Genomic DNA, 144,179 nt, shown 5'->3' on the forward strand with positions numbered 1-144,179 from the left:
ACTGTAAATAAAATGTGTACAGTGAATTGTCTTTTAGACAAGTAGATTTGTCCTTTTATTTCATTATACTGAAGTGCTTTGTACTACTTTTGACAAGATAGTCTCTGTTGTGGACTCTGTTGTAGTGTATATTCTAGAAAAGGATAAGTCTTAAATTACAGTGAATTCAGATCCTGGATTTGAATTAAGATAGTATTATATGCATATGCAATTCTTTGCTATGATTACAGTTAGAATTTATATGCTCCATGTATTGTTTAGCTTGCCAATACATCTCTAGAAACGAAATGGATATTTGAAAGTGTGCCTGGAGCAGCAAATGAACAACAGCAACAAAACCCTCTGGGTGTTGCTAAATTTGGGGTGGGGTGGGGGGTTAGTCACTTACACATTTATCTTGAGAAATATAGCAAAATGTTATTCTGGCACTTAATGCAGTTGTTGAGATAGAGGCAGATTGAAACGTATTTAAGGGAGATATTCTAAAATTGTCAATTTAAGTGTAAAGGTTGGATGATGTCATTTTTCCTATACTTAGAGGGAGATCAGAGGAAGTCTCGAAGATTCTTAGCTGGATTATAAGCTAAATGTTTTGGCTTGAATATTACCCACCAAGGCAGTTTTGCTGTCTCCCTGACTTCAGCTATATTACCTTGGGATGTTTGCCTCCTTTGCTATAAATGTCTTAGATTTTTGCCTAGTTATCCTGATTTTTGCCTTTTGGTTCTTGCAGATTATCTAGCACTAACCCATATAGCATTTTGTGTAAAAACTGATGCTGTATTCGTGCAGTTAATATTTCCCCTTATAATAAACAAAACAGCTCTTGTATTAAAGCAAATGTGGTTTGTACTAATGTCTAATTCTACTTGAGAAAAAGAAATGATTGATCGGTTAGAAGCCAGTTACATCTGCCAGGGCAGTATCCATGGTGTGAGAAACATTGGTTCAAGGTAATTTGAGGGCAGCATATAACAACTTTCTGATTGCCCAATAGAGAAATCATGGCTACATATTGTAGTCTCCTCTTGAAAATATAATCAGATGAGTTTTGGAAGAAATGGTTTAAATATTTGCATTAAATATAGCCTAACTACATAAATAGAGAGAGGGTGATGAATTGAGATCTGGAAAGGGCTGAATACTCCCCTCATCTCTTATCCCTCAGCAACCCTTTCCTGATTTAAATTGCTCACTTGAGGATGTTTGCCTAAAACAGTAAAAATAGCAAATGCAGATGAGAGTTTTAAGAGGCAGAAAGTGTGGGTTAAGTTAAAAGCAATCCTTTTAACATCTTCTATCGCTCTATCTTAACATAGTTTGCTGAGTTGGTTTTGGTGGCTGTAATGATGGGATGCTGGGAGTTGACCTGGATTTCCCATTATTTGTAACAAGTTACTTGCAATGCACCATGAAAGTGGCTGAGTAAATCTTCAGGTAGTGAAAACATACAGAATCAGTTGCAGAGTGGCTGAAGGTTTATGATGCTTGTATTTGCCCCCACAACTATTTCATTATGTCTAGTCATTCGCCCCCTTGTCTCCAAATATTCTGAATAATTGTGTCTAGCACCTTTTACTAAAGTGTAATGCTCTATTTTAGTATTTTCTGTCATTAAAGTATTTGTTGTATAGTATAAAAGCCAGTTTGGTATAGTGGTTAAGGCATCAGGCTAGAAACAGACTTGAGTTCCACCTTAGTCACAAAGCCTTGAGCCTTGTCCTTGAGCTTTCTCTCAAGTCTAGGAAGGAGGCAATAGCAAAACACTTACGAAAGCCTGGGAATCAGACCAAATTGAACAGAAAAAGAAATCCATGCCTTATACTGTTTTTTTAGAATTAATGGTTGGATAAAATACTACATATGCTTGAATAAGGGCATTTGTAATATTGCTTTTATTAATGTGGTCTGTTTCTTCATTTGCTTACGGTATTGCTATACCTGAGGCATTCAAGAAATGCAGAGCTTTGTTAATTTTATCAGATGATTCAAAATAAGTTACTATGGGCCTGGTTTTTATTGCTAGAATCTTTGGTTTCAAATTTCAGTTCAAATTCTCATTTTCATCTTTTTTTGCTGTGAAAGAATTCAAAAATTGTACTGCAAAAAATTACAGTGCAAGGTGCAGTCTTAAAAACACTGTTGAGTCACCAATTGAGTCTCAGGATAGCAACATGGCTTATGGGTTGTGTCTTCCCCAATTCTGGCTTAGCAAGTGGAATTACACTCTGTTTAACTCCTTCGTAATCTACTTGAATACCTGGCAGTGAAGGATATCTAAAAGTTTATATGTATTTATATTTACTAATAGTGTTGGTCTATTGCCAAAAAATAGCTACAGTACTTAAAGTGATATTGGCTGTCATAATAATCATGCCTGTAATAGGATTTAAATTGAAATGAATAATGGATATGAAATCTAAAATGTACTATTGTTTTTTACAATAGTTATGTATAAGACATTTTCTACTCTTAATACTGTAAACATGTAAACGTTTAAACTTTATATTTTCTGAAATGGTGCAACACTTATCCAAGAGGGGGAAAATCACAGAGAGGATCTTGTAAATTGACCTTGGAAACATAAATCCCAGGATTCTTAATTACATAATTAAGAACTACTTTGCCCCAGGGGTGTCATTTCATGTCCTAACTATTGCCAGGGGAGTTCTCAGATGAATTTGGCATGTCTTAACTTTGGGGGAACAGATTCTGATGTCAGATTAGCTCAGCAAGGAAAACAATGCAAGGATTATGTAAAAAAACCCTCTCCTCGCTTTCACCTCCTCCCAAACAGGAAACCATAACTGCTTACAACACTGGAAATGATACTCAAAACGTGAGATACTTGATATTGTTTTTTTAAAAAACATAATTAACACTGGGAGAGTACACTTTAAACTTATTTTCACTGCTGGAAGCTTTGCTAAATGTGGGATTGCTTTCAGATGTTGCACCAAAATGGGCAACTTTTACAAATGGTAGAAGGTTTTTTCATTTAAAGTTGTTACTATTAAAAGTGACATGGTTGCAAATGGAGTGAACATCTGGTGTAAGCAGATGGTGGTCAGCTATATTGCTACACCATTTTCTAGTTCTAAATACCTTGCAACAGAAAGAAAAAGCTTTCTTCTGAGACTAAAAAGCCAATTGAGGCAGAGAGAGGTGATCCGCTCCCTATACCAACTTGGCTGCCTGTTAAAATTGGATCACATGACCTCAGCAGGAGGCATCATGTTCCCCTTTTGGCTCTTAATCTGTAATGTTGTTAGCTCTTGCTTTGAAAAACTGGCAATACTTGTTTTTTCTGGGTGAATAGTTACAAACTTTGTATGAATGTTGTTTTTGGTTTTATTTCCCTCTCTTTTCTGGCCAAAGTGATTACTATTTGATAACAGCAGTGATATGTTGTCAGTGCTTGTGGAACTTAGGTTTTACCAGTATATATTTCTTCTGCAAGAGAAGTAGGGGCCTTGTAACATGTGAATCCAGGAAACATTGGTTCATTGAAGTTTAGCAGGAGGTATATCTTATTGCATATTTGTAATGGTCCAAAAATGGGTATTTGGCCAAGACTTAAGTGCTTGTGATGAATATACAGTGTTTATATATTCTCATGCATGCATTAAAATGTAGAACTAGATTTTACAGATAGTTTTCTATTGCAAATTATTTTCAAATTCTATAACTCGCTGTTTACTGGCCAACTATGATGGGATTTTTTTAAAACTGTACCTAATTAGATTGAACCATGTTCAAGAAAGCCACAAAAACACTGGGCAGATGATTTCTTTATATTTCTCTTGAAGGTTGGAAAGATGTTTTATCTGTAAATAAAATATGGGAGTGCTTCCAATGTTCTATTGCTTTCTCTACCATTACTATGATAATTGTTGTTATTACTATTCAGTTACTGCCTATTACTCTGTTATCTATATAGAATGTTCTTAATTATCTTAAAAACTCAAATCCCAGGTATATTCATATTAAAACTGCAACAAAGTCACTGAACTCCAGGATAAATAAAAACAGTTTAATACTTAGCTTTCATCAGTCCTCTGCTGATGTCGTTAGAGTAAAAGCCGGTGGTTGGAAGACCTGCTTATATAGCTAACTGTTTTAGCGATCTGGTCATAGAGCGTGTAACTGGTCTACCTGCCCCTCGCTCTCCCCCAGTCTGCTTTATTGCTCCTAATTGTGCCACACTCGCCTGTGTCCATTTGACTCTTGGTGTTTTCCCTCCCCCCGCATGCTCCCCTTGCCAGTTGCGCCCGTACATACATTAATGGCGTATCCGAGGCAACGGCATGGATACTGGCACATTACAATGTCTATGTGGCACACAAGCCAAGCCAGACATTGCGTGCCAAAATAATGCACCCAAAAGAACTGTTGCCCAAAGACGATAGATCATCTGTAGTCTACAACATCAATTGTAACGATTGCCGTTGCAATTACATTGGGGAAACCACAAAGCACCTTAAGACCAGGGTCGACGAACATGAGCTGGCTGTCAGACGACATGAACAGCATTCCCAAGTGTGGGCACATATGGCTGGCAGCAACCACACATTCAATTTTGTGGGCACTGAGATCATCGCTCAGGACTACAAAAGGCCGTTTATTTAAAGAGACCTGGTTATCGAATCTGTACTCGGTTAACTGACATGTAGAACTAATAACGGCTATCAAACATTGAGAAAGCACGAACAATGACGCAAAGAATTACAGTGAGCACAACGAGTACCACCTACACACAGGACGAATGGAGGCAGGAGAGGTCCAGGACACTCACTCATAGAACGGCATGAAACCCCAGCAAGTGGAGGGACAGAGACACCGGCACAGCCCATCGCAGGATCAGGGGAGAGACGATGGACCAGCGCGATGAGGACGAGACGCATGATGGAGGAAGCACCACCAGACGGGACTACGTGGCAACTTACCGAGGCTACCGGACGAGATGGCAAAAGGGGTGATCCATCAATGACTTGGCAGCCGCACGTGGCAGAATGGATGTGACTGGCAAGCAGAGCATGCGGGGGGAGGGAAAACGAGTCAAATGGACACAGGCGAGCGCGGCACGATTAGGAGCAATACAGCCGACTGGGGGAGAGCGAGGGGCAGGTAGACCGGTTACACACACTATGACCAGATCGCTAAAACAGCTAGCTATATAAGCAGGTCTTCCAACCACCGGCTTTTACTCTGACAACGTCAGCAGAGGACTGACGAAAGCTAAGTATTAAACAGTTTGTTTTTATTTATCCCGGAGTTCAGTGACTATATTGTAGTCTTAATAGAATGTTCTATACTTTTATTAGAATGTCAGTGTTTTTTATTTCTTAAGCCTATTCTGCCTTAAGTCCCCTCTAAGATTTCTTTTTCTGTTAATATCCAGCATGTAAAACTCTTAAGCCTTTTTTATGTTGTGCTAGCTGTCTTGCTGGGCTACTATACTTCTTTTCCTCTCCTTTGGACTATTTACTCCTGAAAGAAAAACTCTCCTTCAGAAACGGTATTCCATTTGCAGAATGCCAAAACACAAATCTCCACATCAGTGTCAAGGTTGCATCTTTATTGGCAATTCTGCCATGCTGATGCTGGCCAGGAGAAAGCAGCAGAGGTGCTTGCAATTTTATTAAGCAACCTGCTCTTTTTATATACAGTTGCAAGAAAAAGTATGTGAACCCTTTGAGATTACGTGGAGTTTTGCATGAATTGGCCATAAAATGCGCTCTAAACGTCATGCAAGTCACAACAATAGAAAAACACAGTCTGATTAAAATAATACTACACAAACAGCTGTTGTCATGTTTGAATTGAACATAAGATGGAAACATTCACAGTGCAGGGTGGAAAAAGTATGTGAACCTTTGGACTTAATAACTGGTTGACCCTCCTTTGGCAGCAATAACCTCAACAAAACATTTCCTGTAGTTGCAGATCAGACCTGCACAACGATCTGGAGTAATTTTGGACCACTCCTCTTCCCAAAACTGTTTCAGTGTAGCAATATTCTTGGGATGTCTGGTGTGAATAGCTCTAAGGTCATGTCACAGCATTTCAATCGGGTTGAGGTCAGGACTGACTGGGCCACTCCAGAAGGCATATTCTGTTCTGTTGAAGCCATTGTGTTGAATTATTTGTATGCTTTGGGTCATTGTCCTGTTGCATCACCCATCCTCTGCGGAGCTTCAGTTGGCGGACAGATGGTCGTACGTTTTCCTGCAAAATGTCCTGATAAACTCTGGAATTCATTTTCCCATCAATGACAACAATCCGTCCAGGCCCTGAGGCAGCAAAGCAGCCCCAAACCATGATGCTCCCTCCACCATGTTTTACAGTGGGGATGAGGTTTTGATTTTGGTGTGCTGTGCCTTTTTTTCTCCACAGTGAAAGTTTAGCTGACACTCTAGGATTCTTCTTTACCTCATTAAGCATTATGCGCTGTGCTCTTGCAGTCATTTTTACAGGACGACCACGCCTAGGGAGAGTAGCAACAGTGCTAAACTTTCTCCATTTGTAGACAGTCTGTCTTACCATGGACACATGAACATCAAGGCTTTTGGAGATACTTTTGTAACCCTTTCCAGCTTCATGCAAGTCAGCAATTCTTGATTGTAGGTCTTCTGAGAGCTCTTTTCTGCGAGGCATGGTTCACATCAGACAGTGCTTCTTGAGACCAGTAAACCCAAAAAAGGTGTGTGTTTTTAAAGGGCAGGACACCTGTCAGCAACACATCCAATATCATCACACTGATTGGAGTCAAAGTTGGCTCACTCCTGGCTCCAATTAGCTCTTGGAGAAGTCATTAGGCTAGGGGTTCACATACTTTTTCCACCCTGCACTGTGAATGTTTCCATCTTATGTTCAGTTAAAACATGACAACAGCTAATGTTTGTGTAGTATTATTTTAAGCAGACTGTGTTTTTCTATTGTTGTGACTTGCATGACGTTTAGAGCGCATTTTATGGCCAATTCATGCAAAACTCCACGTAATCCCAAAGGGTTCACATACTTTTTCTTGCAACTGTATATAGTTTAGAGAATACAGCTTTTAACAATATCAAATACTGAGTTTTGCTTGATTTTGGCTTCATGGGGCTGAATAAATTATGCTTTGCAAGCAAAAGTGATTTAGTGGCTGATTTTCTATGATACATTTATCCATGACAACAGCTGTGGTTGACTGTGGTTGCACCACACAGAAGCCTAAACTAACTCTCACTTGAATTCACACAGCATGCTAAGCAACTTTATGGTTCAGTGTGATACAAGGTGAGCTAATTGTAGCTTAATCAAATCATGATTAAAATGAATTACAATTTAATCAGTCAGCATGAAATGCTATGGAAATTTTATATCCATCAAAGCTTTATTCTTTTTGCTTGCTAAAGTCTTTGGAATAGCAAACATTTGTTTAAAAGTTGTAAATGCTGACTTGCAGTTGAGTTAGTTTTATGGATGTTTATAGTATGCTATTGTATATGTTACAAATGTGAGTGGGGCAGTGTTAAAAATTTACTAAATATTCATATAGCCATAAAGATTTTCCTTCTTCGGTAGGGAGCATTAGATATGTTCCTTAGGTAACATCCTAGTTGGGCAAGCAAACCCTATACTCACTCTTAAACTGCACAAAGCAAACTGCATACTTATTAACACTGATAATATTACCTAGTTGGGTAATGAAATATCCACCAGCAAATATTGAAGCTGTTTGGATGAATGCTAAATGTCTGCAATTTTACTTATTTAGAATGTATTTAAATTTATAAGGCCACCCGGCTCAATATTAACTATGTGCAGAGTGCAACTTTTAAAAGTCCCTTAACTAAAACCAAACAGAAGAGAATAAACATAATGGAACAAACATCATCCATAAACAAATATGCAATACACTTTGGGTGAACACATCTGGACATGTCCTAATCCCTGGGGGGGGGGACCTCATCTTTCAAGGATCTTTTAAAAGACTGCAGAATGAGGACAACTTTTGAAAGCCAGCTTTACTGAAGTCAGTTAATTGGACTTCTAAATAAGCATAGGAAGGAACTACAACATACAATTTTAAAAATATTTTGGTTGCCTTGGTTGGGGTGCAGGGGAGAACATTATTAAATACAGTAGAAAGAGCTTCAAAAGATTGTGTGGTAAATTGTGAGTAGGTGTCATTGAATGTTGCAGGACTTGGTGATATTGTACATAGCAAGGCAGTGCTTGAATGTTTAATTTTAGAAGGCAATGCTTATACACTGAACTATAGTGTTTGATAAATCACTTGCAGAACAGTTACAAATTCCTGCATTTATTCTGGGTGGAGGGTGCAGGGTGGTTAGTGTCATCAATAGGATTATACCTAAACCTCCTTGCTGGATATAAATCCTAACGCTTGAAAAGTGACAGAAAAACAGTATGCCTTGTGAAAATACAGGCGTGGGAGAAGAAGCCAAAGGAATAGAAACTATGATTCAGCAGCTCCTGACGGCCTCTGCTGCTGAACCACTCTTCCCAGCTGTGATTACCTTATGGCCAAAGGCTAGGAAAAGCAACTCTGCTATTAATGCATAATATGCAATATATCCCGTTCTTGTATGAACATAGACAGGTACTATAAGGAAATTTGTGTTACGGATGCTTATTTTTTTCCCCAGTGCTCCTCAGACACAAAGGTTATGCTTAAGGCTCTGGGGTGGTTTTGCAAAGCAGCTCTTCTGTTGTAAGAGTGGGTGTTGTGGAACTGGGCTTCTGCAAGCAAAACCAAAATAGATACTGATTTGCTGAAGTTTTGTACTGAGGCTCTATTACAAAACAAAATCCATGGCTTTCACTGTGGGAAGGAGTCATAGCTAGCAACACACCTGGAGATAAGATTTATAGTGTTTCAGTCACACATAATGTTCATTATTATGAAGTATTTTTAAAAATAAGGGATTTCAAAAAAAATAGAAAAGGGGAGAAGAGGTGAAAAAAGAAAAGTAGATAGAGAATTTATAAGCATCATAGAATTAACTTATTTTTTTCAATAAACTGCATCATTTGTGTGTTTCATCACTGGAGATGAAATTCAAGAAAAGGTTGGACAACAATTTGGAATGGTATAAGGCAGGGGTCTTCAAACGTGGCACTTTTATGACTTGTGAATTTTAACTCCCAGAATTCCTCAGCCAGCATTGCTGGCTGAGGAATTTTGGGAGTTGAAGTCCACAAGTCATAAAAGGGCCAAGTTTGAAGAGCCCTGGTATAAGGTTTGCCTTGGGCAAGGGGTTGGATTAAAAGACCTCCAAAGTGTGCCTTCCAGCCCTATGATTCTTATGATTTAAAAAAAATGCCAACGTTATTAAAATTCAAATAGTTTCTAAATATCAACAGAATTAATCCTTAAAGTATAAACTACAGCGTGAACTTAAGAATTACTGTAATTTCTGAGTAATTTAAAAATCATGTTAAGAGAAACTCAAATTTTACATGTGGCGCAAGTCCATATATAGTAACTGATTTCCAGGTTGAATCCAATTCTTGCCAGACTTGCTTTTGAAATACAAAGTTATTTTAGATATTGAGATAAGTTAATTAGCCATCCTCCAAAGGAATCAAATGCACTTTCCAATAGGAAGTGTACAGCAAAGCTAATTTACTATACTTCTTGTGGTAATATTACATTTAGTAATACATAATAAAAATAGCAAGTGAAAAGGGAAATGCAATTTTAAATCTAGTTTATTCTGTTTATTTTCCAAAGTGGTTGAGCTTTACAGCATTGCCACCAAATATGAAAAAAAATCCAAGCTGATCATTTTGTTTCCAACAATTTTTAGAAAATAAACTTATTTTAGCAATCAATACTGGAATAATATGCTACAGATAAAATATCCTATACCACTTTTCTCTAGGTATAAAATTCAGTATGAATTGTTTATCTTCGAGTTAAAATTCTTATTGTTGTATATCAGTTCTGTATCCATTTGATCATGCCATTTTTCATGCCATTTTTCAGTTTGAGTTATATTTCAACAATTTAGAAATAAGAACCAGCAAATGCTCCAAATTTAAGTCATATGGAATATTTTTGATGCAAGTAAAATATCAGAAAATGGCTTCTTACTACTTACACTATCTGTGCCGTGATCTTACAGTAAGCGTTATGAATTGATTTCCACCTACTTTTATTCAATTGTCCATGTTTCTGATCGCAAATCTTGCTCAGGCTGGTTCTTGATCAAAGTCCCTAGTAACTTTAGCAATAGCACCAACTGATAAAATAAGTGGCAAAAGAAGTTTCTGGGAAAAGCAAAGGGTTTTTTTGTTGTTCTCAGTGCCATTATTTACAACCATATTTATAATAATGAAGTCCACCTTAAATATTCTTAATCCAGGTTACTTATAAAAGTTTCTTCTTCCATAGATATCTGTTTCAGTGATAATCACCTCCTGATTTCACCTCTCTTTTAAGGAGAGTATGTCTTGGTTAGGAATTTTATTTCTGAGGGATTTACTCTGTACTAACTTTACTATTTAGTTTTAAGAGCACCTGATATTAACCATCTTGAATTTGTTTAACTGGCAGTTCATCTGGTTCTGGTGTGCTTTTAAAAATGTTTTTAAGAGTTGGCTTATTCTATTGAATTTTTCCTGTAGAAATTGAATGAATTTGCAGTTTGATGTGGCTGCAAAAAAGAAAAGTGCCCCTTGAGACTGCATCAATGTAAGCAACATTTCCAAATCATAAAACAAATTGTTCTGCTTTGTTCTGATCAAATCACACTTCATATATTGTGTCCAGTTTGGGGTTCTCTATCTCAAAGAAATAAGATAAACTGGAATACTTTTCAAGAAGGAACTAGGAACTAGAAATGAAGGAATTGGGGATATTTAGACTTGAGAAGATTGGGAGGAATAACATTATTCAAATACTTTGTAAAATATCACACAGATGGCCAAGTAATCTAAGCTCGTGTTTATCATTTCCCTCTGCTTCAGAAAATCGTATGTCTCTGTGATGCTCATTCCTTCGTCACTGTACATGGGGAATCAGCAGACATAAACTGATGATATATATATGAGGACTAATGTGAGTGTGTGTTTAGGACTGCAACTTTAGTCAGAGCAGAGGACTAGGCCAGCTTCCAAAATCCAGACATTAATTAATGGTAAATAAATCCACCTTAATCATGCTATCATCATAAAAAGGGCAGCTCCAAACATGTGAAAAGCCCCTCCAAACATGTGAAAATGCCAGTGCCACATCAAACTCAGGAATGAAAAAAAATTGTCAGACTTATGAAATTAATAGTTAACTACTGAAATAAACTATTCAGCACTTTCCTTCCTCTTAGCCTGGAGGCAAATGCCAGGAACATGAGCCACCCTTGATATAACCTAGATAATCCTACACCTTTTATACCCTGGGTGATGTACAGAGGGTTCCCGAGTTATTTTCCCCCCCTCCTTGACGCCTAGCTAGCCTGAAAGTTGGTATCACCATCTATAATTAGGAGGTGATCTGTGATTAGTAGCCTGTGTGCCATTTTTTTTCTTCTTGAGACCTGAGTTGGCATACCAGTTTCTCAGGAGGTTATAGAAAATGCTGGCTGTTCAGAAGCTGAGCTGTCCAACCACTCCTCCCTCTATCCAATCACTCACATAATATATCATGTTCACCTGCTTTTTTTAAATGACTGCTGTTTCCAGAGATTTTAGCTGTGTAATTTAAAATTAAAATTATGCTCTTGCTGATATTTGTCACAAAGCCATCAGCTAATTTAACATTAGTCAGTAGAAAGAAAACCTTAATCTTGACTAAATCTAAAGCAAAGGGTTATATATGGCTTTTAGCTAGATACCTGTTAATCCCAGAAGCGTCCAGAATCATGCTACTAGTATTCACTATAGGGTGTGATGTTTTGCATGTTTCTTCTAATAAGACTAAAATAGGGTTACAAAAATTACAAAGGCTTAGTATGTCTATTTTGCCTTTGGACAAATCCACACACATTCATACAATATGGCTCTGATGATATACCTGCCTCGTTCTCATATACCTACAGACTAGAAGAGAATAAACTATTTTCATATCTAAATTTATTTAATCCCCTATGACTTTCTTTTAAGATTCACTGAAGAAAATTAGAATAACCTATCTTTTAGGATCATCTTAAAGCCAAAACTAAAGTATAGGACATGCCTTACCAAAATTGGAAAAGTGCAATAAAAAGGCAATAGATAAATAAAATAGGGTGAAACTAATGTGAGAGGTACATTTTGAAGTTGTGCTAGATCACAGGTGTCAAACTCGCCGCGTCACGTCATGTTTCGTGACTTTTCGCATTGCCGGAGCTGGGGAGGGCACGGTCTACGCATGATGCAACTGGCCAGTGGGCTGGGAGTTTGACATCCCTGTGCTAGATGATGAAAGTGCTCTAAAGAAAAATAAGTGGAACAAAAGAAAAAGATCCCAAATAGTGGGTCAATTATGGATGCCTAATGTCATTTATATGTAAAATTTTAATGTTGCCTGTGTAGCTTCTTCCTTGTCTGTCACACTTAGAGTTATCAAAACGGTGCAAGTAGAGATCAAAAAAAGTTAAAATGTCCAAAAACACACAAGAAAGTTTGCCATGCAGGTAAAAAAGTAAGACAGGGCTTCTTCGATCGCATGGTTGTAGTCACCATCCTGGCCTTTTTGACTTATACCCTCCTGTATGCCTCTAAACAGAGGCAAAATTGTGAGAGTTGGTCTCAACTATTCCAGAGGCCTCGTATAGTCATGAAGTTTCAGGTTTTGTGCTTCTGTGTTAGAGGGTAGCAAATTACCCAGCTGTTTGGAAAGAAACTTGTTGGAAGCAAGGTGACTTCTCCAACTTCTTAATAATGTTAAAATGCAGCACTCTATTTTACTATCACATGGGGTGTGTGCAAGCTCTTATGTTAATTATTTTCTGCTCTGCTGGGATGTGACTTCTGAGGAAACCAGGAAAGTGAGAAGCCGCCCAGTCCATCTGTTCATAGCAAAATAAACACTGTTTCCCAAATGCAATGTTTTCCTGCATTGCTGTCTTCCGAAAGTAAATTGTTGTAGGATAAACATCACTTTTGATGGCCAGCAATGCCTCAACAACCCTTATATCTGAACCTCAAAATCTTGTGTTTCTTTTTTTCTCAAGTGATTTGAGCTCCAGTGTTTCATTATTACAAGGTCAGAGTTATAAAGTTTAATTTTTGGATCTGTCTGATTCAGAACATCTGTAAACATGGTGTGATAGGAAGGTTAGAATTGTACAAAGAGTGCGAAATTTACTTTTATACTCGGACTAAACTAAAGACTAAACTAACTAAAGACTAATTTTTGTGCTAATCTCAACAAAAACATTTTTCCCTACATATTGCCTGAGGTTATATGCCATGAGTATCCAATTTACTGAATTTTGGGAGGATTGCATAATGCACAGTACCGAAGACCAAAAAGAAAGTTTCCCCACATGTATAGTCAAATTCACCAGATTACATAAATTCAATGATAGATTTTTATTTGATCATGTTAAGCTTGATGTGTGAATGTGGCCACCACATTCTAATACACAACAGCTCCGAACAAGAGTGCAAGCAATATGGCATCAAAATCTGTCAAATGTTAATGAAATACTTAGGAATTAATATTCCAAAAACCCTTAGTAAACTAGGAGTGCTAAGCTATACCCTGCTGTTGCAATCAATAAAAAAACAACTTAGGAAACAGTCATTATTTTATCTATTTTGGACAAAATAGCTGCCCTAAAGTTACTGATTTCTTGAGAGTTGATATACTGGTTCCAAAATATGCCAATACCATTCAAAGTTACAACAGCATTGAAAAAAGTGAGTTATGACCGGTGTTCATACTTATTCATCCCCGTGGTCACATGATTAAAATTGGACAACTGGGATGTATTTATGACAGCTGGACTGTCCTGGGGTCATGTGATAACCAGCTATAACTTTCTCAGCTGCTACTGACAAGCAAAGTCAATGGATAATTCATTGAACAACTTCAGTAATTCATTTAACAACTGTGACATGAAACATAAAATGGGGCAAAACTCACTCAACAACTATCTTGTTTATCAATAGAAAGTAGGCGCAATTGGGGTCGTAAGCCGAAGTCTGCCTGTATAGTCTCTAGTAAGATGATAGCGCTGTGACTATTAACAGTCTTTGAAAATTTTATGTTATAAATTTATAAGTCTTCTAAAGGTTAAATATCCAAAATATATAATATCCTGTTAGAAGTTGCTGGAATGGGATTGTTTTAAAATAAATAAATAAATATGTTAGAACATACCTATTTACTTTGTGTGTGTGTGTGTGTGTGTGTGTATAACATTTTCAATGTATTTTTCTGCTGTATTGTTTTGTTGTTATGTTGTCTGCATGCATTGTTGTCTATTTTTCTTTTACTTCTGGTTAGATCAAGCTACCTCACATAATTGGTTTTGCGGGGGGGGGGAACAGGAGGAGGGAGTACTATGTATGCCTCCTAAAACGAATAAACACAGTTAAAATGTGATTTGCTTATTGCCATGGTTTCTGCCCAGTTGATATGTGTTAGCAGAATTGGCACAGAATTCCTTTGACTGAACAATGCTACCTACAAGAACCCAAGTAGCATGCTCTTTCTGTCATGGCACCTGCCCGCTAGCATTAGGTCCCATCTATCACTCCCATCTTGATGGCATTGCAGAGGATCATGAAGACATGGCCATTCTCCTAAAACTTGGGTTAGAATGGATGGAGGGCCCTCAAAGGATGAGGGGCTTTTTTCCTATGTGTTTGATACTGAGCAGTTGCTCATTTTGTTTATTCTGTTGACCATAATTGAACAATGTAATCTACTGGCTTTTTTGTTAATTAATTTGTAAAATTAATTGAGTGAATCCTTTTCTAAGATAGAAATAAAAACGTTGAGGGCAAATCAACAGAAGGTCTACATACCTGATCCCTAAATTATTTTGCTTTTTTCCCCCCTGGCAAATAAAAAAAATGGATAATGCAACCAACCCAATTTACCCATGTAACCTTGATCATCTAGAACTGAGAATGCTGTAGATTAGTGATACTTTTCATGTGTGCCTCTCCTAATTCTATCCTATGATTTAAAGGTATACCCTTTAGTTATGTAGTTATGTGATCATTTTTGGCTACAGATCAAATTAATGATTGATTTGTTCAGTATATTGAAAGGATAACAATTCAGAGTGTATGGCAATGAGAAGAATCTTATCATACTGGTGAGTAATTTATTTTTACAAATTTATTTTACCTAAAAAAGCTTCATTCTGTACTTTGCCAGAAATTTATAATTACCGGTAGTTAAGGTCATTGATGGAAAACTATCATGAAGAACCGTATTTAAACCTCTGACTGAGAATGTTAATGATATCCCACTAAGGTAGAATCATATTTCTCTTTCATTGCCAACTGGTTTTCAACAATGTGATAATATGCATTGTAATTGGATCGTGTGAAAATCAACTATTAAGGGAGTAATACAGTCTATAGAGGCTTATACATCACATTAAACATACAGTATTAAATACTATAACTAGTTAATTTGTATACTGTATTTTCTGGCCTTGTATGCTCACATTTGATGGTACATATTAGTCGCCTTCTGTTCTATGAGAAATAAGAACATTGTTTTTCACTATGGCTTCCACCCCATAGAAAGATCAATTTCAGAATAATATTGATCACACCTCTGTTGGTTGTGTGTATGGATAGGTTCAAGAGAATGAAGCTTTCCCTGAACATCCAGAGTGGTTTCTTCCCGAGTACAGTAAAACTACAAGTAGACGTAAGGATGGAAACTTGGCCTTCACAACAGCTAAACTGTAGTTCCCAGCATTGTTCACTTTCCATTATAATAACTGGGACCTGCCATTCAGCAAGATTTGGAGTGCCTCAGATTCCCATACTTACTAATACTTAATTATTTGTTCTATTCTGACAGTTTTCATCTCACAAGAAGCACATTTACTTTTTGCCTCTACTATATCTAGTATAGGGAATTTTTCTTTCATTCTTCTCTTGATCCTCTTCCTTTGTTCTGCTTAGGGACAAAATCAGACTCAGATGTCTTACTGCCCTTGTAATATTGAACAAAATGAAGGTTCAAGAAAAATGTACTTTTCCTTCCCCTTGTCTTTTCATGCACAGAGCAAAAGATCATAGAGCACTTCACATTCCAGTGAGCTTATCCACTAGGTGGCTCATGTTTCTTCCCTTCTGTCTGTAAACTCTACTTATGGCAGAATAATAAAAGTTCTTCGCTCTTACATTTAGCTAACTACAGTTTAGATCGCTTCTTTTCTCCTAGTATTTCTTCTTCCCTTTAAAAAAAAATTAAATTACTGATCTTATAAGTTTCAGCATTTCCTTGGAATTTGGACAAACCTTTGTAAACTTGGAAAGATTCTGTCTTCCTTCTTGGACCACAAATGATTCTTTGGTGGCCTTCCAATTCTTTAATTGCTTTTGTAATCGTATACACAGAAACCTCTACTGTACTCGGAAGAAAGAGGAAACCGGCACCTTCATTGCAAAACTTTGCACGAACCGAAGTCCTGTTCCAACCACAAGAAGTATTCAAGCTACTGATCACAGAAAATGGGCTGGTAATTTAAGTTCTCCCTCTGGTCAATGGAGAAAATTTGGGACTTAATGAGATTTAATACATGCTGTAACCATTACTTTTGAGGAATTACCATCTGAGAACGTACAACCGAAATTCCTATGACACTACAGATAGTCCTCGACTTACAACAATTTATTTAGTGACCGTTCAAAGTTACAACAGCACTGAAAAAGATGACATGACCGTATTTCACACAACTGTTGTGGCATCCCCATGGTCACAAGATCCACATTCAGACACTTGCCAACTGACTTAAATTTAAGACAATCGCAGTGTTCTGGGGTCATGTGATCACCTTTTGCAGCCTTCTGAGAAGCAAAGTCAATGAGGAAGCCATATTCACCTAACAACTGTGTTACTAGCTTTACACCTGTTGTAATTTACTTAACAACAATGGCAAGAAAGGTAAAAAAATAGGGCAAACTCACTGAACAAATGTCTCACTTAGCCATAGAAAGTTTTTGGCTCAGTTGTGTTTGTAAATCAAGGTAAGTATATTAATACTAACAGTGTAATGCAACAATGAGCACTTGTAGTTTAGCTTCATACAGTATATGAATTGTAACCATCATTACAAGAAGGAGAACACAATGACAATCACAGTAAAGCATTTGGACCTATTTACAAGGATGGTAGGCAATGGTACATTTGGAAGACCTGAAGAACCAGGTTGGATTATCCCACAGCTTCAGATCTGGAGTGTTTTATGAAGGCAGAACTGCACTGGAGGTTTCTCTTGAGTTGGTCAAGAAATGAAACAAACCTGCATGTTTGACAAATGAAACAAACCTGCATTTTTCTTACATCCAAAAAATAACCTGTGGTTTCTGGGAAGTAGGAAATATATGTGTAAATAATGATATATATGTGGATGTTTGTCAAAATAGATTAAATACCGAGCAGAGTAGGCTGGGTAATTTTACTTAACATTTACCATGTAATTGGTGTAGCTGTTTGCTCATATCATACTGATTTTAGTGTAGCTATTTGCCATAGAATAGAATCTCCCTGAAGTGAAGTGGGCCTTAGAAAAGCTGAGCAACAACAAAGCTAGTGGAGGTGACAGTATTCCAGCTGAGCTATTCAAAATCTTAAAAGACAATGCAGTAAAAGTGCTACACTCAATTTGCCAGCAAATTTGGAAAACTCAACAGTGGCCACAGGATTGGAAAAGATCAGTTTACATTCCAATTCCTAAGAAAGGCAGTGCCAAAGAATGTTCAAACTATCGCACCATTGCACTCATTTCTCATGCTAGTAAAGTCATGCTTAAAATCCTACAAGCTAGACTTCAGCAGTATGTGGATCGAGAACTACCAGAAGTGCAGGCAGGATTTCGAAGAGGCAGAGGAACTAGAGATCAAATTGCCAACATACGCTGGATCATGGAGAAAGCTAGGGAGTTCCAGAAAAACATCTACTTCTGCTTCATTGACTATGCTAAAGCCTTTGATTGTGTGGATCATAACAAACTGTGGCAAGTTCTTAAAGAGATGGGAGTACCAGACCATCTTATTGGGCTCTTGAGAAACCTATATGTGGGTCAAGAAGCAACAGTGAGAACTGGACACGGAACCACTGATTGGTTCAAAATTGGGAAAGGAGTCCGGCAAGGGTGTATACTGTCGCCCTGCCTATTTAACTTATATGCAGAGCACATCATGAGAAAGGCAGGGCTAGATGAATCAAAAGTTGGAATTAAGATTGCCGGAAGAAATATCAACAATCTAAGATACGCAGATGATACCACTCTAATGGCAGAAAGTGAAGAAGAACTAAAGAGCCTCTTGTTGCAGGTGAAGAAGGAGAGTGCAAAACTTGGGTTGAAACTTAACATTAAGAAAACCAAGATCATGGCATCTGGCCCTCTCAATTCCTGGCAAATAGATGGGGAAGAAATGGAGGTAGTGACAGATTTTATTTTCCTGGGCTCCAAGATCACTGCAGATGGGGACTGTAGCCAAGAAATTAAAAGACGCTTGCTCCTGGGGAGGAAAGCCATGGCAAATCTAGACAGCACACTAAAAAGCAGAGACATCACCCTGTCAACAAAAGTGCGTATAGTCAAGGCTATGGTCTTTCCAGTTGCAATGTATGGTAGTGAAAGTTGGACCATAAGAAAGGCTGAGCGCCAAAGAATTGAGGCCTTTGAACTGTGGTGCTGGAGAAGACTCCTGCGAGTCCCTTGGACTGCAAGGCGATCAAACCGGTCAGTCCTAGAGGAGATCAATCCTGACTGCTCTTTAGAAGGCCAGATCCTGAAGCTAAAACTCAAGTACTTTGGCCACCTAATGAGAAGGAAGGACTCCCTGGAGAAGAGCCTAATGCTGGGGAAGATCGAGGGCAATAGAAGAAGGGGACGACAGAGAATGAGGTGGCTGGATGGAGTCACTGAAGCAGTAGGCGTGAGCTTAAATGGACTCCAGAAGATGGTAGAGGACAGGAAGGCCTGGAGGAATGTTGTCCATAGGGTCGCGATGGGTCGGACACGACTTCGCAGCTAACAACAACAACAGAATCTCCCTTGTCTAAAGCATCCATAAGGAAAAATAAGATTTTTGTATGTAAATGTCAGCAACATTCTAGATAAATTTATATTTTAGATTTATAAACATGCAAACAATTGCACTGAAAATCTCACATCATAAAATCATGATGCATATAATTGCATTGAAAATTGTGAAAAGATTCTCTATCCCCTCAAACCAGATAATAGTCTTAATTAAATTCTAACCTATCCCAGTGGCATAGCTGCCATTTAGAAATAATAAAAACCAGCTTAACTCACTGACTGCATCATATTAGGCTAACTATGGTTCATTAAATAAGCCCCAATAGCTGAACATGCTGCATTTAACTAAACATACAGCAACCATTGCAACTTACTTAACAGATGATGCTTAAACTCTGGCTTAGCAAACTACTTGCATCCAATCATTGCATCTTTCGATAACTTAAAAGCTTCAACAGTGATTGGATCAAATGGGCTATTCTGATATTTTAACTATACAATTGCTACTGAGTCAGACTGATAGTGAAGTTTATAGTTTGGTACTAGACAGCCATATGGAAACTACGTTTCTCAATACTCTTGATGATGAGATGCCTCAAATCATCTTTGCCATACGAGTATGCAGTCTACTGAAGAGTCTCTTGTTGCGAGTGAAGAAGGAGAGTGCAAAAGTTGGGTTGAAACTAAACATTAAGAAAACCAAGATCATGGCATCCGGCCCTCTCAATTCCTGGCAAATAGATGGGGAAGAAATGGAGGTAGTGACAGATTTTATTTTCCTGGGCTCCAAGATCACTGCAGATGGGGACTGCAGCCAAGAAATTAAAAGACGCTTGCTCCTGGGGAGGAAAGCCATGGCAAATCTAGACAGCACACTAAAAAGCAGAGACATCACCCTGTCAACAAAAGTGCGTATAGTCAAGGCTATGGTCTTCCCAGTTGCAATGTATGGCAGTGAAAGTTGGACCATAAGAAAGGCTGAGCGCAAAAGAATTGAGGCCTTTGAACTCTGGTGCTGGAGAAGACTCCTGCGAGTCCCTTGGACTGCAAGGCGATGAAACCGGTCAGTCCTAGAGGAGATCAACCCTGACTGCTCTTTAGAAGGCCAGATCCTGAAGCTAAAACTCAAATACTTTGGCCACCTAATGAGGAGGAAGGACTCACTGGAGAAGAGCCTAATGCTGGGAAAGATTGAGGGCAATAGAAGAAGGGGACGACAGAGAATGAGGTGGCTGGATGGAGTCACTGAAGCAGTAGGCGTGAGCTTAAATGGAGCCCAGAAGATGGCAGAGGACAGGAAAGCCTGGAGGAACATTGTCCATAGGGTCGCGATGGGTCGGACACGACTTCGCAACTAACAACAACAACATGCAGTCTACAAGTGCTGTGATAATACATAACTTTTCTAAGATTTTTCACAGATGCTGCTACTCTTGTAACTCATGAGTGACGAAAGAAAAGCTGAAGAAAATAATCTTTTTTAAAAAACTGTGATATAGTGACAAAGAAGAGTATGAAATGTTCAGAGGTATCATGTTTTGTTATCTGAACCCATGGAGCATATTCTTTAGACTCAGTCAGAGAATTAACTGTTTTGCAAGTCTGAAGGCATCTCCCTACTTGAACTTAAACAGGGCATTATCATATCCTGGCGCTCTCTTTTTCCTGCTCTGTTCCTCATGATGTTACTATTATCATGTCCCCAAAGAAGCCAGTTTTGATTTAAAATGTTGAGAAAGGGAGAATAAAATGGCAATGTGCATACTTGTTGGCCAAACATCTTTGCTTAGCATGGCATCAGTACAAGAATGAATGGCTTATGGAATTTAATAAAACTGCAGTGTACTTCCTTGAATGAGTCAATTGATATGTTCCCATTTGTGGTTGTAACTGACTCCAATTTGTCACGTAGCAGCACAAATTCTTCTATGCAATCAGTTCAGTTACAGACTAAACAATCTGCGCTTGGTGTGCCTTTGGACAAAGTAATTGTTTCAACTTTTACCTGAAAAAAATAGAATTCTTTTTCTATTGATAGGTATAGTAGATTGTATAAATGCTTTTTGTATGACTGCAAGCTGTTTTATCAATTCATGTCCACATTGCTGTCTTTGGTCAAATGCTGAAACTAGTAGTATAATTTAAGTAAGTACAATCCACATAGAAATGACATAGTTCCCTCCTGCTATGAGACTTTATAATCACATTGAAATTAAATAATATATTTAATATATTACAATTAAAGGCACAATTTAAGGCACAATTTAAGGACTGATGAAACAAAACAGACCAGCGGCAGAACTATCACACATTGTATTTGCACAATTTGCTTGCACACAATTAACATTGCTATGGTTTACTCAACCCAGGTTTCATAGAACCAGTCCTGCCTTGTTGGCAGTCTCTTCTTGTAGCCTTGGTTCATGAGGAAGTACAGTGATTCTTGGAGGACCCATTGTGATCTACTTCCATAATGGTTTTAATTTGCTCTGGGATCCACTGACCCCACAACCCAAATTCCTTTATAGGAGGATATATGGAAGGGGACTGGTAGGATACAGGTTGCATTTCATCCAGATTCAGCCATAGTTTCATTCCATACAGCATTAACCTTGTGAACTCAGGCTTCCTCCTTCCGTTATATATTCAAGATGGACAGTATTTAATTATTTTATTGTTATGTACATGTAGAGGTGTGGGTCTATACATATGTTGTATATAGTATGTTTTAGGTGTGTGTCATGTTTCACTTTGAGAGCGGGCAACTAAATTTCATTTTTGATATGTGCCATTGTGCCCACAGTAAAAAATGACAATAAAGATTATCTTATCTAAAGACTCCTTCCATTGTGGAAAAAACCCCCAATAAATATAAGCGTGTTCATGTGCTACAAAATAGCTATAAAATATAGTTTGTGAACAACCAGCAATGAAACGGAGCTCTTACAATGGCTGTGTTGAACTGATATAAGTTGATTTCTGCAGTAGATCATGATTTTCTGATTTAAATTTTTCATAATTGGTTTTCATATTTTCGTACGCTGGTTTTAACTTTTATTGAATTGCTTTCTTTTACCAGTTGTGAGCTGCCCAGTTGCTTAGATCAGGGGTCCCCAACCCCCAGTCCATGGACCAGTGCCGGTCCACGGCATGCCAGAAACTGGGCCGCACAAACAAGCAAAGCCTCATCCGGGGGATGCAGGCAGCACACAAAACCAGTCCACGGAAAAATCTCTCTCCACGTAACCGGTCCCTGGTGCTCAAAAGGTTGGGGACCTCTGGCTTAGATAAAATATGTGGCTATACAAAATCAATCAATCAATCAATCAATCATCCTCTACAGAATGTTGAAATAGAAGGTAATGGTTATGTGCTGTGCTCATTGGATTCCATTGCTCCTACTTGGAGTTATTTCCAAACAAGCATGTTTTGGACTGCAGGATTATATTGAAATCAGTCATTTTCAACATTGTTTATGATCATTACAGGATTCCTTGCTACAAGACAATAGAAGCCAGAGACTACTTGGTACCAGCAGAGTAACAAAAATCCAAATGCTGAATAGCTGTATTTAAATGACTCATTTTGTAGCATGACTTGCAGGCTGCTTTTATGTGGCACACATATGCTATGGATGGTTGAGTTTGGCTTCATATGTTGCACAAACCTAGCCTTGTGAATTTAAACCATGGATATAGCTTAGCATTTACAAGTCCAGATGGCTGGGATTTGTTCACTGAATCATGGCTTAAATTTATGAATATATTTGTGAATAAATTTGTGAATATAGCTTCAATATGTTTTTAAGTGTGCAATTGCCAAATGCTACATAGGTGACAGTTGAGTCAGTTCTTAAAAGAAACAGGCATGAGAAGATTCTTGTTCATATTTCAGCTGATAGTATCACACTCAGCCATCATGAGATATGGCTTACAATACTGTTATGTACAAGCCAGATTATTATGGTTGATTCAAAAAATCATGTTTAAAGTAGAAATTGTGTTTTAGGTAAATGTAGCCATTGATGTGTTCACACACTTCACTAAGCCACAATCTAACTGTGGCATATCGAAAAAGAATTTTGGCTTAGTCTAAGCTAAAATCATGGCTTATAAGCCACAGTGACTGAATTCACACAACATGCTAAATCCAAAACTAATGAACTTCAATATGACTTAATGATGTAGGAATTCAACCCTGGCAGGACTTCAGCAAAGACATAATCTCTACAACCTCTTTTATTTGCATGTCAACCATCCTATGTAACCGCTTTGACCAAGATGGCCACTGATTGTATTATACATTAACAAACTAATAACAATACTATGAAAATATTTTATCAAGAAAGGCTATAAGATCACAGTTACAAATATTTAGACAAGCAAAGAAGTTTTGTTTCTCTTTAATGCCACTTAATGCTTGCCTGGACTTTTTTTTGCAGCCCAACTCTGATAGCCCAACCAAATACTTAAAATATCAAAACTTCACAATTTATTTGCAAGATGGACAGTAAGAATATTATTCTACACAGCCCAATGTCACTTATCATGAGATGGGCAGCTATATAAATTAGATACAGAAATAAAAATACTTGTCTACCTTTCAAGATGGATATAAAAATAAGTGAGCCAAAACAAATATTTTAGATATTTGAGAAACATGCTTCATAATTTGGTGAAAAGTAAGGTTTGTGTACTAAATTCTCCCTGAATCAGGATGAGGGATTTCTGCCTCAACGTTCTCTAAAAAGTGTACCACTATTGTAATCTTAATTGGGCATGCTCTTTTCTTCCAGACCTTAATGAGTTTTCTTATTTTCTGATAGCACAATCCTATCCATTTCTCCTGAGTGCATCCAGAATGTTATGATTTTATTTTTGTTAAAGTAACTGCTTTGAGAATATACCTGAAAGATATTTGAAAAGGCAGGATGAGCATCCCATCATTATAAGAGCCCCAATTATTATTTCCCCAAAGATCCCAATTCTTCAAGCTGATTTGGCCCTCTTGTCCACATAACAAGGTCCAGGTGAGGTCGATTTGGATTTATTTGCACTTCATGCTAAACTATTTTTAGAATGTGAACCAAAGTTGGGAAAGTATGCAAATTAATGATAATTTATTTCATTTTATTAAATTTTAAAACCGCCCATCTCCCTCACACAACGTTGTGAAGGAGGAACATTTGTTAAAATAAACTGAATAGGCGTGTATTAGAGCAAGCTTCTGTTCACTTTGTTACAGGGGAGTGATTTCAGGAGAAACACGCCTAACCAACGTTGTAGGAAAGGGGTTCTCCAAAAATGAAGGGACGCCGCACAAATGTAGACTGAATAACAAAAACCTAGTCACCAGAACGCCGAAGTGGTTTAGTTACAGAGAGCGAATGAATGATGATTAAATCACAAAGCGAATCTATCTAAATGATCTGGGAGAAAAGATGACCTCTACGAAAACCCGGCTGGAATAAATGGAACTGACGAGATCCTGAAGAACTAAAAAGGACCCGAGACGCAAATAATAAAATGCCGGACATGAGGCGTGTACGACCGCGTTGGAAATAAGCACCTAGAAAAGGTACATAAAGACGATCCGGCTCTTCCTTTAGCTACGTTTTCTCATTTCACGCCTTTCATTATTCCGTTTCTCGCTCCCTTTGTGCGCCCTGCGTAGCGTTGCTCAGTTAGGAAAGGGAAGGCTGCTTGCGCGTGTCGCTTTTGAACGCCCTGCATGGAGCGGATCCCCTTTTTGAGGATCGAGAAACCCTGCTTGGTGCCTCAGCGGGCCAATGAGCAGAGCTAATCCTGGCTTAAACCGCAAGCACGTTCAAGCAAGCTACGGCTCGGCCCGTTGCACCAACCTATCCGCAGCAAGGCTACCCCGGCCCGGGATTCCAGCAGCTTTCCCGCCCCCCTTCCCCCGCCTCCCGCCGCCATCTCGTTCAACCGCGGGGCGGAGAGACCCCGATTCAGCTGCTCCGCCGCCAGCTGGACCTCCGTGCCGCGCCGGATTGGCGAGGACGCCTCTCCATTAAAGCGGGCCCAGCCAGTCGCCGGCCTCCCCCCTTCCCCCCCTGGGCGTGCGACGGCGCTTCTGGCGAGGAGGAAGAGGCGCTCGCGGTGGGAGGAGGCTCGGCGGTGTCAAAAGGGGCGGCGAGCGTTTCGCGGCTCCTGAGGGCGGGGGGGGGGGCGGTCGAGCCTCCGCTCGCAACCTCTCCTCCGCCTGAGGGCATCGCTGGCAGCCGCTTCCCGCGGCTGAGGAGGAGCTCCGCGCTCTCCCGCTGCCGCTCGGCCTCCTCGATGCGCGGAGGCAGGCGGCAGCAGCGGCGGCAGCGGCGACGGCGACGACCGCGACGACGACGCGGGTTTCCTCCGCTGCCTCCTGCGCGCTAGCGGGCGGCGAGCAGCCGAGCGAGCGCGCTAGCAATCGGCCGGCCGCCTCTAATCTGCCGCCCCCCCCCCCCAGCGCTGCCCGCTCCCGGCTGCTTTGCGCCTTCGCCCGCGCTGCCCCCGAGCCTTTCTCCCCGCCTTTCCCGGCCAACGGCGCTGCTCGCGGGTCACAGCTGCCTTCATGAGCCCCGAGGATGTCCGGAAAGCATTATAAAGGCCCCGAAGTGAGCTGCTGCATCAAATATTTCATCTTCGGCTTCAACGTCATCTTCTGGGTAAGGCGTTCATTTTTATTATTATTATTATTATTATTATTATTATTATTATTATTATTATTATTATTATTATTATTATTATTATTGTTATTATTATTGTTATTATTATTGTTATTATTATTGTTATTATTATTGTTGTTGTTGTTGTTGTTATTGTTATTATTGTTATTATTGTTATTATTGTTATTATTGTTATTATTGTTATTATTATTTCTTCTGGTCGAGGGAGCTGTGCGGGATGGTGCGGCTTCTGCGGGGAAGGGTAGATCTGCGCGGAGGGAGAGCGAGAGCAAACGCGCGGGGCCGTGGAGCCCCCATGAATCGCCCCTGGCAGGTTGAAGGCGTTTGTGTGTGTGTGTGTGTTTGTGTGGGTGTGGGTGTCTTTGTCTACGGGCAGAACGGGGCTAAGGTCGCCCTAGGACAGGGGTAGGCAACCTCGGCTCTTTTAGGACTCATGGACTTCAACTCCCAGAATTCCTGAGCCAGCTATGCTGGCTCAGGAATTCTGGGAGTTGAAGTCCATGAGTCCTAAAAGAGCCGAGGTTGCCTACCCCTGCCCTAGGAAATCTGGACAGTTTCATGGAGCCTTTTATTTCCCTTCGAAATCCTGGATTTGCTTTTCGTGACTGCCTGGTCTCCTCTTCCCTGAGGGTTTTTTGAAAGCAGTGCCTTGTCCTTTTGGACCAGGTAGACCCGGTGGTAAGGTGTGGGCCTTCTCCCCTATTTTAGGCCTTCGTTGCTTCCAGTGATTATTTATTTCCAAATACGCCTGTAAGAAAGCAACATTCTACTCTTTATCCAGAAGCCCTAGAGAAACTGTGGTCTTAAAAAAGGATTATGCAATGCGTAGAGAAGTGAAAAAGAGGCTTTGTTGGGTTTCTTCTAATTTCCACGGAAGAGCCGGAGAAGGGAACGCAACTTACGAAGCCGCTACATGTTTATGTGTGTCTAGAACAGGGCTAGGCAACCTCGGCTCTTTTATGACTCATGGACTTCAACTCCCAGAATTCCTGAGCCAGCTTGGCTGGCTCAGGAATTCTGGGAGTTGAAGTCCATGAGTCATAAAAGAGCCGAGGTTGCCTACCCTTGGTCTAGAATAAGGCAAGATTAGAGGGAGCATTTTTTTTTGAGTAAACTTTTTTTCAGGCAGTGGATATTTATCCACCTGGCACCCTCCAGGTGTGCTTGATAATCTTAGCATTGGTGGTCTTACCTTGTTGGATAATGATAATGCAAGCAAACAAGCGGTCTCAGAGTCCACTAAGCACCTTCACATGGATAATCTTATTGGACCTCTGGGAAATTATGTTGGTTGGAAATTGTGAATCTGAGATTTGTAGTTGATCAGAGTCATTGAGAGTTGGGCCGCCATAAATTTAAACTAGTGTTATATCTGGAGGATGCCGGGTTGGGAAATCAGATGTATGCCAAGCTTATTACCCTCCTGTCTAACCTCCTTTAATTGGCTTTCTGGCTGTATGATAAATTGGTGCTGTGTGCTGAAATATCACAGTACTTTTCCCCTACTTTCTCTCCTGCTTGTTCTTGATTTATGATGGTTTTGACTACCTCCTTACATTTACAAATATCAAAAATAAAATTAAAAACATATTTTCCCATTATTGTTTCCTAAATTGGGTTGCTAGGAGAAGAGACAGTTCATGCAAAATGTCAGAACTTGGATGTTGGTTGATGGTATACATATTGGACCATTTTTTTTAGACTTTGAATTTTGGGTGGGCTGGACTGAAAATATTCCTGCGGGGGGGGGGGGAGAATGTACACCATATCTGGAGACCCTTAGGTTGGGAAAGTGTGCCAAAATCAATTGTAATAAATAATGTTTTGTTCAGGGTACTTGGCTTGTAGAAGACCATATTCCATGAAATCTGCTAGTGGTTGGTGCATTACATCAAGGAAATAGATTTTGCATTAAGTAATCATACATAGTAAAGGTACACAGAATTGCATCTGAATGACTGTGAAAGCAATCTGGACAAAGTCTTCCACTGCTATATGGGAAAATTCATTAAAAGCCATTCCCCTCTGTTATTACATATTGAAATGAAGGAAGTGCCAAGCTTTGATTAGTTTTGGCATTCTGGTCAAAACTTAATGGAAATGTAACCAGTGGCCTAAGACAAGAGAAAGGTGCTAATGTTGTTATTCAGTCTGCCCATTGAGAAAAAACCTTCAATCATGTAACAATCTGGGCTCTTGTCCAGAAAAGCTTTTGCTTTTGTAAATGTGAACATTTTGATATTGCAAGATTCTTGCTTGTTAGTGGTCTCATCCTGGAAAATAAAGGCTAAGTTTGTATATGCTCCTATAAAGGCAGAGAAATACATGATTTTGCTACAAGCCTGGGACTCTTGTCTTGTGAAAACCACACTGGATTTATCAAAAGATTTCCAAATGTGTAAAAGTTTTGTTGTTACTGTTTACATCAGCTTTGAAGAATAGTATTATCTATGCTATCAACCCTGCCTTAAATTAGTATTCTGATATGACTGTATTTAAAAATGTCCTAGATTGAGTTGGAAATTATTTTTAAAGGACGTCTGGATCATTGGTTGTAACCTTGTAAGTGTGTGTATCTGTGCAATTGCATTCTGAAGAAAGTGGTGAATTTAGAAGAAACCTAGTCCCATTCTGAGAAAATACTCTTGAATTTTGATTATGTGCCATCAACTTGGTGTTAACTCTTAGCAACCACATAAATGGATTTTTCTCCATGATGATCCTGTCCTTAACCTAGTATTAACCCGATCAGAATTGTTGCAAGGTGGAACAGTCACTGAGCAAATGGACATTAAACAAGGATCACCTATACTTCTAAATCTTACACTTGTACTCCATTAATACATGATCAGCAAGTATCATCTGAGAGCCAGTTTGGTGTAGCATTTAAGGCATCAGGCTAGAAACTGGGAGACTATGGAGTTCTAGTCAGTCTTAGGCACAAAATCAGCTGGGTGACTTTGGGCCAGTCACTCTCTCTTAGTCCTGGGAATGAGGCAATAGCAAACCCATTTCTGAAAAACCTGCCAAAAAAACTTCAAGGATATATCCAGATGGTTTCCAAGAATCAGACATGATTGAATGGGAAGGGGAAAAAATAATCTGGCTATTTATAGTTCCTAATCTGCTAAAATGTTACTGATAGGCTGCAAAATCACTTTCTGATTGGCTTAGCTGTTTTGATGTCAGGGAATGGATGAGAATGTAAATTACAAAGCTAACAAAGAGTCTCTGTTATATTAGCATAAATTTCATCTGCATTCTGCAGGCTTGTTAAATGCACAATACATTTTATATGCAAATTTTATTTGCATTTAACCCAAGGCTAGTGTAAATATTTAGATTTACTTTTACATGTATCATTTGCTTGAGCATTATTAGCACGTAAACTTATAAATCTGATTCTGTAACGTATGAGTTAGAGACAAGTCATCATGAATGTTGCCATGACTGTGGCCTGAGCTGTCTTCCTGCATGTTGGCTTGTTTTGAAAGTCCTAGGATGATTATATCTGTAGAGGCAATGACACATTTGAATAAGTACATTTAATCCCAAACTGAAATGCTTGTGTAGACTTCACAAGTTGGAACATGCTATGCTTGTATTAATAATACTCCCTTTAAAGCCTTAAAATAATTGCATTAGTGAGAGGATTGCATTCACCTCAACTTACTTGCCTCCATGCTGAAAACATGATTAGAGGTTTTGTTTGTATGTCCAACTACTAGAAAAATTAGACTGGTATGTACAAGGAATAAATTTTGTGATTAAAAACCTACCTAAAAGCAGGAAAGGGTTTTATTTTGGCAGCAGAATCAGGTGACATGTCCATAGTATGTGGATTGAATCACAATTGCATTTTCTAGTTTTACCTGTTTTCTAGTGATTGAAGTAGGTTGCCCTTTTAATTTAAATTAAATTTTCTTTGTAAGTGCATAATATATTTAACATAGAATTTGAACCTTTATATTTTATATTTTTAGTGCATTATGTTTAAAATTTGCTTAGAGAAGAAAAAAGTTGCATTTATAATGGAGAGGAAGACCAAGCATAGACCTGTTTGGGAAAAGGAGGAGTTTAATTGTAATTGTCATTTCCCATGTCAGTCAACGCTGACTGCTGAAAAACGGGCATGTCTTGCAACCACAATTGGGACCAGAATTTCTGTTGCTAAGCAAGGTGGTGGTTAAATGAGTCACAACCAACTTTATGACCCCTTTTTTGTCCCAGTTAAGTGGATCATGTGGTTGATAAGTGAACCCAGCTTCCCCAATTGACTTTGCTTGTTGAAACTTGCTGGGAAGGTTGAAAATGATGATCATGTAACCTTGGGATACTGCAACTGTTGTAGAACATGCCAGTTGCCAAGTGCCCAAATTTTGATCACATGACTGGGGGAAGCTGCAATAGTTGTAAGTCTGAGGACCATTCATAAGTAATTTTTTAAAGTGCTGTTGTAACTATACAACACATTTGAATGGTTGTAAGTCAAGGACTATTTGTAGGATGTTAGCTTAGGAGGCTCTGCAGAAATTTTTAGAAATTTTAGAAATTTTTTTAAAAGATCACTGCAGAAGACTTGCATTTTTGTACCAGCCAAATATTTTCAGAAGCTAATATGGGTTTTCTTTCTGCCTTTTCTAGCAAAAAAAACAACTATCTTAGAGAAACTAATTAGGAAAAATTCCTAATACTTTTCTGTAGACCAGTTAATAATAGTACTTGCTTACATTGAAATATATTTTAATAACAGAGATTAGAATAATTACATTTGATTTGGGAAGTTGCAATCGACATTCTTAGTGGCAATGCAATTGTTCATCTACTTCGTAAATTTCAGCTGAATTGGGTAAACCATGAAATAAAAATAAGGAATACAGAATAGCAGAGTTGGAAGGGATCTTGGAGGTCTTCTAGTCTAACCTCCTGCCCTATACCATTCCAGACAAATTGCTGTCCAATCTCTTCTTAAAAATGTCTATTGATGGAGCATTCACAGCTTCTGGAGGCAGGTTGTTCCACTGATTAATTGTTCTGTCACAAAATTTCTCCTTAGTTCTAGGTTGCTTCTTTCTTTGATAAATTTCCATCCTTTACATCTTGTCTTCCCCTCAGGTGCTTTGGAAAATAGGTTGTCTGCCCTTCTGTGACAAATAACATGGTTACAGTTTTTTTTATCAGCTTTCAGGATTTGATGAAAGACATACTGCAGAACACTTCTTGAATATATATTTTGCTGTATAGTTAAGACAAACCACATCTATTTTCCATTTCAGTAACATTCCTTAGCAAGGTGACTTACATTTAAGAAGCCAAGTCTAGCTGTCCATTCTTCTCATAATTTTTTTTACTGATAAGCAGCAGGAAAGGAAGACAAAAAACCCCTACAGTGTGAAATTTAAAATGAATGGTAAAGAGTCCTTTATTTCTCAGTTAATGTTATGCAGTTTGAGTGATCTCTAATGGCATAGTACAGGGGTGTCAAACTCAATTTCATTGAGGGCCGCATCAGCATTGCAGTTGCCCTCAGGGGGCCTGGTGGGTATGGCCTGGGTGGGCGTGGCTAGAGTGCATGTGGCCTACTGGGCAGGCGTGCATAGCTCTACATCGTTAGCATCAAGGGTGCCTATGGGGGCCTGGGCAGGAGTGGGACAGATCTGAGGGTCTCTGGTGGAAGGAGGGTCTCTGGGCCAGGGCCAAGGCCGTGGGGGCCGTTCCCTCACTGTTTCCAGGATGGCTTCGCGGGCCACATGAAACCACTTTGCGGGCCGGATCTGGCCCCCGGGCCTTGTGTTTGACATGTCTGGCATAGTATGTACTTTGTAATTTGGGTTTAATATGTGTGTATACAGCTCTTAACTTTTTCTGTTTTGAGTTGAGAAATTATTTGTTTTGAGTTGAGAAATTATTTAATGGTACTGGCTGGCACACCTGTTTCAGGCTGATAGAACATGGTGTCTCCTCTCTCTTCTGAATTCACTGGGGTCATACTCCACCAGGTAGATTGTATGACATGCTGGTCCTCTTCAGCTTGCTTCTCTAAATTCTTCTGACATTCCTGACATGGATCAAAACTGCTCAGCACATCTCAGAATCACCAGCCAGCATTGCTCATTAGTAAAACACCTAATCTTCAACAGCTTATCTAGATCCATTTTAAGGTTGCCAGCCACTGCATTTCCTCCATTCTCTCATAGACGTGCCTTGTTTTCTATGGCGGTGTCTTCTTTTGCCAGCCTAGCAGCCCTACCTCCCCCTATTCCTTTGGGGAACCAAGCTCATGCTCTGAACAGCTCATTAGAAAGAAGTGGGTCTTTTTGATAAATTCATGAACTTCTGTACCTGTTGTAGCACATAGTGACTTCTGAAATATACCCATAAAAGAGAATACAATGGTTAAAACTCTAATGTAGCCTCACCATACATCTGCAAGGCATCAATTTGTCCAAGTCAATACCTTAAGGATCTACAACAAAACATTGTGTGCATAGCTTTGGAGATTTGCTTAATAGCCTTAAAGTGCAGTAGCAAAATTTTTAAGATTAAATCATGCAGTGAAGTGAGTTATACAAAGTGCATAGTTTAACAGGGCAGGGTGCTAAATGTCTCTTGGTACAACATTTGAATGTAGAGAGTGGGGAAAAACAACTAATGTTATTCTTTAGTGCAAGATATATACAGTCCAATGTTTTATTATTCAAAGCATACTGAAAGGTCCAACCTGTCACTTTGTTATGATCATGGAGGTTGCACATGTTAATTTCCCCTGGTTTGGTTGTTGTATCGAGTGGCAGCTGATATATTTATCTCTAGTTATAAACTGCATGCTGGACTTAGACGGCGACTGGAGGCAATTCATTAGTGGCAAATGGGAATCTATGGTAACAGCAGTTTACTTGGCAGCTTCCCTGGTGTAAGATTTATGTGCCCTGGATTTTAAGAGCTGGGAAATGCAATGGCTGAAATCTGAAGATTTACAGGTGTGTATCCTAATTTGTCTGCCATTCCTTATTGTGATTTTAGGTTCTTGCACATTGAAAGCTTCCTAGAGGATTTAAACATTCAACTGCTACTCTTAGGGCAGCATAGGAAAATACTCTGAAATGATCTTGCAGAAGTTCTGGAGTTAAATCCCTTCTACCTTTCTTGATTTTTCTTGCACAGATCCCACAAGAGGTATACAAAAGTATGAAGGCACTTTCTTGGTATAGATCTGAAGTTCCTTGTTTGGCTCCTGTCTATGGCAAAGATGACTTCATTAATAGAAATAATTCTAAAGATCAAATTATTCCATTTTTACATTTTGCAGATGGACTAATATTAAAGTCATGGTTTATTACTGGCTTGTCAGTATTTACTGTATTTTTCTCCTAATTAGGTAGCACCAAATATGGACTTCTTTTCTTAAACATGTTGTGGGGTTGGGAGAATTTTAAAGGACATACAAATTCTAAAGCCTTTTAGATCCTTAACACATTGATTTTGTCCATTAAAATTCTTAAACTCTCTCCCCAAATGATCCTGTGCATAAGTCATTTTCATGATAAACCACCCAATCCTGAGGTAGTCTTCAACCTGACAGTGTTATACTGCTTCTCTCCCCCTCTTCCATAAACCACAAAAATGACTGGGTTTTTCCAACCTTCTAAATCATAATTTTAAAGCCACACTGATTGGGTTTATAAATTCTTCAAGGCATACTGTTCCCAAATTTGTCCTTCAGCTCTTCCACCTGAAATGCACCCATCACTGCTGTAATTGAGTCTATTCAACTTGTTGCTATTTTTCTTCTTCTCTTGTTCTCCACCTTTCCCAGCATTGTAGGCTTCTCAATAGAACTAGGTCAGTGATGGCGAACCTTTTAGAGACCGTGTGCCCAAACTGCAACCCAAAATCCACTTATGTATTGTCGGGTGCCAGGTGGGCGTGGCTCATTGGGTGGGCGTGGCCGCGGTGGTAACGGCAGACTGGGTGGGACTAAAAAGTTCAATCAATCAACTCCAACTTTGCAAGATCTTTTTTTTCCCCACAAGAAGCTGAAGTCGATTGAACCTTTTTTTTTCTTGCATGCGGCAGCGGTGGCCTTAAGCGAAAAGGTTTTATAAAACCCAGATGAAGGCCTAGGACTCGGGCAACGCCACGGGTGCCCATAGAGAGGGCTCTGCATGTGGCACCTGTGGCACGCATGCCATAGGTTCGCCACCACGGAACTAGGTATTTGCATAATGTGTCCAAAATATGATATTTGAGCCTAGTCATTTGTATCTCAAGTACAAAGTCTTGATTGATCCTGTGATCCATTTGCTTATTTTCTTGGTTGTCCACAGTACTCTCCGGAGTCTCCTCAAACACTAGATTTCAAAAGCTCCAATAGTCAATATATATTGCTGCTGATTCAGAATCGAGCTTTCACTTCTGTGGAGTGTTTCAAAGTAGAAAAAAAGAATCTGCATAGTCCTGTTCTTTGTAGGTTTAGACATACTGTGGCATTTGAATATAGTTTCCAAGACCATCATTGCAACTCTATCAAGGGCTAGTTTGGGCCATATCTCTTGATTGCTGTTTCTGTATCCTAAAAAAAGAAGAATATTAGCACCCAAAGGCGTTTTTTCAAGAGGCAAGTGGACTTTCTTGTTTTTCTTTGAAGACGTTTCTCTTCTCATCCAAGAAACATCTAATCCTTCCATTCCCCACCATCCAGTCAGAGCTGAAGAAGCTTCTTGGAGGAGAAGCAAAATGTCTTCAAAGAAAAACAAGAAAGTCCAGTTGCCTCCAAAAAAAAAAAAGCAACTTTAGGATAACCATCACCTGGATGACTGAGAATCACCATAGAGAAGAATATTAGCAGTGTGCAAATCTATAAGTGTGCTTCATGCTTGGCTTTGGCAGCACTTTTACTTCTCCAAAAGTTCACACTCCCCACTTTTTGTAGCATTCAGGGCCCCATCTGTGCAGTCTTTATTTGCAGGCAGCACCCACTGATGTTAAGTGTGAGTTTCTTGGTGTGACAGCTTGCACTTTCAAGTTGATTTAGTTTTCATCCAGTGTGGAAAAAATGTGAAAAGGCCTCAAAAGTGGCATAGCCAATTCTTTAATAATTTGCTGAAATAGATGAAGAACAAACGTAGATGTGCAGGCAGCATAGTAGAGAAGTGTTGCCAGATAAAGGGTTCCTGGAAGAAGGATTCATCTTCCTGTTTTTTTGGAATCAGTGGAATGAGTTTGATTTTCTTGCTGAAGGAGGAGGCAGTTGTTTGCTTTGGCAGATAATGCCCTGTATACAACTAATGTTTCTGATGTGAAGGGAAATCCAAAAGAAAAGAAAATACAATAAAGGAGTTGTTTTTCCACCAATAAATGAAATGTGTACAAATGCTATGAATCAGGAAGACTTTTTCATTTTGAATTTTGCTAGTACTTTTAATAAGACAACTTTGACCCTCTGTTCGATATTTGTAAAATTGGTATAAAATTCCCTACATTTACACAGTGACTTGTAATCCTGGATTTTCTAGCCACAGAGTACTGAAGAAATAATAGTTGGTTGGCTTTGCACAATATGGTGGTATACCAGAAGTAATCAAGCCACATAACGATTTAGAATGTTGTTTGATTTAGGTTACAGGGCTGAGCCAGAAATCCTGGCTGAGGATTTTAGTCTGAATTCACAGACTGTGCTAAATCAAAAGCAAACAACCATAGTCCAAGCTAGTGTGGCATGGGAAATCAACCCAATTGGGCTTCATTAGGAAACTCCAGAGTCCCAAATACTTTGCGGAAAAGGCTGGGAGAAGAAACACAACTAGGATTGTTGGTATCTTAAGAAATCCATACATAGTATACATGGAGAGCAGCCGTACATAATAGGTCTCTTGTCTCAATTTGGCTATCCATGGAGGAAAAGAATGTCTTCTTTCTAATCAATCAGCCCCTACCAGTCTTCAGATACCTCTGTCTTCTATTCCTGCCAGGCACTATTGTAAACTCTGGGGAAAAGCATAATGCTGCCTCTGATACTGGCTTTAACTAAATGTTAGGAAGGTTTTCTTGGACTGAAAACTATCAAGAGGTTTCTTGTGTCTTTACTAATATCTCCCTAAACTACTGGGCTTCTCATATACTGTATGTTCTTTTCTTATACATTGCCCTAGAGAACTCTCTCCTCACAAAATGACTTCCAGAAGTTGATGCAAAAAAATTGAAATAAAATTGGGAATTACAAATAAGAGTAACAAATAAATCAAGAGAAGTCAGATGACCTTGGGAGAAGCCTACTGAGGGAAGAAGAATTTGTTTTAACTCTTTATTTTCCCCAACTGCAACTTAATGGGGTTGAAAGTTCTCAGTCAATCTAACTTGCATGCTTTCTTGATGCTGTACTTGTGTACTGCTGTAAACAGGAGTAAGAAATTGTTAATAGATTCACACCTTTCTAGTGTAGTGGATGATAACATGGTTTTGGAGAGGATACTCTTACTAAAGGTACGGGTTGATTATAGCTTTGAAACAGATTTCTTAAGCTAATTCCCCCAAGAACAGGTGAGTGGCAGTGTACTTCTAGAATTTGATAGTAAGCAAAAGTAAAATTGATTTTAATAAGCAGTGTGCTAATCTGTAAGGATTCTGTCTCAAAAGGAACCAGGAAGAAGAGAAGCACGATAGGTGGAAATTCCTCAAAAAGGAATTTGAAAGCACAATTTCAATTAAGTCCAAAATGGAAGAAGTTGAGTATCCTAAAACTTATTAAAATTTTAAGATATATACAGAAGATGGAAATCACTCAGGAGGAGAAAATACTATAGCCTACATCTCAGTCACACAGGATGTTATAAATCAGCCAACTAATCCCCTAACAATAACCCCATCAACCAATCATGATGTAACATCACAGCCAACCAATCCGCTTACACACACACAAACACACACATATATATATATGAATGAAGGGATTTTATTATGCTTAAGGTTGATGTTAGTAATATTAATATTAGTAGTGATACTTTGTAATCATCTTTGTTTATGTGCAACAGTTTTGTAGGTGCTTTATATTGGGAAATTAGTTATATAAAAGCAAATGTTTCATGCTTTCGATACAGGTGATTGCTTACATGAAAAGAGCATGGTAAGGGGAGGGGGAAAAGGAGCTGTGGTGGTGCCTGGGTTGTTGTGTATGAGTCATCATCTAGGAATTATTTTTCTGTACCTTTTGGTTTCTAGTACCAAGACCAGGAAGGGACGCGGTGGCTCAGTGGATTAGGATGCTGAGCTTGTCGATCAGAAGGTCGGCAGTTTGGCAGGTCGAATCCCGAGTGCCGCATAACAGAGTGAGTGCCTGTTACTCGTCCCAGCTTCTGCCAACCTAGCAGTTCGAAAGCACGTAAAAATGCAAGTAGTAAAATAGGGACCACTACGGTGGGAAGGTAACAGCGTGCTGTGCGCCTTTGGCATCTAGTCATGCCGGCCACAGGACCACGGAGACGTCCTCGGACAAACACTGGCTCTTTGGCTCTGAAATGGAGATGAGCACCGGCCCCTAGAGTTGGAAATGACTAGCACGCATGTGCGGGGGAACCTTTACCTTTACCTTACCAAGACCAGATCTCTTTGTTCTGGAAAGGTATAAAAGGTGGAAGACATCTTTGCTGTTTATTACCTTTATCTCTCTACCAGCCACGAAGAGAGATGTGCCCACCCAACTCTATTTTGATCAAAATAAAAGTTGTTTGCTTGCTGAAACCTCAGCTCAGGAGTTTCTTTTGGCTCTTTTAAATTCCTGAGTAATGCTGGGGCAATTGTGAGGTTAAATGTAAAACCTTACATCCTGGCACCCAAACGTGGGGGCAAGCTTCAAAGACTTCCCCCCCCCACATCTGGAGATCCTTGTTAGGATCCCAAAGAAGCTTTCATTTCTCAGAGGGAGGAAACCTACAGCGACTGAAGCGTGAGTCTTAGAGCGCTCCTGGGCATTTGACCCAGAAGACTCCTGTGCTTCATCTTTGCCGGTGTATCCATGTCTGAGGAAACTGAATGTCTGAATTCAACGAGGTTTCATGCTTCTCCACTGACGGGAGAAAGGGAGAAATTGCAACAGGCACCTTGGTAAGTAAAAGAGATAAAAAAGCTTTGGAAATCCTGGAATAAGACAGGAGGTTGATCGCTCCGACTTGTCCTCTAGAGATAAGCATAAAACTAAATGAATACATGAGTAAGAAAAGAGGAAGCTGAGAAACTGTCTTATAATACAGGATAGAGAGTGATTTAAGGAAAGTAATTGAATTGGAATGTAATTTTTTTGCAGAGGTTTGGTAATTTTGAAATAAGCTAGGGAGCTGATCTCCTCGACTGGTCCTCCAGAAAAAAATTAATTACTAAATTATAAATTAACTAAGTGAAAAGGGAGGAAGCCGAGAAACTATGTTGAAGAAGAAAAAGAAAAAAGAAAAAAATATGGGGAATCGTCAGAGTAATTTAAAGAAATAAATCAAAATGTACTCCACTGCAATTTTGTTTTGAACAATTCTGAGGTTTTGAACCCTCAAGTGGCTCTGAGTCTGGTGGTGCTTTTTTTTTGGTTGTTGTTGTTGTTGTTGCTGTATAGCAGTAAAAATCATCTTCAAGAAGGCAACTTTGAAAATCTTTGTAAACCTCGGGTTGGCTAGTTTATCTGATAACAGCTAAAGCCACGGAAGAAAAGAAAAGATTCAAGGAAATGAAAGGAAGTTTTTTTCTTTCTTTTTTCTTTTAATCTGACTCTTTGGACTATTCAACTCCCTTTTGTGGGATGTGAGGAGAGGAGGCTGCTACTTTTTCCCTACCTCTTCACACCTGCAAAAGACCCCAGGTTCAATATTCCTTTTAGTCTTTCCCCACTGTCTTTTGAAGTTGGTGGGATAAATTGGAAGTAACCATAAATGTTCCCCTACTTTTAATTAAAAGGGAAGGCCTGTTTTGCTCTCAAATTCCAAATTGATGTGTGTTTTGTTTCGTTTTATATATGTTTGGACATTTGGAACATTAAGCTTGGACTTGAAATGGTAAGAAAAATGGGAGATGGTTAAAGGGCCCTATAAAAACCATGTTTGGTTGAAATCACCTCATGATTTTTCTCGCTTCTTGCAGGACAAGCCATATGTCTAAAATGAATGTTGTTTTACTAGTATTTGTGTATATATGTCTGTGTTGTTCTGTGTTATTTCCAAGACTTGGAAGAGTGTTAAAATCCCCTCTGATAACACCAAACAAAAAGGCCTTATTTAAAAATATATGGTTTGCCTGGAGAAAGTATGAAATGAAATTTTTGTATGTGAAATTGTTTATGCCAGCAGTTGGATGTGAATGAGTTAATTTAAAAAGGTAAAGGTTCCCCCGCACGTGTGTGCTAGTCGTTTCCGACTCTAGGGGCCGGTGCTCATCTCCGTTTCAAAGCCCAAGAGCCAGCGCTTGTCCGAGGACGTCTTCCGTGGTCATGTGGCCGGCATGACTAGACGCCAAAGGCGCACGGAACGCTGTTACCTTCCCACTGTAGTGGTCCCTATTTTTCTACTTGCATTTTTACGTGCTTTTGAACTGCTAGGTTGGCAGAAGCTGGGACGAGTAACAGGCGCTCACTCTGTTACGCGGCACTCGGGATTCGACCCGCCAAACTGCCGACCTTCTGATCGACAAGCTCAGCGTCCTAACCCACTGAGCCACCGCGTCCCCTGAGTTAATTTACTGATGTGTAAATATGTGTGTTAGCCCTCAAAACCCACTCACGCCCACCCCCATCCTAGGCTGTGAAAGGACCAGTAAATTGCTGATTTTATTTTGTAAATGGAAAAGCAATAGCAAGGATGTGTAAGGGAATTTATGGAAAATGCATGTGAAGGAAAGCAAACTATTTTTTTTTAGTGGTGAGATTTTTGTAAAATTTCTTTTCCCTTTCCCCCCCTCTCCAGTCTCTTTCTTCCCCCACACCGCTGTATTACTTTTAAGAGTGAGAGAGACAGCCAGAAGAGGGGAGGCTGGTCATTTTAACTGTTTTTTTCCTCTGCTTAGAATTCTGGTCTGAGGGAAGGGGGTGGTGGATGTGAAATTTAATGCCCACTCTTGCAGTTTCAGCTTGCAATTTTGTTACTTGAAAGAAGAGAGATTAATTGTTGGACAATCTTTTTTGGAAAACTTTTGAATTTTAGTTAGACATATATATATTCATCAACCAAAAGAAATTACTTTGAATTGTTTTGCTTAGATTTGTAAGTTTTAACCTACTTAATGGAAATTTGTTTCCATCTAAATGGAATCTGATTAAATTGGAATTTGACCACTTTATATTAAAAGCAATACTAGAGTTTGATATAAAACTGTTTCAGTGGCTCAGAATATCTCATTACGTTTTTTGTGGAGTTGCAGGACCCATTGATGGAGGGTGATATCTGGCAGAATTCTGTCATTGTTTGGAACAGGGAAGGAGTTAAGAAGATTTTTAGGATTGTGAATGGCTATGTTGTTTTGACTAACGATTTGTATGCAAAACTGTTCGGAAACTAGGCAGCCAGTAGCATTTTTGTCTAAAATTGACATTTGGGGAAGTCTTGGTGATTAGCATTTCTTATTAAGTGTGGGTAATTTTAAATCAGAAAGTGGAAAGGAGGTAACCACTTGTTCATAGCAAAGTAGTTGGGAAAGAGAAAAAGAAAAAGACGGACATAATGAAGGTGCGATAGTAGATGGGGAGGAAGAAAATGTGAGTGGAAGCTGGGAGAATTTCCCTCCCTTGGTCAGCTCTAACCTGTGGATTTTATGCCTTACAGCAAGCTCTGAGGTTGTTAATAAGGGAGAAGGAGAATATATACACTGACTTCAAGTATGCTTATGGAGTCTTGCATACTTTGGAGAAGAGAAATGTAGAGGATTCATTAATAGTAAAGGTAAAGAGTTGGCTTATGTAAAGTTGATAGGAGATGTGTACTTGTGGAAGTAGAAAAGACAGAAGTTAGGCCAGAGTGGCAGAAGAGAAGGGAAGGAATGGATAATAGAAGAAACAGGAAAGTTGTTTTTAAGTTGGTTTGCACAGATTTGTGAATTGCATGCATTAAAATTGTTGGCAGCAGGGAGACTGCCACTAATGGGGTCAGCTCAAATGTGTGAATTGTATGCCTTAACACAAGCCTTAGACTGTTGAAGGTACAAGAATGTACTATAGAAATATGGAAAGAGAGAAACATGGGAAGTAGAAGAAAGTGAGGGGTGGATGTTGCATGATGGGAGACGGATGTTGAAAAGACAGAAAAGAACAGAAAGAAAAAAGCAATAGCTAGAACACAGAAGCAGCCACTAAAAGGGGGTCTCAAGGGACATGCTGATGGTACTAAGCAATGTGTAATAAATGAAAGACTGGTTTGCTTTATCAGAAACTTCTGGGATTTTTGCCATGGAGAATGTGAATTTCAAATTGTGTTGAAAAAGTGGAAATATCTGTATGGTATTTGTCATTCCATTCTTCGTTCACAGTTTATCTCATTCCTACAATAGAAACTGTGATGCAACTATTAAAAAAAATAAAAGTATGGTTGTATTTATATTTTAGTTAAACAAATCTGTGATAAATACAAGTACCGTAAATAAAAAGCTTTGCAAAATTTGGCAGAGAGGCCATTTCAGTATAGGCCTCATTTGGAAAGCTGTCTTTGCCCCTTTCAAATGATGCATGGGAGACTTTTGTTACATGAAGGTTCAAGAAGGTCAGTGAGGAAGAGTATGAAGTTACTCAATATTTAATCTGGCGCAGGTTTTGTCTTCTATCTCAGTACAGGCCCAGGCTGCCCTACCACCTGTCTCTGCCCATTGTTGTTCCTGGAGAGTGGGTTCAGGTAAAAAGAACTGTCACCTAGAAATACCAGTCCTGAGTGGTCTCAAGCATGCCAAGTCCTCCTGATTTAAGGAATCAAGGCATGAGTCCATGGAAAGTCCCATCATTCCCTCTCCAGTGACAAGCTCCGCTGCTGGACGGCCTGCAAATAAAATTTCAACCTGCCTCGCCTGTTGAACTGTTTCCATCTACGTACGAGAAAAACCTCAATGAATTGGACTATCCTGGAAATCGTGTTCCTGGAACCTGGACTTTGTATTGCAATATTTTTCTTCTGCTACTGTTGTTTCCCTCGTACCTTCTTTGGTAGAAGGAAGGACCATGGGCCCAATACTTTATGAAGAAAAGGGAGTTGTGTTTCTAACAAGACTACATATTCCACTTGCAAAGGGGCAACAGGGTCACTTGTTATGCTCTTGTCAATACAGTGCAGCTTTAACCAACAACCTTAAATCTGGACATATGGAGGAACATACAGACATTAGCTTTTGGGGAAAAATAACACGAGACTTATGGACAAGTGCCAGAAACTTTTTTTGATACATGTAAAGCTATTGACTATAATCAAGCTAAATGGACTAAGTGTGGAGACAGGCCTACTCATTAAATGCCAAATATGTTTGCACATCCTACCCAACCTGGCATAATCAAAGGATTCCTGCAACCCGGTGTGCTTCAAGATAACCAGACCAATGGATTTTTCAGCATCATTTGAACTTGCGATCAATTGAACCAGATACAAATATGGGTCCAAGTTGATCTGAAAACCACAACTGAGATTCCCTCAGTATCAAAGACACGTTTTTTTATTGATCTGGCCCAAAAGAATTGTTTCATTTTTAAATGTGAACCTTGAGAGGACATCACTTCTTATTTTCATTTGACTTGGAAAGAAAAGGACCAAATGGGTCCTCTGTTTTGTCATTGTGGCCCTACACTGTATTATTAGACCCCAGTCCGACATTACACATAAGGAATATGTCAAAGAAATCACTGACAGAATGCAAAAGTTGACTCATGTCCCTGTCCAGAGATGGACAGGAGTACTGGATGTTGGAGGATGGTTTTTGGGAATGTTTGATAACTGGCAAAGAATATTGTTCATTGTGGTTTTGTCCTTAGGAGGGTTGTTGTGTTTATCATGTCTTATCTCACTTATTTAGAGAATTGTTAGACCCACTCTATTGTTAGACCAACTTTTGCTGCCACTCCTATCTATAACGATAAACCAGCTAAAGCAATGATTTTGAAACCTTTACCTTCTGACTATATTCCCCTCTTCAAGAGTCCCTAAGCCTATTCGGCTTTTATATTAAAAAGGAAGGAATGAAGGGATTTTATTATGCTTAAGGTTGATGTTAGTAATGTTGATATTAGTAGTGATACTTTGTAATCATCTTTGTTTATGTGCAAGCAGTTTTGTAGGTGCTTTATATTGGGAAATTAGTTATATAAGAGCAAATGTTTCATGCTTTAGGTACAGGTGATTGCTTACGTGAAAAGAGCATGGTAAGGGGAGGGGGAAAAGAAGTTATGGTGGAGCCTGGGTTGCTGTGTATGAGTCATCATCTAGGGATTATTTTTCTGTACCTTTTGGTTCCTAGTACCAAGACCAGATCTCTTTGTTCTGGAAAGGTAGAAAAGGTGGAAGACATCTTTGCTGGTTGTTGCCTTCATCTCTCTACCAGCCACAAAGTGAGATGTGGCCACCCAACTCTATTTTGATCAAAATAAAAGTTGTTTGCTTGCTGAAACTTCAGCTCAGGAGCTTCTTTTGGCTCTTTTAAATTCGTGAGTAATGCCGGGGCAATTGTGAGGCTAAGTGTAAAACCTTACATCTTGTTCCATTTAAAAACAATCAAATGTATTGCTTGGATATGACATGGTTTAAAAGAAAGACTGTTGCTTTCAACTCTGTGCACCCTGTGGACCTTCCTGTTTCATATTTAAATTAACTTTCTGCAAGCCAGAAACTCTTTGTCTGCATACTCAAAAGGATAAACCTGGCTTTGCTCTTGATAAGCATATAATTCCCTTTCAAATTTTAGATGGGAGTTACCTGGCAGTTCTGGCCAATGGTGATGTTTTAATTTGGACACCGATAAGAAAACAGATGTTTTTACAGGATTCTGACACACTTCAAATATTTGATTTTTGTAGCAGCCTTCAGTCTCTTCCAAACACATGGTGGATGATTAAAGTTGGGTGGCCTAAAGCTTAAACAATGTGTTCTTAAAGCCAGCTTGAAAGGCTACCATTCCTAAGATTTCTGGAAGGAGAAAGACTTGTTATACATACACCATCAAGAAGTTGGCAGTCATCATATTACTGATTTAGATTTTCAGATCCTGTCCTAGAACATAATAGGAAGCTAATGCAAATCTCACCTCGTACAATTCTTTCTGAATTACAAGGCAACATATGCTGTTATAAATCTATGGGCCGTATACATGGAATTATGACTTTGGTGACAAGGAGGTGACTTTTCTTCTATGTTCCCAAAGGGCAGGGGAGAATTACTGCAGACTCCTGTCAGAACTTCACCCGGTCATGGCAATAAATCTCTTTCTGAAAGTTTCACCAACATGTCTCTTATATTGTTTTACCCTTCCTCTTCAAAATATCAAATCTCTTTACATTAACTTTTTAATGAGATTTGAAAAATGACCAAAAGCTATTAAGGAAAAAATAGGATGGAAACTCTTAATTTAACAAAAGACAGAGAAAAAAAAAAGGATATTTATTTAACAGCAGCAGAGTTACAGCAGATTTAATGAATCAAGGGTTGGAGCATTTCCACACATCATTTGCTGTGGATTTCTTTGCATTGTATTTGAAGAATGTTCATCTCCTGCAAAAGTTATGAAAGTAATAAAGGTTTGCTGTGGCAGCATTTCTGAATTTGTTCTTATGCTTAAATTTCCAGTCTGTTCTGGTAAATGCCATACAGTACACCCATCTTCTTCAGACTGGGAAGTGTGAAAAAACAACACTTTTCAATAAGAAGAATCTGAAGAACATATTTTAACTTTGCAGTAAGAAGAATCTGAAGAAATGTAAATATGTATAGATTGTAACACATGGCTTCAGAGTTTGTAATTTAAATAATGTTTGTTCATTATTCTATCTCTCTTTATTTCAACAATCTTATACTTGGATATGTATGATAGTTTAGGTCATAATTTCTACCCGAACTTACGTAATTCCCAAAAGAATTACAAATGAATAAAAATACATCTGATGAAACTTTTTTTCATTCAGTTTCATGTTTCTGAGCTATCTGAAAGCAGAATGACAAAGAATGGGATTATTTACTGCAGATAATCCCATAGTAGTAGTTCCTATGATTCACAAAGCACAATGCAATATTACACTGAATTGTTAAACAAGAATTATTTTCATTTTGAATTTTGATTGACTATAGAAAGTCTGGGCCTTTTTTAGTAATGTCATTATGAGAGAAAAACAGTAGCTGAAGTTCTTTTGACCTCTGGTTTTCATGTCCAAGAAGTGTTTTAAGGATTAAAGTGAACATTGAAATCAGAAGCATCAGATCTACCTTATTTTTTTCATCACAATAAGTGAATAATACAGACACTCACATGGAAGATGCTCACTCTATTCATTTCCCAAGGAAGCCAGTGTAGTGTATTCATGGATCCAAGCAATGCTTATAGCATGTCATTCCATGTCTTTACTATTTACATTGGTCTAGTTAGGAGAAATAAAAAAAGAAGTTTGGGTAAAAACCACATTAAAAACAGAGAATGCTAAGATGCTTGCTCAGGTTACACATGCAAATTGTAAAAGTTTTCCATAGTAACTTATCTTCTTTTCTCGTGGTTTTTTTCCCCTGTTTGCAGCTAGAGAAATTTTAACAAGTCACTAGACAAACTTGTGACCCATTGGATTATCATTTCAGAGATATTTCCTTAATATCTCTGAAATGATAATAAATCTTTGTTAATAAACAGAGAAACACAATGACCACAGATAGGCAAAAAGCAGGGAGAGCAGGACTGACTTCCCCATTGAACTTTCTTGTGGGAAACTGGCAATGAGCATCAGAAATATTCCTTTCTCCTTCCCTTCTCTTCCCCCTTTCCCCTTTCCCCTCCCCTGTCCAGCCTGTTCTCCCTTTACTTCCTCCTCCCAGCAGCCAGGTAATGGCTGCTGGGGGGGCAGGTATTGTGTTAATGGCTCAGAAGCTATCAGGGAAGTTAAAAAGGCAAATCACATGACCACAACAGTGCCATGGGGGCACTGAAGTAGGAGCAGCCTAGCAGTGCTGAAGCAGTCACAGCTTCCCCAAATTTCATTCCAATGGGAGCATTCAATTGGTTCAGTGGCGTAGCGTGGGTTGTCAGCACCCGGGGCAAGGCAACCGGAAGCGGAAATAGAGGGGCGGGTGGGCGGTGACGTCACGGCACTGCTGAAAAGACGCGCCCCGCAGCGGCGTAGACTTTCCAAGAAGAGTCGCGCGCATGCAGGATGCTTCCGGGTCCCTCTCGAGGGCGGCTGGGCGGGGCTCCGACCTGCAAGAGCTGCTGCATTCAAGCTCGCACGTGAGCCCCGCTAAATAAAGCCACGCATGCGCACGAAGCTAGGCCGGCCGGCCAGCGGGTCCGTCTTCGCTCGGCCAAACCTGCCAGGGCGCCTGCGGGGCGCTTGCGGTTGGCCTGAGCCTGGGCGGAGAGTTGGCCGCTTCTATTTATTTTATTCAGTTTATGTGGCCGCCCATCTCACCTGCCGGACTCATTTCGCTTTGCAAGAAAGAGCAGCTCGAGAGCGGAGCCAAGCCAACTCTGTGCAGCCCTTGGGGCTCCCTGAGCAGCTCAGTGCGAGCGCGCCCCCCCAGATGTTGCGCCTGGTGCGGCCGGCCCCCCCTGCACCCCCCACGCTACGCCACTGAATTGGTTAACACCTTTGAGGTAACCTTGGTTGAAAAACATTTGCCCTATGATGCTCCCTTTTGCCAATTAAAGGTGATAAACATAAAGAGTTTTAGTGGCATATAGATTCCTTGTACGTTTCAGTTCTGTGTTTATTTATTGAGTAGTTCTGGATTGAGTCAGTTTCCCTGTTGCTATTCCTTGTGACAGTACAATCGTGGACTTTAAAGGGGCCATTTAAGCTCACTGAATTTATGCTGGCTGGGGAATTCTGGGAGTTGAAGTTCACACATCTTAAAATTGCCAGCTTTGAAAAATATTGATTCAGACCAAGAAGTTTCCCACTCTGTCTCCTGTGGAGAATTCCCACCACCTTAATCTATTGCAGAAATCTCTCTCTCTCCCCCGCATACGATAGTTAAGAGAAAATTGAACAGGTTATTGTGGAACCCAAAGGTATGACCACCCCACCCCACCCCCACCCCGATTTAGGCCACACAATCCAACCCCCTAAATAGAAGTACCCTCTAACATCCTTAACAGTAGGTAATTTAAAATGTTCTTGATATTTGCTTATATAGTAAGATATGTTAGAATGATGTTCTTGTTTATATCCCTTTTTATTTTACTTATGAAATACATCTGTTTGAAACGTGTCAGATTCTAGGTGGCTTACAGAATTTACATAATAAAAACAATACAAAATAAGTAAAATGCATTAAGGCACTATCTAAGATCGTAGGTTAAAATTGTAGAAATGTAGGAAATAAAACAGATTTTCATAGCTACATCAGATGGAAGGATGGGATATGCAGAAAACCAAGAATGAATTGTGATCATACAGGATAGTCATTGTTCCGTGTAGACCACTGGTCCAGATCATTGCTGTGTGGGTGAAATGCCACAAAAAATTCCTTCAGTATTCATTATCTCAGGCTAACAATAAAATATTAAAACTCCTGTGCATCTACATTACTATGGTAATCCTATGCATGAGTATTGCTAATAAAACCCACTATAGGGCTTGTTTTTGAATCAACTTGAATAGAGTGATATGTTGATGAGCCCTCTAAAAACATTGTTTATAGTAGAGAGAATCTTCAGTATTGCTTGCTAAATGAATGCTTATCCAAGTGTTTGGCTTTTTAATATAATTTGTGGGAATTCCAGTGGCAAATTTTAGTATCATGCAAATATTTGACAATCCAATGCTTTTATGAGAAGAGAGAAAGTGAGCCAGTAGAATGCATCTTATTGCATTGCCATGTTTATGGTTATTGCTCCTGTTTTTTCATGCTCATTGTTATGTATACATCATTTAGGAATACTTTACTAAAGACTGGTTCTATTGTTTTATGTCAGCTGACAGATCTTTCCTTGGTGTCTTTCATAGAGTAACCAAATTTTGCATAGTTGTTTTACCTACAGTACAATAGTTAATCAATCCTTTACACAACACATAAAGCAAATACTCTAATAAATCATCTGGTTAATATCTTAACTGTTTTTATGGATAAATGTGCAACCTATTGATAAGCTGACTCTCCAGATTGTCATATGTTTTAATTTTCACAATTTGCTTATCTGTGGGTCGTACTTTTTCATTGTACTTAAAAATGTGAGGGTCAGTTTATCTGTGGATGGACATCCATGGGTATATATGGTGCTTTTAAAAAGTATTATCATATATATAGCTGGATATATGTATATACAGTATGGTATAATGGTTAAGATGCTGACCTAGAAACAGTGGTGGGATTCAGATATGTAAACAACCAGTTCTCTGTGTGGATGCCACTTCTGGAATTCCATTCTGGGCCTGGGCAAGGAAAAATTAGATACCGGTTCTGCCGAAGTGGTGCGATCTGGCTGAATCCCACCACAGCCTAGAAACCAGGAGACTGTGAGGCATGAAAGCTGACTGGGTGACTTTGGGCCAGTTTCTCTAAGCCCAACTCCCCTCATCTGGTTGTTGTTATGGGGAAAATAGAAGGAGGAGTTAGGTATATTGGCCATCTTGACTTAACTTATAAAATAATAAAGTCAAGATAAAAATATAATAAATGAATGAATGTAATAAATTAATGCCCCCCCATCTATGGATAAGCCGAATCCAATTTTGGAATATGTTTTGGAATTTGGCTGATCCACAAGAATATATGGTACTTGGATAAGATTATCATTATAAATCCTGAATTCATATTTTGTTCTAATTTCTTTTTAAACATTTCAACAAACCTAGCTGAATAGCACATTCAGGAAATATAAGTATAATGCTGACTCAACAGGACATCAATTTAGTTTAGCAGTTTATTGCAGTCAGGTGTCTGTGGAGGCACCATCACGATTCCCCCAAATAATACTGTACTATTGCTCTTCCCATCTGATATTCAGGGATGTCTTGGATCATTTAATACCATGTAGCTGTCATGGATATCTTCCAAGAGTGAGTCTCCCACTCTTTAAAAATATAATTGCAATCATCACCTCATTTGCTTAAGCATTTATCTTAGTTTCTGGCAAACATGCCTTTTGTTCAGAGGATGAATGGAAGGAAATGATATGGCTAGAGATGTGCATAAGTACTCTTTTTCCTCTTCATAATTGTTTAAACATAACACATTAGAATTGAGATTCTGTTGTCCAAGATCAAAGGTTTGCTGGGGTTGGCAATGGTAGTAAGTAAAAGAAAAGCAGAGAACTTGGAACACTTTGGCTATAAACACCCCTGTAACAATGAGAAAAGGAAGAAAAGCAACCTGGAGGAAATGTTTTTTAAATAGATGTGTCATCCAGGAAGAAATGAATGCAAGTTAAATTATGGACATAACATCTGCACATCCAGAATAATATATGCAACTTGATTCACATGTAACAATGTATGTTGAATTTCTAAATGCCATATTTGCATTTGTGTGGTGGCCAATTCAAGTTTATAGGCCTTTTCCTACTGCTGAATTGAAGTGCTATCTAATCATTCATCTTGAGTCCTTGGAAAACTATACTGGCATGACATTTGCTATCCCCACTCTAATTTCTAATTTGCTTCTTTCAAGCAATTGCAATCAACAAGGTAATGAGCAAGATTTTATACATTTTGAGACTGCCCTTTGATAGTATTAAAATATAGGGAAAAAATGATTTTACCTCGGGTACAACTAAGAGTGGCTTACGTCTGTGTCACTCGTGGACTAGGGTTAAGATGAAGGTAACATCATATCGTAGTAGGACATTCTTAGATTGATTACAAGCATGTGGGTCAGGGAGGCCCTGTCAAATGCTAAGCCATAGATTTGGTGGGTTGGATTTATTTATATTTATTTTTCCATCTGTATGTTGCCTATTCCATTTCAGGTTGCATACATTCCAAACAGTAAAAACAAAGCAATAGACTACACCATATGCAAAGTTCCCTAATTATGATCTTCTTGAACAGTTCTTTTTACTTAAATGGCACTTTCTGCCCTGGAAAACTCATTGTCTTCTGAAATCTTAGTATGAACAGAGCCATCATAATTTTGTGAACCCAGGTTGTTCCTGAGCAAAAGGGCTGCTACTGAGAAGGTTTCCCCCCCCCCGATCCTTCCCACCAGCATCTTATATTGAGAGGATTTTTACCCTTACCAGGGCAAACTTTATCTAGATGAGATATCCAGGACTTACAAGGACCAGGACTAGAGGGCTTCACAGGTGGTTTTGAAGGACAGTGAGGAGGGTGAGAGATATAAACAACCACTTGATTGGAGTTTCTTAGCATCTTATCTCATAAGCAGTAACTTGGTCCAAGTTGAAAAAAGCTCTGGAAGAAGAGATTCAACATGCTCAAAGATACTCTGCTCCAATAAACTCATTGATAAAAGAAGGCAAGAAATTAATACCATTACTTATTGGACTGCATGTGATTCTGATTTCCTTGATTGTGCCTTATTATATACAATACAAGACCTGACAAGGTCCAGCAGGCAATTTCACATCTGTTTTACAAACATATATTGTTATAAATACAATACTGGTTCATCACAGAAGATTAGGAATTGCGTGGATTATTCTGTCCCGTGTTATGTTTCTTGCCTAGGAAATAATTGTTACATTTCTTTTTTTTAGAATTTTGAAGTTTCCTTTATCGACGACTTGTTAGTTTGAGTTGCTGTCAAATCAAAATCCTTCTTGTGATATTGCCAGGCATTCTCAAGATTGAGAGGTATCTTCAAACAGCAAATACACATGTATATGTCAGCCAGAAGCATAAAATATTAGCATATATGCAATAAGTAGATCCCAACTTCTCCTTTTCTGCTAGTTAGGACATTTTTTGCTCTTTTTAAAAAACAAAGCAGATGTTGGCTGAAATGTGAGAACTAGTGGGATTTAACATCTCCCTTCAGCCTCATATTTAAACTGGAATTTGCAGGAAGAAATATTTCCCAGGTAACACATTGGCTCTGAGTAACATTTAGAATAGATACTATTCCAACAGTCATCTGTTCTCTAGAAGACAATGAAAAATCTACCTAACAATTTTGTCTTGTTTTTTTTGTCTACTAGTGAATGTTTTATTGTTCACAGTCTCTATACAGCTCACTTACCGTACTGTGTTTTTGTGCAGCTTGCTACCTCTTTCCTTTGCTTCTAGGCAGTAACTAGAAGCAAATCAGCCTTATTTTGTGGTCTGCCAGAATTTTATATTTTTTAGTGGAAGTTCTATAAAAATGCCATCTGTGATTTCAACAACTCTGTATTGTTATCTTCTCCATGGTAAATTGGTTTTGCATATGATTGTACTTTGAAGTAGATGGTGTGTGAACTGCAGTTGGAGGGGAGAGTTACCAGTTTTTTATTGTGTCCAGATCACTTTCTACGCAAACTCTGGATAATTGATTCCTTTGGCCTTTGTGGAGGAGGCAACTTAACAGTCCTCAACTTACCACTGGTCACTTAATGACTGAAATTACAACAGACCCTCCGAAAGCTACTTATAACTCAGTTCCAAATTTCCAATAGCTGTCCCCTCAACAGTGACATGACTGCATTTCAGATGCTTGGTATCTGATTTCCATTTACAGCCATTTGCAGAGTCCTGTTATCACATGACCTTGATTTATGATGATTTTGCTGAAAACCAGCCATCTGGTTTTGGGCAAAAACACCCTATAGCAAACAATAGATTTGCATAACAGCCATAGCGTTCACTTAATGACTGCTGCAAGAAAGATCATAAAACCAGGTCGGTGGCTTACTTTACAGCTGTCACAATTTATGACTTTAATGTGTTCCATTACAGTCAACAAGTTGAGAATTACCTATGCAATCATCCATTCTTGACATCTGTTTGATCTTGAAGTATGCTAGGCATCTCTATTTGGTGCCTGGAGATTACAGCAGCATTGTAAGAGTGTGCTGGTGTGAGGCTTTTCTCCAGTCATCAATCCTAGGGTGTACCTTGACTTACAGGGGAACTCCAGGAAATGAAGAAGACAGCGATGTCTAGGGTGACATTGACAAGAGATCTGATTTGTGTCTGTACTGAACGTAATGACGATCATGCATGAAGACTTCTCTCCTATTGTTGTTTCTGTAGATTCTTGTCCAGCTGCCGACTTCTGGTCCTGCGCAGCAGTGCAGCAGTCGAGGGGTTCAGGATTCCGTGCCCTTCGGCCGAGTTTCTTCATGTTAGGGGACTCTAAAGGGGCCATAAGCCACCCCAAAGAGGTGGCAAAGAAGGAAGGAAGTCCTAGGGACCTCAGAGAGATGGTGATCGACCCAATCGGTCCAGGAGAAGCCTTCCAGAAACCAACAGGAGAAAGGCTAGCCTAACTTCAGAGTCTAGCCCAAGCTGCAAGCAACCAAAGTCAAAAGCACTATTTTAAGCTGATTGTAAACAGCGCGTTTGAATGTGGGTAAGAACATTTATTTTCTCTATCCTACTTATCAACTTTCCTGAAGAAAAAAAAAATCCCAAGAAGCAAACCTCCAAAAGTGAAGGAGGGGGATTTTTGCTCCACCCTTTTACTAACAGAAGCGGCAAATTAAACCTTTTATGGAGGACCAAAACATATTGAAATGAAATGACTATAAAACCTAAATTTGGATAAATTTGAAATTACTGAATGGTTAAGATTCTCATTTTAAAGGCAATTTGTTCATTTTGAAAATTTGAAAAAAATAAACCAGTGCTGACATCTAGTGGTGGATGAAGACTACGACAGCTATGGCTTTCATGCAGGACTTGGCAAAATCTGGGAAAAACTAATCTCTACTTGTGACCTTCAAAGCTCTAACAATAGAGAACAGTTGTGACAAGAAAACAATCTGGGCTGCATACAAAGTGTGACTTACAAACCTCAGGGAACAAAAAACACACACCCTTTTTTGAACTTTCTGGATTACAGGTATCTATTTAACTCTGACCCCAAAGCTATTTCCAGAGAAAAGAAATTTGGATTCTTGGTCTTATGGAAAATTAGAGATTTATAGAAAGAACCTATCGAGAAAAAATAAATACTTTTCAAGAGGAGACATATGATTCAACTAATTCAAGTAACAATGATTTCAAGCCACAAAGAAATCCCAAATTACTTTGAAAATATAAACCAATTTATCTCCAATTTAATTTTACAACAACAACAAAAAAAATCCCATGAAACAACAACAGAGAAGGAACAGATAAAAGAGACAATGGAATACAAATTTGAGGCTAGAGACTTAAAGATGGAACCTAACAAAACAAAGAAGTATGCTTTAACCCAAGTGGAAATTTTTTTTACAAGAAATTGGAAAAGGCAACTTGGAAAAGACAACTTATACTTTATCACCACAAAACAAATTTGAGGATAAGAAAAAAGATTGGACAAAATGGACTGCAGAGATGCCAGGAAAAACGCTAGAACTGGAGAGACAAAAAATGATAAGAGAAGCAGAGACAAAAAGAAAGAAAAAGATTTTCACAAAAATGAATGGGCAAATGCCTCTCACAAAGATATTGTACTTGACTTACCTTTTATATCTACAGTAACACCTACAAGAATATGGAAAGATTCTTTGATTCAGCAGAACGTATTGATTAAGAAAGATACTGGGCAAAAGAAAAAGGGTAAAGTGAAAATTAAGAAAATAGATGATGGGGCCTATCAGAGAGAATATTTTAAAAAGAAACACCTGTTCAAATATGGTTAAAGAAATAGAAAAATTTTGGATATGAATTTGATTTTAAGAGGGAAGAGCTTCTCAAGAAACATAGTATTTTCTTGCCCTTTTTTCTTTTTATTTTATTTCTTGTTATGAGTAATATAAAAGAGTTGGAATGGCTTATATAAAGGAAATGTTTTAGATATTTAAAGGTGATTGACTTTAAGAAAATTACAATGGATTAAAAATGTTTTGAATAAGAGTTAAAAGACTAGAGGACTAGATTTATTAAATGGAATATTTAAAGATTAAATATAGTTTTAATTATGGCAAAACAATTTTTTTGAAATAAATATGTATTAGCTTATAAGAACTAAGTAGCATACTATCTTTTTTTATTCTTATTCTACTTTTTTTCTTTTTTTAGTCTTATTTATTCCTTAAGAAAGGTAAAAGTATTGGGTTGGCTTACATGAGAAAAAATAGAGTTAAATATTTAAGTGTAATTAACTTTGAGAAAATCTTAACCAGCAGGAATGTTTTGTACATTGTGGGAAAAACAAATGTAAACAAGAACTGTAAACAGGATCTATGATGAGACAACCAGAATGACTAGATAGAAAAGGAATATTATATTGATATGATTATTATCTTTAAAAATATTAGAAGACTTTTATATTCAATCATCATTCACTAAAATAAGAATTGTATTAAGTTTGGTAAAAAAGAACATTATGGGAAAAAGAGGAAATCAAGTAAAGTTATTATGTGGATTATAGATTATAGAAATCAACTGTTAGTGAATGTTTCTTAAATGTAAACCCAGACAACACACTGTTTACCAAATATTAAGGTGATTATGTTAAAAAATTAAACATTTTTTTTAAAAAAAAGATTCTTGTCCAGCTGCCCTGTTTACAGTTGCCTGAATGTATTAAAGAATTAAGGATGAAATCATTTGTGTACAGACAGCTGTGAGGTATGGAGGATGGTACAAAAATTGGCTCACATTTGCTTAGCCTTAGGTCTTGATAATGAACCTTGAAGATAATTGGGTAGAACGGATTAAAAAGCTGTGGGCAGCATCTTACAATGTGATTTGGGATTCTTTTGATCTTACAGAGCTGAAAGAAATAGATCTATAGATTTTGCAGAGTTGAAGCAAATACAGTTGCAAGAAAAAGTATGTGAACCCTTTGGGATTACGTGGAGTTTTGCATGAATTGGCCATAAAATGCGCTCTAAACGTCATGTAAGTCACAACAATAGAAAAACAGAGTCTGCTTAAAATAATACTACACAAACATTAGCTGTTGTCATGTTTTAATTGAACATAAGATGGAAACATTCACAGTTCAGGGTGGAAAAAGTATGTGAACCTTTGGACTTAATAATTGGTTGACCCTCCTTTGGCAGCAATAACCTCAACCAAACGTTTCCTGTAGTTGCAGATCAGACAACGATCTGGAGTAATTTTGGACCACTCCTCTGCACAAAACTGTTTCAGTGTAGCAATATTCTTGGGATGTCTGGTGTGAATCGCTCTCTTAAGGTCATGCCACAGCATTTCAATCGGGATGAGGTCAGGACTCTGACTGGGCCACTCCAGAAGGCGTATTCTGTTCTGTTGAAGCCATTGTTGTGTTGAATTACTTGTATGCTTTGGGTCATTGTCCTGTTGCATCACCCATCCTCTGCGGAGCTTCAGTTGGGGGACAGATGGTCATACGTTTTCCTGCAAAATGTCCTGATAAACGAATTCATTTTCCCATCAATGACAACAATCCGTCCAGGCCCTGAGGCAGCAAAGCAGCCCCAAACGATGATGCTCCCTCTGCCATGTTTTACAGTGGGGATGAGGTTTTGATGTTGGTGTGCTGTGCCTTTTTTTCTCCACACATAGTGTTGTGTGTTTTTCCCAAACAACTCAATTTTGGTTTCATCTGTCCACAGTATATTTTGCCAGTAGTGCTGTGGAACATCCAGGTGCTCTTTTGCAAACTCCAAACGTGCTGCAATATTTTTTTTGGACAGCAATGGCTTTCTCCGTGGTGTCCTCCCATGTACTCCATTCTTGTTTAATGTTTTCCTTATTGTAGATGTGTCAACAAAAATGTTAGCATGTGCCAGAGATTTCTGTAGGTCTTTAGCTGACACTCTAGGATTCTTCTTTACCTCATTAAGCATTATGCGCTGTGCTCTTGCAGTCATTTTTACAGGACGACCACGCCTAGGGAGAGTAGCAACAGTGCTAAACTTTCTCCATTTGTAGACAGTCTGTCTTACCGTGGACACATGAACATCAAGGCTTTTGGAGATACTTTTGTAACCCTTTCCAGCTTCATGCAAGTCAACAATTCTTGATCGTAGGTCTTCTGAGAGCTCTTTTCTGCTAGGCATGGTTCACATCAGACAGTGCTTCTTGAGACCAGTAAACCCAAAACAGGTGTGTGTTTTTAAAGGGCTGGACAGCTGTCAGCAACACATCCAATATCATCACACTGATTGGAGTCAAGGTTGGCTCACTCCTGGCTCCAGTTAGCTCTTGGAGAAGTCATTAGGCTAGGGGTTCACATACTTTTTCCATCCTGCACTGTGAATGTTTCCATCTTCTGTTCAATTAAAACATGACAACAGCTAATGTTTGTGTAGTATTATTTTAAGCAGACTGTGTTTTTCTATTGTTGTGACTTACAGGACGTTTAGAGCGCATTTTATGGCCAATTCATGCAAAACTCCACGTAATCCCAAAGGGTTCACATACTTTTTCTTGTAACTGTATATCAACCTTCTCCATTCTGGCATCATCCAAATGCTCTGTTCAGTTATTCATGCCTTGGGCACTTCCCAGGTGGCAGTATGGGGTGGCGAATTATATACAATTGTATACAATTGAAAAAGAGTTTTCCATTACGTGTAACCAGTGATGGAGACTGAATGTGACTAGTGAGTCCTACTTCTCAATTCTTGTTAGTGTTTGGCACTGAAAATGTGTATGAAAGATGGAAGTTTCAGGATCTCTGTATTCATTTTTTCCACGGTATTTATTGTAAATCTTCTGGTAATTACATTAGCCATGACAAAATCCATTTACATGCTCTTTCTTGTTTTGCCTTTTTGAAATATTAAAATCCAGTATTAGGAACATGGCCAAAATGCATCTGATTCTATAACTTTTTCTGGTTAAGCTAATTGTAATGGATTTGATTCTAATTTTTGTTTTGATTTAATATTGTAAGCCAAGTTGAATGCTTATAGAAGTAGAAAAGTGGTTTATTAATGTAATAAAGAACAATAATATTTTCCACAAAAGAGTTTCCAAATCTTTTCATGAAAGTTCTGGAGCCATATAGATGACATTGCCACATGAAGTCTTAAATCAAATTGTAGAAGCCACTGTCAAAGGATAATGTGGATCTTCAATTGTCAGTGAAAAATATATGACTGGCTCGAGTTCATTTACATACTAATTCTGCCAGACATTTCTATGTTTGTATTATTTTTTTAAATGTTGGTTTCCTAGGAAACCCCTGTCTTCATGTCAGCTAGGAATTATATGGAGACTGCTGTGTGTGTGACGCATTGTTCATTTGTGGACAAAAGGCACAAAAAGTAGGGTGGGGGAGGGTTCTTTCAAACAAAGCAGGCTGACGCTTTTATTTTGCTAGGACATTAGATGTCCTGTTTTCCCATGTGCTATTAATAAAGCCACTTTTGCAAAATAAATTTGAAGCAAAAACAAATCTTTTTAGAAAGACAATCAGCTTAGTATTGAGGTATTAGACTAAAGCTGAACTGAACATGAAGGAAAAGTACTCCCATCTCAAAATGGGGGGAAGTATATAAGAGATTAAATGAACTCAAGCAAATGTTCACATTTTCAGTTGCTCTCTTGTGTGTCAGTATATCTTATGTTTTGGATAAGAACTTCTTTAATCTCTGCACAGTACTTGATGCTGATAGAGGACCCTAGACCAGAGACCCTGAAGTAAAAGTGGAAACTACCCTAATAAATAATTGGCTGTAGTCAGGTATTAAGATAAATTATCGTTTTCATGATAGGAAAGAGCTTAGACCGGGAGTACAAAAGAGGTGGTCCTGGGGCTATGCAATCTGGTGAAATATTCTTCTTCTTCCTTGATCTCCTAGCAAGAATATTTAACATTTGCTGCTAGTTTGTTTTAGCCTAATGATAGGTTGGATACCATATTGTTTCATGGTAATATGTGTTTTTTGAAAGAGTTGTGCAAAATAGATGAGAAGCATTGGCTCTTTGTGAGATGATATTTTTTGAGGTATTAGATGATGTTTGATAGCTGCTAATAATAGGTTTCTGCAGGTGACAGTACTGTACCAAAAAAGACTGGTTGATCTTGGAAGCTAAGCAGGATTCATTCTGGTTAGTATTTGAAAGTCCTTTGGAGAATTTCACATCTTTGGACTAAACTTGGAAGAACAATATCTTGGAAGAAGGCAGATGTAAACTATTTCTGAAATGCTATTCCAGACTTTTAATTGATACCACCATCAGAAGTTGTGCTCAATAAATAAAATTTTAAAAAAAATTCATGAAAATCATTTGTAGCCTCACCTCATGTGGCAATGTTGAGCTTGGAATAAAGAGGGTTAGTCTTGGTTAGAACTTGGGTGAATGATCCTTAGGAAATATGGGAATTGTAGCTGGACTGAGAAATTAAAAAATAAAATTTGGAAAAAAGCAACAACAACCTGGTTTTATATTGTTGCCAAGGCAACTTCACCAGAAGTTCAGTTTGAGTTTAGGGAGACTTTACCACTATATAAAGAATATTTGGTGAGTTTGGATCCCTCCTGTTGATCAGTTTGCTGGTTTGATTGCTCAGTGGTTCTTGGAAATAATAGATTTATTGTTGTTTGATATTATTTCATGTTTTCTTTCTTCAATCCTACCTGTTTATATTTTTGGGGTGGAATTAGAATAATGGGTGGAAGTTCTGAAAATGAATCCCCTCAAAAGTCAAATATATGGCTACATAATGGAAATGAATAAAAGACCTTTCCTGAGCAATACGATGGCAAAAGAAATCCTTGTGTTTTCGTCCTCTGTCTCGTAAGCCTTGGAAAGAAAACAGTTTTCAGAGCAATAATGAATGTTGCTTTTCAGCAAAGAGAAACATTCAGGTTCATCTTTAGCCAATTGGTTAAGATCATGTTGCTCCTTTTGTGCAGAAAGTACTCAGATTGTAAATGAATGAGTCGTTCATGAATTGCCAAATGAGTTTGGTGCTCCTCCTCTCTGTTCCCAGCAACCACTTAACTTGGCTAGGAGAAAGAAAAGGAAGGATCTTCTCATTACTCCCAGCCCCTAAGAATGAATTGGAACAGTCCTCGGAATTGTAATTTAACAATTTTCTCCAGATTATCTTTAACCAGTGTGAACATTGTGTGCCTAATGCACTAGTTGGTGACATTTCATCAGTAGCCTTTGTTGTACATGTAGCTGGTCTATCTATGTTTGGCAAAAATTGAGCCATTGCTTTCAGATTGGAAGGGAGGCCAGAAAATATAAAGGTGGTGGCATGGCCGAAAATTGACTGCACACCAGTGTAATGATCACAATAGATGATCACTTGAACCTGCCTTTAGCACTTTTCTATATTTCGACATTGTAATTAATTTACTCCATTAGAATTTAAGTGTTTTGGTGTGCATTCCCATGCACTTTTTCACTATTGAAAGTGCCAAGAACTAAAATGATATACAACATAGTTTTGCAAGATGTTCTTGCAGATTTTAACAACATACAGTATACATGTGTGCAAATTGTTGTAACAGAAGACATTTAGCAACTGTGTGTTCCATGTTGCTTTTTTTCCTTTTTTGCATTGGTTGAAATTACTTTGAACCAGTGTTTCTAATACAATAATCTAGTACACTGGTTTCAAACTATTCTAGAGCACTATTACCTTATTAGGACTTACTGCATCAATAGCATCTCTCTAGTCTTACCACAAACTTGAGAATCATGTGAATCTTTCCCTACAGCTATCTGGAATTATATTATTCACACCAAAACTAAAGCAGGACATTGGATATTCTGTTAATAGCCTGTGTACCCGAGCATGATCTTTCTGGTGCCAACTTAGGCAATAGATGGCCTGGGACCACATTATACGAGGGACCTGGAGGTGAGCATTACCTGCGGTGGCACCTGCCCTTTGAAACATCATCCTCCAACCTGGAATCTTTCAAAATGGATCCCCCAACTGGGGCCCTGGTTTTTGGGTGCCCGGGCCACCCAAGTGTCGGACAAGCCTGTGTGCGTGCGCAAAGCTTCATTTGTGTGAGCGGAATACATGCATGCCCACTGCTTGTGCAAATGGAGCTGCATGAGCATGCTGCTCATACGGAACTGTTCCCTCTCCTTCCCCCCCCCTGCCCTGCCGCCGTCATCACTGCTGGTCCGCAAAGCCGGTAAGGTTGGGGACCACTGCTTCAAAACATGTTTTTTTCAACATGGGAATGGCACAGGGACCCCAGGTGCTAGCCATATCACATGTAATATTCTGATGCATTCCTTCCCATTACCTTGTTTTTAATTACGATTTGGATAAAAATATCTACCTAGCAGGTATTTTAAGTGTTTTAAGTAGTTTTTGTAGAACATTTCCATTGTTGTTTTATCGTACACCAGACGTGTCAAACTCGCAACATCACGTGATGTGCAACATATTGGGACGGTTTTGCCATTGCCGGCAATGGGGTGGGCGCAGCTTCCGGATGAAGCATCTGGCCCGTAGACGGGCAGTTTGACACCCCTGTCGTACACCTTTCAAGGTCACTTTGAAAGAGAAGGGCAACCATATACCTTTGATAAATAAATACTGTAGATCCTGAATAGAGCTTTATTATACCATGAAGAAGACCATAAGAAAGTTGCAGCCTTTCCCAACAAGATGACCTTCCATTATTCAAAGGTACAATACCAGGAATTTGTGGCACAAGACTGTAATTTTCATTCCCCCAGTCTGCATATTAAAGTGTTTGGGGTTTTGAAATGACCCCATAAAGAGAGAATTACTCACTTATATAAATATATTTATTCTTGTAGTTTTCAGTTTCCCAGTTTACTTCACAGACTGTGGTTAACATTATTCATGTGCTCTGTAGTGGTCATGCAAGAACTGTCTGCATTACATGGATATGTGAAACATGGAAACAGTCTTGCAGGTAACATTATTTATTTTTTACTTATTCCATTTGTATTCAGCAGCAGTCTGCGGTGACTCTTGATGACTTACATCAGGGCTCTTCAAACCTGGCAACTTTAAGCTCTGGCTGGCTGAGGAATTCTGGAAGTTGAAATCCACAAGTCTTAAAGTTGCCAGGTTTGAAAGCCCCCTGATCCAGGAAGTGGCCAGACTTGCCCAAGGTAAGCTTCAATGTTAAGTGTGAACTTGACTTTTGGGACTTCTTGGTTCTGTTGCCTTGTCTTCATTTTGATATTTTTACTGGTTATATTTATATCTGCAGCTCCTGCGAGACTGATACAAGGTACAAAAAGTTTGAAAATTGTTTATCTAATAAAGTACAGTAACTTTGGAATAGACTGGAACAATCTTCCCCAAGATCTTACCCTACTATCACAGTCTAAAATGCAGCCTTTTGTACCTGGAGCTTGAATCAGAGTAACAGCGTCAACAAAGTAAATAAAACTGATTGAGAAGAGACCAATACAGTGGTCTGGTATAAGAACAGATTCTGTTTTGTTAGGTGTATCTTGGAGCCGGGTTCAATTGCATGTCTTATTCTTTTTTTTGCAGGACAGCTGCTTAGTCATTTAGCCCTCCCAATTTTTCCAGGATTGTTGTACTAGGATAAAACAAACTTTTGGAAGCTGTTGTATTATTATGTTTTGGACCTTGATTTGGCATATATCAAGTAACAAATGTTTGGCATGGATTGATGCTTCAGCTTTCCCATCTGGTACCTAAATGACTTTCCACATGCATTTTTGTCTTATGAAATCACCTCTTTGTTAAATCAAGATAGAGAAGGATTTAGACACTCTTCCATACGATGTGAAACATTGTGCGCAAATGATTGTAAGGAGGGAAAAAGTACAAAAAAGACCAGTTTTAACAATTTCATGGGAGGTTGGCTTACATGTGAAAATCTCAAGCGATCATTGTGGCTTTTATCCAATTAAGATGGAAATCTGTATGCTTGAAATATATCTTAAATCCAAACCCTTTTGTAATTATCTCTGTATTTCATTCTGTATTTCATTCTTACACTGGGAAAATATATTGGAAACGGTAACTATAAATTATAACGAGAAGTAGGCTTTTGCCTTGTATCATATTCGGTTATTTCCAAAATGTTCTATGTTTTGGTTTGTGCCATTGTGAAGAGAGGACAAGGTTCGTGAGAAAAAAGTCTCCAAGTGGCAGGTGGGGAAATGTGATTTACACACCATGAAAATTCATTCAGCAGCAGTTGAACATACAGTTGCCTGCCTTTGCACAACAGGACCATTGTGTTGCTCTGATAAAAGACAAAGTGCTTGGATTGTTTTAAGATGAATATGTTGGCTTGTCACACTGACTTCCTCATGCAGTGAGATAGGATTGCCATTGCAAATGGTGAAATCAAGAGCAACCATGGTATCTTCTTAAACCTGTGCCATTAAAGACAGCTTGGTACCTTCCATCCGCCTGACGTTTTCAACTACAGCTCCATTAATTCTTAGCCTCCTGACCAGTGTATGCATGCACACATAAAGGATTGCAAAACCAATTTTTTAAATTGTGCTAAGTCAAGCCACCCAACCTACCCATGATCTCACTGTGGAGTGAATTTAGAGGCCATCAGAATGGGCATTTCTTTTCTTTCTGTACAGATCTTACACTTGGTAAAAAGAAGGCTTTGAGTCTCAAGGGAAAGGAAGGCAAAACTATGCATTATAAGCATGAGAAAAGGATGGAGGACATGACAAATTAATTTATGAGGATGGAATGTTTAACTCCTGGACTATCTACTGCAGGCCATTGTTCTTCAGGAATGATTTGTTACACTTGCCATTTCTGGATGATATTGCTGCATTTTCCTCTAGGCAGAAATGTGCAGTCATTCCCGTGGTGTGTCTTTTGGGGCACAAGAATGCCTTTCATACAGAAGATTACATATGTTACACTTATTTTACAAAAGAACAAATTCTGTGCCATGAAATGATGACATTAAAAATATTCTACTTCCTATAAATGTAATTCTTTTCTTTATTCCCATATGCTGGAAAGCAGATGATTGCTTGTAGAGATGATATCCATTCTAAGACAATCTGTTCCAAGATATATTCTAAGATTATAGCGCTTTCTGAAAACCATTTTTCGATTTTCACTGACAAAAGAAACTAACAAACTCCCTTGTTAATTAGCTCTTCAAGTGATTCAATTTGACCTATTGAAGGTGACATAGGAATTAAATGCGCTATAAATACTTCATTAAAATACATATTTTGCTAGCCATGTTTTCATTTGAAAATGGATGACAATGGGCATATTGTTCAATTTGCAGAAGAACTTGTACCTATAAACAAAGCTGTAGTAAAATGAGACTTTTAACCCTGTTCTTACAAGTTATCTCCCAACACATTAAAATTTTATAGCAACAATCTATGTTAACAGTAAAAGAAATGTAAATAAAATTAAATCATGCAAAACAAAGAAAATTTGAATTTGTGAAAAACACAAGGAAAAAGTTGCCTTATAAGCTGTGACGAGAAATAGAAAAGAAAATGATAAATGAAATTACAAGTGGGGAGATACGTATTTATGGTTTACAAAGAGATACTGGTAGTCCTGGACTTACAACCACAATTGAGCGCAAAATTTCTGTGGTTAAGCGAGACAGTTTTTAAGTGAGTTTTGCCCCATTTTACAATCTTTCTTGTCACAGTTGTTAAGTGAATCATTATAGTTAAATTAGTAACATGATTTTTAAGTGAATCTGGCTTCCCCATTGACTTTGCTTGTCGCAAAAGGTGATCATATGACCCCCAGATATTGCAACTGTCATAAATATGAGCCTTATGAAAAGTTTTCCTAACGTGGTGTCCAGATGTTTTGGAATTGCAACTCCCAGAGTTTTTCAGACAACATATCCAAAGACCTTGGCACTTGGAGATTGTGCCAGTTGCTGGCCAAACACATTTGGAGGACACTAAATTTTATATATTTGTCTTCTATGTATTTTGATGTTATCTCTTTCAAATGCATGCCATTGAGCATCACATGAAATTATTGATTCTTGTCTTTCATGACTGGGTTTTTATATTGCCTTATATATAATGCCTATTTGAGCTACAGAAATTAGTTTTATATCTTTTTACTGCAATCTGGTAGGCATGTACATTCTTGCAGCCCAAATATAGAGCCTTAACTTTAACCATGATGTAGTTTATTTCATTTTGCTGTGAGGGCAATTCAAAAATAAACCCCTGTTTGGTTATCAATGACAGACACTCGCAGATACAGAACTTTAATTGGGTATGGTCTAATGAAGAGAAGGACAAGGGGGGACATGATAGCAGTGCTCCAATATCTCAGGGGCTGCCACAAAGAAGAGAGAGTCAAGCTATTCTCCAAAGCGCCTGAAGGCAGGACAAGAAGCAATGGATGGAAACTAATCAAGGAGAGAAGCAACCTAGAACTAAGGAGAAACTTCCTGACAGTTGGAACAATTAATCAGTGGAACAACCTGCCTCCAGAAGCCGTGAATGCTCCAACACTAGAAGTTTTTAAGAAGAGATTGGACAGCCATTTGTCTGAAATGGTATAGGGCAGACATGTCAAACTCGCGACATCATGTGATGTGCAACGTATTGGAGCTTTCTCTCCATTGATGGCAATGGGGTCGGCGGGGTTTTGGGATGACGCATCCGGCCTGTGGGCCGGCAGTTTGACGCCCCTGGTATCGGGTTTCCTCTCTGAGCAGGGGTTTGGACTAGATAATCTTTATTATTGTTGTTGTTATTATTATTATTCCTTCTGGAAAAAAATCTCCCGCTTGGGAATGAAGCCACCCTGTAATAGCATTGTGAAGGGCGTTGTCATCGTCGAAGCGGTGTGATGAAAGCCACTGTTTCATGTGCCTGAAGAGGTGATAGATGCTCTGCACCAAATCTGGGCTATAGGGGAGTGATCAAAAACATCCCAATGGAACTGCTTCAAAAGTTCTTGGGTGCGTCTAGCTGTGTGCAGATGAGCATTATTGTGAACCAACCCCACGCTGGACGTCAGCATGCCCCGAAGCTTGTTATGGATGGCTCATCTGAGTTTTTGGAACGTTTCACAGTAGACTTCTGAATTGAACCATGCTCCATGGACTTCACTAGCAGTACTCCTTTGGCATCCCAGAATACTGTTGCAGGCATTTTACATTCAGCGGGATTTTCTATGGCAAGGTTCATTTTCAATTGATCTAGCAGATGAGTCAACTACAACACAACCTTCTTCCACTCCTAACTGCCTACTGAACTACTGTGCACAGAGCCATAGGATGGGTGAAGCTATCCCCACCTATTTCTCACACAAGGTCAAACGGAGGTTTATTTCTGAATTGCCCTCATATAACTCGACCATTTCTGAGCATTTTGCCTTTTTCAGTGAAAACCTCTTGGTTCAGCACAATGTGTGAAGTTATCTTTCTATCCCAGTCTATATATTGCATCAAAAGCTATCGCTGTAGATGTGTTAACTGTGATTTAGATAGTTCACATAACAGGAAAGCACAGCAGGTTTATTTTTATCTATTTCACAGTGTTTAAAACCATTTCAGTTTACTAAATCCTGGGCAGCTTATAAGAGCACAGCAAGAAACAGAATATCTCAACTGTTAAAAATAATACAGTAATCAATCAAACATTATTATAAATAATACATAAGAATTCCTTCTCATCCTGGGATGCAGAGAGCTTTTGAAACAGAGTGTTTTTAAGGCCCTTCCTAAATGAGATCAATGTGGGAGCTCAACTTATGACCAGTCGCTTAATCACTGAAGTTGCAACAGATGTCCTCAGGACTACTTATGATCAGAAAAGGTCATAAAATCAGTCACAGAGTCACATGGTGACCTGTTTAACAACTGGCACAACTTGAAGTATAATTCTGAACTCAATTACAGTCCTAAATTGAGTACTATGTGTAGTCAGAAGGCCTGTTTCCTAGTGCAGGTCCCCTTGACTTCATGAATGGGTGGAATCTCCAACAAGCTCTTCCTCAGTATTGAGACTGGAAGGATAGAATCCTATTTGGCAAGCTGGTCAATCGTATTCTAAAAATGCTTGCCTTTTCTATTGGTTGTTACATCTTTGATATTGTTCTTCTGTAAACAACCGGTTTAATTTGGCAAGCTGGAAAAGAAAATTTTTCACCCTTCCTGCACTTTCTGATTCAGTTTTGGCAAATGCCCCCTGTAGCTGCTTTTTCCTGTTAGTGTTTTGGGAGTACTGTTGTAGAAATGACCTACACCTTACCTAGGAATGCCCTTGTCAGCATCCTGCCTGATTATTTGCCAAGGAGCTTTCTCCAGAATGGCATCACAATTTTAGAATTCCCCCATTCCACTTCCACAACACCTTCTTATGCTCTATTTTTTTTCCACAGTTCCTTTAATATACCACACACCAAACAATGAAATATAAATATGGGACTAAAAAGTTTCATTTAGCTTATGAGTAAATTTTAGATTGTTATTATTATATTTAGTATTAGTATTGTTTAATAATTTGGATATTTTTGTTTGCTTGTATTTATGTTATAGGGAGTTATGTATTTGGTTATTTATAGTTGGTTAATGTTAGCTAGATTATGATTATTATATATTTGTAACCCTGTAATCAGCTCTGGGAAGTGGGGGGGGTCAAGGGTGTGTTGGGGGGGATAATATTGTAATTTTTATAAAACTTTTCAATAAAAAAGAAGAAAAACAATGAAATATAAACATTTTTTCAAGTATTTAACATTTGTTATATCAGTAATGCTGTAGGTATTATATATCGCCATACATAAATACATACACGTAAGTTTGGGTGCTGTTTGTCCATTTCCCCTTTCACTGTATCCACCTTCCTTCTCTCTCTTCCCTCTTCTCTATTTTCTTTCTCCCTTTCTCCTTTCTTTCCTGATTATTTGCCAAGGAGCTTTTTCCAGAATGGCATCACAATTTTAGAATTCCCCCATTCCACTTCCACAACACCTTCTTATGCTCTAGAACAGGGGTGTCAAACTCAATTTCATTGAGGGCCGCATCAGCATTGTGGTTGCCCTCAGGGGGCCGGGTGGGTGTGGCCTGGGTGGGCGTGGCCTACTGGGTGGGCATGGCTAGAGTGCATATGGCCTGCTGGGTGGGCGTGGTCAGCTCTACATCGTTCGCATCAAGGGTGCCTATGGGGGCCTGGGCAGGAGTGGGACAGATCTGGGGGTCTCTGGCAGGAAGAGGGTCTCTGGGCCAGGGCCAAGGCAGTGGGGGCCGTTCCCTCACTGTTTCCAGGATGGATTCGCGGGCCACATGAAATCACTTCGCGGGCCGGATCCGGCCCCCGGGCCTTGTGCTTTACATGTCTGATCTAGAACACTTTCTGGACAGAGTTTCTTGCCTTAAGACTCGAGGAAGTAATCATTCCTTTATGATCTCTTCTAATTAGGTCTTACCTCTGCTTTTGGATCCAGTTCTGAGCATCAGACTATAATAAAAAGGAAGCTGGTCTAGGTTTTGAGAAAGGCAAAAAGGATCATCAGGGCGCTAGGAGTCTTCTGTTGCCTTGCTGTTAGAGACTTCTTAGTTTAGTTTAGGCTTAGGTTCTTTTTCTCAGTTTTTTTTCTTCCCATTTCATACATAATAACAAATCTTTGGAACTTTAAACTCGAATGAATGCATGGTTGTTGCTCTTAATGCACTGTTTTGCACCAGTGCAATGGAAGATCTTTTATTTGTAAGGCAAAACTTGTAGCTGTGATAGAATAAAGTTGTCTGATCTATATGTGGCTGGTATATGCACATATGTAAGTAAGCATATATGACTTACGTCAGTGGCCCTCAACCTTTGGGGCACCAGGGACCGGTTCCATGGAGAGAGGTTTTTCTACGGACCGGAGGGAGCGTGGTTTTGCATGCTACTTGCATCCTGAGAATGGGGCTTTGCTTGTTTGTGTGACCTGATTTCTGGCATGCTGTGGACTGATGCCGGTCCATGGACCGGGGGTTGGTGACCCCTGACTTCCGTAGCCTCCCTTGCAAATTGTGTTATAAGATCAGATCATTTTCTCAGTTCTTCAGGCGGAGAAGGATGAAGGTCTGCAGTCTTCACCAGTGCAGTCATGCAGAATTTTTAGCAAGTCTGAAGACAGTTTCTTTCTTTTGTTTTTTTGGTTCCTCCTTTTCAGCCTCCTCTCTTCAAGGCTGAAAAACGATTTCCGGGATTAGTCTCTCATTCACAGACATAAACTTACAATGCCAGCTGAAAGCTTTGAAAATGAAGTGGGATTGCAATCTCAATGAAATATACATAAGTCAATAAATCTCAATTTAATTGGTTTAATCTGCTGACATGTTTATGATCCAGTGTCCATCAGCAGCAGCAGCTGGACTTACCTGTGGAGGCAGAGAAGGGAATTACAGTAGGCAAAATGGCATAGCCTCTCTCCCAAAGTATTAAAGCAATTGAAAGCAACAGGAACAGCACCCATTGCTGGCAGAAGCAGCAGAAAGTCTTTGTGCACAATCCAGAATACATATTTTTCTCACTTTATATCACTGTGGCAGCTCAGGGGTTGTTGTTTTTTACCCACCACTGAATGCATATTTAATAATAGGTGTAATGCTGTTCCAGAGAACCAGCATACCAGTGCATATAAAGGGCCCAAATTATATCTGGGCTGTAGTTTGCAAAGACCAAATCAAGCATTAGATGGACAGATGGCTCCTTGCAAACCAGATTCCACTTTTTTAAAGCTGAAATGGCCTTGGAGGTCAGTAATCAGAGGGAAGGGGAAATGACTTAAGTTGTCTGAACCCCTCAATAGGTGCTCAACAGATATCAGCTCTCGGCTCTGCCATCACTAATAGTAAAAACAGGACATCATAGATCAATGATACTGAGACATATATCAAAAGAAGATGGAAATATTTCTTTAAAATTGAAGAAGTATGGATGAATTTAGGCTGCCCCTATAACAGGTTGGGGAAGACTTCATGAAGACATGTTCTCTGAGAAGAATTAATGTAGATTTTTGTGCTGTTGTTTGTGGGACGTTTGGATGAGGTCTTTGTCACGCATGCAACTATTTGAGCACTTGTGCAATTGTTCTCCCTTTTTATTCTTTCTGTGATAGTTTCCATAAACAATTATTGTGATTGGGCAAATAGACTCTTTGTTGCTGTTATTGTGTAAGGGAAGCTTGTCTATTCAAAATTGCTCAATACCTTGCTCAATAGTAGTAACTGTGAGAGGGATCTCGGAGTCTTAGTAGACAATCACTTCAATATAAGCCAGCAGTGTGCTGCAGCTGCCAAAAAAGCCAACACAGTGCTAGACTGCATTAACAGAGGGATAGAATCAAGATCAAGTGAAGTACTAATACCATTTTACAATCCTTTGGTAAGGCGGCACCTGGAATACTGCATCCAGTTTTGGTCACCACCATGTAAAAAGATGTCGAGACTCTAGAAAGAGTACAGAGAAGAGCAACAAAGATGATTAGGGGGCTGGAGGCTAAAACATATAGGGAACGGTTGCTGGAATTGGGCATGTGTAGTTTAATGAAGAGAACGGTGAGGGGTGACATGATAGCAGTGTTCCAATATCTCAGGGGCTACCACAAAGAAGAGGGAGTCAAGCTATTCTCCAAAGCACCTGAAAGCAGGACAAGAAGCAACGGATGGAAACTAGTCAAGGAGAGAAGCAACCTAGAACTAAGGAGAAACTTCCTGACAGTTGGAACAATTAATCAGTGGAACAATCTGCCTCCAGAAGCCGTGAATGCTCCAACACTAGAAGTTTTTAAGAAGAGATTGGACAGCCATTTGGACGGAGGTCACCAACCTTTGTGAGTTGGCGGACTGGAGGAAAAGGGAAGGGGAAGCATTTTACATGTGTGCATGCACGTGCACATGGGGCAGTGAGCACTTGCACGCTGCAAACAGGGCAGGGCAAGCGCCTGCGTGATACTCACTAGCCCTGCCCCGTTCTTGCGTGGCGCAGTACCTTGTTTCTGCGCCCTGTGGCGCAGTGACCATTTTGCACCTTGCAGCATGGCGGCGACCCATTTTTGTGCCCCATGGTGTGGCAGTGACCATTTTTGTGTCCTGTGGCGTGACGGTGGTCTGTTTTATGCCTCAAGGCGCGGCGGTAGCCCATTTTTGCGCTCCGTGGTGCGTCCTGGTTTTCTGCCCTGCAGCCGTGGCACTAGCACAAGTGAGGGGATGGCCAGCCCACAGGTTAGGGACCCCTGCTCTAGGATAACCTACAGAAACTTGGGAGAAATACATTTTTGGCAGTTGCATTCTTTTTATGGTATGTGATGTAAAGTAAATGAAAGATTCCTTCCTTCCTTCCTTCCTTCCCTCCCTCCCTCCCTCCCTCCCTCCCTCCCTCCCTCCCTCCCTCCCTTCCTTCCTTCCTTCCTCCCACTCTCCCTCCCTGTTGAAAGATCAGATAAGGAAAGGAATTTCTGATATCCTTTTGGAAGGGGTTCCTGGCTTAGCAGACCTTGTTCTGGCCAGCCTCCTAATGGATGTGCTCTTCAGACATTCCTTTGATACTTTAAAAATATTCATGGGGTCTCTTGACAAACTAAACTATCCTCTTTATTGCAAAGCTATGTTTGCTAGATCTAATGGCTGTCACAGTGCACTAGTCTAGTGCCCATCCGTTTTGCATTCTCTTCTGGCATTCCTAAAAATTACATACAAGTTTATTACATGCAGTTAAGTATTCGTGTTTGTGTGTGGTCAGATTTTATTGCTTTTTTAAATAATTCACTTGTCTTTAATCTATAGATCAATAGGAAGGAAGAAAGCTTAATTGATTACACATATTTTTAATCAGTTCCCAGAGGGATAACTGAATTAGTCTGACGCCACAAGCCTCTCTGCTTCACTTATCGCTGAACTTACTCTTTTTTCTCTTGCTTTCTCCTCCACCCAACCATGGACGATATATCTGTCTCAGGGTAAGTGCATCTGACTAAGTAACAAAGTATAAGATGTTGAGTGGTTCACAGAGTTTTCAAAGCAATTTTAGAATTTCGTCTTTATATTTTAAAGTATGAATGGCAGTGGTCTGTTATACCAGACTTCAGGAGTTTAAATACAAATGTGAGACTAGGTCTTGGGCAGACATGTCAAACACAAGGCCCGGGGGCCAGATCCAGCCCGCGAAGTGGTTTCATGCGGCCCGCAAAGCCATCCTGGAAACAGTGAGGGAACGGCCCCCACTGTCTTGGCCCTGGCCCAGAGACCCTCCTTCTGCCAGAGACCCTCAGATCTGTCCCACTCCTGCCCGGGCCCCCATAGGCCACACCCACCCGGCCCCCTGAGGGCAACCACAATGCTGATGCGGCCCTCAATGAAATTGAGTTTGACACCCCTGGTCTTGGGTCTTGAAGTTGGTGTTTCAGTTCCTCTCTTCTTGTAGTCACTATATACCAAATGATAATCAAGAGGAACCCAGAAATCACACATGAAATTACCTGACTCTGATTTTGGCACTGAAGCTGGAAATAAAGTCATACAGATAATTGGTAGGAGGAGGTGCTGCCACCTTCTGAGGTTTTATGGTTTGAAACGCCCCTTCCCTGCATTCATATACAATTTTCCCTCTGGCCGCAATAGTCCAAAATAAAACAAAGCTGACTTGCAATTTTGGGATGTGATCGGGCATGTGATGTTGAAATAGTGCAAAGAAATTATGAAAAGAGGTGTTTGTGTGCATGTGGGCTAGGCGGAGAGACTTTTATCAGCACAACAGTTTTCTAAAACCTGAACAGAACAGGAACAAATTTGATATATGTGGACTGATCAGGTCAAGGATTTGGAGAACTTAACTATTATATGAATTATATGAATGTTGTATGCTTTAGCAATCGCATAATCTTTCCACAAATTATTCTGAGTAAATTTTATTTTCTAAGGCTTTGTAGTTGTCTTATTATTTGTTTGCATTCTTCAAAGTATTTATATCCTTTGTGAGAAATACCAGACTCAAAAGACGTGTAGAGGTTGTTTCTTTATCTTCTTTCTTCTTGCAGTTAATTCAGGGTCACTGTGATAAAATAATTACAGCACTGGCACCTCCTGTATTTCAAAGTTACCATTTTGCATTTCAAAGAAGATTATTGTGTCTCTTCAGCCTTTGTAGAATGCCTTTGTTTCTTTCCCTTATCATACAGTTTACACCAGTTTTAAAGTAGTTTTTTCTGGAATTGGGAGGAGAGGTAATTAGCTCCATATCTGCTTCAATTGCCTTTGATCAACATTTTATATAAAATCCCTGTAGGGATGTTTGATCTTGGACCATTTGGGTGCAGGATACCAGTGATTCAGTGTTAACTTGCCTTAATAAAATGATTGCTTAGATCTTCTGTTGTTGACATTTATTGGAGTGCTTTTTCTACCACATAGGAAAAATTCTCTGGATCTTTTTTTCTCTATGGAAGAAGAAGATGGGATGTGTCTCAGAATGATACCAACTCTACCAACTAAGCCAAATGGATCAATGTGATCCAGAGCATAGCCTATGCCCTATGCACAACATGAACACAACATATGACCACTGACGTTAAAGGGGTAGGAAAGAATTTTAGAAATCATGCTCTGTGTGTTTCCTTACATTAAAGTTTGCTACATAGAACTGGAACAAATTGTGTTATTCAGTAATGTTGTGGTTTTGAAAAGGGCTATCCAGCAAGGTGAGAATCATTGCTATTAAAATCATTTGAATATTTTTTTCTAATAATCAAAATTTATTTATTTTAATGTCTGTAAAATGATATCAGGGAGTAGATTTAGCATCCAGAAGCTAATGTCCCTGAGGCAAGTTCTTTGGTGATATAAATTCAGGCAAGGGTTAACTAAATACTTACTGTGTCTTAATTCACTAGAATGAGGCTTATCAGGGGCAGCTGTTCAAGGACAAAGAACTGGATACCAAGCTAGCTTGTAAATGTCTATAAATTCAAGAGATACCATGCATAGCGTGTTTTTTCATGGTAGAGTGCTGTGGCCAATTTTCTAAGAAATAATTGCCCATGGTCCAATAATTAGCAGACTGGCAGTAAGAGTGCATTCGTATTTTCTAGATCTTGGTATTTCTACTGCATAATACCAAATATTTTTATTTGGGGAGTACAAATTTCTTAACACACTCGTTATTGGTTCCTTGTAGTTCAAGGATTTGTAGGATACTGAATAGTGTAAATGGTACTTCCATGTGGTGAGGATCCTGAGCTGTACTTACCAAGAATCAGATGGGTTGGGTTTGTGTGTGTGTGTGTGTGTGTGTGTGTGTGTGTGTGTGTGTGTGTGTGTGTGTGTAAATATAGATACAGGTTCATATAATAGACTAAACCAAGTGTTTTGGGGAGCGTGGACTGCCGGAACCCGCTTCTTCTTTGCTTGGCCAAGTGTTTACCATTGCAGGGTTGAAGTAGTTTGGCAAATGTCTGATGTACCTACAAGTTGCGGAAGCCCAGAATGGATTGTTGTTTGCACAGAGACGAGGTCTCACAATACAGTACAATATTGTAGGGGTCCAGTACTGGACACTGGTGACATACACATATGGAGCAGGTCTGCTATTTGTGTCAGATCTTCAGAGAGAAGGCTGATATGTGGTCTTGCAAGGATCCAGCCCAGGTACTTAAAATTAATTACTGGTAAGGGGCAATATGTTCCTTCTGTGCTGAGCCCTAGCCAGACTGAAATAACATTTCAAAGTCAGCAAGTTTTGTGGACTCCCTGATGTTGTTGAGCTACAATACACAATATCCTTGTCAGTTGGTGAGGTCATAATGCTGCAGAATTTAAAAACTATGCAAAGCCATTTTATTAAGTCATTAAGCATAATTGTGTTCACTGAGTAAACCACAGCTGGCTGGGTTTGTACAATACATAAAGTCAAATCAAACAAGGCCATTTTATGCCATTGCTTGATGTGTGAACCAGGTCAGTTAGTATAATATACAATCTTTCATCTTTTTGGTGCCTAGTTAAGAGTGCTTTCACAGATTTTCAAACAGTTATCTGAATTAGTTTTACTCTGGTACTCTTACGTTCTTACTATCACTCTTATTTCAGTACTTGGAAGATGCTATTGATTGTAAACTGAGCTTACAGTACATTGCAAAAGGGAAGGATATATATTTTTAGAACAGAGTAGATTCTGGGCAAATGGATGCAGCCTCTACATTAAAGGACTAATCTTAATTGCAAAATATTATTATAGAGAAAAACTGAAAGTTAATATCATGACTATCTCATCTTCAGAGTATTGGCTTTCTGCTTGCATTGAATGTAATAGCTGACTCATTACTTAATGTATGATTTATACTGAATTTCTGGAGTCCTCTGTAATTCTTAAGATCTTTTACTGAAATTCAGAGAATCTACATTAGGGTAGACCATCTTTTATACTTCAAAAGGAAATTAAAATACTGAAGCAAAGACCTATCAGCTTGGTTCATGTGTAATGTAAACTGATTGAAAATGTTATCAGAATCTATTGATGAAATATGGTTTGTGACTAAGCGGGAGACTAGCTTTGGAAACACAGACTTAATTTAGAATGATGTCTGAATTGAAACAGTTTTAGAGGCTAGCATTGTTATGCATTTGAAGCAAAACCAACCTGGACTTCAGGACCCTCAAAGTAACCCATCATTTTATTGTTGTTGTTGTTAGTTGCGAAGTCGTGTCCGACCCATCGCGACCCTATGGACAATGTTCCTCCAGGCCTTCCTGTCCTCTACCATCTTCTGGAGTCCATTTAGGCTCACGCCTACTGCTTCAGTGACTCCATCCAGCCACCTCATTCTCTGTCGTCCCCTTCTTCTCTTGCCCTCAATCTTTCCCAGCATTAGGCTCTTCTCCAGTGAGTCCTTCCTTCTCATTAGGTGGCCAAAGTATTTGAGTTTCAGCTTCAGGATCTGGCCTTCTAAAGAGCAGTCAGGGTTGATCTCCTCTAGGACTGACCGGTTTGATTGCCAAAACACCACAGTAATTGAAAACCTGAAAACCCTATGGACAGTTCCAAAAAATCATTTTATTATATCATAGTTATTCTAGAACCATCTTCCTGAATTCATGACATTTCTCAGATGGTTTTCCTTTACTTTTCTGGTTGATGAACTAGAATTTATGATGGCTTCTGAATTACTACAATCTATACTTTTGCTCTGAGCGCCTGTTACTCGTCCCAGCTTCTGCCAACCTAGCAGTTCGAAAGCATGTAAAAATGCAAGTAGAAAAATGGGGACCACTACGGTGGGAAGGTAACAGTGTTCCATGCGCCTTTGGCATCTAGTCATGCTGGCCACGACCACGGAGACGTCCTTGGACAAGCGCTGGCTCTTCGGCTTTGAAACGGATATGAGCACCGGCCCCTAGAGTCGGAAACGACTAGCATGCATGTGCGGGGGAACCTTTACCTTTACCTTTTTTATACTTTTGCTCTAGATATTGAAGGCTCTAATACTGTACTGATTTTTTTTTTTAAAAAAACCTTAGGTAAAAGCAGACCTACACTTTGCAGTGCCTGAGATTATCCTAGCTTAGAAGAGAACATAGTTATTTGGCTTGCACTTTAATAGCAACTGCCAACGAAGTGACATTAGTTCATGTTTTGAATGAATGCATGGCGAGGAACATCTATATCCCTCTGTTTTTGTGTTCCTCTGAATTTTTACTGGAATTCCTACACTAAAAATGCCATTAGACAGAGAAAAGCCTATAGAAATTGCTTGTAAGCATGTTGTATCAAGGCATAAGGTATACAAAATTGGCATTGATTTTTTTTAAAAAAAAAGGATAAGGAAAGATGACATAAAAATGTGTTTGAAAAACTATTTGTTGTTGTTGTTAGTTGCAAAGTCATGTCTGACCCATCGTGACCCCATGGACAAGGTTCCTCCAGGCCTTTCTGTCCTCTACCATCTTCTGGAGTCCATTTAAGCTCACGCTTACTACTTCAGTGACTCCATCCAGCCACCTCATTCTCTGTTGTCCCCTCCTTCTATTGCCCTCAATCTTTCCCAGCATTAGGCTCTTCTCCAGTGAATCCTTCCTTCTCATTAAGTGGCCAAAGTATTTGAGTTTCAACTTCAGGATCTGGCCTTCTAAAGAGCAGTCAGGGTTGATCTCCTCTAGGACTGACTGGTTTGAATGCCTTGCAGTTCAAGGGAAAAATTATAAACATTATATAAAATGAAACAAAAATAATTCACTCATTTAAACTACACATAGCTTGTGGTAAACCAATTAAAGTATTAGGAAAGGTATCTGAAAGAAAAGATTTAGAAAGCCACCTGTTTTCTCACAGTTGCTGGACTATACCTAATGATTAGTGAAAGGATTGATTTTATACAGCCCCTGAGAAAATATATATACCTTAAATATTCCATAAAATCAATATATTTTTCCTTTGGTTGCTAATTCCATGTAGGCATTCTTGACTTATTGACTGATGCTCAGTCTTTGTAAGCTAATCCTGAAAATACTTTGATTCCATTATGGAGGATCAGTTTTGTAACTGTTTAGATTTCTCTTCCCCAGCTAGGTGCCCTCCAGATACATGGACTTCACTTCCCAGAATTCTTCAGGAAGCATGGTATTGCTAGAATTTTATGGCTTCAGTTCACATATTTGGAAGATTGGTCAAACACAATCTTAGATGCTGCTAAGCCATACTTCCCAGCCTCTCTGGAAAGTCATGTTGTATAGTACAGATAGTCCTTAACTTATTGCTATTTGTTTAGTGACCATTTGAACTTATAACAGCACCAAAAAAAAGTCCTACGACCATTTTTCACGCTTATTACACTTGCAGCATCCCGATGGTCATGTGATCAAAATTTGGACGCTTGGCAGTTGGTTTGTATTTATGACAGTTGCAGTGTCCCAGATTACGTGATCGCCTTTTGCGACCTTCCGATAAGCAAAATTAATGGGGAAGCCAGATTCATTTAACAACCATGTTATTAATTTAACAACTGCAGTGATTATTTAACATATGTGACAAGAAATACTTCATCACTACTATTTTGCTTTTGGGAGAGAGCAGTAATAGGTGTGCAGAGTATTGGAGTATAGATAAGAATAATGTATAATGTAAGGATTTGCTTGTTCCACTATTGACAATAAATTTATAAATCTGTTTAGGCCAACAGGATAACTGAAGTGGGTATCTGTTGCTCAGAGTAGTTGTTTGAAAAATTTCTGCTTCTCACTAGCAAATTTGTATGTATTGCACTAAAGATAGTTAGAAGTGGAGGAATCTAAGACTTCAGGAAAAGAAATTGTTAGCAACCCGTCAAGATCTGTCCTGGGGCAGCTTGTACAACAAAATTCTTTATGGACAAGAATACTTTACTACTATAGCTACAATTGTTATTGGAACAGAATATTTGTTGCTCAAGGTTGAACTGTGGGGTCCTTGGTACTCTCTTGTTTTCTTGCAGATGTTTCATTACTCAACTAGGTAACATAAATGCTAGAATAGGAGTGGTGTTTGCTCTCTGTTTATATACTATCAAGGTGGTTCCTTGATGATGATGATGTTACCTGACTGGACAGTGAAACATTTGCAAGAAAACAACAAAGCTCAGAAAGCACCAAGGATCTCACACAATTATTATTTCTGCTCCTGTTCTATTATTATTTGAACAAATGGTTTCTAGTAGTATCCTGATTTTGACTTCATTTTGCTTTAAATACTTTTGGAAAAATTAGCTTGAATGTTTATTTCAATTCAATGGTACTGTTACTAAATCAATACTACATATTCAGGAAGTATATTTTAAAATACAGTATCCTTTGAAAAAAAACCTGACAGTTTCCCTTAAAAATATGGCTTCCATAATTACAAATAACTTTCTCAGGTCTCATATAAATTTAAGTTTTTTTTATTGCAATCACAGTATTAGGAAACTGGAAGCCAGTATAAGTTTCTCCAAGTGCAGAAAGGGGACTCAGTTCTGGAGGATAACCATATGATTTTTTTCTAAATGTTCTTTTTGAGTCAAATGCAACATTTCTAGCATCAGCTTCTGAAGGTGCGTCAACTTTGTTGTTGTTTTTATCATCTGACATTCCATGAATGTTTTCTGTGATCTTAATTTGCTGGCTCCATACTCTATCAAAAGTCTTTTTAGGCACTGAAAATGAGAAAAAGTAAATTAGAGGGGAGTTTGGAGATCTCCCAGTACTGTAATTCCACTTTAAAGCAACAAGTGGAACTTAAACTCTTCCCTGAAGGATTGGTCTCTGAAGCTCTAACTTGGAGCCACTTAGTGATTTTGAACACTCAGTAATGCGGGATTTGGTTTCTGCTGGAGGATAAGAGTCTGCAGTAAACACCCATCCATATGATAGTGCCGGGTACCCCAAATGTGGTTTCTGGGAGAGAAGCTGCTCGGCTGAGAGCAGTTTTAGGGAAGGGGAGCTGCCCTGTATCTTTCTTGGGTGGTGTCCATGAACTTAATTTCTAGTAAGGTGTTTCCTATACACTCAAAACAGAACGTTGCTTTTTAAAAATTGTTCCCACCCTCCAGTTGTGAGCACTGAGAAATTAAAGAGTAAAGGTCCACCTGTTTTTGAAGCAGTTTTAGTCTTTTAGGGCAGGGGTCTGCAACCTTGACAACTTTAAGACTTGTGGACTTTAGCTCCCAGAATTCCTCAGCCAGCAAAACTGGGAGCTGAAGTCCACAAGTCTTAAAGTTGTCAAGGTTGCAGACCCCTGTTTTAGGGAGCCGATTGGAATGTGTTTCAGTTGGTTCAAGTTTTACATATGCCAGTCTTGGTTCAGCTTAGTTTGGATTTACTATAAGATGCTCATAGGGGATATACTTGGGGAAACACTTACTAATCTTACTTCTTTTTTTCTCCCCTCTCTCTTTCTCATTTTCTCTTGCAGTTCCTGGGCATAGCATTTCTTGGAATAGGACTTTGGGCATGGAATGAAAAAGTAAGTTAACAACAGCAATCTATACAGCCAAGTACATTTAAATAGGTCTCCCAATATTTTAAAAAAGATTTCCTTCTTTAAAAGATACCTTGTTAAGCATATTCTATATGTGACAAACTTTGTTGCAAGTACTCCTCAACTGACTACAGTGATTGAGCCTGTAATTAGAGTTGTTAGTCACAATGGTCATTAAATGGCTCATCATATGACCATGCCCAATTTTATTTTTTGGTGTTTTTTTGGTGGCAGTTGTTGAGTAAACCCATTGTTCACTATGGCCGTTTGTTGTTGTTTTTTTTTGCCAGAAACCAGAGACAAACTCTGGTTTCTGGCAAAAATGTTGCAAATTGCACTCACCTGACCATGGTTGCAAATGGCCGTAAATACAAGCAGGTTGCCTAGCGCCCAAAATGTGGACACATGACTGAGAGGGGCGGCCATCAGAACTTTGAATTCAGGTTTTAAGTGTCTTTGCAGAGGGAGGGTCCATTGTAACTCCAACTAGTTGCTAAGCAACCAGTTGACATATCTTTGCAGTAGGGAAAAGGCACCCAAAATTTTAGAAGAAGCATGCCATCATTTATTTATTTATTTATTTATTTATTTATTTATTTATTTATTTATTTATTTATTTATTTATTTATTTATTTAGTATACCGCCCTTCTCCCGAAGGACTCAGGGCGGTGAACAGGGCAATAAATACCAAAATACAAAAATTAAAAACAGATTAAACCATAGTGCCCAAATACAATAAAAAACAATAATTAAAACCCAAACCCATCAGACCAGGCCGGCTTGTTCAAACTAATAGGTTTTTAGATCACGTCAGAAGGAGCGAAGGTCGGGACCCATCCGGAGCTCAACCGGTAAACGGTTCCACAGGTCAGGCGCACCCACAGAGAACGCCCTCCCCCTGGGGGCCACCAGTCGGCATTCTCTGACTGGTGGCACCCTGAGGAGGCCCTCTCTGTGGGAGCGCACTGGGAAGTTGACGCCGGCCGCAGGTGCTTCCTAAGGTACTCCGGACCCATGCCATGTAGGGCTTTGTAGGTCATTACCAGCACCTTGAATCTCACATGGAAGACAACTGGAAGCCAATGAAGCTCACGGAGCAGAGGTGTAACATGGGAGTATCGGGAGACCCCCAACACAACTCATGCGGCTGAATTCTGCACCAGTTGGAGCCTCCGAGTGGTCCTCAAGGGCAGCCCCATGTAGAGAGCGTTGCAGTAGTCTAACCGAGAGGTCACGAGCGCATGAGTGACTGTACGCAAGGCATCCCGGTCTAGATAGGGCCGCAACTGGTGCACCAGGCGAACCTGGGCGAAGGCCCCCCTAGTCACAGTTACTATATGATCTTCTAAAGAAAGCTGTGAATCTAGGAGGACTCCCAAGTTGCGAGCCCTATCTACGGGGGGTAATAACGTGATAATAATAGACTCCCAGGCTTACTCAAATTGTATCTTCTCTTTATTTATTTTTTTTATTAAGATTCCTTTATCACTGTAAATCCTTTTAGACACCTGGTGGTTTACAGCAGTGAAAAACAGACATAATGATAGAATTAAGTGACTTTGGTCCAGTCACTCTCTCAGACCACAAGATAATTGTTGGGAAATAAAATGGAAGAGGGAAGTTTTATGTATAGTGGTTTCAACTCCTGTAGGGAAGGTAGGATATACATCTAACAAAAATAAATAAATCTATCACATAAATTATGTAAAATAATAGTGTATTCTAAGCATATCAGTAATAAAAATAAATAACATAAATATACTCTACAAAATGAAAGATGCCAAGGATTCAATTCTGGAAAGCCACAATTAGCTGTTCCACAAAATAAGAAAAATACGGTTTTCTGCTTCAGCCCTCATCGTGCCAGAAAAATGGGGGATCATCTGCAACTTACCTCAAGAGAATTGCCTTGGACAGGCTGGAGGAGTCAGTCCTGTTGATATACCATGCTTTTAAAATAAAAACTGGCACTTTGAATTGCTTCCAGAAATATGTTGTGCAATATACTTTAAAGTGTTAATATAGATGAAAGAACTGGTTAAAATTGCCAGTGTCTCCAAGTGATTCTGCCCTGTTTGAGAAAACAGGGAGCGTCTTCAAAATGATGGTTGTTATGACTTGTTTCTCCACTATCAAAAAATGACATGCATTTATCTTTACACTTAATTTTGGCAGTTTTCAGACTTAGATAATTAAAGCCTGGCTGCCTTTTTTCTGTAAATGTGATGACAGTCTTAGATATTAAAGGAGAAAATGAAGTTGGAAAGAGACATTAAAGAATGGGAAGAGCCTAGTTCTGTCCTTGGTGAGAAACTAAGAATTGCAGGGAGCTATTAAAATTACATGTATCGTTGAAATCCCTCTCTTGCAATTTGGAAGAGTTCAGCTCAGGATTTTTTAAAAAATTATGTAATTAATTATTTATATATGTTAAAGCTTGTACTAGGTATAAAAGATGCCTTGGTTTAATTTAGAGATATTCAATGTGTGGCCCTTCTGATGTTGGATGCTGTGGCAACTGAGAACATTGGGATTGTGTTGTCTATCCCGGATGTAATTGATAATCTCCAAATAGATTAAACAACTAATGTCCTTCTAGATTAGTGTTTCTTGATCTGGCAACTTCCACAGGTGTGGATTCCAAATCCCAGAATTCTAGGTGGCTATACTTAGCACTAAGTCCATACATAAGACTCCTGTAGGTGGCCTTCCTCTGTAATCCTTTAACCAAAATGGACTTTGATCCTCTTGTTTGAGGATTAGAGGAGATCGCCCTCCAACAAAACTGGAAGAAACCAGTTGGAGAAGACTCAGTTAGTACAATAAGCCACTTGAATGGATTTGGTTGAGCTCAGGGCTGTCGCTTATATAGCTATATGTAGCTTCGTTCTTTTGAGAAGGAATTACTATTTTAAGAATTGTGTGGTGATTACAGAATGATCAAAGAACTACATAAAATCATGAATGGCACAGAAAAAAAGTTATTTGTGTTCCTTTAAATTAAATTAAATTACAGAAATTCAGGACTGATAAAATACTGTTTGACATAGTGCATTTGCTGCCAGCAATTGTAGCAATGGCAGCCAATTTGAAGGGCTTTTGAAAAGGGATTGGTTTGGAATACTATATAGTACTGTTAAAAAAGAAAAACAAAACATGGATATAAATAAAAATATAGACAAACATAGAAAAAATAAAATGCAGCAATAATTATTTAACTACATGAAAATTACCACAACTCTGATTTTATACAATAAATCAAACACACAGATTCAGATGGTCCAATTGATATGGAACCCGTCTAAAGACTTAGAATAGACACATTTCATCAGTCAGCCAACTTTTATCATCTGGTCCAGAAGCATGTTTCCAAAAACATGTGACTGTGTAATTATTTAGGTGAAATAGATCCAAAGATTTTCATAAAAAGATATCCAAATGTTTGGAATATAGTTGAATACTCCAGAATATATTCCTGTGTGTTGTTCACTGTGTGATGGGGAAATTGCCAATCCAACTTTCAATCTCTAATATCAACTTTTTATTTCCTAGAATGCCAGGATAATATATAGAGGCAGACATTAAATAATACTTGTATGTTTTTATGCTTTAGGTTAGCTCAAAAGGTGTAGATAATGTCTCCTCTTTTGCTGGGATCCAATATTACAGTGTTAATACAATACTACAGATGGGGCTGTTTATCAGATATTGCATATCCTCGTTCTTTTCTGGTGTGTGTAGTATAATAATGAGAGGGAGAAAATATTCCTTCTTTCATGTTGGGTTAGAGTTATTTCATTTTTCAATATTTCAGAAGATTAATGGAATTTATTGGAATTTAATAATTTGTGTGGACATACTTGAATGTAATTAGCAGATAAAAGGGCAGACTGTAAGCATCTAAAAATTAGCCTTGCTGCACCATTCTTAGTTTCTCTCCTCCATTATTGCTTTTCTAACCTTTTGACAAACCATTTTTGGCAAAAGTGGGCTAAATGACATTTCCTGACTTTTTCACAAAGGATATATGGCTGTGGGCCTGATTGCATTGGTAGACTGATGTGTGTCAGCACAGAAAGAATTTACAGGAAGTAATCACTTTTGTACAGAATGTTATTAATCTCTTCTGGACAGAAATGCCAAATGCTAGCGTGACTCCTTCATTCTTTCCTTGAAAGGGAAGGGGGAGTGACAGTAAAAGCCGGATACATCTGTGATATATTTGTATTCCTTGTTTCTTCCTCTCTCACCTCTTCTTCCTTTTACATTCACTGCCAAAGGGAGTGCTGTCCAACATCTCTTCCATTACTGACCTGGGCGGCTTTGATCCAGTTTGGCTCTTCCTTGTGGTTGGAGGAGTGATGTTCATATTGGGCTTTGCAGGATGCATTGGTGCTCTGCGGGAGAATACTTTTCTTCTCAAGTTTGTAAGTAACTACCACATTCCTCCTTAAGAGAATAAGCTTTTTTCCCCTGTACAAATATGTACCATTTTAGTTCTTTTAAAAATTTGCTTCAAGCTTTGGAGAGATTTGTATTTTTTAAACAAACACTTTAAAATTCAGCTCGGGTGTTCAACTTGAATGGGATGCTTAAACATACGTGAAATAATGGATGATCTTGCTTCACTAGCTTAATGCTGAGTGGAACTCCTGGTAAGTTCTTCTTTAAATGGAACCACTGGTAATTCTTTAAATCTTACTATTTAATCTTCATGTTAAGTCATCTATTGTTAATAAGTGACATACAAACAACCATGAATAAATTAATATTATGGCAAGCTGAGGCACTGAGAAGATAGAGCCATTGCCTAATTAATTTATGCATGCTCTGTTCATGCTTTGTGTTTACAATCTTGAGTCTTGTAATGCTGCAGCATCAATTCTGAGATGTAAATGTTCATTTTAGTCATTGGTGATTTCCTTTGACAATTGCAGGGAGTATAAAAAGCAATAATGACTTATGGGCAGCAAAAAAAAAGTCTCAGACTGGCTCATATCTACCAGTTGGTCAAACGATTAGCTGGATTGGTTAGTTTTCTGCCATTAATTGGCCGCAGGACATTAGAGTCCATTTTCCTGCTGTAATAATAATAATAATAATAATAATAATAATAATAATAATAATAATAATAATAATAATAATAATAAATAATTAATAATAATATTAATAATAATAATAATAATAATAATAATAATAATAAAAATATTAATAATAATAAAAAATATTAATAATAATAATAATATCATCATCATCATCATCATCTTGGAAGGGGGCAACAAAATTTGAAAAGCCTGTCTGGTTCCCTGCAATACCAAAGGCTGCAGCCAGCCACTCATGGTTTAGAGCAGGGGTCGGCAACCTCGGCTCTTTTATGACTCGTGGACTTCAACTCCCAGAATTCCTGAGCCAGCATAGCTGGCTCAGGAATTCTGGGAGTTGAAGTCCACGGGTCATAAAAGAGCCGAGGTTGCCGACCCCTGGTTTAGAGGAATATATTGCTGTAAAACAGGGTCATTGGTTGTTTGGAAACTTGGATATTTCAAAGGGAATTGGATATGGATATTTGAAAAGGTAGACTTTCTGCTATAATACATGTATAATTCATTATTCTTCTAATATGGTTTTTGCTGTAATTGTTTCTCAATGAATCTGGCAAAAACAACAAACAATACACATACACACTTTAAGGACAACTGAAAGTGTTGTGCTTAAAGTATGTGTATGGTTTGTTATTTTTTGCCAACCTCACTGAGAATAGTGAGCTGTAAAATGGGTAAAAAATACCTGTAATATTTTCAGCTTTTATCCATTTGATTCTTTGGAATTGCATTAGTTTTCAAGGTTTTATTGAAGCCAATATATTATTTTACTTCTTTGCAGTTCTCGGTCTTCCTTGGAATAATCTTCTTCCTGGAACTCACAGCGGGAGTTCTGGCATTTGTTTTCAAAGACTGGATCAAAGACCAGCTGTATTTCTTTATCAACAACAATATCCGAGCATACAGAGATGACATTGATTTGCAAAATCTCATAGACTTTACCCAAGAATATGTAAGAGCTTCTTCTTTCTTTAAGATATGACTGTGGAACCTACGCAGCCCACCAGATGTTGTGGAATCCTACAATCCCTAGCATCTGCCACTTTTATTCATTTAGATAGGAATGACTAGGAATTATAATTCTGCAACATCTGGTGGGCCATTTATAATGCTGCCCTTACTCATTTGGATACTGAGATAGGTGGCATATAAGTTTGATAAAAAAATCATTCATTCATTCATTAAATATATAACTGGTGAACCACAGATCTGCCAACTCTGCTATAAGGGAAAATATCCCACTTTGCCTGTGACTCTTGCTATTCATCTGCAGCCAGTGGCAACATTAATTTTGGCTGATTTCAGAAAGACAAAGAAAGTCAGACCAGTATAGTAATTGTATGAAGTATGCTCAGTACATGCAGAGTTGTAGATTAGAATACAGTCTATGATTAGAAGAAGGCAATGACCACATTGTTGGCAAGAAAAGTACATGAAACTATCCATGAAGCCATTCCAAGTGAAGCACAGCTTGACTTAAGAACTTTTCCCCATTGTACTGTTTGCATTTCATTTCTTATCTGTTTATTTCTGAGTGGTTTTCTGAAGACATTTTCAGGATGATTGTAGGCATGTTTCTCATTGAACTGTAGTATCACTAATGTAAAAATTAGCAGTATTTATTGAGAAATATTTTGCAAATTTCATAGCAAATGGATTCACATGGTTATTCTCTTAACTGGAGGAAATGACAACATTTTGAATATCTTGGGGCCACAGTTTTTGTGTTCAGCTAAAGCACGGGTAGGCAACCTTGGCTCTTTTATGACTCGTGGACTTCAACTCCCATAAAAGAGCCAAGGCTGCCTACCTCTGAGCTAAAGTTATAAGGCATGAGCCTTAAAGTTATAAGGCACGAGCTGACATATAATAGTGAACAATCTTTTCTCCCTGAACAAGCCTGAACAAGATGTGCCATTGAATGGTGCGGGAATATGAACAGATTCCCAGAAAAGTTTGAACAAGCTTTTCTGATTTGCACAGCAAAGGTGATTTGAGGGGATCCTCTCTGAAGTCTTATTTCAAGCCTTAGGGGCCACAAAATCAGTGCCACGTGCAAATTGCATTAAATAATCGACTCACATTTTAATTATTCTCTCTATATTGCACATTGGTAACGTGATGTTTTGCCACAAAGGGTGGTAGATTTTCTCTACTTTCTAAAAGACGGTTAAGGAAAAGCCCTGTTTAAGGAGAGAGAAAAAAATTCCTATCTGTTTGGAGCATTGTAGCAGATACAGACAGTGTCTTTGGGGCTTTTTGCAATTCTTAGTTGTAGGGGAACCAGTCATGCACTACAGTAAAGACTTGAAAACTTTTGCATGTATTTCCAGTACTAAATAAATGCATAGAGTGATTTGGAATGGTAGCTTAGATTAGAACAACCGTGCCTGGCCCATGTTGCTAGAACTGTGATACCTCTGTCTTTTTTTTCCCCCTCCTTACCCTAGTGGCAGTGCTGTGGGGCCTTTGGGGCTGATGACTGGAACCTCAACATTTATTTCAACTGCACAGACTCCAATGCTAGTCGAGAACGGTGTGGAGTACCTTTCTCGTGCTGCACTAAAGATCCTGCTGTAAGTCAGAACAGAAGCCTGGCAAGGCTACTGTTATATCTGAAGAGACCATCAGTCACAATGGGATTGTTCTTACACTAGGCTAGTGTCACCATAAATATATTAGCTTTTAAGGAGGATTTTTTTTTCAGTGCCATGGCAGACAAACCTGGTCCACCCCTTTGGAATGGAGAAGAAAATATGTAATTTTTATTATGAAACCTGTTAAAAAAGTTGAATACCTAGTTTTCATATCCATGATTTTTTTTTAATTTTAATTCCATTTATATCCTGCCCTTCTCCGAAGACTCAGGGCGGCTTACAAACTTAGCAGTAGCCTTCATTCTATATGTATCTACTTGGCAAGAATCATGTTTTAATTTATATTTTTGAACTTGTGAGACTGTGGGATTCACTTACCAATGGCAACTGGGACTGTTGCAACTGCCATCATAAGTTGGCATGGTTATATGACATGATGCTTTAAAATGGTGATGCTCAGCGATAGAGTTTCTAGTTCCGATAAGGTCTATTTAGACAAGGTCTTGTGTTGGAGATAGACTTTTTGTTGATAAAAGGAGAAATCTACTGCAAATTCTTTGTCTTTATTTTTAGGAAGATGTCATTAATACTCAGTGTGGTTATGATGCCCGACAAAAACCAGTAAGTTTTCAAAACTTCTTTTTGGAGAGGAAATGGGAAAGAAGGGCTAGAAAAATGTTGAATGTTCTTTTGTTATTGTTGCAGGAAGTGGATCAACAGATTGTTATTTACACAAAAGGTTGTGTCCCACAGTTTGAAAAATGGCTGCAGGACAACTTGACCATAGTAGCCGGCATATTCATTGGAATTGCATTATTACAGGTGAACTGTTCTTTTGAAAAACTCCAGAGAATAATCCATATTCAAGAAAGACACCATTGGGTGAAATGAAAATTGAATCTCTATGTATAGAGTAATTGATTAATTTATTTTTGGGGAAAAAAGTACATTTGGGTTTCATTGATTTCAGCCTTGTAATAAACTTGGTTAATGCAGAATAAATTATAAATATTTTGCTATAAATTATGATGGAACTGATGCTGCTTGCTTTTTGCTTACCCAAACATAGTGGGACTGTTTCTCTAACAGACTTCCAAAGTAAGCTGAAAGACCAGTTAGATGTCCTTTTAAGTGAGTAGTCTCAATTTGGTATCCTATTTTTATTCATAGCAGTAGGAAAATCTTTTGCTCCAGGTATTCTCTATTGTTCTGTAAACCCTGCGCTGTTGAAATCTAATCTCCTTTCTTAAAACTTAACTTTAAAACTTAATTTTAAAAACTTAAAAGTATCACCTGCACTTGCATTTTCAGAGCTCCTGTTCCCAGAACAATTGTGAGAATACTATACACCCCTCTCCCATATTAAAGATTGTTCTCCCCTGCCTCCAATTACTTCATGATGGAATACTTCATACTTCACAGTAAATGTGATTGTATTTGCATAGTACACTCAACTGCAGACTGGCCAGCCATACAATATTTGAGGCCAACATATTCTGCACACTCAGCCACTATGGTTAATTTGTATTATGAGTCCCAGAAAACCCGAGTGAAACATGTTTAACAAGGGAAAGCCATTTCAACTTTAATGTGTAAATGGTAGCCATTGTGTTAAATTTTGTGGGTGTTAAATTTTTGTCTGGCTAACTCAAATTTCTGCATTTGAAAGTCAGTTCCAGCTTAACATGTGCATTTCTTTTCTTCCAGATATTTGGCATATGCTTGGCTCAAAACTTGGTTAGTGATATTGAAGCTGTCCGAGCCAGTTGGTAAAAACTCTTTTAACGTAAGCCACACAAGATCTTGTGGGTAACGACAGTTCTCAGAAGGCTCCATGTGGCCCACGTGGACTCAAAGCTATGTGAAAGTGGGTGACTGAGAAGCTTTAAGTTCTCAGCTGATTAAAACAGCATCACACCTTTGTTTATTCCAGAATGAGCAGCTCCAGCCACCTAGTTGTGATGAATGCTATTAAAAACTGCCAGTCTGAAATGTACCGAGCCATGAATCTCTACTGTATCCTTGACTGAGTAAACTGGAGGATATTTCTTCCGTTTCTTATGTGTGTGTGGCAAGTGGTCTGTGTCAATGGAACCTCAGTAGATGCATCCTTTTGTTTTCTGTGTTGCAGCAGATCCTCAATGAGGCAATTTCCTTTTGCCATTAAAGAAGTGACCAAGAGACCTAACGTTTCTTTGGAAAGAAATCCCACAAAGAGGCAACTGCTTATCTACTTCACATGTGCTTTGTTTTCTGGCAAAAAAAATCATCACTCTTCCACAGGAAATTCAGTATCTGTGCTATTACGTCCTCTGTCGAATAACAACAGCTTTAATTATTTTCCAACCTTTTGCAATCTTTTATTTCATTGGAGAGGGAACTGTGGAATCAGCAAACTTCAGGAAAGACCTAAAATAGAGATAATTCTCCATCTGTATTAGTCGCTAGCAATATGTAAATGAAGAAGAGATGAAGGTATTCATGCTGGGAGATTTGATGATGAGATTGAGAAATAACGATGAACTTAGAAGCAGAAACAAGCACAGCATATTCAGTTTCATGGATAAAATGAATTCTAAAGAAACAAACCTGTTTGGAATAGTTTTCGATATCTTTACTTCATACTATAGTAGGGCAAACGCTTTTTGTCCCATGATAACCCTTTCTAAGTATATCTTCTTATGCCCTCTTCATAGAGTTGGTATAAACTTTTAAAAATTGCTCCTTCTTTTTGATTTGCTGGATTTGAGTGGGCTTCCAGTTCAAACAAACATAAATGAAATGCTGTCCAATTTGCGTTCTTTGGTTTGCATTTTGTGCTGGCTTCGTTACCATTTAGTTGCCATTGCATTTCTTTTTCTGTAGGTTAAAGTAGAATCCTTAATAAAATACGTACCTCTCTCTCCTTTTTCAAGCAGGAGCAACATTTGGATAGAAGAGCAATAGTGTGTGTGTTTGTGTATTTCAATGAGAGCATTGTGAGTCAGTTTCAGTACATGTAGGAGCATCTAAGGGGTTTTTTTTGGTCAGGAGTGTTCAGCCTTGGCAACTTCAAGAGTTGTGGACTTCAACTTCCAGAATTCACTAGCCAGTGCTGGCTGGGGAATTCTGGGAGGTGAAGTCCACAAGTTTTGAAATTGCCAAGGTGGGGACACTATGTTTTAGGTGTTTATGTATATTTAAGTACCAATGAAAAAGAAAATTCTGATGCCTCTGTGAAAAGCAATCTGAATTTGGCTGTTAAAGAAATGAATTTGGGCTTAATCCCACTCTTTTTTCAGGGTTGGCAGTGGAGAGATGACCATATTTTCAAATTTGGCAGTGACTGAAAATTGTTATTAAATGAAGTAGAACATGGAAAAGAAAAATACAGTATTTGAGTTCTATTGGTGTGCATTAGCTACTTAAAAATGTTAACGTCTCCAAACTGGTGTCACCAGAAATGTTAGGGGTACAACTCCAAGAATTTGCAGCTAGCATTGATAGGCACCAGGTGGGGGAAATGCTGCCCTAATTTGAAAAGGAAAACAAGTAAATGCATGAATGTCCAACTCTCCTGTTTTGTACACAGAGCTAAACATTCTAACTGCATCTGATATGACTTCACACGACCTTTTGTCTAGGTAACTGAGTTCTGATCAGGGTCCTAAAATGGGTAACTGAGGCTCATTTACACAAGCTAGTTATATTTGTGTTAGACTCATTCAGTGAACAGATTCTCTTAGTTTTTAGTCGGTGAATTGCTTAAGTGAAGGAAACAAACAATGCCGAATAAAACATACAGTGGATGAAAACTGAACGACTTTTTATGACTCTCTAGGACTTGAATAGATTAGTTGTAGAACATTCCAGAAACCAAACGTGCAAGATGCTGATACTATAAGATGTACTGAATAAACATTCCTTCTTTTTGCTGCTGTTCTACATTTCTGAAAAATTTCCATTTTTCTGATTAGATGTAATAGTGCTTCAGATGTTTAACCCTTGTTTTCCTTTCTCTTTTCCTGTAATTTTTTTCTTCCATTACCAAGCTCTTTTATATCTGATAGATGGGTAAACTATCATATTATAGTGATAAAAGTTTTCTTATTAATGGAACAAAATATGTGATTAGGCATATCATTCTATCTTCTGGTAAAAGATGTTGAAATGTCTTACTGATTGTACAGCATTAAGAGGTTGTCTACTTCGTCCCAGTGAATAAGCTTAATAACATTTTTATATAGAAAGTGAAAAATGGCAATCATTTTGTCTGCATACAAAGCATGTTTATTTCTTGGAGTCCTGCAGGAAACCAGGAACTCTTATTTTTTTAAAATAGTTCCGTCCTTACTTTGCCTTGGTTTTGTCCCTTGTTGCAAAGAGATAATATAATTTTAATTATCGGGTATGTATTTGCCTTCTATTTTCCTATGCATGATTATAATTCACATATTTCTTCCAGAATCCCACATTTGCTTTTAAAACAAGGGTGAGCTTGAGACAGCTTTCAAAAATAACTTTCTCATAGGACATGTCCATTCCAAAAGGTAATGGAAAATATTTTGAATTTGAAATGTTTAAAGGGAGAAACCTCTACGATCTTACCAAAATTGTTCAGAACTGGAAATGACCGTTTCAAGCATGAAACCTCCTGCCTAAGCAAATTTCTTTTAGCTTAAAATATTTTGAATTAGAAATGTTTTACCCACTTCTCGTTCCCCCAGTTAAACATTAATCTCAGAGGCTCTATCTGGCAAATAGAATTTAATTACTAATAGGCCCTAACTAATGAAAAGCTACAATCTTTGTACCATAGAAATTTTACAGCTGCAAGGTGAAGCTTTTTGAAGTAATAAAATAGGTGCCAATTATATCTGTATAGTGTTGAAATACTATAGGTAGTCCTCGAGATATGACAGTAGGTGAAACGTCTCACCTAATGACCCCCCACCCCTGCTGTCCCCAATGACTCATTAAATGAACGTGTGGGTCGTTAAGTGGAGTGTTGGGTGGGGGAAGCCATTGGAGGCCTAGCACAGGGCCAGTCCTACCTGCCGTGGCCCTCCAAAGGCTCCCCTCACTTCCAAGACGCCCCATGCTCCACTATGTCCCAACAGGCCTTTCCCCATTCCCACTGGGTACTCCCAGACCTTAGGTCTGACCCCCCCCCGGGGCCAAATACTTTTCTCCTTTTGAAGTACTACGAGGCCTTCCAGAGTACCGAAATGACTACCTCCTTTGCATGACCACATGGCACGGTTGTGAAAGCTTTTGTCATTTTCTCTAGTTGCGAAAGCTTTTGTCAATTTCTCCAGTTGCGAAAGCTTTTGTCATTTTCTCCTACCACAAAAGTGGCAGCCACATTTAGGTCGCCACTGCAGTGTCCGGGGACACACTGCTTTGTTTTGCTGCCTTAAAAGAAAAAAAGCTTCTGCAGCACTATGCAGACCTGGCTAAGGCAGCAAAATGAAGCAGTTTTTCTGGCAGCTGCCATTTTGTCCCTGGCCACAATTTGGATCATTGCCACACAACCTGGGTACACACAGCCTGTCTTCCTTTCACAATGTGAGCCTTGGAGAGCTTCAGAAGATAAGTGTGGGGCACGTGGAATAGACCCAAGCACTGCAGGGTTCCAGCAGGGTGGGATGGGAGACATGGAAGGGTGCTGCAGGGACCCTGTGGTGGATTGTCAAGGAAAATGATCACAGGGCTGCTATTACTACAGTTACATTTGTGTTGGGAGCACCATAGCCCAGGGCTGCTGCAACCACTGTAACTTTGGCATGGGGTCATATATAGCTTTTGGAATGGGGGTGGGTCAGTAATAACTTGGAACATTTGTTAAATGAGTGTTCTTTTAACTGGCTCAGTAATTGGATCTTTACAGTATTTTATTTATGCCTTTTAGGTTTTGTGGTTTTTATTTGTTTACGATTGTAAGCCACCCAGAGCTACCCTGTGGTAAGATGGGTGGCCAATAAAATTTACAAACAAATAAATGGCCTGTCGTATCTTGAGGACTACCTGTATTTTGTAGCTTTCTTTTCAAATTTATATTAACTCTCACAAGGAAAAAGCAGTACATATAAGCATGTTTGCAACAGGGAATTTTCTGACCAAGCCCCACAATAAAACTTGATATATTGGTGAATTTGGGTTATAGTCTGCTTTCTCACTTCAAATAAGCTGGTCTCAAAACGGATACACTGTAAAATAGCGAGTGATGGAGAAATCAACAAACTGGAATAAAGGCAGCAGTCATTGCCATTAAACCAGGGGTATCCAACCTTGGCATCTTTTAAGACTTGTGGACTTCGATTCCCAGAATTTCCCAGCTAGCATGGCTGGCTGAGGAATTCTGGGAGTTTGACACCCCTGCACTCAATAGATGTACGGTACTCATGTTTTCAGGTGCCCCTTTTCCTCTTCGAAAGGATGAAGGGGGTTTTTAAAGAGCAAGAGAATTCAATATCAAATGACAGCAGTTTTCAGATGCTTATTAAGAGTGGGGAGAAGGAATTTAGAGGAGTTTCCAGCAACCAGCACCATGCAAATATTTGGGAACAGAAAATGCTTGAATGCAGCAACTCTTCAGCGTAAGCTTTGCCAAGTTTTAGTATGTGTCAGTTTGGATGTAAATGCTTAATGTTGAATGTTAATAGTTAAATGTTAAGAAGTTAAGCTGCTGTTCATGTCTTTTCTCTCCACATTTTTTCTAATTGTACTAAATAGTACTGTAGTTTTTGACAAGAAGAGTCAAAAGAACCCCTTCAAATGATAGCAGTACACATGTCAAGCAAGTTTGTGCTTCATGCCCAGCTAACAAATTGCACATATGTTATGGATTATGTTTTAAAGAATGTGTGTATCAATGTGTTTGCTTGCTGCTAGATCTCCCTACGTATCACATCATGACATCTGTATAGTAGTGGCTTAATCCTGTGTTACAGAAACAACTTTGGGGAGTGGCTTTGCTAGAAAATTCTGTATTTTTTTTCCTGAAAGATTGTTGACTATTTTGATTTTTATTATTGGTCTAAGCTTTTTCTAAAGAAATGGCAGTGTCTAGAAACTCTCTTGTGTTGCCAAATCCACCTTGGTTGAAATGTGCTAACTCCTGTCCTAACTTCTGGTCTGAATCTCTGGAAATCCATTTGCTTTGTCATTATTTTCGAGCCAATTCCTGTTTCTTTAAATTAGGTAGTCTTTATATAGTCCAGTGGTGTGTACATCTCTGAAATGTAAATAATAGCACAACTGTGGAATCATTCTTATACAGGTTTGCACATATTAATATGTATTTTGAGAAAATTGAAAAATCCCATCCATTTAAATAATAATAGAGTTGGAAGGGACCTTGGAGGTCATCTAGTCTAACCCCGTTCAAGCAGGAAACGCTATAACATTTCAGACAAATGGTTGTCCAGTCTTTTCTTAAAAACTTCCAGTCTTGGAGCATTCACAGCTTCTGGAGGCAGGTTGTTCCACTGATTAATTGTTCTAACTGTCAGGAAATTTCTCCTTAGTTCTAGGTTGCTTCTCTCTTTTGGTTAGTTTCCATTAGTTGCTTCTTGTCCTGCCTTCAGGTATTCTCCAAAGCACCTGAAGGCATAAAATATATATTTGTTGAAACTTAAAAGTGCTTTAATAGCCTGCCATCTAGTGTTTGCTGGGCATTTCTGCAATTTAATAAATTAAGATTTTTTTAAAAAATTTGTTACTTTAATTCAGTACCTTTGAATATTTACATTTTACTTTTTTTGCAATGAATATACCGTAACTAAACTGGTACAAATACAGTGGTTTCTGTTCTTAATCAATAACCCAGAAAAAAAATGTTCACTGGTCACCATTATCAAAAAAAAAGGATGTGAATGAGGATATTCAGGGCATATTGTCTTCAATTGCTTGCTTAGTGATACACTTGAGAAAATATATTGGATGGCTCAATAAGCCTGCTGTCTTTATTCTGAACTGATTACATATCCATGTAACCTATTCCCATACTTTAGTTTTTTTACTGTGGCTGCTTTCCTGAGAAACAGAAACAGCAACTTAAAACATGCCAAAGTGGTGTTTTTACCTTCTTTCTGCCCCCTTCAGTAATCTTGTCCAGCAAGGAGAAATTCAGCTTTGAAACAATGGAGGCCTAAAATTTTATATCTGCCTAGCCACAAGCTCGTCTTGGGCCACATGATATTTTGCTGGAGTTGCTTATTGTGCCTTTTATCTTTCCCATTGATGATACAACTTAGTTCTGTAAGACCCCAAAAGTCTCTCAAGTCTTACGTTGTGGATGTAGATTTCTCTTGATAATATGCTGTTTCAGTTTCTTCAGTGGTTCACTGTCAACTATTGATGCTTGTAGGCGCGTTATAATTCTCTCTTGGTCTTTTAAAGTGAAGTGTCTTTAGAATATATTTTTATGTTTTCACATTTCTGCCTTGGCTTATTTTGGCACATAACCCTTGCATGTGCATTTTATGGCTGAGAAAGTCACAGGGAAGGCAACTTGCTTGATTCATGAAGACAGGTAGAAAACATCACACCATCTTTTCAAAACACAGGGCAAATGCATTTTAAGGCAGACTGACCTTTATTCCACAATCCTGCCCACTTCTTTTAAACACAAATGAACTTTTTAATGGACTTACTCTGTCGAAATTGTTCCCTCCATTTTCATTCGGAAGACTAATTCCTGAACCTGACACAATCTAAAGGAAGAATGAGGTGTTATTATACCTGAAAAGAAGGATTGGGAGCAAAACAGCCCATTTTAATATGTTTATTCCCAATGGTGTTGTATTAAATTAAGATGACATATGAACATCTGTAACTGGATTGTAGGCCTCAGGTTCTGTCTCCTGAACATTGCAGGAAAAAAAATTAGGCCCTCTATAGACATTTAATCCAGTTTGAAGATGCTGTTCCTATATTCCTGTGCTTTTTTTTTTCAACACTGTAAGCTACATCATGGATGAGAACACATGGAATTTTCAGTATGGGTATATGCTGTTTTTGCCCTTACTCATGTATAACTGTTTTCTTCTTTGATGCCTGTTAATTGCATATCTCGCAGAAAGAGGAGATGCACCCTTAAGTATTGTACAGGATATTCCAGATTCACCTTGTCAGAATGGAAATGTTAATGTAGCTATTTGTGCAGTGATAGAGCAAAAAATGCAGAAAGACCTGCCTAGGGAACATAATTTAAACCTCAAAATCAGTCCTATGAAATCAATTTAGATAAAAATAGAAAACAGCCTTCCCCAGCAAGCCTTTAAACTCTCAGGATTCCTTTCCAACATTCCCAGAGGTATCCCAATTGGAAACTTAATTCAGCATGTAAATGACCATAAAAGTTAGAACTGCCATGCATAGCAGAAGTCTACCTGCAACAAGTATTTACGTTTTATTTTCTGAAGATTGGGGATGACTTAAGTCAGATTTAGGGATGCTGCATTAACTTCCAACCTTTTCTTTTCTAAAGCATTGCATGTCACAATGAAGGCAATGACTGTAGTTACCACTGTGGTTCTCCCTACTCTTTTGACTATATTTGAATGTACTTTACCTGTGTGGAAAGTCTTGTGCATTGCTGAATTGATTGTAAATGCCAATTACACTTACTGATAATGGAAAGTATTGTTACAAGGAAAGTGCATGCCTGTACAGCTTGACTGAGATTGTGTCATCTCACTCCCACATGCTCCTATTTCATCTCTAAGTGAATATATTTACCTAATTTAACATTTCTTTCACAGTAGAATATGCTATATAGTAGCCATCAGCTTTCAGTGGACAAAATTGAACTTTTACATGAAATTAACACTACTATTTTGTGTTAATTTTTAAGGTATTGAAACTGAGATTCATCATGCTCTGTCTTTTTTTTAATAGAAGCAAATTTTCAGAATGTTTTAATACATTTATGAACATAGTTTTACTAGTTGTGCAGTATTCTGTATTTTACTTGAAATAAATCATTTTATATGCAATTTGTTAGTATGATTAGTTTTACAAATAAAATGGAGTGACACTTTGGCTCTGTTCCTTGTTCTCATGTATATAAGTTTCACTTAAACATTTCACTGGATGTGTGAGAAAATAAACAGATGCTGAGATGGAATGTGATAAAATACTGCATTTGTGATTTATGAATCTCTGATGGGCATCCTCCTTTGTAAATAATAGCTCCTTGTAAAGAAAAAGTCATATAATTTAGATCCAAGAATCTTTGTTTTCATTTGCAATACATATAAATTATATTCCATTAGATCTCTGGATCAGAACTCCCAGAAATCTTTTGTTAGTTGTTTTGTTGCCTGAGACCTACCAAAACTGAAGTTCAAACAATTTGGCAGATTTTAGATCACCTGTTTGTTGAGATACCAGATGTATAAATAGGCAAAAGAAAATATGTCTGTTGAAAACTTGGAAACCAGATAAATTGAAGAACTGGGTTACTGTTGATGCAGAATTAAGGCACTTTAGGAAAATACAATTGTTCATGATTCTTCCATAAATCCCTAACATTTAAATGCACTCCAGAATAGAACACCTGGTCAGGTTTCAAATTTTGTAATTATGAATGTACATTCTTATAGTTTCTCCGTCAAACCAAAAAGATTGAGTTAGTGGAAGTATCCCCACCATTTGACTGAAAAGAGCTCTTGCATAGGTAGAAAAGCAATTAACGATACTTAGATAGTACCTATTGATGTAGCATGCTTCCTTTTTGCAGGATCTGGTATAAATATGTTGTTTAAATTATTGCTTTGCCTCTTGATTATGAAATCATTTGAGGTTTACTTAATAGCTTTTTTAAAAGATATTTTAATCCCAACCTGAGGTTGCTGCAGCACTCAAACCAAGTGGCTGTTGCTTAGATTAGTCCAAAGTGAATTAAAATTACTGGCAGACTTCAGCCTCATTTCAAAAGCTTGGAGACAATCCCCAGTGCTCTGCCTTTATGTAGAACAAGAGCAAAACAGACAAGGTGTGGCACAAGAAAATGGAAATTATAGAAGGAGAGCAGTGTATTTTGTGTATTTGTTCAAATACTGGCAGAGAGAAGTAGGCAACAGTACGTAGGATGCACACGTACCCTACTGGTACAGCTTACCACAACACACAGCAAGTTTTTGAAGGCTCCGTGAAAATAAACCAGGATACAAAGACAAACCACAGGGGAAAGTGTGAGAGCACTGGATTTTATTGATTTTATCTCTAGGTACCACAGGATTGACATAAGTAGGCAAGACCAGTGAATGAGCAGCAAAATTTCATTTCCCTCTTTCATATCTAAAGCAGCAAAAAGAGAGGGGTGCTCCCAAGCCTTATCTCAACCGTCTTGCTGCCTCTACTGAGGAAGTAGGGAGTCTGAGAGGAGGTGTCATCACGGTTGTACCACTTTTACATTATTATAGGACTACAACATGCACATTCTAGTATGTGGCCCAAGCAACAAGAATACAAGGAGAACGACAACAAGGCTGCAGATTGCATGTATGCGTCTGCCGTGTGGATAAGAAAGACAGGATCCTATGACAATTGGCTATGGGTGTTTTAGAAATCTTAATTTAGAGAGGTACCTATAACAGTGTGGTGTGGGGATGTTACACTCATGCATTAGTGATGGTGGAAAAAACACGGCTGGGGTAACAGCAGCAGGACAGGACAAGAGGTGAGGTCAGTGACACGATGCTAATGTGGAAGTGGCGCTCCCTTCCTCAGCTTTCCACAGCGAGTCTCTGCTCTGTGAGGGAAGCCTGCTGGGCGACCGTTTTGTTCTCGTGGCTGCGGAGTTTTGATACGACGTCTAGGAAAGTCAGGCTTTGCACTTCCTTGTGAAGAGATTCTGTTAAACAGAGGTAAGATTGTTACTTCCCTGTTGGGCCTTTCTGGGAACAGCTGCTCTTTTGTCTGCATTTGCTATGAAGCTGAAATGAATGCAGACATTATCAAACCACCACTTGGCTGGTAGAGAAAACGGGAGGGAGCAAAAAGTGGCATCTTTCAAGCAGCTCAATGCAAATTGCTCTTTCCAATTCCTTAAATTGTATAGACAGGGAAGTAAACGAACAATCTGAGAAAAAAAGAAGCGCTTCCATTCCAGAAGCCTACTAAGAATGTACACAAGCTTGTGTTCTAGGAGCTATTATTGCCAGAATAGACAGAAAAACAAAACCCATTTCTTACAATCTATCTTTGGCCTGAATCAGAGTCTACCAGAGCTGGTTATCTTCTTGATGTGTGGGCTTCAGTTTTCTCAATCAGTCTTGCCTGTATCAGATAGAGCAGGTGTTTGGAGCTGCTGTCTTGAGAAAATGTAGCTCGTGTTATGCTAGTCTCGGCTTCATTTAGCCACAAAGACCAATTCCATTTGCAGGCTGTGTTGTATGGCAGACAAGGATAAAAGCTCACTTTTATTGCCAGGAAGACAACATGACTTTAGATGGTGATTTCACTTTGACTGGACTGGAATCCATTTGACAGCTTTCTGTAATTCTTGCTTCCCCTGCCTGCCTTTTGGCTCTTGATTTCCTGCCAATCTTCATATTCACCTTTTTCAATCAGTCTCCATATACTAATTCTTTCCTGCGTCACCATGGCAGGAAGAAACCAGCTTAGATTCAAAAGCCTTTTGGTTTACCCAAGAGTTGAATGGAAGGTCTTTTTTTGGCCTAGACTATTTAGCCACATCAAGATATGCCTCTTGTTCTCAGGACAGTTTAATATTCACTGCAGGTGTTCCTTTGACAGCATAAACAGGTTCCAGCAGCAAACCACTTTGCTGCATGAAAGATTTGAGCCTTTTCTTTCATTTTTATATGCAGCATTGATTACAAAGGCTATGAATTGAATGTTCCACTTCCTCTTACTTATTTTAATCTTATTTATCAAATTTAGAGACTGCCCATCTCACAGGGTGACTCTGGGCAGTGTAACTTTATGCTAAATTTACCATTAGATTATCTTTTTCAAACCTAAGGTGCCTGTTGGGAAGAGGAACAGCACAGGCAATAGTATCATCACCGCTGAATCCTGTAGCCCAGAAAGATAAAATAGCAGCAGCAGCTGTTGAAATCGACACATCCGCCAGGGATTGAAAGACTGTCTAAAATTCTCCATACGTTTCTATAGATACACACGTGATATTATAAAGATAACAGAAAAAAGAACTCTGCTAATTATTTTGACAAAAAGGTGGTAGGTCAAGAGGCAACTAATATTTGCCCATTTTATGGAGAGTGTAAGGAGACAAATTTTCCTTCCTGAACTGCATAGCCACGAAAGCTGCAGGCTTAGAAAAGTCTGGCTAGAAAAAAAAAGTGCTTTAATTTCATCCCTAGGAAGGAGAAAGTGAAGATGACAAAAATAGGAGGGAGTGGAGGGGGCTTTTAAAATGGCAGCGGCTGCTCTGTTTCAGTCCTATGTTGTTTCTTCATAAGGACATTATACTGGGTCCGAGCGTTAACATGAAACTGCACATAGGATGGCAGTCTCCTCTAATACATGGACAATTTACAACTAGATTTCAGTTCTTTGCTATTATGGACATATCAGATAAGTGGTTTAGAAAGACGATTGTCAATAATCCTGTGCTGAAATCTTCTTTTATTCCCGGGAACCCTGAGCATTTCTTTCAATTTCTCTTGCAATTGTGTTGGAGCTTGACTCTTAGAGGTGACAGATCTCTAGCTTTTGGGATTGCCCACGTTTTCCAGTAAGAAATGTCTAATGGGAAAATGTGGGAAGCTACCCAGGCTACAGACTGCTAGCAAGTTAATGGTGAAATGGAAGACAAGAAATGGGGCGTTGTCTTACCTGAACGCCTTTTCTCTCAGCATGACGATGGAGAATCCACAACAGAATGGGTTTATCCTTGTCTTCCTGCCCTAAGACCAAGTTAATCAAACTTTTGACCCGCCTCTTCCTCTGGCCAGTATCCCAGTCTTGACGGAGGCAGAGTCGTTGATGACCTCACAATATGGTGGCTCAAAAAAAAAAAAAGAAAAAAACAAGTCCCTGAACACAGGACCCGACGGACCTAATGGGTGGGAGTGGATTCTCCATCGTCATGCTGAGAAAAGGCGTTCAGGTAAGACAACGCCCCTTCTCCATCATGATCGATGGAGAATCCACAACAGAATGGGACATACCAAAGCCTCACTGTCCCTATGGGTGGGAAGCAGTCTGGGCCTGTGTTCCACTATCTGACACTACTCCCTGGAGAACTCCCCTACCAAACGAGGCATCTGCTGAGGCAAATCGATCTAGCTTATAATGCCTCACAAAAGGAGAAGGCGATGACCACATTGCTGCCCTACAAATCTCCTCAATCGACGCTTTCATTGCCCACGCCGAAGTTGCCGCACTGCGAGTGGAGTGCGCGGTGATCCGACTAGGAACTGGTGAGGACTGCGCCTTATACGCCTCTGCTATACATGCTCTAATCCATCTGCCAATGGTAGAGGCAGACACTTTCTGGCTCCTTGAAGAGGGTTGGAACGAAACAAAGAGGGCCTCAGATTTACGGAAGCTGTTCGCTTAATGTAACAACATAAGGCTCTGCGGATGTCCAGGGTGTGCCATTTACGTTCCAAGTTGTGAAATGGCTGGAGACAAAAATCTGGCAGTACAACCTCTTGCGACCTGTGAAATATGGAATTGATCTTGGGAACGAAAGACGGAGCCAACTGCAGGACCACCCTGTCGGCATGAAAGATGCACAAGTCGTCCCTGATAGATAGGGCTGCCAGCTCAAAAATACGCCTAGCTGATGTGACGGCCACTAGGAAGGCCAACGTAAGTGTCAGGAACCCCAGGGGACAGGTTCTGATGGGCTCAAAGGGAAGAGAAGTGAGAGCCTGTAGGACCTTGGACAGATCCCAAGAGGGATATCTGTGCACCACGGGCAGCTTGATGTTAGTCGCTCCCTTAACAAAGGAACGCACCATGGGATGCTGAGCCAAGGATGCTGAATTGCCACCTGTAATCATTGTGGACAGAGCAGCCACTTGCCTGCGTATTGTATTGGGTGACAGCCCCTTCCTAAGACCTTCCATCAAATAGTCCAAAATCTGTGGGATGGTGATCAATGCTGGGCTTAGCTGTTGCTGCATACACCAGGTGCAGAAATTTTTCCATGTGGAATCATAGATCCTGTTAGTAGAGGGTCTCCGAGATGCCTGCATCACAGTAATGACGTCTGAAGAGTAGGACGCCTGCGAAAGGAGTCGCCGCTCAAATGCCAGGCAGTTAACTAGATCCACTGGGGCTCTGGGTGATGTAGGATTCCCCTGGCTGAGTGATATTTGGTCTGGCGGAATCCTCCATGGAGGAGAGACTAATAGGCCCACGAGGTCGACAAACCATGGCCGTCTTAGCCAGTGTGGAGCAGCTAGTATTACCTCTGCCCGTTCCTGCAATATCTTCTGGATAACTGCTGGGATCAGGGGTAAAGGAGGAAAGGCGTACAGCAGACCTCTGGGTCACGGGCTGCGGACAGCATCTAACCTTTCCGCCCCTGGAGACGGGAACTGGGAAAAGAACCTCGGGAGCTGGGAGTTCGCTGGAGTAGCGAATAGGTCCAAAACCGGAAGACCCAACCTCTCCGATATCTTTTTGAAGATAGCTGGATGCAGGCGCCAATCGGAGGGATCCACTGTCACCCTGCTCAAGAAATCCACCTGGTGATTCGCCTGTCCCAAGATATGTTCGGCCTTGAGGGAGGAGAGGCTGGTTTCTGCTCAGGATCCCAACAACTGAGCCTCAGCCATCAGGGACTTGGAATCGGTATCCCCTTGATGGTTTACATGGGCTTTTGCCGCCACGTTGTCCGTGAGGACTAGAATGTGTTGACCCTCCACTGCGCAGTGGAAGTGGCGTAGAGCCAGGTGTATGGCCCTGAGCTCCAACCAATTTATATTGTGCCGTAAATCTGACTGGGACCACTGGCCCTGAGCCATCTGAGATTGTAGGTGTGCTCCCCAGCCAAACAGGCTGGCGTCTGAAGTCAGGGTGAGCCTGATGGGTTCCTTAAACAAGGTCCCCTTGGCCATTGCAGGGGAAATCCACCAGTGGAGGAATGTTAGGACCCGTGACGGAATCAGCACCCTCTGTTTGGAAGAACTGGTGCCCAGTCTCTGAAACGGAAGCAGGAACCATTGCAAGGGCCTGGAGTGTAGTCTGGCCCAAGGAACAATTGCTATGCAGGAAATCATTTTGCCCAACAGTTGAGAAAGCAACGCCAGGGCGACTACACACTCCCTTTGGACCTGGAGAATCAGGGACCGGATGCTGTCCTGACGTTCCCGAGAGAGGAAAACCTCGCATTACCTTGTATCTATTACTGCCCCCAAGTGAAGAAGGCGGATGGAGGGAACTGTCTGGCTCTTCTCGAAATTGTCAGAAAAACCGTGGTCTTGAAGAGTATTGAGAACCAAATCCAGGTCCGCATGAGCCTACTGAACCAAGGAGGATTGAATGAGGATGTTGTCCAGATAACATTGGATACGAACCGGAATGGATCACATATATGCGGCTATCGCTGCCAGGACCTTTGTGAACACCCTGGGAGCCGATGATAGACTGAAGGGTAGGGCCCTGTACTGAAAATGGCAGCCTGCATAACAGAACCTGAGAAATTTTCAGTGAGCAGGGAGGATGGGGATGTGTAAATATGCCTCCGTGAGATCGATGGATGTCAGGAGGTCTCACTTTCTGATGCCGGCCAATATGGATTGTAGCGTCTGCATCTTGAACCTCCTGCATGTCAAGTGTGTGTTTCGAGGATTGTTCTCCATCCCCTTGAGGTCTTGGGAACTACGAACAGAATGGAGTAGAACCCCCGTCCCTTTTGCCCCACTGGTACTGGTTCTATGGCACGGATGTCCAAAAAATGTTGGATGGCCTCCCTCATGAGACCAATTTTTACTGGACTTTTGGACAATGGACACTGGACGAAATGTCTCTGGATATGAATTCCAGAGACTGGCTGAATCTGATGGTGTTGAGAACCCAGAGGTCTGTGGTGGTGGTCTCCCATATGTGTGAGAAGACGGCCAACCTGCCCCCTATGGGAGAGCCCACCCTGTAGTCACTTGTACCGCCGGAAGGGACGGCCTGTCGCGCCACGAAAGGGCCGTTTGGTTTGTAATTGCTGTCTAGCCCTGTCCCTATTTCTGGACTTGTCAAATTGACGTTCTGGCCTGTGAGGAAAAGAACAGGAGGACTGGCCAAACACGGATCTGGGCCCTGATCGAAAGGAATACCCACGGTTATAAGTGGTAGCCCTCCTATCCGCTCTTTTGAAAGGGTGAGATAATACCTTGCGTTTCTCCCTACTTTCTGTCAGATAAGGATTCAGCACGGTATAGGGCAACTGCTAAGCGCCACTTGGACTGGACATCAGCCCGCCAATGCTTAAGCCACAAAAGTCTGCGAGCGGTGACATTGGATGCCATGGATCGAGATGAAAATCTGGCAGCATGTAGTGACGCATCCGCCATGTATTCTGAGGCTGCCACTAATTTGCTCAAATCCTGGTGCAAGCGTACCTCCTCCGGTGGAATTCTGGCCTGTATTTGACGGAGTCAGAGAATGGAGGATCTGGTGAAAAAGGAGGTGGAAGTAGCCACTCTTATGGCCCATGTAGCGGCCTGGTGAATTCTGCGAAAAGTGAACTCCAATTTTCTGTCTTCCGCCTTCAGGGCCTCAGCCATATCTCCTGACACCACAGAGGAAGAGAACAATGACATTAATGGATCATCCACAGCAGGAACATCTAACACTGTAGAAGTGTGGGATCCAAATTAACCTCTTATCTGTTCCCCCCCCCGGTGGGGGAAATGTGCCTGGTGTTCCCCATTGAGCCTGTATTGTGTCCAAGAATAGGGGAGGACAAGGGACGTGCTGTTGGATAAAGGCGGGTTGCGAAAAAACTGAACTTGTGTCCTGGCTGGTGGAGGGCCCTTCCTGGAAACTAGAGCCAATTTTTGCAACACTGCTGGCCTTGTGGAGCACTGATTTAAAGAGAGATGGATTAAAAAGTCCTATGAAGGGAGGAGGATCAGGAGACATGTCCTCATCCTCCAGCAACCCGTTCCATTCGATCATAATCTCCTGTAAGTGAGAGTCAGCTCCTGGAAGTTCTAGAAGGGGAGATCAGCCACTTCTGCCTGGGAGAGGAAAGAAGGAGCCCCTGACAATACCGACTTGGGTCTGGTTCCATGGTGAATCGAAGAAGCTATGCCCTGGATCAGGGCCTGCAATTGCTCTTGCGACAACAAGACATGAGGTTCTGAGGACCAAGACCCAGATGCTCTGGGCGTGCATGTCTCCTTAGGTCTGGGATGTGTGAGCTTCGATGTTGACGGGGGAATCTGGAAGTCAGATGTCTCGTTACAAGGAACCATTTCCACCTGTGCTGTCCCAGTAAATGGAGATAACGTTGATTCTCCTTCTGGGGACAGAGCCCCTGGGACAGCTGAGGTAGAAGGAGCAAGCTGTGGACCAAAGATTGAGGTCTCCATGGGAGCAGGAAATGACATTCCAGAAGCCTCAGCACCATGTCACTTTTGTGCCCTGGAGAATTGTCTCTCTAAGGTCTGGTGCCTCCTGCTGGCCTCCCTCTCAGCCGCCTTAGAAGATTTCTTGGCAGAAATAGCCTTGGCCTGTAGTTTGCCGGTCACCTCCTAAGTGGAGGATTTAAACTTCCTTTTCTTGGAAGTGCTGGGGGTGTCTGGAGAAGTTTGAGATGTCAAGTTGTCTGCCATTGTAATCAGAGATATCTCAGTGGTATGCTGAGAGGGATCTCAAAAACAGATATACAGTCAGTGGTGTACTGAGAGTAATCTCAATAGTAAGGAGCAGAGTACTAAAAGGAAACAGAGTCCCTCAAGGTAGTAAGCTGCCTACTTGAGGGTCAATCGTGGCTGCAGAACCAAACTAATGGTACTGCCCTCACACACTCAATGCTCCTGATGGCAGCAGGCCAAATAGCTCACTTAGTGACTGTAAGACCAACTCAATGGTGACAGCCAATCCACGTTTCACTTAGTGACGTGTTCCACTTAGTGATGGTCAGACCAAATTAATGGTAATAGCCAGTGCACGTGCAGGTCACTTAGAGACGGCAAGACCAGTTCAATGGTAACGGCCGGCACACGCTTCACTTAGTGACGTGTTTCACTTGGTGACGGACAGACCAAAACAATGGTAACAGCCAGTGCTCTTGTAGATGGCAAGACACGCAATGGTAACAAGCAACCCACACGTGATTCACTTAGTGGCGGCAGGCCAATTTGATGGTACATTCAGGCATGTGCAGTATGTTACTTCCTGTGGTTCGACTAATCAGAGTAGTAACAGAATACTTTGAAACTGAATCAGGTTGCTATGCCGTAATGGCTCCAAGTGCAGGGAATGAGCCTGCAGGTTGCATCAATGTTAGGTCCGATTGTTAGTTGCTTCGGATCTAAAACCTTGGTCCGAGTTGCAGCCATTGCTGCCTTCCACTAGTGTCCCAAAACCTTAGGTTCAGCAAGCAAAAAACAAGGAAACCTTGTTACTAAAACAAAAGCTGCCCTCCGTGTGGCACTCAAAATGGCGACCGCCGCCTGCAAAATCTAAAAGGCTGCTCCAGCTAGGAAAAGAAAACAAAATAACTGAAATCGCTTGAAAGCCTGGCAAAAAAAAAACAAACAAAAAAAAACCAGGCTCTCCCACTCTGCCTGACTCTTCATCTCAATATCACAGTCAGAAGAGAAAAAGAAAGCGGGAAAGGGGAATGAATGAACTACCACGTGGCCTTAGCTTAGGCCTGCAAAGCAGGCTGCCTAAGATTAAAAGCCCCCTTAGCCAGGTGGTCTGAAGTTCCACTAGTGATCACAACCACCTGAAACCACAACAGCTGAAACAAACTATAGTGAGAAAGGGAAAAAAGGAAAGGAAATAATAATAATAATAATGCGACCTGATTTGCCTAAGTATTGAGCCAAGCTTTAAATGTCTGTCAAGATTGGGATACTGGCCAGAGGAAGAGGCGGGGCAAAAGTTTGATTGACTTGCTCTCAGGGCAGGAAGACAAGGATAAACCCCTTGTGTTGTGGATTCTCCATCAATCATGCTGGAGAACAACATGTTTTCCTCAGGCAAATTTTAATAAAATACTTAGAACTTCCTTGTCTCCTTTGCCCCAAATTGCAAAACTAAACGAATGTGAAATAAATTGGAAAAAATTCCAAATGATTTTTCATGGTATGAATTCTTATCACATATTTAAATAACGAGTGTGATTTGTTCACATGTTTTGCTTTTATCTTCTGTTCAAACATGACAAGCTTAAAGTTTGACTATTTCTTTTCCCTTTTTGTCACTGTAATAAGTGGCAATGACCTTCAGAAAAGTATCCTTCCATGTCAAGAACTGTACCCATTCAACTTCATGCTACAGGTTTTTTATTGCAGACAGGAAACACAAGGGCAATGCTGATAAATCTCCCCCCCCCCCCCCCCGGCCTCCTGAATATGTTAGGCTTCTAGTGTTAGAGAAGTCCTGCCTAGAGAGATTTTTTGCCCAGAGAGGGTGTGTGTGGATTGCCATAGAGTTGATTTCCCCATTATTGCACTTTCAATTCAATAAACTTTAACAAAATTTAAACTGTCACAGAAACTGCCACTAACCCTGGTTTGTCAAAAGGAATATTCCATGTGTATATTTATGTGTGCAGTTAGCTGTATGTACCCATTCTTTCTCTTAAGACTGAAACAAAACAAACATGAAACAAAACTTGGGAAAACTCACCTGACCCCATAAGTGCACAGATCAGCACCATGGAATTGTACTTGATTTCTGGTGCGCTTCTCTCATCTGATAAGAGCCGGTGTAGAATCTGCACTAACTGTGCACTTTCAAGATCTTTCTCTGCTGTGGCTGTGAATTCAAACAGAGGAGAACTGTAAATCAGACACTGTAGAATAGATGTATTGCTTTCTGCAATTTAGTGTCTCTGTGTGTTGAGAGGGAACATGATATTCTCATTAAGAAGTTAGTTTATGGACTGGATGGTGTAACTTCTTAGATGGCTTCACAGATGGCTAAGAAAATGTACTCACACTACTGAACATTACTTCATCTGTTCCTTATTAAACTGGGATAAGATATGTACCACGGGACTGGCCTGTGTTCATTTTTAGAAATGAATTGGAGAAGAGATAAAAGAAATGCTTACTAAATTTGAATTTGCAAAAGGTGCAATACTAGGTAGGATAGCTCACATTTTAGAACAATGCTTTTATTTTATTTATTTTTATTTTTATTACATTTATATCCCGCCCTTCTCCGAAGACTCAGGGCGGCTTACAAGCTTAGCAGATACTCAAGATACTCAGAAACAGGCCAGGTGGCACAAACTCTCCTCCACAAACTGGCAAAGAGAAAGTTTAGCTGTAGGACTCCAGCTAGCACATGGAAGCAACCAAAATATTTTATGGACTCCAAGATTGGTTGGAAATCTTGGAGTCCAAGATTGATACAACTTCTGAAAAGTTAGGGTTTAGTAACTGATTTTATTATAGATAGATGATAGATAGACAAATAAACAGAGAGATGATAGAGAGATAGTGATAATATTAGTTGTCCTATATTAGGAAACAATGTCAATACAAGTCCCACGTTTTGAAAGTGTGCCACATGTGCACAAAGGGGTACAGCATACATCATGGCACTCTGCCCATCTTGCAAATATTGACAAACAAGATACTGTTGCTTCAACTCCCAACTCCTATGCATAACATAAGATAGTAAAAACTAATTGCTGGATCACAGTTTTACATCTCATTATAAATGGTAAACAAAATAACTGTGGAAATATGTACTTCTTTTTCTGTAAGTATTGGGTTTTATCTGTTTTCTTCAACAGAGTGACTGTTGAAACTTGAGATGAAAGGAAACAAATTCAAAGTGATCTTGATAGGCTGGAGATCTGGGTTGACAAAAACAGGATGTTATTGAACAGAGACAAATGCACAATTCTACGCTTGTAAAAAGGAAATGCAATATACAGGAATAGAAATGTGCAACAACACCTAGCTTTTTAATAACACATAAGGACCTTAGAATTGTAATTCATTACAATCTGAATATTTCTATAGGAGAAGGAATGGCAGAGCCAGGAGGAGGAGTAAAAAGAGGGATCAGTTTAAAGTCCTCATGCAGCCACAAAGTTGAGTTCCCCTTGACTGCAGCTGACTGTTATTTAACCAGGTGCTGACCAATGAGAAGATTCATGTGCATAGGCTTTTAGCAATAAATCAGTTAAACTGAACCTTCACACGTGGACCTGTTTTTTTTGTGTCTGATAAATTTTAGCTGTATGAAATGGTTGATTAAAAGACAACTGAAATTTTGCATCAGTCAATGTAATAATTCCACTGTATTTTACAATAGACGGACTATACTTTGATTACTCTGTAATGTTCTGAGCAGATGTTTTTAAGAAAAATTCAGAGAAACTAAGACAGGCTCAAAGAATGGCACTGAAGATGAGTGGCAGAGTGGAAGATAAATTCTAGCAAAGATTTAAAGCTATGTATAGGGCCACATCTTCCCACCCATTGGAATATATGTGTACGTGATACTCAGTGACATAATATCATGGCTTAGCATGCACCATTGAAGATGAGATAAATTACGAAACGTTAACCATTGGAATACTTACCTAATTCTAGAGCTGCTATTAATGCCAGAGCAACGAGAGCTTCATTCTGCATTATTACATGTTCACTAGTTGCCATGGTAACTAAGTGTTTAATGCCACCACTCTGAACAATGGTCCTAATTACATCCTTAAACAAAAATAACAGAATATGAAGCAAGATTGAAGTGCTTTACAGGTAAATACAACAGGCCAATTTGTTAATTTTTCATTCTTTACCTCCCGTCGATAGGGCTCGCAACTTGGGCGTCCTCAGTTTTGAAGACCATATAGGAGCCGTGACCAGGGGGGCCTTTGCCCAGGTTTGCCTGGTGCGCCAGTTGCGGCCCTACCTGGAACGAGATGCCCTGCGCACAGTCACTCATGCGCTCATGACCCCCCTGATTGGACTACTGCAACGCTCTCTACATGGGGCTGCCCTTGAGGACCACTCGGAGGCTTCAGCTGGTGCAGAATACAGCCGCGTGGGTTGTGATGGGGGTTTCCCGATACTCCCATGTAACACCTCTGCTCTGCGAGCTGCATTGGCTTCCGGTTGCCCTCTGGGTGAGATTCAAGGTGCTGGCGATGACCTATAAAGCCCTAAATGGCTTGGGTCCGGGATATCTGAGGGAACACCTGCTGCTGGCATCAAGCTCCCTTCGTCCTGTGCGCTCCCACAGGGTCTTCTCAGGGTACCGCCAGTAAAAGATTGCCGGCAGATAACACCCAGGGGGAGGGCCTTCTCTGTGGGTGCACCTGCCCTTTGGAACCAGCTGCCCGTAGAGCTTCGGACTGCCCCTGACCTTCGCTCATTCCGCCGGGACCTGAAGACTTGGCTCTTTGAGCTTTCTGGCCTGGACTGAGAGTATTAATTGGGGTTTTAATTGGATTTTAATTGGGGTTTTATATTTATTCAACGTCTAAATGTAATTATTTTAACTGTTCTTAATTTTTGTAATTGTTGTATTGTTATTTTAAAAACCTTGTGAACCGCCCTGAGTCCTACGGGAGAAGGGCGGTACATAAGTCTAATAAAGATAAAGAAGATAAAGATTCTATTTTTGTAAGTTGATTATAATAAACTGCTGTAATAAACAAAGGGAGTGTTACTTAGCTTTTGCCACTAAATACTGGAAAAGATGCCCATGCCCGCAGGTGATCCTTTTATCAGTTTGGTGTCTTCTATTCTACCCTGACCATTAGTAGAGAGTTGCTAGATCTTATGGAATCAGCTTGCCTATTGTCAGATTAATTATCACGGGCCATCTCACTATTCCGGGAAGTGAAAAATTCAATGCACGTGTAGCCACACAATAAGCAACTGTGTGCCTGTATACAGGTGGTCCTCAACTCTTGACCACAATTGAGCCCAAAATTTCTGTTACTAAGTGAAATATTTGTTAAGTGAGTTTTGTCCCATTTCACGACTTTTCTTGTCATAGTTGTTAAGTGAATCACTGCAGTTGGTAAAGTAGGGTTAAGTGAAAACTGGATTCCCCAATTGATTTTGCTTGTCAGAAGGTTGCAAAAGATAATCACATGACCCCTGGACACTTCAGCCATCATAAACATGAGTTAGTTGTCAAATGTCTGAATTTTGATCAGGGGGATGCCTCAATGGTCATAAGTGTGAAAAGCAGTCCTAAGTCACTTTTTCCAGTGCTGTTATAACTTTGAACAGTCACTAAACAAACTGTTGTAAGTTGAGGACTACCTGTACAGGGAAAGGACACTAATTTATTTGTGATTTGCTGTCAAGCTTACAATGCTTGCTTGCCTTGCTTAAGAAAACTTCTTGAGTTCTTCATAACAATATCCTTAAAATTTAATGTTTTAATTATTAAGTAATGAGATCAACAACCAATAATGAAGAGAGCAACATAATTGACTATTTATGTTGTGGACCAGGTAGATTCTGCCTGAATTATTGCCATAGATTTTTGTTGTTGTTGTGTTCAGTTCCTAAGTTGTGCCCAACACTTTGAATCCCATGGACTATAGCACGCCAGCCTCCCTGCCCTCCACTATTTCCCTGAGTCTGCCCCTGCGTTTCACTCAAGACCATGAGACCTCTTTGCTCAAAAAAAGAGTATAATCATAATCATAATAGTAAAGTTGGAAGGGACCTTGGAGGTCATCTAGTCCAACCCCTTGATCAGGCAGGAAACCCTATACCATTTCAGACAAATGGCTGTCCTGTCTCTTCTTAAAAAACTTCCAGTGTTGGAGCATTCACAGCTTCTGGAGGCAGGTTGTTCCACTGGTTAATTGTTCTAACTGTCAGGAAGTTTTTGCTTCTCTCCTTGATTAGTTTCCATCCATTGCTTCTTGTCCTGCTTTTGGGCCCTTTGGAGAATAGCTTGACTCCCTCTTCTTTGTGGCAGCCCCTGAGATATTGGAACACTGCTATCATGTCAACCCTAGTCCTTCTCTTCATTAAACAAGACATACCTAATTCCAGCAGCTGTTCCTTATATGTTTAGCCAACAGACCTCTAATCACCTTTGTTGCTCTTCTCTGTACTCTTTCCAGAGTCTCAACATCTTTTTTACATTGTGGTGACCAAAATTAGATGCAGTATTCCAAGTGTGGCCTTACCAAGACATTGTAAAGTGGTATTAATACTTCTTGTGATCTTGATTCTATCCCTCTGTCAAAGCAGCCTAGCACTGTGTTGGCTTTTTTGGCAGCTGCAGCACACTGCTGGTTCATATTTAAGTGATTGTCCACTAGGACTCCGAGATCCCTCTCACAGTTACTACTATTGAGCAAGGTACCCCATATACTATACCTGTACATTTCGTTTTTCTTACTTTTTTCACCACTGAATTTCACTTGGTTAGATAGCACCCAGTGTTCAAGTCTGCCCAGATCCTCCTGTATCTTAAGCCTGTCTTCTGGAGTGTTGGCTATTCCTGCCAGCTTGGTGTTGTCTGCAAATTTGATGAGTTCCCCATCTATCCCCTCATCCAAATTGTTGATGAAGATGTTGAAGAGCACTGGGCCCAGAACAGAGCCCTGGGGCACCCCACTACACACTTCCTTCCATGTAGATGCAGTTCCATTGAGGACCACACACTGAGTACGGCTGATCAGCCAGCTACGAATCCATCTGGTGGTGATGCTGTCTAATCCACATTTTTCTATCTTATCAAGTAGTAGTTTGTGATCTACTTTATCAAATGCCTTACTGAAGTCCAAGTAAATTATATCCACAGCATTCCTCTGATCCACTAATTTTGTCACTTGGTGAAAGAATACAATAAGATTTGTCTGGCATGAACTGTTTTTGACAAACTCATGTTGGCTTTTAGTAATTATGCATCCCTCATCTGGACCAACATAAGAATATAGTCATGAAACCAAGGAGCTCACTGGACAGGCATCACGCTGTTACGTAAGGAAACCTCAAGCAATTCAGTTTTTGCACAAGTCACTTACTTTGGACTTGCTGTGTCGTATAAGAGCAGACAGTAGTCTGTTGGATTCTCCCATCACACCTGCATGATCCTTGGCTTCACACCATTCTACTAGTCTTTCAACCAGCTTGACATTCTTTCCCAACTGCTCGGCAGCTTCTGCTGCATGGATTACAAAGTCAAAATTAATTTTAAAAAGAAAATAAACAAGAAGAGCTCCTTCCTCCCTTGAGATGCTACTTATGGGGCTTCTTTTCGTAAATATAAGAAAGCACTTGGAAGTAGTAGTATTCACCTTTTTTCTCAAATGGCACTTTGTACTTACCTCGGTGAGAATCGGTGCCTGAAGAGTCGGTGTCTTTATCTACAGAAATATGGCTGCTTTACTGATTTACAGGAACTTGGGATGCATTTGTAAAGGGCTGTGAGAATAATCTTGAGGAACTGTAGGAAGGGAGGGGGAGGCAATTGCAGACTTGCAAGATTGATGTCAGACCTTCAGGTGGACAAGATTAGGAGACCAAAATTATAAATACTAACAGTACTTTTATTATAGTTTTACAGTAACATAATCTTGCAAGTGGAAGAGCCTCCCCCTCCTTGCCTTTATCTACAAGATAACTATGGAAGGTGAATTCTGAGACATTTTCTCAAATTACATTTCTGCTTTGGATTCAAATTTCTTTTATCTGACCACTGTCCTGATTGTGTCACTTCTTTCTGTTCTTTAAGGTTATTCCCATAGCTGATTACAGAATTGCATACTATGGACAAATGTCCTTTAATGGCTTTACTGTGAGCCAGTGGTCTAGTGGTTAAGGCATCAAGCTAGAAATTGGGAGACTGTGAGTGCTAGTCCAACATTAGGTGCAAGGCTGGCTGGATGTAATGAAATGTGCGGATGACTTTAGACCAGGTGTGTCAATCTTCCGGCCTGTGGGCCGGCCGCATCATCCAGAAGCCACACCCACCCCACTGCCAGCAATAGCAAAATAGTCCCAATATGTCATGTGACGTCACGAGTTTGACATGGCTGCTTTAGACGATGAGGGAGAGAAGGAGGAGCTCACTGTCTCTCAACGATCAGAGAAAGACATTTGAAAGGACCCACCCTAGTTGATCAGACAGTTAAAAGTGGTAAAAAAAAACCTGTACCTTCAGACATGCAAGGTTGAGCCCTCCCAGGTAAAAAACAGAGGAAACTTGAATTTGCAGTAAGGCTACATTAATAGAATTTTGCAAGCCTGAAAGATACAAACTTCCCACCATTGAAATCTTGCTAGAAAAACTGCAAAGACTTGTCTGGCAGTCACCAGACTCAAAGGCCCACACATACAAAAAGGCTTCACTAGATTGTTAGGTAATGCTTGGAGGTAAAAGGAGCTCAGTGTTTAAGCTGAGGATGGTGAATCTGGTCTGAGTTTATACGTAGAAACGTGGCCTAATTTTAAAGTCCACTGACCTAACCACTTTTTGGTGAGGGGGTTAAATTGTACAGTGCAAACTGAGAAGAACACAGATGGCAATCTTTTCAAGCAAAATATATCTTTTCAAACAAAATATAAACACTGACATCTTACAAGTCTTGCTTATGGGTTTTGGACCATTTTGGATCATTGGAAGACCTGATAGACTGTTCTACAGAAACTGTATCCATGTGATCGTTAAGAGTTGACACTAACTTGTTAACACATAACCAAAGAAATCATCAAAAGGACAGAAATATTAAAGAACTCTGAATGTATTACTTGTGGGAGTTCAAATCACTTTGTTGTAATTAAAGAAATTGTTCCCAGTTTTGCTGAGGTATTTAAAACAAAAAGATGGTTTTGTAGAAGTATATCATAACGCATATATAATGCATATATGACATTCCATGTCATACAATTGTTAAATCTACAGATGAGTCAAGCTTTTAAATGTTGTGCTATACACAACACGGGGCCTTGAAGCAGTTCATTAACTGTCCTCCCTTTGCATATGCATTCAGTTTATTTGAGTTTTCTTTAAATCCTTTTCTTCTCCTGGAGAGAAAAGAAGTAGCAACTGATCAAAAGTTCAACAAAGAAAACAGCTTATTTTACCTTGTGCATCTATTAGCATTCTTAATGTGCCCAGCAGCTTGAACTGAACAGGCGGCATTTCGGATCTGAGAAATTTCAATACTGCTTCTGCCACACCAGCTGACAGCATTTTTGCCTTATTTACAACTGTGGAATAAAAAACAGATATTATCCCAGAAGAATGCAGAGACAATGCATTTAAACTACAGCGGGAAGGTTATTTTGCAGGGAGTTCTCTCTTTCCTAAAACAATTGAGGATGAGAGTTGGTGAAGATGTTCAAATTGAGATCCAGACCGATTGCCACTTCTTTGATTGAGCAGTGGAAGAGCACATCAGCCACAGGAACCCACATGCATATCCAGAGAGCCTTTATATATAACCTGTATTAAATTAAAAGCTGACCTGCATTCAACTTAATTGTAAAAACGATGAAAAAATTAAGAAAAATAATTGTTAGTGTACATTTCAAAGCCATCCAAATAAATCACATTTTTTCACGAATGTTAATTACGGTAATACAGTTTTGCGTTGACTGGTGTTCTTGAACTAGGGTCGTGTGTTGGAAAATATGCTTCTTTATATGGATGACAGTCCTAGCAAGTGTAGAATAAAGGAATCACTTTTGACTGCGAATTGGGAGAGAAAGAGAACTGAAGCCAAATCTACTAACTTCCCAGCTAACTAGTTAGAACAGTTGTTTCACTGCAGCTAAAGAGCACAGCTCTGGTACAGGACCCTAACATCTGATTTAACTACATTTCTGACTACTTGCTGTCTGGCAATTCTTGCTATATTAACATCAATAGTAAATGTAAACGTATGTTCACAGTTGCTGAGCTCTCCTGCATACAGTAGCAGCAGTGGCTTGTGTTAACATAGCTTGACCGCATATTATCCTAATATGTAAGATTCGGCTCTTCTGTGTTTCTTTAAGAATGACTTAACGTGTGCTCTGCCTTAATGGGACCCAATGGGGGAATATCACAGTGGAGGTAGCTAGTAGATTGATAGCAAACCCTACCTTCCCCCTTCGCTCCTCCCTGCTTCCCCACCCACTCATCTTCTATTCTGACATTGATGTATCATTGTTTTTTCATTTTTTATTCTAGTGTTTCATGACTTTACTACTGTTATGCTTACACTTCTTTTTCATTTCTCCTTTTTCATTGTAAGCTGCCTAAAGTAGACCCACGGTGAGAGAGGCAGCAAATAAATAGAATAATACATAGCAAATGGCTGTATACTTGTCTCTTGGAATAGTTAAATGTGTGCAAGAATTCCACTTTGTGGTCAAGAATCCAGCCTTTGGAGCTTTCTACCTGTCATACTTACATTATGAACTTTTGTAATTTTGCAATTACCCCACAGATGATACTGTGAAGACTCTGGGCTTCTTCCCCTTGTCTCACAGTGCCTCTCTTCCTCTGCTCATGGTAACCACACCTGTTCTGTTTCTGCACAAGATTCCACCCCCACGTGCAAAGCAGGAGACAGACACTGCTTCATAGCGCATTGTAATTAAAAGTGAGAAGCGAACTGGCATTTAAAATACAGACTAACAAGATGCTGCTCGTTCTGGTGGAGTGTTTCTAGAATCGAAGCTTATGTTTGATTTTTAAAAGAGATTCAGAAGGAATTTTAATACTGCATTTACATTTCTTCTCAGTTATGTTGCTGTTTTGAAAAACTGTGTTAAGTGCAATGAAGATTGAAAACAAAATGTGAACAAAATATTTGCTTATGTGCCTGCCATTCTAACAGACCTTAAGGTTCCCTAGAAAGTATAAAAATAATCCTAGAAATTATATAATTCCTCAGAGCTAAATAAGAAGAATATGAGAAGAAATAAAAACATTAGGGTATGCATTTGGCATAAGAGAGAAAAAACCCTGAAAGAATCCTTCTTCCTTATTAGATCTGGTTAATATTCAAATGAACATACTAAATTCTGTGCCAAGCTTTTACATCATACTAAACCACAGTTTGGTTAACTGTCATTTATTGAATAAGCTGCAATTGGCTGAGTTCACGCAATGCACCAAACTAAGGAAACAATGCCATAGTATTTATATCATACTGTATCAGTTTATATCATATATCAATAATAACAGCCAATATTTAATAATTATCTGGCATTTCCCCACTGTATTTAAAATAGGTTGATGCCATTGGAAGTTCGTCCCTGGAGGCTGAATGAGTTTGGATAGGAGAATCTTAGCAAGATGAGTTACTATTTCTCCATCAGGATCTCTCTCTGTGTTCCACTGATGTCTCCCGATGAGGAATTACTGCTCCACAAATGGGAGTACATTATACCTCTGCTGTGGGCCAGCACAGGTTACCAACAGATTTCCAGATGCAGTTTAAAATGCTGGGGTTGACATAAAGTCCTCCAAAGCTTGGTGCCAGATTATCCATAGGAGTGCATTTTCCTGTTACAATCAACCTGGTCAATTCAGTCTTGACAGAAGAAGCTGATGATGATTCTCCATTTAGGGAGGTGAGGATGGTCAAGGGTCAGGGGTGCTGCTGTCCTTTAAAGTGGTCTCCAAAGGAAGATCTATGGTACATTTTAGGCTTCTTCTAGAAAACGACAAAATGAGGACCAGCATAAGTGGAAATTATGATAGTTCTCATTTTGTTGTTTTCCAGAAGAAGTCTAAAATGTACTGTAGATCTTCCAGAAGGCATTTGGGCAGTGACATCCTCTTGCTATAGATTTCTGTATTAGCTCTTGTTGGGGCTTGTGTTTATATATTCCTATATTTTATGTTTTAATCTCTTAACTGTACATCTTTGTGAACTGTTAAGGTTGCTTCAGGATTATAGTGGGGTTGAAACATCATCAACACTGAGGTCAGACAATATTTTTATTCTTGTTTTACAAATGCCAACACCAAAGATTTAAACAGCTAAGCTCAACCTTTTCCAATCTGGCATCTTTCAATTATGTTGGCACTTCTGGTTTGGCCTCCTGGGAGTTGTTGCAATACACATGGTGGCCACCAGGTTCCTAAAGGTGGTAGCTTGTAAGTAACTATTCTCCCACTGTAGCTCTTTGATTTCATTATTATATAATTTATTAGAAAAATGAAGATAAGATTTCAGCCATGAAGAATAATAAGGTCCCAAAATAAGGTGGGATTTTCTTTTCAGTAAATAGATACAGATGGTAAACATGATATTTATAGATCAAAGCATCATCCCACTAACTTTGGAATCACTAAGAATGTTGCTGTAATCTGCTTACCAGGAATTGCAAGATTTCGGAGAGCACTCAGTGCCGCATGCTGCACGGTCACATTTCCATCTTCCACATGCCTGTCCAATAAGTCCATCAATTTCTGGACAATGCCATTATCCACCATATGGATACAGTTTCCATCTGCAGAGGAAGGTAGACCATCATCAATTCATGTTTCTTTAAGTAGCATGGCTATTTCTGTACCATGGATTTATCCGATGGCAGAATAGCATTTAATTTAAAAGTATAGTTTGGATGTTATTAATTTAGAAAAGGTTTGCAATCTTTTGTCAAGTCTACCATTGAACCCAAATATATTTACACCCAAAGATTTTACATTTAGAAAAACTTCACTCAATGAGCTTTTTCAGTTGGGGAAACATTAGAAGGGTGGAAAAAGGTGTAACAGGAAGGACTAGCTGTCCACCACCTCCAACAAAATAAGCTCAATATCTCCAAGAAAAAATGGAAACAAATCCTTAATTTCTTCTACTAATGAGGTAGAAAAATTGAAGACTCTTTGAAAAGGGAGGTAAACCATTGAAAAACTAAGCAATTTTGGAATAGTATTCTATGTATTTATCTATGTACCTCTTTAAATCTGCCTTCACACTTATTTCTCTAATGAATTTTATGTTCAGATGTTACTTCTTTAAATATACAGCCAATCCCACCCAGCCTTTGCATAGCTTGCTTTTTGGAAGTATCTCTTCTTTAGTGAAAATATATCCCTTTCTCTCCTTTAACCAAAGATGTACAGAAAGTTCTAAGTTACGTTCTTCTCTAAAAGGTATCACCGTTTTGATAGTTGGGGGACAGCTGGTAGAAAAGAACAGTTATTACGGTAAATCCATCTGAGTAATCATCCTAATATTATGAAGTCATTTTACATTTATTGACTGCATTTGAACTGCATCCTAGCATGCCGTTCAAAGGTTAAACGCAGCACTGAGTGGAAATAGATTGTTCCCCATCTAAAACATTAAAGTACTTTTAATAAAACATGTCCTGAAAGCAAAATTTCAACTGGCATTCTGCCTGCCCCTTTACTTAACGGTACCATTTCACCTTTCATTTTATATTTAGAAGACTTCACATTTCATCATGGGCTGTGTAAGTTCTAAGGTAGGAAAACAAATCTTTACATAAGACAGGCTGGTATATGACTCTTTTAAATGCAGCTAGATACACAAATACACAGAGCAACACATTTGTGCTTTAGTTTTAAGTACTAATATTCTCACCATTTCTGGCAAAATTTGCAACTGCCAATGCTCCCGCCAGTTGAAGTTGATGGCTATTAGAAGGGATCCATAAAAGCACTCTCTGGAACACACTGCCTTTTCCTCCTTCAAATAATTTTTGCATTGATTCATCTAGAAGCAAAAGCATATGTAGCCAGAAAGAGGGGAAAAAACCCACATTGCCCATGGTTCATCTCTTAAGTTCTCATCTATAAACCAGACATTGCTTTTGGGATCTTGCAGCTACTTTACTGCGCAGTGATCCCAGAGTCAAGACAAGCTACATCCACTTCTTTTTCCAAGCTAGCAACATAAAAGTTGCCACACTCTTAACAAACCTAGAAATATTTTCTTGTGTTTCTGATAAACATCTGCATGTTTTAATCTTTTAAATGCACTGTATTTTTATTTTTTGTTGTGTCTGGTAGAAGTTCAGTATTGTTTTTAAGTAGAAAACTGTATTAATTATAATTTTCACTAACACAAATAAAACCAGCAGAGTAAGCCCTCATATCAAGAAAAAGGTTTTAAAAAGTATCTGTTTATGAAAAAAAGTGAGCCCATTTTTTTTTGGACATGGAAGAAATGTTAGGGTTTTCATATTTTTTGGCTTCTCTGCACTCACATGTCCCCTCCCCCCAAATGTAATGTAATAACTGGCCTATAACTGATATGGGATGGAGTGACCCACATCAAACTTACCTCCCAAAAGTAGAAGAACCATGAGATCAGAAGCAGTTTTAAGCTCAGTAACGTCATCTTCTTTGTCACTGTCTACTGTCTTTTGGACTATTTCAAGTAAACACTCTACAAGGCCTGCTTCAACCAGCTGCAGTTTAATGATATCTAAATGATGAATGAGAAAATCCCAACATCCTCATGAAACAACATGTTTTACTACAATATTGGTGCAGACACTATCTATTCATTCAATTTATTTGGATACTGTTAAAAGTTCTTTAACGACTAAATGAGTGCAGCTGTATAGTTGGAATGAAAAATGAATGAATACATAAAATGTTTTCTTTTCACCACCCCTATGGGTAGTATGTGCGTCTTCTTAAATCTAAGGTCCTCTACCAGAGGCCTGGGAGTTTGAGGGTTCTACACAATATCTTAATTGTTCCTAGCACTACACTTCTGGACAGGGATCTCTGATGTCGTTCCTGGGATCTGTTGATCCCAGCTTAGGAATTACATCCCTCAGTGTTCCTACCACCACTGGGACCATTTTGACATTTACTTTCCCCATCTTCTCCAGTTCCTCCTTCAGGGCCTGGTATTCTCCAGCTTCTCACAGTTCTTCTTCCTGATATTGCTGTCATTTGGCATGTTACATCTACTCCTGTGTTCTGGTCCTCATCTACTACCACAATGTCTGATTGATTAGCTGGTACCTGCCTATCTTCTGTATCTGGAAGTCCCACAGGATCTTAGTCCTTTTATTCTCTATGGCCTTCTATGATCTCTCATTTGGATTTTGGAGAGTCTAGCCCATATACTGTAAATAGATGTTTTTGTAAACAATGCCGGCTACTTGGCTGTGCCACTCAAGATAGTATTCCTGCTTGCATCTGACACCCTCCTACTATGTGATAAACTATCCCTGGGTTCTCTGCACCTTGAGTCCTGCCTAGTGTGGTACTCAAGCTTTTATGGATTTGGCATTTAGTGCCTGTTCTTGTGCTGCTATGATCAATGCCTCAGTTCTGCCTTTTAGTCTAGCCCAGGGGTCGGCAACCTCGGCTCTTTTATGACTCATGGACTTCAACTCCCAGAATTCCTGAGCCAGCTTCTTCCACCTTGGCTCTTTTATGCTGGCTCAGGAATTCTGGGAGTTGAAGTCCATGAGTCATAAAAGAGCCAAGGTTGCCTGCCCCTGGTCTAGCCCTTTCCAGCCACTTGGGAGTATTTCCCAATGTCTGCCAGTTCAGGTATCTGTCATTGGTCCATTCCATGCAGGCTGTTGTCTTGCCAAGGCACTTCCTCTGCCTCATTTACCTCCCAAATCTGCTGCTGCCTCAGGTATTCTCTCAGCAGCAATCTTTGGATGTCGTCCTATTGATGTATTCCTTTATGCTCTGGGTTTTGTCCAGGACAGTGGCTTTGCCATTTTATATTGTATCTGTCTCTACCTCTAGGTAGATGATAGATAGATAGATAGATAGATAGATAGATAGATAGATAGATAGATAGATAGATAAATGATAGGTAGGTAGGTAGACAGATGATAGATGATAGAAAGGTAGATAAAATTACTTCAGTTAAGGCAATACCTAAATTCCATTACCAACAAACAGGCACTTCGGCGACAATCGGTTGCATAAGATTCTCACAAATAGTTATAGAATTTATTTTTCTGTTAAATGCTTTGCAGGAGACTTTTCAAAATAATAAGATTACCTCCAAGGTACTTTTTAATAATGCAAAAGCATCTTGGGTGAATTATGGTAATACAAACAGAAACAGATGTTCTGAGCATCTTCCTATTTCTATAGATACAAGTCCTGAATATCAAGTACCTGAGAAATCAATAAGGAGCAAATAATTCCCCCCTGTTTTATTTGGCTCACTGAGCTACATCAGTCATACTGTTCAAGAAAGAACCACCTCAAAATAAACCCACCAACTTCTGCTCTGTAAAACAGGAGGTCTTGGAAAGACGGAGGCCAAGCTTTTCTATTTTTCTGGGATCGGGAGAGAAATTTTTTTTAAAAAAAAAAAAAAGCCCTAAATTTTTAAAATATAAATCCGATTTTAGCCTTTTTTATTTTCCACTGTATTACTGGCAATTGTGGTAGGAGAGGAATCTGGGATGCACAAATGAGTAGCAGGTACCCAGATAGAGTACCTGGAGCCTGTCCACATTCATCATACGGTGAAGGGATCAAGTTTTATTGAGTTCCTATTCTGATTTTAAGGGAAGTTAGTTGTTTTCATTTTTTGTGAGCTATTCAAGGTTTACAATAAGCTATACCCCTTGCAGGGATGCGGTGGCTCAGTGGGTTAGGACGCTGAGCTTGTCGATCGGAAGGTCGGCAGTTTGGCGGGTCGAATCCCGAGTGCCGCATAACAGAGTGAACGCCTGTTACTCGTCCCAGCTTCTGCCAACCTAGCAGTTCGAAAGCACGTAAAAATGCAAGTAGAAAAATAGGGACCACTACGGTGGGAAGGTAACAGCGTTCCGTGCGCCTTTGGTGTCTAGTCATGCCGGCCACATGACCACGGAGACGTCCTCGGACAAGCGCTGGCTCTTCGGCTTTGAAACGGAGATGAGCACCGGCCCCTAGAGTCGGAAACGACTAGCACGCATGTGCGGGGGAACCTTTACCTTACCTTTATACCCCTTACAGCTGTTGCTTATTATGGCTATAAAAGTCTTTAAAAATCAGTCAACAAATCAATCAATCAGGATTCATATCAGTAAATTGCGGTCTCTTCCATAGAACCAAAGAGCCAGAACAAATCTGATAGCACTCTGGGAAACTCCTTGTATAATACAGAAAATGCTGTTTTAGGTGGCTTTTTACCCCCATCTTGAAGATCCACAGACAGGGAAAGTGCATTATCACTTTCAGTAATAGATGGCTCTTTTCGAACAGTTTTATACAAAACTGTTCAACTGTGTGGTCAACATTCTGATTCTTAAGATCCAAGTTATCATGTATGGTACACAATGTGTTAAATTACAACATCATCGTGTAGATTTTTTCTTCAATAAAAATACAAGTAGAGTAGTCCTCAACTTATGATCACAGCTGAGCCCAACGTTTCTGTTGTTATATGAGCCATTTGTTAAGCAAATTTTGCCCCATTTTGCCACCTTTCTTGCTTCAGTTGTTAAGTAAATCATTGCAGTTGATAAGTTAGTAACCTGGTTGTTAAGTGAATCTGGCTTCCCCATTGGCTTTACTTGTCAGAAAGATGCAAAAGGAGATCACGTGATCTTGGGACACAGCAACAGTCATAGATATAAACCAGTTGCCAAGCATCTGAATTATGATCACGTGACTATGGGGATGCTGCAAAGGTCTTAAGTGTGAAAAATGGTCATAAGTCACTTTTTCCATTGCCGTTGTAACTTTGAATGGTCACCACGCGAACTGTTGTAAGTCGAGGACTATCTGTACATAAAACTAATGAGAGTAAGCTTTTATAAGTGCTCAGTTGCACTTTTTACTTTTCAATCTTTTCTGCAAATAAATGTATTGATCAACAAAATAAATAAAAAGAATTAATGAATAAATAAGATTTCAGTCCTACACAACTTGGTAAGATTAGGTTTTATCATAACAACAGATTTCATCCAACTTCTTAAATTTAAGATAAAGCAAGCCTTACAAATTTAAGTTTAAAAGCGTTCTTTCAGTCTCATATACGTAACTATACCAAAAATCATTTCCACTGCATGCCAAACTCATCCCTTTTTCCTTAAATCACTGAATTAAAGTATATATTTGTGTTTATGCACATTCATACGTAGCTAAATAAATAAAGGGTGTTCAAGCTTCCATAATGAGATGCCTCACCAGCCAGCTTCACAAATATCAATAAAGGAAATATCAATAAATCACTCAGAAATACTCAAAATCTCACCATTTTCAGCCAAGGGAGCCAAAACTTCAAATATCATCTCCTTCTTATCATGTTCTATTTGCTTTTTAAAGAGCTTCACAAGTTCTTCTGCAATATTTGTGTAGGCAAACTGTTCTTTACTCGATTCTGTGCAATTAAAAAGCAAGAAGCTAACCACATAAAGGAACAAAAATCAAATGGCAGAATTATTTTCTTTTCAGTTTCTTAAAACAGGTCACACAATGCAGTGATTAATGGATTTAACTGACTATACTGTCAGGAATAATACACTCCTCTTCTTAAAACTGTCACTAAATGAAAAGAAAAATGACTAGGAAATTTAAGACCTGCTGACCTGAATTATTAACAACTGTTTGAAACTGCACTCAGTAAAAGGTGATTAAACCCACAGACATAGCAAATTAGCCTTTGGCTGCCTTCAGACAAATAAGGAAAACTACCCAATGGGTGTATTAGATCACCAAATGCTAAAATTAAAGGTCAGGTCTGCTGCCTTAGTATTTTCATGGCTATAAACTGGTGAAATTGGTTCCATTTCAAAACAGCAAGATCTGCTGTAGGTATTCTGCTCAAACTGCTTTGTCTGCTAACCTAAGGCACAGAGGTAATATTTGGGCTTACTGACCTCTCACACCTTTTCGGGAGGTAAGGCAACCCTAGGTTAAGTTGGCAAATATTTCCACCACCATAGATGGTGTTAATATTTAGTGGACTAGATTTTTTTAAAGCCTAGACAGAAGATGACTGAAGCAAAGGAAAAGATTTGAGCAACAGATTTGAATTTATTCGTCAGACTCACATTACAATTTACATGGGGAACTCCCTCATTTTTATCCCTACAACACCTCTCCTGTCAAGAAAGGCTGGGTTGGGAGCAAGGAACTCATTCCTATGCTTAAGGGTAGACTTTGATCCGGATCAGGGGTAGGCAACCTTGGCTTTTTTATGACTCATGGACTATGCTGGCTCAGGAATTCTGGGAGTTGAAGTCCATGAGCCATAAAAGAGCCAAGGTTGCCTACCCCTAATCTGGATCTTTTCAATCCCAAACTAGTATCTTAAATACTGCATCACACTGGCTACCATTTTGCTGTGAATGAGGAATTCAAGAATGTTGCAACCACAGGAGAGATAATTACAAAGTAAGGGAGACATCAGTGCCCTGCAATTTAATAAATGCAGGGATATCAGAATTTAATTTCACCAAAATATTCTTCTTTGAAAGAAATTTCATAAACAATTTCTCTTTCATCACACAGAATGTGAGTCAATGCAACAAGTAACAGTGAGGAATTTGATCCCCTTGCCCACTGCAATACTCTGAAATGTCTTTTCACTTGCAATTTCCTCAAGTTTTTCTATCAAACATTGTTCCATTGACTGAAGAAGGTTGATGACTGTCTCATTCTACATTTGCATGCAATGCACTTTTAAGTGTCTTATATCACTGTACAAACATGTAAATTCCCAATCGGACAAATCTGCACTGCAGCTTTTTCTTTAGGACATTGTTCTTTTATCCAGTGTACAATAGTTTTTACTGAACAGTGAATAGAATAGGAATGTCAGTAGCAAGGAAGCAGTAAAAAAAATTAAATGAGTTTGCTAGAGAAAAACACAAATGACAACAGTAGCACTATTTTTTCCATCCATCCATCCCCATTAAAAATACTTAAAATGTTGCAATTGATATTGCATCCAAAACTTACCAAGTTCTGCTAGATTTCCAAAGGCAACAAGGCACATTTCAGTCAAAGCCGAATTTTGGCAATGGATGCCCAACAACTTCACTAATGTAGGAATAACTCCCATGTTGATGAGCTGAGACTGCAGAGTATCTAAAGATAAGACAAACAAAAAAGACAAACACATTTAAGAGTTTCACTTTGCAATATAACCTCCAATAACTGGCTCCTTAATTATTATCCAGTACCAGCAACATGTCATTGAGGCAACTGCAATTGTACAATACAATTATTTATCTTCCTTGTTCTTCAGATGTCTGCTTAGCATTCAGAGCTATCATGGAAAGAAAGAGTTCTATGCATGAGAGAAACTACCTCACAGCATTTTTAGCTAATGACGTTAGTTTTATATAATTTTAATTACATAGTGAAAAAATGTTCCCAAAGCCTAGAAAAAGTAGTTTATGGAGGTTGTCCTTGGTTTTTTTTATTACAAAAGTGCAAGTATTGTGGTCATTTGCGAAATACTATACATTTTAGAGCCCTAGGCATCAGATCTATTAACAAGAAGGTAAGTAGAATTTTTTGCTGTCAACAATCCACCAGTTTTTGCACATTCAAGTTTTTAAGTATTGTATACTAACACTAGGGACGCGGTGGCTCAGTGGGTTGGGACACTGAGCTTGTCGATCAGAAGGTCGGCAGTTTGGCGGGTCGAATCCCGAGTGCAGCGTGACAGAGTGAGCGCCTGTTACTCGTCCCAGCTTCTGCCAACCTAGCAGTTCGAAAAGCACGTAAAAATGCAAGTAGAAAAATAGGGACCACTATGGTGGGAAGGTAACAGCGTTCCGTGCGCCTTTGGCATCTAGTCATGCCGGCCACATGACCACAGAGACGTCCTCGGACAAGCGCTGGCTCTTCAGCTTTGAAACGGAGATGAGCACCGGCCCCTAGAGTTGGAAACGACTAGCACGCATGTGCAGGTGAACCTTTACCTTTATAGTAACACTGGGTTGGATCTAGATTTAACTATTTTTGAGCAGGTTCAGTGAAATCAGTGGAATAACACAAACCACTTCCTACTGATGGCAATTATATAAACAACTAAATCCAACCACAATTGGATTCAATTCCTCATTTATTTTTTAAGTTGCTATGATCCTGAGCAAAACTATTATTGGTGCAGGTGAAAAATTTAATCCTTTGCAATTTAGATATGAGATGAATCTATCTCCACATGTATACCGAAATATAACAGAGATGAGAAGTGTGATATTTTATTACCTATTTTCCCACCAGCTGAATGCCTGCATACAGTATGTGGGTGACCTTGTGAAAGATCACAGTATTTGATAGAGATGAACTTTGTCGTAAACAAAACAAGCAAGGTATCAATTTCCAAGTTTGGGTAAACTATTATCTCCTAGTGACATGAGAACTGCTGTTCAGCAAATGTCTATTTAGGAGTCTCCAAATCTCTTTTAAAACTACTGAAAATATATATATCAGCATTTCACATAACTACATGTCTACCTTTAGCACAATGAAATAAGAATCACATTAACCTTTTGACAAAAAAATATGTTATCCATCATGACATACCTTTTGAAGAATTATGTATAAGGGAGTTTGTTTAGTAAAAATTAATACCCATAGGAAGCAGTCTTTTCTCAAACAAATTTTTCTTAAAAAGAATAGCTGGGATTAGAAAACTAATCTGAAAATAATGTTAGATTTCAAACATTATTTGCAGATTACAAATTTAGTCAATGGCTATGGATAATAAGAGTGATGTACGAAGAGTAAATGTAGAATTCAACTTTCACCTACAGCAAAGGCAAATATTTTTATGGACAAACAAGTAATCACTACACAAATTGCAAGCCATTCAAGAAAAAAGTTCATCGAAGAATAGAAGATGCAAGGAAAAGTACCACTGGGGTGAGGCTACTGTTTGGCAAATTTATAATTAGAAATATATATGTTTACTTCACATTTTTGTAGATATTATCAGTTGAGATATACCATTCAATTTTTAAAAGTTAAAACAAAGATTATAGTCCAAGATGTTGGGGAACACCAATTTAGGATAATATAATTTTCTTATTATTTTCTAAATATGAACACTCTTTTGTGTTGGACAGCCTTACCTTTTCAATAAATAGAAATGTTGAAATGGGTTTTTTTTGAACCAGTTGAAATTATACGTACGGGACATTAAAAAGCACCACCATTAACTACTCGTAATCTATACATCCCTAAATTAATGAACAGTCCAAGAATCCAGAAGAGATGTAAAATACAAGGTCTATATAACACATTGGCTTCCTTCTGGCCTGAACTTTTGAAAAACTTAAAAGAGTGAGTTAAACTCAAGTGGGGACTATGCTGTTGACTCCCAGCTTAGATTGCACTTTTTTTTCCTATTCAATCGGGTCCAGTTCTTGGAGACTGTTTAGACAATCCCCAGAAGTTTCTTTGGCTCCTTGGAAATGGTTGCAGCTGGCTCCTTCTAAGGGCCGAGAGAAAGTAACTGGCCTAAGGTCACATAACTGGCTTGCACCTAAGATGGGCCTAGAAATCATGGCTTCCTAGTTTCTAGCCTGATACCTTACCCTGTACACAAAACTGGCACTCATATTGCATTTATATCAGTCTAATTCATATACTTAATAATCCCTTATTATTAATTCTGGCTGACAGAAGCTTTTGATAGGCAGATTCTTACAATTCAGAGTATAGTCAGTGGAGCTTGCTTCCGAGAAGACATATACAAATTGCATTGTAAAAATAACTTGTGTTCCTATTATAGGCTCACCTTAAATTATCTGGATTAAGAGAAGTAGTTCTTTTATTTTTAAAAAATGGCAATGATTGTTTTTGCCAACAGCAGGCAAATACAAGCATGATTTAAGTGTTTGGTTCAGCTCTAGAAAATCAACATGAAAAGCCACTCACTGGGATTATTTATGAGTAGGCCTTCTATAGACCTCACCATTACAAAGCTGACAAAGTATAATTTTAGGCAAGGAAACAATCTATTTTAAAGATAACTGTATTTCTACTGTACATGTTTAGGTAAATCAAAATCCATTCTTTAATTTGAAATGCTTCATGTAAATTTGGGATTATAAATTATGGTTCTGTGATAAAGAAAAAAATGGCAGAAAACATAATGTATAGCAAGCAGGATGAATAAGGAATTTCTTTTATAGCAGTTTTCATACTGCCAGGGAAGGCAATTTACAATTTGTAGGATTGGGGAGAGGGAGGGAGAGGGGTGATGAAATTTGTGTCACAATGTTGTGTGCAAACCTTATGTAATGCCACAATGCAAATACAAAAAAGCACAGCTTATATTGTGATATCAGCATGCATGTTTAATATTTTTAGGATCATTATGTAAGAACAGAGACCCATATTTTCAAGATTCGGGATTTTTGTGATGATCAAAGATCAAGAACTGTGTTACTAAAATGTTATATCATTGCACCTACAATGAAGGTGCAATTTCATACTATATAAAAAAGATGGGAAAACGTTAGAAATGCACAACACATCTAAAAAATGTCCTTCCATTTTTTATCCACTGACATAGCTTCATTTATTTGTAGTATTAGAAGTATTAGAAGTATTAGAAGAGCAACAAAGATGATTGGGGGACTGGAGGCTAAAACATATAGGGAACGGTTGCTGGAATTGGGTATGTGTAGTTTAATGAAGAGAAGGGTGAGGGGTGACATGATAGCAGTGTTCCAATATCTCAGGGGCTGCCACAAAGAAGAGGGAGCCAAGCTATTCTCCAAAGCACCTGAAAGCAGGACAAGAAGCAACGGATGGAAACTAGTCAAGGAGAGAAGCAACCTAGAACTAAGGAGAAACTTCCTGACAGTTAGAACAACTAACCAGTGGAACAACCTGCCTCCAGAAGTGGTGAATGCTCCAACACTGGAAGTTTTTAAGAAGAGACTGGACAGCCATTTGTCTGAAATGGTACAGGGTTTCCTGCCTTAGCAGGGGGTTGGACTAGATGACCTCCAAGGTCCCTTCCAACTTATTATTATTATTATATCATGTGGCCCTTAATTGGAAGAAAAATGTTTCATTCACCATCTAAGTATTAAGCTCAGATCCATATTTTTTTAATAAAACAGAAGCTGTTTGATACTGCTTTTTTCCAGGATTTTTTAAAACTTCCAGGTCTAATCAACAGTACAGAGGTTTTTCTACTACTTTTCTATTCAAATACAACTAGGTCCAAGACCACTTATTTTTTTTTAAGATTAGCTGGGTATTGCAGCATAACTGCTTAAAATAGGATCTATGTATTATAAAGTTCCAGGAGTATTATTTCATTAGGTGAATTAAGTCTTCACTGTAATTAAAGTAATGCTGTAATATAAAATATTATGACCAATCAAACAAATACAGCATTACTTTAACATCAAGTTTCATTAAAAAGTCAAACCTAGGCCACTTCTTAATTTCAATGGTTCCATATTCTTCATGTCTCACACAAAAGAAAATGTGAAATTCAATTTAAGACGCTGTTGTAAATACAAGTATTTTCATTGAAAAGTTTTAAAAATACAGTTTTCCTTTAAAAAACCCCCCTTCCCCCTCCCTCCTCCCGTCCCTACCTCCCCCCTTCCCCCCCTCCCTCCTCCCCCCCACCTCCCCCCAACCCCCCTCCCCCCCCGGACTTCCCAGAGCTAAATACAAGGTATTTATATATAAAAAAGCAATCATAAACAACCATATACTAACAACTATAAATTCTAAAATCCATCACTCTCTAACTTATATAGGATCAAACAAAACTTAGCATTATTAAATATATATAGAAGACAAAATAAAAAAAGAAAAAAGAAAACGAAAGAAGACTTATTCAAATGCTAGATAAAACTTCTTGACCCTATACTTATTCTGGATAAACTCAATCCATTTTCTCCATTCCATAATATAATGTTCTTGCGAGTAATCTTTCAAATAGGCCGAAATCTTCGCCATCTCTGCCAAGTCGGAAACCTTTAAAATCCACTCTTGTATAGTCGGCAGTTCCTCTTTCTTCCAATATTGACCTATCAAAAGTCTTGCTGCCGTAACTAAATTCAACATCAACTTAGAGTCCACAACTGTAGCGTCAACAATTATTCCCAACAAAAAAAATTGCGGACAAAACTTTATCCTCTGTTTAAAAATCTTCTGCATGTTCCACCAGACTTTTATCCAAAAAGCCTTGACCTTTTTACATGTCCACCATATGTGAAAATATGTTGCCTCTTCATCACCACACCTCCAACATTTAGGCTGATAATTCGGATACATACTTGCAAGCTTTTTAGGATCTAGATGCCATCTATAAAACATTTTGTAAAAGTTCTCTCTTAGACTTTGAGCTTGAGTGAATTTTACATTCCTCACCCAGATCTTTTCCCACGTGTCCATTGTAATAACTTCCTGAATGTTTTGGGCCCATTTTATCATACAATCCTTAACAAGCTCTGTTTCTGAATCGATCTCTATCAATGCAAGATATATCCGTTTAATATGTGCTGGTCCTTGATTTCTAATTTGCTTTATCAAATTTTCATCAGTCGTTGCAAATCCATTTTTTTGGTCTTCTTTCCACCTGGCCTGTAACTGAATATATTGAAACCAAGTCTGAACAACCTTCTCTTCTCGCAAGAAACTATATGATTTCAAGCACCAAATATTCCTTTCCAAACTTAAAATTTCCTTGTAAGTAGTCTCATCATGTTTGAAACCAGCATGTATATTTTCTATTGCGTGTTTTGGGATTGCCCACAATGGTATCTTGCTGCTTAACTTATGTCTATACTTCTTCCAAACTCTCAGCAATGCCTGTCTTAAAATATGCATCCTAAACACAGTATCTACCTTCTTATCATACAACAAATATGCATGCCAGCCAAACAACAGATCATGGCCCTCAAGATTTAATAACCTCGATTGTGTCAAATTAATCCAATCACTTATTCCTACTAGTGCAGCAGCTTCATAATATAATTTAAAATTAGGCATTTTAAGGCCACCTCTCTCACGAGTATCCTGCATAATCTTAAGTTTAACTCGTGGCTTTTTCCCTGCCCACACAAATTTATTGATACCACGCTGCCATTCCTCCAAGTTAGAGTCTTTCTTAAGAATCGGTAATAAATACAAGTATTTTCCATTTAACAAATACAAAAAGGACTGGCTATTCTGTCACTAAGTAATGCAGTTGTTAAGTGAAACATAATGTGACCATGCTGGACTTACAGTATGGCATAAGTTCCTCTAAGGTCAAGCGAATCACTATGGGTCATAAAGTGCTCTGTGACTATGATTTGCAAGATCCTGCTGGCTTCCACATTGACCTTGCTTACCGGAAACACCGCAATCATCCTAAATGCATGCCAGTTTCCAAGTGCCCAAATCATGATCACTATGGGGATGCTACAACTGCCACAAGTTCTGAGTATGGGTTGTAAAACTACTTTTTCAGTACCATCATAATTTTCAGGCAAATGGTATGTGAGGACTACCTACACTAACTTTACCCTGTGCTATTACATCAGTAACTTTTGAATATCAAGTAACAGAATAATACAAAGGATAACTAAATATACAAATTCCATATAAATGTTTTGAACCTCAATAATACTCATTAGGTCATATTACATAATCCTAGCTGTCATTAGAAACAGCTTTCAAGCAGCCTTGGTAGATAAAATAATTATCAAAGTAGAATGTTGATTATCTTTCTCTTTTTCGCTTATTTTAGATTTCAAAGAACAAAGAGAAATGTAAAAAGGTAAAATATAAACCAATCAAGGCAACATGTATTTTCTATATGCGGAGATAATGTGAGTCAAAATCAGCTCTTGAAGAACATTCAATAGCCCAAGTGTATTGCAGAATTCTTCTGCACCAGATAGGCAATGAAGCATCTAAAGAAGGGATCCTTCTGCAGCAGCATACATACACAGAGCTCCAAGATTTTTAAGGCCTGAAATAATAATATAAATACAAACATATCTACCTTAAATTATGCTCAAGTAGCACTCCACAATCAGGGCAAACCTTCTGGATCCCTGTATCTTGTACAGGTTAGTAGTCTAGTTTTGATGTTTCACATCAAATGCAAATTCCAGACACATTTCAAAGGACACCTTATGAATAGCTTTCCTGTGAGATGACCAGCTTAAAAGATTAGATATAACCATGGATTGCTGTTGCCAAATCTGACCAGTTCAGGAAGAATCACAGCTGGCATGCCAGCCATAATTGTTTGTAGTCTACTTCTTTGCCATGGTTGTGACACATGACTCCTAGGACAGCTGGTGTTGATTAGATAGAGCTTCCAGATTGTGGAGCTGCTGCAGAAATGGGAGAAGGTTCCAAGTTTGGAAGTCACATTGGTTGCTAACATTGCAATACATAACTGTACGAAAATAAAGCAGTACACCCCAAGTAAAAGGAGAAACCATGAGCAGTATTTTCAGACTCAAATTTTCTAAGTGTGCCTTGCCACATAAACATTAAGAAAACATACGCAGTCAAGTGCAGATTTTATTAACCATAATAATTCAGTTGGAAACCTGGCATCCACTAGAGGACTTTCTTTGAAATGTTTCTCTTGGATGGAATTAGTAGTTCATTTAGCGTTATTTTGTGAGGACTGCAATTTCTTTGGGAATTTATATTATAATCACTTCATTCAAAAAAGCTCTCATAGATAACTAAATGAAATGAATATAATGATCATCCTCAGGTTTGGGATGAGATGAAAAGCAAATTTATTTGGGCCATCTAATCAACTATTAGTTGGAAATAATGACTCCCTCATTCAAGAGAAGTTCAAGAAAATCCAGTAAGTTATTTCAGGGCGGGCGCGCGCGCGCGCGCACACACACACACACAAACATTTAAATTGAAACAATGTTACAGGTAAAAACATGTGAATGAGAAGAGTTAACAGAGTGAGAGATGGCAGATTGGCAGATGACACCTACAAGAAAGGGTATAGAAGTTTAATATAAGTTTCTTAAGGAGAAAACAATGTATTATTATAAATATTCACCTTTGTGTTTCCATATAAGCAAGTTCCCAATACATAAGACACCAGTCAGGTTCTTAATGATTCCTGGCATCTATGAAACTGAGAAAGAGTATCGAAAATGTGTATCTGTCCTTTATTTCTCTTCTTCTCAAGTGCCAATTTTGGCACAAGTGCCTTTTAAAAACCACCCCTTGCCCTCCTTTTGCCTGGAACAAGGACTCTATATATAGATCCTTGTGTACCAAAAAACAGGGAAGGGAAGAATGAACAAAATTTATGTTTGCTCATCTAACACTTTGAGGCTTATGGAGTTTGGAATCTAAGCGCAACATAGGCAGAGTTCTAAAGGAATGTAAAATTATAGTCACCACCATAAAACATGAAAGTTCTTTCTCGTGTTTTGTGGTGGTAGTGTGTAGAAGGACAATTACTGTTGGACAAACCACTGCACAAGCAAAAAGCTCACTTGGCGATGTACATTATCCTAGCAATTAGAAGCTGCTATAAAATCTTTCTCCCATTCACTCAAGCTGTCACTTCCATTAAAAAGAATGGGAGTACCTACTTTTCTAGAAACTCCCAGCACACAGAGAAGGACATGGAAGTTTGAATGGGGACATGTATGCATTGACTTTTTTGACGATACATATCAATGTTGCAGTAATTTAATTAATAAAATCAAAAACACCATTTCACTTAAAATCAAGGTAATTTCTTTTGGTTTTTATTAATTTATTTATAAAATTAATTGGCCGCTCATCTTTGTTTTTCAATTTATAAACCCTACACTTATTTTTCTAATAGGTGTCTAGATAGATAAAGGTATAGGTAAGACAGTTTTTTAGCATATTTGTTTACCATTCTCATTGCTATAGTTCACCAGCATGCCACAAAAGACAGTCAAGAGCTTCTCATTGGCTGGATCTGTTTTACTGCCCAGTGACCTTAAATGGTCTATTACAATCTCTGCCCCACCTGCATGGTCAACAGCACTTCTGCCCTCATCTGTAAAACAAAGAGTCAAATTAAGAAATAAAATTAAAAAGGCACTTAAGAGTTCCAAACATAACAATAATCATAAAGAAAATAAAGGTCTTGGATTATTAGTGCTATTGTAAATGTGTTGTGCAAGAACGTTTCAGCAGGATTTCACATAATTTATCTATGACAGAGATGCTTATGATAACGTCAGGGACTATAATATCATGGGAAAACACTTATCTGTTCAAACAGTTTGTGTTCTTTTCTTTCTGAGAAAATACTCATTTATTAGATTTATATGCTGAGTTTTGTTCATGATTTTCAGTCACAGCACCTTCCTCCCATTCTCCCCCCCCCAAGAAGTACTCTGTGAGCTAAATGAAAATTATTTGATCTGATCCAGGAAGTCCATGGGTGAGAGCAGAATCTAGGTCTCTCTGCCGCCAATCCAACAATTTAATCAATACATCTCAATGGCACTCTGAAGGTAGGGAGTCAGGAAAGGGAATGTCTTCTTTACAAGGAAACAAAATATTAATCAATACGTCTCAATGGCACTCTGAAGGTAGGGAGTCAAGAAGGGGAATTTCTTTTTCACAAGGAAACAAAATATGAAGAATTGAATCTCCTGAAAGGCATATATTTTCCTTAGGTCACCTTGCATAACTCCTATTTTATCACAGATATATCACAGGGCATATCTCTCTCATTTACTCAAATAATATTAACATTTTACAAAATCCACCTAGCCAATAAAAAAGGTAGGTCAATCAAGAAGAAGAGAATTCCTGCAAAATCAGATAAGTTTATCTGTAGATAAAACATTTTGAAATATTGTTTCCTTTAACGATTCCTGATGGACTACATGTGTTTGGACATACATACGTACATAAGCAGCTGCTTGCACCTGTATACCTGTTATGTGAAAAAAATGCTGATGAGCTCCATCGCCAGATCAGATGACCAGTGTTTCTAATGATTAGCAGCTAAAGGGCAAAGACTGTTTTAATGGTATATATTTGACAACATTTATATACATCCCCAATTTAAAAGACTCTGATCAATATACAAAATCACAATACATTAAAAACGCTTTCCAATAAACATAAAAACTAGATGATTGCCATACCACCTCACAAAACAGTGAAGATCTGTTAAGGCAAAATGATTGTTCAAAGCACACCAAACTGTCAGAAGTAAAAATGATGTCTTTCTGGGACAGCGCTTTTCATCATGAAAAATCCAATTCTGAGAAGGTTTGTTTTCTAACTTATACTTCTCTTAACTCCAGGAGCATGGGGAGAGGGGTAATAAGTAAGCCCTCTCTAGAAGTTCAGATAAGACAACTAAGATCATGCTCAATATGGTGGCCCCTGATGTATTCTGACATTATGCTATATAGGACTTTATACATTATAACTAGAACTCTGAAATGGTCTTGGAGTCCTCTTCCAAAGAAAATGCAAAATAAAGCAACTGCAAAAGTGCATTTCTTCTACCAACAGTCTGGTCACTGTTTTTTGAACTCACTGTCACTTTGGGATTGCCTTCAAAATGTAGAACATACTGCAACAATCAAATTACATGATGACCAAAGAATGAGCTACCATTGCCAGAAATTCTCAAAGTTGTGTATGCACAGTGGTAGTGCTGGAGGCTACATCCAGATTCAGGAGGAAGTTAATGCTTCTCTACGGAAGGACACAATTCTACCACCTTCCACCTTGAAGTTAGTATATTGCCGCTCAAGATGCTATCCCTCAATTCAGCCATATTAAACAACTTCAACCCAGTTTCCAACCTTCCCTCTTTAGGGAAGGTGGTTGAGAAGGTGGTTGGGAATTCAAGATACAGGATCTTAGAAGGTGTAGACTATTTAGATCCCTGTCACAGCACAGAAACAGAATAGGTCGTTCTGGAAGATGACTTTAGTCAGGAACTACATGACTATATAGTCATGAACTTCTTTGTAGGCCTATAAGAGGTGTTGGTGGCATTTGACAATGCTGATCATGGTATCTTTCTGGCATTCAGCATAATCTGAAGTCCAACTGTCATGTTTTCCAAAAGATAAGCAAATTATAGTTTAGAATGTTCTGCTTTATTTATCCAATCAGCTGTTATTTACAACTGCCTGCATTGCTTGCCACCTACTCAATCCTTTCTTCTATGGTATAAAGAAATCTAGCAGCAGAGCAAAGATATTAGTCATTGTTTGCCAGTTCAGCCATTGTACCATAACATAATTCCATTAACTATACTTTGGAAAGAGTTCTTCAAATAGGACTTGATCCTAGTTTGCTATCTAACTACAAGTGATTGAAAGTTAGTCTTCCATTTGTTGAAGCATATTGCAGCAATATTTTTAGAAGAAATAATTTATGCTTGGACCATATAACCCCCAAAATTATACATTATTTGATTGCTGAACTTTTTATGGATCATATAATCTAAAGCAGGGGTGTCAAACTCAATTTCATTGAGGGCCACATCAGCATTGCGGTTGCCCTCAGGGGGCCGGAAGGATATGGCCAGGGTGGGCGTGGCCTACTGGGTGGGCATGGCTAGAGTGCGTATGGCCTACTGGGTGGGCGTGGCCAGATCTACATCGTTCGCATCAAGGGTGCCTATGGGGGCCTGGGCAGGAGTGGGACAGATCTGAGGGTCTCTGGCAGAAGGAGGGTCTCTGGGCCAGGGCCAAGGCAGTGGGGGCCCTTCCCTCACTGTTTCCAGGATGGCTTCATGGCCACATGAAACCACTCCGCGGGCTGGATCTGGCCCCTGGGCCTTGTGTTTGACATGTCTGACCTAAAGTAATGTATTATAATACTTTTATATAATCTAAAATAATGTATCATAATGTTTCTAATTTGTTTTGTAATATGAATACAATATATTGAACATTAAAATCCCTTCTCCCACACAATAAAGTAGTGCCTTGCAAAAGAAAATCTTGAGGCAATTCATTTAACACAGTCCATTAGCAAAAAAAGAAAAATATATAGTAGGATGTAAGGAATCTCTGCAATGATTATTGTGCATAAATATTGTTATGAAAGGTAAAGAGATTAACACATTGTCAAAATCCACATGTATGTCTTTCTTTCCTCCCTAGAAGTAAAAAGCTTTGGATACAAGAGCTATGATACACACATGAGCTCCAACACAAAAACAGTTCATATGTACAAACACATTTTCCTCTCTAGAACAAAGGAGAGGTCATCTGATTTCTGTTTTATCTGATTATACACAAGGGTGCAACAAAATATCATCTTTTTTCACCACCATGTTTAAGGCATTTCCATATCAAATGCTACATACAGATCTTATTGTGATGAACTGGGACAAGAAATTCCCCCGAACCAAATGACTCGGCCATGTCTTGCTGCAGCAAACACTTTGAGGGATCAGACACTGGTTTTTAATGGGGCAAAAATTATCCAGGGAGGAGCCTCAAGCTAATCTATGTTTTGAAAGGGGAGCTGTAAAGATAGATCAGTAGCGTGGAGTTAAAAATATCATATATACTGTCTTAAGTATCCTGGACAGAGAATTGGATAAAAAATGGTCAAGCAAGTAAGCATTCCAGGAAACTAATGCTTATTCCTATGATTTATATTATATTACACCAATATTCTGCAATTAGAACCCATCAAAATATACATACATTTTTGTTACCATAAATGAACTGATTTTTAAGAGACTCCTTGCAATGCAAATTGTGTATATGTAAAAATAAGCTGAAAAAAGCTACATAGGTTGCAGGTATTTGCTGGGCTGTATGTAAAGTACCCAGAGATTTGGTTCTTATCACAGGGGTCCCCAACCTTGGCAACTTTAAGACTTGTGGACTTTAACTCCCAGAATTCCCCAGCCAGGCATGCTGGCTGGGGAATTCTGGGAGTTGAAGTCCATAGGTCTTAAAGTTGCCAAGGTTGGGGACCCCTGCCTTATCATATGATATACAAATCCACAGAAAAACAAATCAACTGCATATGAGATCCAAAGACTAGGTGGACTCTTTGAGGTCTTATAAATAACAGATATTATTGTTTAGGGGAATTTCCCCCTCTTCCCTTTAGCCACCCTGAGCTGCCTCCTTCTTGCAGGTGATGTGAAGTAAATATGCCTGCAGGACTGTTTATTTACAGAACTTGACAGTGAGAAAACTCACCAGTGCCTTTTTGGAGCCACTTAATCTAAAATTAATCAAAATTAATTTGGGGAGAGAAACTGCTGGAAATGCTGATTCTGTGACTATGTTCCAGCAGTCTTCATCCTTTAAGAAAGGACAAACCACACTGTAAATTCAGGGTGTCACAATTCTAATTACCGTCTCTCTCTCTCTTCTCCATGCATAAAGTACTGGAGAACTGCCTGCTAAATATACCCACCACATCCCAGTCAAAACAAGCTTGGAACATGTTGTTTTGTCTTACTCTCTGTTTGTCTATTACCTTGTCAAGTTCGGTGGCAAAGTAAACTCCCACGTAAAACATTCCCAGTTTCTGTAATAAATTGGAAGGTGTTGCTGCCTTTCGAAATATACAGGATATTTTTTTTTAAAAAAAGCAAAAATGTTCCACTGGCTGCAAACCTAACAAACAAACTCTATTCACAACAGTTTGCATCACGACTGTTCTCAATAAGTCTTCCTTAGAAACAACAAAAGGTTAAATGTAGCATGGTCCTGTTTGCGTAAGGAAACCCAGGCATAAAATTTATACATACATTTATACATACAAGGCTGCTCCCCTTATGCCGGCTGAACTTGAAAAGCTAACTGAGGTTTCACCTGATTATTATTTGGAAAGGAGATCACCAGGAAATTTCAGGCTGTAGGATAAATGGGGAAGTAAAAATAAAATCCCTGAGGCAATAATAAACTAATTCTGTACCACTACTAAGAAAGAAAAAGCAAAGGTTGCTCATGAAACCACTATGTGTTGAGATGACTTAAAGGATGCTTTATTTTGATTTTGCTACTACTACTGCTTTTCTGTAAGAGGATTTACCAATTCAATTCCAACATCTTACTCTTCAGGACTGTTTTTCCCTTGCAATAACTTAAAACCATAGCGATCATAAATCACTGTATTTGATGAAGTTTCTTCTCTTTCTCTAGGACAGTCTTTAGGCAATAAGACATAACTACTGTATTTCTGAACTTGTTTCCAAATATTCACTGGAGTTCGCTTTACAGATTTGTTTGCATACTTAAATGTTTTGGTGCTCTGCATACTCTATGTACTGCAAACACCCTGCTCATAATCACCTTATGCAAATTATGTGAGTCCATCACCTCTGAAGAACATGAGCTGGAGAAATTTGGCTTAAGATTCCAAAAGCAGTAACAATGACAAGAAGATAATCTCCTCAAATATGTTTTGACCCAGATTCTGAATTATTACCTGCTTACTGATAGTTAGATTAATTAAAATGGCTGAAGAAGAATCCATATAAGAGTAAAGCAATGATAATCAACAGCCTGGAATTCAGGCAGTAAGCTGGTTTATTTGACAGACATTGTAGGGATTCATCACTGACTTAACTATCTTGTGCCATGTAATCTACCATGGCAGACATATAACTCGCTAAGGCTAAGCCAAAGGGTGGGTAGGTAGAAGTCTCTGTCTTGTAGCTGGAGCAAGGGTCTGTTTTATTGTCTTCCACTGTTGTAATGGAATTATAAGATAAACAACAGTATATGATCATTTTCTTATCATACAATATAAACATTAAACTGTCAAGAAGTTCTTTATTGGAATAGTCAGTAGATGTATTTCAAAATATTCATTGATACACAGGTAATAAACTGTTCAAAAAGAAATAATATGTCATCTCTACCATTTTGCTGTCTCATTCACTAGGGGACAATATATTTACCACATTTAAAATAAAGCTGTGACCAGAACAATCTCTTTATAGTTTCACTGTTAAAAATGATGCAATTTTAATTAATGTAGTATTTCATTGCTATCCTGGCAAAGAAGAAAAATAATATTAATTGCCAAGGGCACTCTTAGCAGACAGTCAACTCACTATAGCCAACAACATAATGTAGCCTTGGCTACTATGTGCCATGTCAACAAACTTATAATTGTTATTAAAACACTAACACTTTTATAACTTTAGACATTCATGAAGGGGTCTCTCATGTTAGGTATGAATGAACAGAGCAATTATGAATTATATAGAAAGCAACTATTCTTAACAACAAACCATTGAGGAAAACTTTATACGTGGGTAATAATGTAACTGAAGTTATTTATCTCCATTTATGATGCTTAGAACATATTATTGTAGATAAACCAATTTAGACTCGTTAGAAGCAAAACCTCTCTACTTTTATTTTCCTTATTCTGATTTTGCACAAATAAGGAAATAAACATTTGCTTGGAGCATTCCTGAATTCCCACTGTTTATTTTATAGGAGCTACGGTAGCACAGTGGTTGGAATCCAGTACTGCAGGTTAATTCAGCTCACTGCTGGGAAATCGATCCTTACCAGCTCAAGATTGACTCAGCCTTCTACCCTTCTACAGTCGGTAAAATGGGGGCAATATGCTGACATTGTAAACTGCTCAAAGAGTGCTGTAAAGCAGGGGTCTCCAAACTATGGTCAGTGGCCCGTTACCGGTCCGCGGTCTGTTGGCCACCGGGACCTGGAAATAGTTGGCGAGGCCCTGCCCCACTCACAGTAGCACCACTGCACAGGCACTAGTGGCCCCATTTGTGCATGTGTGGGGATGCTAGCACCACCGCCAGCTTCACATGAACACTGGCGGCCCGTTTGCACATGAGCACAGGCATCAGCGCATCATGGGTGTGTGTGGCCCACTTGTGCATGGCCCACTTGAGCACGCACATGCACGCTAATGCCACCATCATGCACATGCCTGTTGGCGCATGAGTGTGCAGGGCTGTGCGCTTGCACATTTCCCTGCTACTCCCTTTCCTTCTGGGTCACAAGCCAGAAAGGTTGGGGAAGTCTGCTGTAAAGCACTATGAAGCAGTATATAAATCTAAGTGCTATTGCTGTTGCTATTCCCAGCTGATGTCATAACACTGTGATATCCAAATATGCCTCTATAGTGGTAATTAAAATATATCTCTATAACTATTAGACAATATGTTGTGTATGACTCTAAACGGTAATCAGAACAAGAAAACAAACAACAAAATAACCAAGAACAGATGTATATATCATGCCCATGTTTGTAAAAAAAGTTATTTCTGAAGTCCGAGAATCTGTATGCTTCTTTTTATGTATTAGTAAACATTGGTTTCATCTCTAGACAAATATAATTATGAAACATATTTCTACATGTTAAAATACACTAAACATCAGCTGCAGTTTTATTCTTGTTCTGATGTTACAATTTTATATTTGAGCCTTCTAAATATTTGCCAACCTGTTCCATTCATAATAAAATTCAGCATATATTTTTTGTGGTTCCTTTCCTCCAGCAAGGTAAAATTGGCAGTAAAAACATCTACAAATAAAGTATTTTTGACAGTGATATAGCAGTTATATTAGTGTCTACAGTCCCTCTGATAATTATCTGCTTCTATGTCTGAAATTTTTATTTTTATTTTATTTTATTTACATGGCTAACTGAATCTTCTGCTAAAAAAGCAGAACTGATAATAAAGCATATACACATGAGAATCTGGATTCATATTTTGTAACATCACATATGATGATCAGTGGGAACCTAAATATGGCAAATTCCATCCAGTTTTATTTTGTGAGTTGGAATAAAATTGCATTGCATAACTCTACTGATTTATTTATAAAAATAAAATTTGGCAAGTCTTCTACTACAGAAAACTGTAAAACAAGTAAACACACAAGACAATTTCTCTAGCTCTGTCTTCAGATCTTTAGGATATTTGTCAAGGACTTGTCTGCTTCCATTTAAATCAATGAAAACCTGTCATATAGGACAACACCTGCTAATGTTTCAGAAAAAATTGCACAAAAGCTCCATCAATACTACAAAAAATGAACAGGTAAGATTTAAAAATAAAAATATTGATATTTGAAGACTTACGGCTGTCGTAGCATATGTTGCCCAAGGCACGCCCCGTTTGAAGAAGAACCTCCTGATCTTTACAGTTTAAGAGCTGAACCAAAGGTGGGATCAAGCCAGCATCTACACATGGATTCCGCATAAACTCTACAATCCATGGAAAGAGAAATGAAGATCAATTAAAGACTATTGCCTAAGAATTATTTATTGGTAAGTTTGAAACAGCTGTTGTTTTAAGATGAAGTTCAAAATTTAAGCATTGTAACTTTTACCCCGAGACTCTCACGTTTAGACAAAATGAGGATCTCTTATTCCTTCTTCATATTCGCAAATCCTTTCATCCCTTTACTTTCAGTGAGTCTAAGTATGGCTAAATCTGAATCCAACCCATAGTAATTTACTGCCTGAAAACGTTTGGGGGAATTTTCATTCTGAAGTATGATTATTACTTGCTAGGCTTTCAGTATATACCTTGATAGTAGAGTAGGGTCTGTAAAGCAGTAAATGTTCAACGTGATCTGCATACAGAATGAAATGGTAATCTTTGTAACCATTGTAAGTCCTCAATAAAGGGGTAGATTTTAAAGAATGTAATGAATATGCACCTTGCATAAGGTTTTGAATTTATTTTTTATGACCCTGAGAACTCCTAGGAATTGTACTGCTACATTTTGGCAATAAGCCAGTGATTAATAGCAATGCAACTGCCCATCTTTTGGGGCTAGAAAAAAAATGAAAAAAAAATAAAAATAAAAAATAAAAATCTGGTGCATATGCCTTGTTTAGTTTTAAAACTTCAAATACCATGACCAATTCCACCTCATATCTTTCATCCTTAAGGTGCACTCTGGCACAGTCTTGTCTTTTTCATCATTAGAATACTTCCCATATATCCTGACTTTTTGCCACTCTTTGTATTTAATGTGTGCTCAATGCTCGCTCTTGCAATTAATACACATTTCTGAAAGTATGTTCTTTTTGATGGCACTAGTTATTAGTATAACATAAAGATTGAACTAAACAAAAACAGTGGAGAGAGAGAGAGAGAGAGAGAAATGGAAACATCCATAAAATGAAAACTTAAAAAAAGTAAAACATACTGACAACGTGAGCTGCAAAACTGAAGATGTTCCAGCAAAAAAGGCTTTGTGGAAAACCTCACCATTTTTGGCTACTTCTGCTATGACGTTAGCTACTTTTGCAGTGCAGGAAGACTGCGGAGTCAATAGGCTTGCAAACACCGGGAGAGTGCCACTTTTCTGGATTTTTTCACTTGTCTCAATATCTGAAAAGAAACATATACAACACAATATTTTATAAAAGAAGATCACTGTCAGCTCTTTAAGGTTGTTTTCACCAAGAAACCGACTCCACAAGATATAAGCTTCATTAAGAGGCTATATTAATAAAATTTGGCAAATCTGATTGTGTTTTTCTTCATCTCCTTCTTATATCCCACTAAGTGAGGAGCCAGTCTAAATCTTTCCTAA

General features: G+C 39.0%; 2 protein-coding genes across 6 annotated transcripts in view; one reads left to right on the plus strand and one right to left on the minus strand.

The window, feature by feature from the left end:
- Positions 1-25,126: 25,126 nt before the first annotated feature.
- TSPAN5 (tetraspanin 5) lies at positions 25,127-96,681 on the plus strand. Of its 3 annotated transcripts, none has more exons than XM_083367815.1 (9): positions 25,127-25,848; positions 78,902-78,952; positions 83,249-83,395; positions 84,852-85,022; positions 86,521-86,646; positions 87,241-87,288; positions 87,373-87,489; positions 87,737-87,798; positions 88,375-96,681. In XM_083367815.1, exons 1-8 carry the CDS (start codon positions 25,768-25,770, stop codon positions 87,767-87,769), a joined length of 774 nt encoding a protein of 257 aa, XP_083223941.1. In that variant the 5' UTR covers positions 25,127-25,767; the 3' UTR covers positions 87,770-87,798; positions 88,375-96,681. The 3 variants fall into 3 exon arrangements, with proteins under 3 accessions (XP_083223941.1, XP_083223940.1, XP_083223942.1); XM_083367816.1 differs by lacking the exon at positions 87,737-87,798 and adding an exon at positions 72,397-72,561 and having other exon boundaries at positions 25,723-25,848; XM_083367814.1 differs by lacking the exon at positions 87,737-87,798.
- A 1,176-nt stretch (positions 96,682-97,857) lies between these two features.
- RAP1GDS1 (Rap1 GTPase-GDP dissociation stimulator 1) overlaps positions 97,858-144,179 on the minus strand; it is a 92,036-nt gene continuing 45,714 nt past the window's right edge. For 2 of the 3 annotated variants that reach the window (XM_083367830.1, XM_083367831.1), the window contains exons 3-15: positions 143,852-143,974; positions 142,711-142,836; positions 134,531-134,677; positions 125,632-125,760; positions 123,923-124,048; positions 120,029-120,172; positions 119,327-119,458; positions 118,089-118,223; positions 114,858-114,983; positions 112,796-112,935; positions 109,376-109,502; positions 107,461-107,589; positions 97,858-98,509 (exon numbers count right to left, since the gene is read on the minus strand). In XM_083367830.1, coding sequence (XP_083223956.1) covers positions 98,382-98,509; positions 107,461-107,589; positions 109,376-109,502; positions 112,796-112,935; positions 114,858-114,983; positions 118,089-118,223; positions 119,327-119,458; positions 120,029-120,172; positions 123,923-124,048; positions 125,632-125,760; positions 134,531-134,677; positions 142,711-142,836; positions 143,852-143,974 — 1,712 coding nt within the window. In that variant the 3' untranslated portion in view covers positions 97,858-98,381. The remainder of the gene's footprint in view (positions 98,510-107,460; positions 107,590-109,375; positions 109,503-112,795; positions 112,936-114,857; positions 114,984-118,088; positions 118,224-119,326; positions 119,459-120,028; positions 120,173-123,922; positions 124,049-125,631; positions 125,761-134,530; positions 134,678-142,710; positions 142,837-143,851; positions 143,975-144,179) is intronic. The other variant, XM_083367832.1, reaches the window with a different exon arrangement.

This window comes from Vipera ursinii (assembly GCF_947247035.1).
Source record: "Vipera ursinii genome assembly, chromosome: 7".
NCBI classification, from domain to species: domain Eukaryota; kingdom Metazoa; phylum Chordata; class Lepidosauria; order Squamata; family Viperidae; genus Vipera; species Vipera ursinii.

Excerpts from the sequence above, each read along its gene's own strand:
- TSPAN5 (XM_083367814.1), top strand. The coding sequence starts at position 25,768 with ATGTCCGGAAAGCATTATAAAGGCCCCGAAGTGAGCTGCTGCATCAAA. Across the intron at positions 86,647-87,240 it reads GCTGCACTAAAGATCCTGCT|GAAGATGTCATTAATACTCA; the intron begins GTAAGTCAGAAC and ends CTTTATTTTTAG. Across the intron at positions 87,490-88,374 it reads TTGGAATTGCATTATTACAG|ATATTTGGCATATGCTTGGC; the intron begins GTGAACTGTTCT and ends CTTTTCTTCCAG.